The 144,179-nt window shown below is 35.6% G+C and overlaps 3 protein-coding genes and 1 long non-coding RNA gene across 4 annotated transcripts; 3 read left to right on the top strand and 1 right to left on the bottom strand.

Annotated features, from left to right (window-relative positions):
• Nucleotides 1-33,069: 33,069 nt before the first annotated feature.
• On the top strand, nt 33,070-37,038 carry LOC127241040 (uncharacterized). Its single transcript, XR_007836438.1, has 5 exons — nt 33,070-33,312; nt 33,555-36,312; nt 36,389-36,499; nt 36,577-36,721; nt 36,799-37,038. It is a non-coding gene; the product is annotated as an uncharacterized LOC127241040 (long non-coding RNA).
• A 32,577-nt stretch (nt 37,039-69,615) lies between these two features.
• Nucleotides 69,616-72,743, top strand: LOC127241057 (type IV inositol polyphosphate 5-phosphatase 9-like). The gene is made up of 7 exons (XM_051259947.1): nt 69,616-69,906; nt 70,151-70,258; nt 70,338-70,731; nt 70,830-71,023; nt 72,083-72,191; nt 72,271-72,422; nt 72,513-72,743. Exons 1-7 carry the CDS (start codon nt 69,785-69,787, stop codon nt 72,634-72,636), a joined length of 1,203 nt encoding a protein of 400 aa, XP_051115904.1. The 5' UTR covers nt 69,616-69,784; the 3' UTR covers nt 72,637-72,743.
• Nucleotides 72,744-96,659: 23,916 nt separating this feature from the next.
• Nucleotides 96,660-98,212, bottom strand: LOC127240951 (CASP-like protein 4D1). The gene is made up of 2 exons (XM_051259827.1): nt 97,931-98,212; nt 96,660-96,884 (listed from the first exon to the last, which is right to left on the bottom strand). The coding sequence occupies exons 1-2, from the start codon at nt 98,210-98,212 to the stop codon at nt 96,660-96,662; spliced, it is 507 nt and encodes a 168-aa protein (XP_051115784.1).
• Nucleotides 98,213-107,421: 9,209 nt separating this feature from the next.
• LOC127240838 (acyl carrier protein 4, chloroplastic-like) lies at nt 107,422-113,615 on the top strand. The gene is made up of 4 exons (XM_051259668.1): nt 107,422-107,656; nt 109,608-109,676; nt 113,047-113,169; nt 113,259-113,615. The coding sequence occupies exons 1-4, from the start codon at nt 107,561-107,563 to the stop codon at nt 113,409-113,411; spliced, it is 441 nt and encodes a 146-aa protein (XP_051115625.1). The 5' UTR covers nt 107,422-107,560; the 3' UTR covers nt 113,412-113,615.
• Nucleotides 113,616-144,179: the final 30,564 nt, after the last annotated feature.

The following is a 144,179-nucleotide window of genomic DNA, read 5'->3' as shown; positions in this document are numbered from 1 at the left end:
AAACCTATGAATTTATATGAATTGTGTTTGAAAGAAATCACGTATGCAAATTATTGATAAGTTCTTAATAAAACGCATGTGACACCACACGTGCGAGGCACGTGCATGGAGCATTATTATTATTTGAAAATTCAAATTATCGGCAATAAATGAGATAAAATGCTTTTAAAAAGAGTATAAAATATTAGAATAATAAAAGTGGTTTAAACGATCTCCTTTTATTGTCTTTTTTAAATGACACGTGGATTCGCATGCGTGTGTCGGTGGTGTAAATTTTTAGACTTTGAATATCTTACAATGTATTTGGTAAATAAAATAATGTATTTTTCTGGAGATATAATTCAAATGTATTCAAAATAAATAACTTTTCTTTTCATTTATTTTTAAACGGCATGTGCGAAGAACGTCAGGTTCGCACGTGACGGTCACATGCATTTTTTTATAACTTGAAAAGTAAATGTTAATAATAAATGAGATGATATACTATATAATCATAAGATTTAAAGTATTAAAATAGTGAAGTAATCTTCCAATATATTATCACATATGCCAATATATAATACAAATTTTCGCCATTATGATACATGAAATAAGACATATCTCTGAGAGATGGATTTTTTAATATATAAATAAAATGCTAATAATTTGAAATATATTTCTTTATATAATATGGGTGTGTTTACTATCAAGGATTATGTTAAATAATATTATTTTATCCGACCTAATATCATATTTACTTTAATGTATTCGGGCCCAAGATAATCCCGATAGACTAATCTAATACAACACCCAAATATTATTTAATACTATTTAATAAAATTACTAAATTACTCTTCCATTGTTTCTTAAATTAATTCTTCACACTTAAAAATTGACTTAATGTATTTTTCCTTTATTTATTGTATTTTTGTATGATATAGGGTTTGTTTTTGTACTTTTTAAAGATTTGAGTAAAATTAGTGTAAGATTATTGAAATCTAGTTCTCTATTTTTTGTTTTGTTGGTAATGCAAAATTTAATATTTTTTTTAATGATCTAAAATTATATAATCAAGTTGGATTCTAAAATTGTGATTATAACTTGGGTGTCAAATTATATAATTCATCTTTTCCGATTATATAATTCATCTTTTATTTCTTTGTGTTCAAACAAACATATAATAGTAATAATAATAATAATAATAAAGAATCTATGACTTGATCTATAAAAAACATGAATGAGATTTTAGCCGTCTTCACGATGATTTTAGAATTGAATGCAATTGCATGATGTTATGTTAAAGAATTTTTCTGAATTTTGTTTTGTGATCGAGTTTACTAAAGTGAAATCATCTAATTATATTATATATTAGATTCTTGACTTTCATTATATTATTTATTCATGAGTTCTATTTTATGATATATTTTAATAGGCTGGTAAGTTTTGAAATCCCATTAAAAGTTGTGAAAATTCTTGAAATAAATAACATATTCTATTATTGGCATATATTATTTTTCGAAGAATTTTTGCGACAAAGTATGAAATATTTCAATAAAGTAAAAAGGTGGAAATAAGTAACATACCCCTAAACTAGAAAATAGTTGTTTTGTTGTTATAGAGAAGAATTATTTTGTTATGTATTTCAAATGAAATTTCGATATTTGGTTCTTGGATTTTATGATTATTTTTTAAACGAAAAAATAAACTGTATGGAATTATTTGTGCACAATAGAATGTTCCAGTCACATTAAGTACGTGGAATTTTAAATTTGTGGATGATATTTAATGATTATTAGAAAGCTACATAATGCTTAAATTGATAGTAAGAAAAATTCTGGAACAATCCATAGTCTTCTCCAGCATAACAACAATACATACCCTCTCATTACATCTCACTTTAGTCCTAGTTAAATGATATTATTTTTTCTTTATGCAAGAATGTCAATTAAATTTAATTCTAGAATAATTCACCTCAATAATATAATGCTAACATATATTTTTTACTTTGATTAAAATAGTATCTGAACATGGATAATAATCAAGTAGAGATGAAATTTTGATTATCATAGACTAGCACCACAGACCAATACGAGTAATTCCAATACGTTTTGTCCTCACTTATGCAGAGCTTAGGAGACCTCCAAGGGGGTCACTCATTCTCAAATTACTCGACGACAAACACACTTAACTCTATACTATTTTTTAGTAGGGCTTCCGAAAAAAGCTGTACATATTGTAGACATGAGTAGTCTATTTAATCCATTTAATTTCTATTCAATCTTGGATGACATAGCACCGGCTCATCCATCCACGGGAGTTGGCCTAGCACCGGCCTAACTCTGGAGGTATTACATCCTCTCTCACTCTCCCACTTTAGAATGCAACGTTCACATTGCACCACAAGGATCCGTCAACTGCTAGGCTTCTTAACAGTCCGACCAACAAGTTTGGGTTGTTACAGGTCGGCTCTGATACTAACTGTGAGACTCCGGCCCGAAAGCCATGCAAAGCTAGATATATCAGGATCATAGACTAGCCCCACATGTCAATACAAGTCCTTCCAATGTACTTTATCCTCACTAACGCGCAGCTTGGGAGGCTTCCCAAGGGGTCATCTATCTTCAACTTACTCTAAGCAAGCAAACTTAACTGTAAAGGTTTTTCAGTAGGGCTTTAGAAAAGAAATGTACACATTGTTGATATGAGTACTTTATTTAATCCACTTACTCTCTTCAATCTTGGATGGCCTAGCACCGGCTCATCCATCCACAGGAGCTGGCGTAGCACTTGCCTAACTACAACAGTATTACACCTAACTTACAAACGCAGTAGGTAATTGTGTTCTACCCATTCCTAAAAAGGTTTCCGGTATGCCAGAGTGTGAGGCCTTTGGCCTTGGGTGCAGAGGTGTTTGTGCACAGCGTCTTGTACTATTTCGAGTACGTTCGGATATTCTTGAGCATGTACCGTGGGCTATGGATTGCATTGTGTTGGTTCTAGAGCGACATTGGGTCTCTGAGTCGTTGGTGCTTGTGGTTGTTGTACGTAGTGTGAGACTCCGGGGATATTGGCAAATGGCGGGGTGGCTCTAGGAATATTTCCGTGTGGAGGACTATTACGCTGTAGAGGAGGGGATTGCGGATACGCTTCACCATTGTATGCGATGGCAGGAGCATAGGTTGTAGTTCATGGAATGGCATAAGTTTGGCCATTATTGGCCTTTGTCAACAATGGTAGTGATTTCTGCGGCCACTGTTGGCCGTGATATCCAAACTCAACTGAAGTAAGCGGCCGTACTTGATATATTCCGTCACCACCTTCAGAAGTTGGTGGGGTTGTGTTTACACCTGCTATCCGTTGGTCTATGGATAAAAAATAATGAATGAGTTGTTGGCATATTTCTTCAAATAGTACAACCGTATTGTCGTGGGTGGCCAAGTTTGATGTCTCTTGGCCATTAGATAATGTTGGTCTCTCCACCCGATTCAAAGTTAATTCTTCTGAGATGGATATTGATTATGCAGAAAGTCCTGAAGATACCGTATGGATGGTATTAGTTCTTCAACCAATGTTACTGTCGCAAAATGAGCCATTGCGCGACGTACAAGTCTTGCTGATTGTAATCTAATGAATTCGTAATGATTTTCCGTGAGGAACAAATTACTGTCCCATTGGGCATCCCAAAATCTTACCGTGGGTGGAAAATTTTCAACCAAATAATAACCAATGTTTTTTTTTTTTAAGGATTTAGAATAATAAAATTCTTAATTCGTACCAAACGTAGTGTCCAAACATTTGATAGTAAAGAAATTAGGGAATAAAAAGAAAGTACAAAAAAAATTATGTAAATTGCATAAAATAAAATAAAAGAAATAATGAATTTTCTTGAGATATTAGAATCTAAATTCCTACAATAATTACAATGCACATTTATAGAATCTAAATGGTGTCCGCGAATCGACCCGTCACTTCGATCTAACTAATCAAATAAAGGAACGTAACCCTTCAATACAAAAATAATTGCAATCAAATCATTTTCTAGTTCTTTAATTGTCTGAATGTGGAATTCATCCAATTTGCCAAATTAAATCAGATTTATATAATAAATATAATGATATTTAACCAGGGGTGTGCTTTTAATAAAACACGCTTGGACTTTCAGATTCCTTCAAGAAATACGCCCAGGCCTTCTAAAATACATCTAATACTTTAGAAAGCATTCCCAACCTTCAGAAAATACGTCCAAGCTATCTAAAATCATGTCCAGCCTTCTAAAAACACGTCCAAGCCATCTGCAAAACATTTGATACGCGAAACGCATACTGAAATTAGTCTGGGTGACTTCTCAATCTGGGAGACTTTTTGCATTTGTCTGGATGATTATTGGATCAGTTAGAGTGAATTCTGATTAGCCTAGCCATTTTTTGCATCAATTCTGATGACTTCTACATCTGTCTAAACGACTTGTACATTAGTGAGCGAAAGCGAAGGCGGTGAGTAGTGAATGCAGCGAGAGCGGCAGGTGAGCAGAAATGAGCGGATGAGAGGAGAGCGGTATACATCTATATTAACAAGAGTGAGCGATGAGAGTGTACATAAATTTTATGTGTGATATGTGCATTCCTTAATGACTAGAAATACATGGATGAAGTGAGCGAGTGATGTTAGTGAATAAGCGAAACATATACATATAATCACGTAAACGACAAGAGAAAGACATGTAATTGTATGAACTGATTAACACAAAATCATGAATCACCGATACTTGACCTTAAGGGATTTACAACAAGACTTCAATGGCTCCCAAAATTAAAATATTATAAGCAAAAAATGCTATTGTCACTAGACATTTCTATGACCCGATAGACAAGCATCTATGCCTCTTTAATTATTCTAAATTCAGAACAGAAGCTAAACAGGTCAACAAGACTTCCGCGTACTTAACTACATTGAACTACCTAGAATCTGTTAATGAACATGATGTGAATCTAGGCTCAGATAATTGATTCTTCTCTGTTCTTTCTCAGCAAAATAGAATTCTAAACTCATCATACGAATACAAATATGAAATGGAAATCGAAGTGAAAATGGAGAAGTCTCTATATTTCATTATTTACTTGAAAACAACAAAGATCTATATTACGAAAGCAGTAATTCAAAATATAAAACAAAACAGTAAACTACTCTAGAAAGCTGGAAGTGAGCGGCCAGAGGAGGAGAAGATCTAGACTCCTCTGGCCATTCCGAACTAAAGAAATCCCTTACAGGGTTGGAGCTCTAAGAAAGCACTAAGAACACTTGTAAATTGCAATCCGTAAAATGTATTTGTATTTTTTCCAATAGGGATCTGGCCCTATTTATAGGTCTATGCAGAGTTGCAAGTAGTTGGACAATAACTGCTGAGCAGTTAGGCGGTTGGGACGGTTAATTTTTTAGGGCAATTGCATGGGCCATAACTCCCAAAGTTTCACTTCGCTTACTTTAGAATGGAGGGACATAGATCTTCCTCGCTTGCCTATATGGATGGAGGGCATCAGTGCAGCTCAAGCGATGCTACCGTTGTTGGCTAGTAATGGAATGGCTTGACCGCTGATAGATAAGCACTTAATGAATTTTAATGAATTTCTGGAGTGGTTCTCAAGTTTATACGGCCCTAGTTTACTAAAAAGAGAAAAAGGCATAAGATTTGATACTAGGTCCTAAATCGCATAATGCCTTAATCACTTTCAGATTTCCTATAGTACGAATAATGATAAAATTCCCAAGATCGCTGAGTTTCTTTGGTAGCTCCTCGGTAAACATGGCGTTACACACAACCTGCAGCTGCACCGCTGCATCCACTTCAGGCATTTGTCGCTTTTCATGTATCATATCTTTTATAAGCATAGCATAATGTGGCATCTGCAGCAAAGCATAAACAAAAGGAATAGTGACTTTAGGATTACGGAAAATATGCACAAACTTTTCAAACTCCTTGGAATTGTTCTTTTTCCGAAGCCTGGCTGCAAAAGTGGCCCTAACTATCGCTTGGGTTAGCTCATTCTCCCTCTGTTCATGTACTCGAATGGCTTGTCTCCCTCGTGGCACGGGTGGACTTACTTCCTCGTTTGGCGCTTGGTTAATTTATCTTGTACAGGTACTGTATTTAAAAGAATAAGGGAAGAAAAATGATTAATACCTCTATCAGGCAGCTGTGGCGATGACATTTGCTTCCCTCATTTGGTCTCTACAGCCTTAGCTTGACTCGGGACAGTCTCAACTATCCCAGGGAACATTCCCTTATGCTTCAGCTTCAGTGCCTCAGCTATCTGTCCGACCTTCATTTCAAGCATTTTGGTCGAAGCAGATGTATTTCTTTGGAACTCCTAGTTTGCCCACTCAGTGTTCCTCCATTGTTCTTCCAGACTTAATGGCTAATTAGTTGTTGTGGGACGCAGGGCAAAGACATGTGCCTGCTGCGGAAAGTGTGGGGTCTGATAGTATGGTTGTTGAGGAAATTACCCCCTTGATAGTATTGTTGCGCAACAAACTGTTGTGACTGATGAAATTGTTGTTTAGGACGTGGCTTGGTAGGCCTTTGGGGTTGCTCCTTCTGGAATTGCAAATACTTATGAGGATTCTTGTTCACCATCTAAGAGACCTCTGCTGGGTTCTGAGTCTGCTCAGTTGAGCTCTCATCAACCTGTGGGCTAGATTGGTCAACATAAGTGCAGTCCTCAGTGGCCACGACTTCATTTACTACCTGTTTATTTTTGTTACCAGATAGGTCCTGTTTCATGAACTTAACCAGCTCTTTGACCTGGACAGAAAAGTTTTCTATCCGCGCATTTTGTGAAACAATGGCAGGAACCTCATAAAGACCACTTGATGGCACCGGTCTACTGGTCTCTGGCCAACTAGTCTGATTGGCCACCATTTTTACTATCAGTGCGCTCGCTTCGGAAGCACACCGCCCCATCAGTGAGCTATCCTCCGCTGCATCTGGAGACATCCTTAACTCAAGAGTGATCCCTGAATAGAAGATCTGGTGCTCCATAAAGTCAAGAATCTCATGGTAAGGGCAGTTACGAAGCAACTGCTTATAGCAGCTCGAAGCTTTGGGTAGGGTCTCGTCAACAACCATGTTGAAACTAAGGATTTCATTCCTCTGGCTGATAGTTTTTGACACAAGATGATATTTGCTCACAAAGGCCTGAGGTTGCTTCCTTAAATGTTCCAGGAATTGGGTAGAGGTTATCAAACCACTTTCTGGCTTCACCTGCTAAGGAAAATAAAAACATAATTAGTTTGGCAGCGTTCTCCGTGATGCTATGAGATTTTGAGGTGATAGAAATCTTGTTAAAGTTGTGAAGGTGTTCATAAGGGCTTTCATTGAGCAGCCCATGAGATTGGCACTAGCTGGTCAGACCTACTAGCGCTAGCTTCACCTCATAGTTTCCAGAGCCTCTGGGTGTAGAACTTGTAATAAAAGCGTTATCCAGATGGATTAATAATGAACATCCATCAAGACTTCAGCAAGTTGGCGATTAGCAACCCTGTGTCCCTAAAATTGCCTCTGGAGGGGCTCAGCAATAGGTGGAGGGGGACTGATGGCAGCGGGAGTCGCAGCGGCGCAATCAACTTGTGTCTCTTGGGAAGCGATAAACGCAGCCTGTGCAGCTTGAGCTTGCTTGACCTAAGCAAGGTACGCTCGCATTCTAGCCATTCGCTACTGGATACTAATTAGCGTCCTAACGAGCTGCTCTTCAGTACCCGTCAGGACATGAAGAACAGTAGGGGGCTGGAATACAGTGGAGACATGGAGCAGTACCTTCTGCGAAGATGCAGATGCGTCAGAGTTGGAAGATGTCCCAGCGGTAGACTGGAAAGCCGAGGCAGCGATGGCGAGAGCAACATTGTTTCTTTGGTTTACCATAATCCATTCTCTCGTAATTTCTCAAAAAAGACATCTTTGAGTATGAGAAGAAGGAGTAGGATTGGTTTCACATGAACCTTAAGACCCCTGAATTAAAGATTGTCATATCAAAAAGAAAGTTAGTACAACAATAAAAATTTTAAAGAATTACAGAATAAATAAATTTAAGATAAACTATGGCGCATCACTATATTAATTCAAGACTCAATTTATTGATTTTAAAATCCCCGGCAACAACGCCAAATTAAGATAAAAGCGATTTTTTTATTTAAATACATGGAATTTATTACAAAAATTGAGTGAAGCGTGCATTATTGTGTACGGTAAGATATAGATCAAAGAAGTGAAATTGTAGACCCTAAATCGCTTATCACAATTATTTATACACTTTTTAATGGTGAGTTTTCAGGTCGAACACAAGGATCCTAAGTCACGAAATTAAATCAGAAATTGGTGAAACACATCGGAAAATAGTAAAGTGGCTCGCTTATGTGCGAGCCAAGAACATAAATATTCTAACACAAAATTTAAAGAAAGCTAGTAAAGATGAGCGGTTGGGTGAGCAAAAAGGGAGATGGTGAGAAGAAAATGCAGCAAAAGTGGCAAGTGACCGGAAACGAGCGGATGAAAGGAGAGCGTATATATCTATATTAACAGGAGCTAGCGATGATAGTGTACAGAAATGTATGAAGTGAGCGAGTGATGGTAGTGAATAAGCAAAACATATACATATAATCATGTAAGCATCAGGAGAAAGGCAAGTAATTGTTCGAATTGATTAACACAAAATCTTGAATTACCGATTACTTGACCTTAAGGGATTTACAACAAGATTTCAATGACGCCCAAAATTAAAACATTATAAGCAAGAAATGCTACTGTCACTAGAAATTTCTATGACTCGATAGGCAAGCGCCTATGCCCCATTAATTATTCTAAATTCTGTCTCATTAGTGGCTTTACCCTTCTGTTACCTCTGTTTAATCAGAATCAAATTCTAAACAACAGCTAAGTAGGTCGACAAGGCTCCTGCGGACTTAACTACATTGAACTACCTAGTATATGTTAATGAAAACAACGTGAATCTAGGCTCAGATAATTGATTCTTCTTTGTTCTTTCTCAGTGAAACATAATTCTGAACTTATCATACGAATACAAATATGAAATGGGAATCAAAGTGAAAATCGAGAAGTTTTGATATTTCATTACTTACGAAAGAAAACAGCAAAGATCTACATTAGGAAAGCAGTAATTCAAAGAAAAAAACAAACCAGAAAACTATTGTAGAAAATAGTAAGTGAGCGGCCAGGAGAGGAGAAAATCTCAACTCCTCTGGCCATTCCTAACTAAAGAACTCCCTTACAGGGTTGGAGCTCTTGGAAAGTACTAAGAACACTGCAATGCGTAAAATGTATCTGTATATTTTTCAGAAGGGATCTGGCCCTATTTATAGGTCTATGCAGAGCAGTTGCAAGCAGTTGGATGACAGTTAAAATTGCTGAGAAGTTAGGCGGTTGGGGACGGTTAATTTTTTAGGGCAGTTGCATGGGCCATAACTCACAAAGTGTCGTTTCCCTTGCTTTAGAATAAAGGGGGGCAGATCTTCCTTACTTGTCCAGATTGCTGATGGGCATCAGTGCAGCTCAAGCGATGCTATTGTTGTTGGCTGGTAATGGAATGGCTTGATCACTGAGAGATGAACACTAAGTGAATTTATGGACTGGTTCACTCTAGCTTCGCTGATGTGGATGTCTGGTCGCTGGTGCCAACACAAGTGGTAAGAGCGTCGTTTGCTTAGCTAGACCCGTCGCTTGACTTCCCATACTTTGTTTTGCTGGCCCAGAAACATCGCTTAAAAAGGCCAAAGACGTTAATAATCTCAATAAACAATCCCTGGATCTTGCCAAGCGAAACAAATCAATAAAGTATGCGATAAATCAGATATTGTGATGGTTTTCACATTAAAATTCTAGTAATAGATAGTTTTCTCAAGCAAAAAATATGTTGTTATATGGAGTCATCATGTGGCTAGATTATATTCCTAATACAAAAATAATACCGTTTAACTAGGACTAAAGTGAGATCAAACAATAAAGCATATTTAAAAAGAAAACACTCTCATGTACGATCTCTTAAAGAATAATTAGAATTTCATCTATACTTGGACTATTATCCATGTTGAGTTAATATTATAATCAAAGTAACTTGAGCAAAGAAAAAATAACAGCCATTAACTAGGACTAAAGTGAGATCTAATAAGAGGGTATGTATTGTTGTTATGTTGGAGCAGACTATGGATTGTTTCATAATTTTTCTTACTATCAATTAAGCATTATGTTTCTTTCTAATAATGCTTAAATATATATCATCCACAAATTATAAATTCTACATACTTAATGTAACTCGAACATTATGTTGTGCACTGCACACGATGATCCTTGGTTAACAAATGATTGCATACAACTTATTTTTGCAGTTGCAAAAATAATCATAAGATCCAAGAATAAAATATCGTAATTTTATTCGAAATACATAACAAAATATTTCTTCTCTACACCAAAAAAATAACTATTTTCTAATTCAAGAGTAGCTTACTTATTTCCAGCTTTTAACTTTCTTGAAAAAGTCCATATCACAAAATTCCTTCCAAGACCAATATATGCCAATAATAGAATATGTTATCATTTCAAGCATTTTCACAACTTTTAATGTGACTTCACAACTTATGAGCCTACTTAAATATACCAGAAAATAGAACTGAATAAATAATATATATATATATAATAGAATTAGATTATTTTACTTTAGTAAACTTGATCACAAAACAGAATACATAAAATAATCTTTAAAAGAATATCATGCAATTTCATTCAATTCTAAAATTATCATGAAGTCAGCTAAAAATTTCATTCTAAAATTTATCTAAAACTGTTCATTCTCCACATATCCCGTTTCATATCCATTTCATTATTTTTACATATGAAGTCATAGATTTTTTTTTTTTTTTTGAAATGTTTGTTTGAACACAAAGAAATAAAAGATGAATTATATAATCAGAAAAGGTGAATTATATAATTTGGCATCCAAATTATAACACAATTTTAGAAGCTAACTTGACTGTGTAATTTTAGATCACTGGTATCCTAGCAAAATCATAAAAAAAAAAAAAAGAAAATTGAATTTTGCATTACCAACAAAAAAAAAAAAAATAGGGAACTAGATTTCAACAAAACTTAACCAATTCTACTCAAACCTTTAAAAAGTACAAAAAAAAAAAAAAAAAAAAAAATCCCCTAGATTATACAAAAAAAAAACGGTAAATAAAAGAAAAATAAATAAGTAAAATCTTAAGTGTAAAGAATTTGAATAAGAAAGATTGGAAAAAACCACAAAATTTGAAGCTACTACGTGTGAGAAATTGCATGAAGAACAGAGAAATATATGCGAGAAGAGACCCCATGTCAAAGTGAAAGAAAATAGAATGGATAAGGCAAAAAAATCATTAAAAAGAAAGTAATTTAGTAATTTTGTTAACTAGTATTAAATAATATTTGGATGTTGGATTAGATTAGTCTATCGGGCTTGCGATTATCTCAAGCCCAAATACATTAAAGTAACTATGATATTAAGTTGGATAAAATAATATTATCGGACCTAATAGTTTGTAGTAAAAGCAACCATATTATATAAAGAAATATATATCAAATTATTAACATTTTATTTATTCATTTTTAATTCCATGTTTAAAAGATATGTCTTATTTCATCTATCGTAATGACAAAAAATTGTGTTATATATTGACATGTGTGAAAATATATCGAAAATTACTTTACTATTTTAATATTCTAATCTTACTATTAGATAGAATAGCATCTCATTTATTATTAACATTTAGTATTCAAGGTATAAAAAAATGTACGTGAGAAAATAAAAAGAAAATTTTATTTATTTTTTATATATTTCAATTATATCTTCAAAAAAATTTATTATTTTATCTACCAAATATATTGTAAGATATTCAAAGTCTAAATTTACATGATCTAAGATATTCAAAGTCTGAATTTACATGATCGACACACATGGAAATCCACATGTCATTTGAAAAAAAAAACAAATAAAAAAGGAGATTGTTTGAAATGTTTTTATAATTATAATATTTTATACTCTCTTTTCTAAAAGTATTTTATCTCATTTATTTTCGATAATTTGAATTTTCAAATAATAAAAAATGCTTCATGCACGTGCCAGGCACGCATGGGTTTTATTAAGAACTTATCAATAATTTGCATACTTGATTTAATTCAAACACATTTCATATAAATTCATTTGTTTTATTACTATTGTATGATTTTTGTCCCTCTATCCTTACATAAAGAATCGAACCGTCTCCCGATTCAGGGTAGACCGGGCAGTTCAGATTGAGATGTTGAGGTCCAGACACGGCTTCTTGGCAGCGCCAGTTGCTCACCACGACTAGCACAAACATCAGGCAGTTCAAAGACGCGGCAGCAATGGTCATCGGAATATTCTCCTCTGGCGGGAACAGATCGACAGAGGCATGTGTACGCTCGATAGGAAACGCTCGGTCTCGATGTCGTTGATGTCTGCGTCAAAATCGAAATCGTTCTCCCCCTGCCCAACGTCATCCACAGCTGCCACCTCCGTCGATCTGTTCCCGCCAAAGGAGAATATTTTGATGACCATTTCCGCCGCGTCTTTGAACTGCCTGATGTTTGTGCTAGTCGCCGTGAGCAACTGGCGCTGCCAAGAAACCGCGCCTGGACCTCAACATCTCAATCTGAACCGCCCGGTCTACCTTGAATCGGGAGACGGTTCGATTCTTTATGTAAGGATAGAGGGACAAAAATCATACAATAGTAATAAAACACATGAATTTATATGAAATGTGTTTGAATTAAATCAAGTATGCAAATTATTGATAAGTTCTTAATAAAACCCATGCGTGCCTGGCACGTGCATGAAGCATTTTTTATTATTTGAAAATTCAAATTATCGAAAATAAATGAGATAAAATACTTTTAGAAAAGAGAGTATAAAATATTATAATTATAAAAACATTTCAAACAATCTCCTTTTCTATTTATTTTTTTTTTTCAAATGATATGTGGATTTCCATGTGTGTCGATCATGTAAATTTAGACTTTGAATATCTTACAATATATTTGGTAAATAAAATAATGAATTTTTTTGAAGATATAATTGAAGTATATAAAAAAACAAATAACTTTTATTTTCACTTATTTATTTATTTATCAATCGGCACGGGGGAAGAACCTCAAGTTTGCACCTGTCGGTCACGTGCATTTTTGTATAACTTGAATAGTAAATGTTGATAATAAATGAGATGATATAGTTTTTAATAATAAGATTTAAAATATTAAAATAGTGAAGTAATCTTCCCATAAAATTTAAAAAATTAAAACAGTGAAGTTATCTTCCCATAAGATTTAAAATATTAAAATAGTGAAGTAATCTTCCCATATATTATCACATATATCAATATATAACACAAATTTCCGTCGATCTGTTCCTGCTTGATGTTTGTGGTAGTCGATGTGAGCAACTGGCGCTGCCAAGAACCCACGCCTGGACATCAACATGTCAATTTGAACCGCTCGATCTACCCCGAACTGGAAGACGGTTCGATTGTTTTTGTAAGGATAGAGAGATTTCATACAATAGTAATAAAACACGTGAATTTATATGAAATGTGTTTGAAGTAAATCACGTATTCAAATTATTGATATATTCTTAATAAAAAGCATGTGACACCACACGTGTCTGGCACGTACGTGCATTTAGCATTTTTATTATTTGAAACTTCAAATTATCGACAATAAATGAGATAAAATACTTTTAAAAAGAGAGTATAAAAAATTAGAACAATAAAAATATTTCAAACGATCTCCTTCTTTTTTCTTTAAAACGACATGTTGATTCGCATTTGTGTCAGCTACGTGTAAATTTAGACTATTTGAATATCTTACAGTATAGTTGGTAATAAAATAATATACCTTTTTGGAGATATACTTGAAAATATTAAAAAATAAATAAATTTTCTTTTTATTTTTATTTATTTTTTAATCGGCAAGTGTGAAGAACCTCACATTCGCATGTGCCAATTACGTGCATTTTTCATATTGAATAGTAAATGTTAATAATAAATGAGATGATATACTATCTAATAATAAGATTTAAAATATTAAAATAGTGAAGTAATCTTCCGATGTATTTTCAAACATGTCAATATATAACACAAACTTTCCTCATTATGATAGATGACATAAGACATATCTTTGAAAGATCGAATTAAAAATCAATAAATAAAGTAGTAATAATTTGAAATATATTTCTTTATATAATATGGGTGCATTTCCTACGAAAATAAAGTCGAATAATAATATTTTATCTGACTTAATATCATATTTACTTTAATGTATTCGAGCCCGAAATAATCGCAAGCCCCATACACTAATCTAATGCAACACCCAAATATTATTTAATACTATTTAATAAAATTACTAAATTATTCTTCTTTTAAATGATTTTTCTGCTTTATTCATTCTATTTTCTTCACTTTCACACAGTGTCTCTTCTCGCACGGATTTCTCGCTTCTTCATGTTGTTTCTCGCAATAGCTTCGGATGTTTGTGGTATTTTTCCATTCTTTCTTACTCAAATTCTTCACACTTCAAATTTTACTTATTTATTTTTCCTTTATTTATTATTTTTCTTGTATAATCTAGGCTTTATTTTTGTACTTCAAGTTCTTTATATTTTGTTTTGTTGATAATGCAAAAATTAATATTTTTTGTTTTGTGATTACATGACGCTCAAGTGGGTTTTTTCGGCGCTGGAGGGTAAAAATAATGCCCGGACTACACATAATATCCTAAATTGCGAAAGTGGAAAAAAAGTGTTTGAAAATGATAATTGGACCTACATACAAGGCATCACTGAGCGAGAGACATTAGTAGGGAGCGCTTGCACTTCAACCCAGTTACTCACGTAATCCACTATCACCAAGATATAAAGCTTTCCATTTGAATTCGGAAATGGTCCTATAAACTTTATTCCCCACACCACCAAAAATATCCACAAACAAGATTCCAGTCTGAGTCATCTCATCTCACTTCGAGATAGACCCTAACCTCTGACACTTGTTGCAAGCTTTTGCAAAGACATCAACATCTTTCTGTAGGGTTGGCCAATAAAAGCTAGACTGCAAACTTTTGGCCGGTGTGCACTGGCCAGTGAAATGCTTTCCTACATGGGACCCATGGCACTCATCCAAGATCAGCGGGACTTCTGATTTCACTACACAATGACGGATAATCTCATTATAGCCGATGTTAAACAAGTAAAGTTCATCCCAAAAACAATCCTTTGACAAACTGAGAAGACACTTCTTTTCCCTCTGCACAGTGTGAGTGGGAAATTGTCCTGTAGCAAAGAAATTAGCCAAGTCTGCAAAACATGGCTTCTTATCCTGCACAAGAAAAAATTTCTCATCAGGAAAAGAATCATTTATACCTAAGGATATGTACTCCGGTTGTCTCAATCTGCTTAAATGATCAGCTACAAAGTTCTCCTTCCCTTTTCTATCCTTGATATCAATGTCAAATTCTTGGAGCACAAGAACCGAACGGATTAATCAGGTCTTAGTCTTCTTATTCTCCATCTGTGTGAACTATGGTCTTGCTCTCGATTAGATATTGTCTGAACTTCTCAAAAATGAAGATAATGGCTAGCAGCTCCTTTTCAGTCGTAGTGTAATTCTTCTGAGTAGAATCCATTGTTTTACTGGAATAATAAATGACATTCAGGATGGAATCCACTTTCTGTCCCAACACAGCGCTGACGGCGTAGTCGCTTGCATCCGTCATTAGCTCGAATGGCTCGCTCCACACTGGTGCTTTAATGATGGGAGAGGTAGTGGGTTTTTCCTTCAGAATATGGAAAGCCTCCTCACACTTGCCCGACCACTGAAATTTAGCATCCTTGCATAGCAGCACAGTGAACGGTTGAGTGATTTTATTGAACTCGTTGATGAACCGTTTGTAGAAAACCAGCATAGCCAAGGAAACTTCGTACTCCTTTCTCATTCGAGGGTGCTGACATTCTTCCAATTACACTAAATTTAGATCTCTTCACCTCTATTATGGTGAACGAGATCTTATGGCCAAGAACTATTCTTTCATTTACCATCAAATGACACTTCTCTGAGTTCAATATGAGATCAGTCTCAATGCAGCAGAGTAGTACTTTATCCAAATTGCTCAGGCATCTAGAAAAGGTCTGGCCATATACTGAAAAGTCATATATATAATATTCAATACAAGAGTCCAAGAGATCATGAAAATATGGTACATGAATCGCTGGAAGGTGGTTGGGGCATTGCAGAGCCCGAAAGGCATCATCCTATAAACGAAAGTACAATATGGAGAAGTAAATGTTGTTTTCTCATAATCCTCCCGCTTGATGGGAATTTGATAGTAGCCTGAGTAGCCATCCGGGAAATAGTAATATTCATGTTCTACTAGCTTCTCAAGGCATTGATCAAGGAATGGTAGCCGGAAATGATCCTTCTTCGTCGCTGCTTTAAGCCACCTATAGTCGATACAGACTCTCCATCCAGTGAAAGGTCTCGTTGTGAAGACCTCCCCGTCATTGCTCATTTGTTCAACGAAGCCTCTTTTCTTGGGGACCATCTGGGTTGGACTGACCCATTGGTTGTCGCTTATCGGATAGATGATACATGTATCAAAAAACTTCATCACCTCATTCTTAACTACCATTTGCATATTCTTTTAAGGCGTCGTTGAGGCTACCTGCATGGCTTCGCCTAAGCATCCAATCTGATATGGTGCATGCACACTGCTAGGCTGATTCTTTTGATGTATGATATCTTCCAGGCAAAAGCCGTCTTTTTTTTTTCTCTTTATAAGGGATAGGAGTTGAGCCTCTTGATCTGGCACAAGCGACCCAGAGATTATCAACCGGTAAGTCTCATCTGAGCCAAGGAATATATACTATAGATGATTTGGCAGCTTTTTCAACTCCTCTCTAACTTTAGATTCGCTCTCTGGCTCTCGCTTTGCTTGGTCAATTGACTCAGTGTGAATGGGTGCAAAGCTATTCTGCTCGTGTGAGTCCTCTAGCTATTCTAGCTTGAGTGATTCTTTATTTGAAATTTCTTGGAGAAATTCTAAGGTTAAATTGTTCTCAATATGATTGGAATGTCACGATCTTTACACATTTCCATAATTATGAAATCTGAAGGGAAGATAATTCATTTACTTGTACTAGTACATCATGAATAATCTCATTTAGGAGTCTAATTGATTTATCGGCAAGCTGAATTACAATTCTAGAAGGCTCAAGTTCCTAATGCCCACTGAAAGGCGAAAAAGACATAAGATTGATACTAGCTCCTAAGTCGCATAATGCACTAATTGGTTTTTGATTACCTATAGTACAATAATAATAAACTCCCAGGATCAATGAGTTTCTTTGTTAGCTTCTTCGTGAACATGGCACTGCACACACCCTCCAGCTGAACGTTGCATGCACTTCAGGAAATGATTGTTTTCTATTCATTATATCATTTATAAACTTAGCGTAATTTGGCATATGCAACAAAGCATCAACAAAAGGAATAATGATAAACGTGTGCACAAAAATTTCAAACTCCTTGGTGTTATACTTCTTCCTGAACCTTGCTGGAAAGGGGGCCCTAGTTATCGCTTAGGTTGGCTCATTCTTAATCTGTGATGGCACTTGAGCGGCTTGCGTCGCTCGTGGCTAAACTGGATGAACTTCCTCGAGCAGATTTTGATTATATTCATCCTGTACAAGTAAAGTATTTAAAAAATAGGGGTAGTAGAGAGAGTAATACCTATCTGGTAGCGGTGGTGATGCATTTCGCTACCCACCCCTAGTCTCAACAGCCTTAGCTTTGTTTGGGATAATCTCAACTGTCCCAGGCAGCGCTCCTTTTTGCCTTAGCTTCAGTGCTTCAGCTATCTGCCCGATCTGCATTTCAAGAATTTTGATCGAGGCAGATGTATGTCTTTGGAACTCATGTTTTGTCCGCTCAGTATTTCTTCAAAACTTCTCCAGACTCAGTGGTTGATTTGTTGCTATGGGAGTTTGGGTAAGACAGATGTTTGTTGCGAAAAATGGGGGGGTCTAAAAGTATTATTGTTGTGGATAGTATCCCCCCTTGGTAATATTGCGGCGCAGTGAACTGTTGTGGCTGGTGGAATTGTCGTTGCCGGCGAGGACCGGTAGACCTTTGGGTTTGCCCTTTCTGGAACTACTGATACTGAGGTTGATTTCTATTGGCCATATAGAAGACCTCAGCTAGGTCCTGAGTATGGTCAACTGAGCACTCAGCGACCTGCGAGCTAGATTGGTTGATAAAGGCGCACTTCTCAGTGGTCATGACATCGTTAATTACCTGTTTATTCTTATTATTGGTAGAGCGATCCTACTTCACAAGCTTAGCCAGATCCTTGATATGGAAATACATATTGTCTATCCGCACATCTTGCGAAATTGTAATAGAAGCATAGTATAGACCCCTCGACGGCTCCGGCCAGCTCATCTGGTTGGCTGCCATCTTCTCGATTAACGCCCTCGCTTTTGAAGCGCATCTCCCCATGAGCGATCTACCCGCTGCCATGTCCAATGACATCTGTAATTCAAGAGTGATCACTGAATAGAAGATTTGGAGTTCCTTGAAGCGACTCCAGGCTTCGGGGAGGGTCTCATCAGCTACCATCTTGAAACTCAGTATCTCGTTTCGCTAACTGATGGTTTTGAATACATGATGGTATTTGCTGACAAACACTTGAGCTGCTTCTTTAAATGTTCCAAGAACTAGGTAGAGCGAGTCGCCGAATTCTGTGGCTATCCCAAATTCCGCAGACACAAAAATGATCACCTAAGGGAGTTTTGGAGTACCTTAGGGAATCATTAGCGATACTCCGACCGGCTTCATCAATCCGTCAACAGACTCGAATATACGTCTTTCCGTATTCAACAAATTGGTATGCCCAGTGGGACCACGATCATGTCATGTCTCACTTTTCGTGAAGGCAACTGTGGAACCGACGATTGCCACCGATCATGCCGCCAAGAGTCAGCGCCGTTGGTACTGTAGGTTACAAAAATGCAATTGGCAACATTGATCCTATTAACAGGAACACATCAGCGCCTGGCTAAAGTGAAGGGCAAGTAGCTACCTTACCTATTTTCACTAAAAGTATCGGATAACATATCAGAGATGGAGTGAAATTATCTTTACATGATCTGCCTTATTGCTATCTAAATAGTTACCGGATGTGACATGGCCAACCATCTAAAATGAAATGGCTTGGCTGAGAGTGAAGGAAGCTAGAAAACGGAAAGCACCGTTAGAAGAACCCATCGATGCTGCCTTGTCATATCAGCTATCACAGGTAACAAATCTGTATTCTCCTCAATTGCAGTATGCACATGTTTCCATCCTCCAGCAAGATGGAGCATCATTAGGCACAACGGAAAGTGTGGTACTAGCCTGGGGAAGCGGATTTCCTGCAATCTCCAACCATTATCCAAGCCAACCTGCTTGGGGGGAGGATGGTCTAATAAACTAATGACAGATATTTACGGGTCTGGAGAAAACACAACCTCATCGTTTCTGCCAAGACCATAGGGCAGTTGGAATCTTCGGAGTCAACTGCCTTACGTTCTCCAGTCATACTACGGTTGTGGGGCAAACGACTGTGGAAAGTGTCGCTGCCATGGCAGTTCCATACACATCCCTACCACATGTCTCTCGAGCATCAATCCAAATCCGTCCCAGCAGATTCCTATGAAGAGCCCGATCCCTTTCAATCGGCCTATCAGAGCACCACTAGCGGCGGCTCAAGAAATACCATGAAAAAGGTTGCTCATAAGGGGGCCAGTCCAGCAAAATCCGCCACCTTCAATGGCAAATCCGGTAGTTTAAGTGAAAAAACTGCACATCCAACAACAGGCGGATATCATTTTCCTGATGTTTTTCCTGTGCCAAAAGATCACTCAGTTGTGGAAGTAGTTCAATAAGTTCCACTGGTGGCTATTCCTGATGAGCTACAACAGTTAGGGGTGGGCAAAAAAACCAAACCGAACCGTCGAACCGCTGAACCAAACTGAACCGAACTGAATTTTTGGTTAACTAAGTAAATCCGGTTCAAATACAAATATTGCATATTTGATATTTGTTTGGTTGGGTTCAGTTTTGGTTTTTGATATTTTTTCGGTTCGATTAACCGAACCAAATATATTTATATTATTATATTTTAAAATTTATATTAATAATTATATTCGGTTCGAGTTCGGTTCGGTTTCGGTTTGAATATTTGAAATATTTGAAAATATATTATTTTTAATATGTTATTTTTTAATTTCGGTTCGGTTCGAATTATTTGCAAACATTGCAAATATTTTCTGTTAACCGAAATTTTTGGTTCGGATACGGTTCAAGGTTTCGGGTATTTGTTCGATTCGGTTTGGATATCAAATGCCTGCATATTTTGCAAATATCCGAACCATGTCCACCTCTAACAACAGTGGCTGCCTATTAAGGGGCCTTTGCATCAAGTTTGACCAGTTCCAATGCAAATTCTACCAGCTCAGTGGAAAATGCACCACTTCAAGTGGAAAATTCACTATATCCTGGGCAACAGGAGAACATACAAGGAATTCCAATAGTAGATCTTGATGCTTTTGAGGAAGCGTTTAGAAGGATATATGGCGATGATTCTTCAAGGATGCCCGCAAGGCTGTAGTACCAACAACATTTTTCTAGATCTGATTGTAGATGAACATTCTATTCCACATAATGCAAATATATCGGAATTCACTCTATTTTTTGGAGAAGATTCCAAAATGACCATCGAGCATATAAGTTGATTTACGGCTCAATGCGGTGGAGAGCTCGGGAGCAATGAGTGGTACAAAATGCAATTATTTTTCACTAACTGGACCATCTTTTAGTTCATACACCTCGTTGCGTCCTAATTTATTGCAGAGTTAGACCGAGTTGGGAGAAGATTTCATGAGCGTTTCCACAGTCTACTACCTAAAAAAACTATCACAGGCCTTTTTAGCTTGCGAAAAAGACCGTAGAAAAGTTCTTGGGGCAATTTCGAAGGATAAAACGGTGGTGCAACTTGAAAACTCCGGAGGATCAAGTTGTGGACATCTCTATTAATGGGATGCATGATCAATTGCGAGAGAAACTTGTCTTCCAAGGGTATGCAAATCTCCAAACTTTGGCTTCTATGGCTATTAGAGCTTAAGAAAACTTTTCGACAGCCCAAAAAATCGGGGGGAAATGACATCCTATAGTCCCCCAAGTAATTCAAGATGGAGAGGATGGCTCATATATAGAATATAGCCAAGAGAGCCACCTTCAGCCGATATGTATTAATTCTGTCAGAATACGGCAAAACAAAACCAAGGCACCAGCCTTATCCATACTTCAAGAGGTTTAAAAGCCATCTTGGAAAGGCCACACTAACGAGGATCGGGCTATCCACTAGGCCGCCAAAGTGGATTTCTTTCACCACATAATACAGTGGCGGAAGTTAGTTTCTACAAAGATGACATAGTTTGGAAAGTTACTTTAGTGGACCAGGTAGTGATCAATCCTCGGCCTACCCGATACCCAGAACAACCTTCACCAGATGGCAGATTGGTGGTGAATCAATAGAAAAGTTAGCATAAACCCTCAACCACAACACATAAGTGGCAGATGCAGCATCAATATCGAGAAGAATGTGAAGCCATTCAACAGACGAACATTGGCATCAAGGCAGGACTTGTGGATGCTAGCAAAAATACAACAATTTGCTACAAAGAGGATTTGGAACCAATTACAGATAAGATAGGAATGGCGACCTAAGCGCATTCCAGCGGGAGACATCATTCCCGGTGGACATGAAGGAAAAGCATCAGAAATATCCTCTTGCAGTAACATACTTGAGGATCACTAAGATGATCCACTAGGGGACGCACTTATGGAAGAAGATGATGAGTCCAAGGCCAATTTCACAATAATCATGATGGATAAGAATATAGAGAGCGATGAAGTATCATAGAGACTTTGCAGCCAATATGATTGGAGTTCTTCCAAAGGAATTCAATGCACCACCTTCTCATCTAGAATTTCTACAAGGTGATGTGATGATAGATGACTCAAGCCCAATTTTTTGGGCTGATGAGGACCCAATGGAAATCAAACAGGAAGACATCATATTTAAAAAATCAGCGGAAGAAGCAACCCGAAACTCAAGCTATCGTTCCTCACCATCGTCTTTGATGGGCAGATAGTAAGCCGGCTGTTAGTGGATGGTGGAGCTTCCGTCAATATCCTGAAATTTGCTATACGGAGAAAGATCGAACATACCACCAATAAGTTGATTCCAACGGCAATAAAAATTATAGATTTTATAAGCAATTTCCATAAGGCCCCTGGAGTAGTGTGACGGATATCACTGTTGGAAGCAAAAAGGACTAAATGTCTTTTTTCGTGATTGATGGAAAGCCAACGTATTCCGCCATATTGTGTTATGACTAGATCCACACACACTCCACCGATAAATCATATTTTGGAATTGAGATAAGGTGGAAATGGTAAAGTTAAAAGCATATCCACTTTTGGAGGTCCCTTCTTTGGAGGCAATATACTATACTCTAAGATACCATTTTTCAATGATGGTGCAAGATTCCAAGGATTTGAGGTCTTTATGAAAGCCGATCCATGTCTAGATTTTATAGAAGAATATGATGATTGACAGCTACAAGTTCGTCAGCAGGTTGGAGGACCTACTGCGGAGGCTATGCTACTAAGAGCAAGTAGTGGAAGCTGCTGAGGGGCAAGCAATACTTGAAGAAATTCCATATTTGAGGATGTTAGTTTAGGAAATGGAATGGAGCCCCGTATTAAGCTCGGACTTTCGAGCGGTCACGTGGCAGCGGTTTTTCTATACTTAGCACTTTTTTCATTATGCAAAACACTTCATTCAAACTCACTAGAATCTTCTAGAATGTTCCAAAAGGTGGTAGAACTTGGTGTGACCTTTGGGCTCACCTTGGTAGTTGGTAGAACATTCTAAATTGGTGTGCTTTTGGCTTTAAGGGTTGTACACTCTAGAATCTTCTAGGGGTGTCTTTTGGAGTCCTTGGCCTATAAAAGGACCTCCACACCTATCATTTGTATCATCAAAGTTTTGGCAATCAAAACCATTCATCTCCACACTTTCTCTCTCTAGAAAGCCTTTGGCTTTTGTGGTGCTTGGCCGAGTCGGGAAGCCTGCCTCAGTAGCCAATGGGAATGAGTTGCTAAGGGGCGCATGAAACAATGATCTAAGGGCTTTCTGGAGTACCTTAGGGAACCCCTAGCAGCACTTCGACGGGCTTCATCAAGCCATCGAAAGACTCAAATATATTCTTCCTTTGATTGAGTCATTTTTAGAGTTTTTTGTCAACTTTAAATGCGTACATCACTTAGTTTCCACCTTTACTTACGAGTCCATCAAGGCACCTTAAAGATCTTGGGAACTCTACCCATTTGTCGAGAGGTATACACGAGTGTGCGAGAGGGCGGGTTGTGAGCACTAACTTTCAATATATATATATATATATTAGTTTGCTTTAGTGTAGGTATGGCTTTGTTGGATGATATCTTGGCTCTGATAAATAAGCAAAGCAAAGATATGCGAGATATTAAAGATGAGTTAGGTGGAAAGATGGATAGCATGATATTTCGAGTGGATCGGCAAGGATGAGAGATACATGACCTACGGAGTCAAGTAAATCATGTTTGAGATGCCATAGATGATGTTGTCGTTGCTCAAATGAAGGCTTATGCAGAGGCCTTGTTAAGGAAGGTTGATCACAATATCGAGAAAAGACTTGATGAGGTCTTCGATAAGGATGATACTATTGAAGAAAAGGAGAAGTTATAGTGATGCAAGACGTGAAGAAATACATCTTAGCAAGCAGCCCATAAACTCAGCTGGTGTTCTACTAAATATGAGATCTATTCAAGTTGATGTTGCCGAAAGGTGTCATACTAGTCCGAGGGCTACATCTACCCAAAGACGACAAAGAACAAGAGATGCTATGAAGGAGTTGCTTGATAAATTTGGCTTGGAAGAGGATATCTATGATCAAATAAGCCAAAGCCGAGTTAATGAGGTTGATGACAACATACAGTCCATCAAGTTCTCCATACCCCTTTCGTAGGATCGTCTGATCTTAATGAGTTTTTTGAGTGGAAAAGCAAATTGGAGATGATGTTTGCATGTCATAATTACTCAGAGTGCAAGAAAATTCAGCTTGTTGTTGTCCAGTTTAAGGAGTAAGCTCTTGTTTGGTGGGAGAAGGTAGAAGCTGATATTGCAATATTAGGATCCGATTGAGACATGGGCAGCCCTTACTCGAGCTATGCATGCACGTTTTGTACCCCCACATTATCGGATTGATCTCCTACAGAAAATTCAGTTTTTAGTCCAAGGTAGCAAGATAGTTGAGCAGTACTACAAGGAAATGGAAATGCTTGTGATGCAGGCTCAACTTGTGGAAGTTGATGGAGTCACAACGTATCGGTTTCTCAAATGGTTGAGGTGTGATATTATGGTTCAAGTGGATATGTATCCTTACAACTTGCTACCAAGATTGAATCCCATGGAAAGATAGAAACGAGTGTGAGCATTGGAAATGCGTCACCAAATTTCAACAAGTTCGGGGGCAATATGAGACTGTCAAAATAATGGTCCAAAGGAAATGATAAACATACAACCAAGAATGAGCCGCTTAAGGTGGTTAAGCATTATGAACAAAGAAAAGTCATCAAAGATGGTTCACCAAACAAAGCAAATGATGCCACATGCTCTAAGTGCCAAAGGAAAGGTCATTGTGCTAATGCATGCTCTAATGTGCGAACTGTTGTACTTTGTGATAATAGGGACTATATAATTTTGTCGGATAATGAGGGTGAAGATTTGGAATATGAGGTTGAGGCAAGTGAGGATGAGGCAATCCAAGAGACTGAAAAGCAAATTGAAGAAGATTTATCGTGGAAGTCTCTAGTGGTTTTGCAAATGCTTGGCGTTGTTCCAAAAGAGTTAGAAAAATTTGTTGATCAGGTTAAGGAGCAACTGGAGAATGTGTTCCATTGTTGGTGCAAGATTGGTGGAAAGAAAGCGTTGATCATCATTGATAATGGAAGTTTCACCAATGTTCTAAGTTCTTACGGGATAGGCAAGCTTGGACTCCAAACAATCAACCATCTGACTCCATACCATCTGCAATAGATGAACGCTAGTGGTGATAAGAAGATTACCAGGCAAGCCAAAGTTCCAATTTCAATCAGGTCCCTACAAAGAGGATGTCTTTTGTGATGTCACTCTGATGACCGCATGTCATGTGATTCTTGACCGACCATGGAAATCTGATAAAGGAATCATCTATGATAAATGATTCATTCTTTTCCATTGAAGGAAGTTCAAAAAGATCAAGAAAGTTTCTGAAGAAAAATGCATGGAGATGAAAGCCTTAAAAGAGATAAAGAATAAAAAAAGTATCCAAAGAGGATAAAAAAGAGTCTTCTGCTAAGGGTTCCAACATCCTTTTTTCAGTTATCGATTTTTAGCGAAAAGTAAGTGAGCTAGATCATCAAAAGGGGGGTTGTTTTATATTTTTATGCAAAGATTTATTCATTCTGATAAAGATAATCTATTCACTAATTTTCTCATTCTCTTTGCTAGGATGCTTAAAGATATGCATGATGTATACCCGGAAGAGAACTACCGGAAGCACTACCGTCCATTCGTGGGATAGAGCATCAAATTGACTTCGTATCAGTTGCTTCGATTCCAAATCGTCCTGCATATCGGTGAAATCCAGATGAGAATAAGAAGATTAAAAAACAAGTCCAAAAACTTCTTGAGAAGGGATGTGTTCAGGAGAGCTTATCACCTTGTGTTGTTTCTGTAATCATTGTCCCTAAGAATGATGAAACTTGGATGATGTGTGTGGATTGTAGAGCGGTAAATGTGATTACCATTAAGTATCGACACCCAATCCCACACCTTGATGACTTTCTTGATGAGATCAATAGAGCGAGAATTTTCTCCAAGTTTGACCTTCAGAGTGGATACCACCATATTCGTATGCAACCAATCTAGGTTTGTACGAATAGTTGGTAATGTCATTCGGTCTAACTAATACTCCTAGTACTTTCATGCGTTTAATGAATCATGTTCTATGTGCTTTCATTGATAAATTTGTTGTAGTCTACTTTGATGATATTCTAGTCTACAGTAAAAGTGAAGAAGAACATGTAGAGCATTGATAACTTTTGATTTTGTCATATTTTATTTATGTGAAGCTTATATTTATTTCATTAATTATTTATGTAAATCAAATTTTGGTATTATTTATGTTAATTTATTCCAATAATTGTATTTATTGTATATTGTGTGTAAAATATTATTTTATTAGATTTTAGGTGTAATTTATAATTTATTTGGTGTATAAATTAAATTAAGTCATGTGTTCCGTAAATTATATTTTTAGGCATTATTTATGTGATATTTACTTATTTAAATTTGGTTAAATTAATATTATTTAATAAGTATTATTTATTTAAATAAATATTTATAAGATGTTTATTATTTATGCACGTGAAATAATGCTTGAAAACTTGTCTGAAGCCCAAAATTCATTTAAAAAAGCGAAAAATTGGCTTCGGGAGCGAAAAAAGCCGTTGGTGCGAAACTTAACAAAAGTCAATGCAAAAAGTCAACACACATAAGTGAACAGTCAACGGTCATCACTGGCACGGAAAGCGAGCGGCGGCTGTGTGGAATTCCATGCATGAAGGTGAGGGAAGCGGTGGCTCCACGGAATTGGTGAGAGAGTGTGGAAGTCCTTACATGAAATTTAGCAAAGCGACGGCTGCGCAGAATTCCAACGTTGGCTATTGATTTTGCCTAAGTATTAGCGAAGCGGCACTTTAATTCCCGCAGGTTAGCGAGCATTTACTGTAGTCAACGGCCGCTACATTAAATCCGCCAGACTCTCCCAGCTCTTGCAATTAATGCGCCGGCCAATATTAACTTTGCACAGAATTTCGCTACATTTACTACTCTGCACCCCCAGCTGCTGCATTTAGTGCCCTACACCCCCAACTGCTGCATTTAATGCACAATGCTCCCTCAGCTGCTCTCCTTAATTTATGCACTATTACTTAGTCAACTTTTGGTTGTTTTATGTATGTTATTCTAGAACCTTCTAAAAAATAGGTAGGTATTAGTAAGTTATAAGTGCATATTTTAGTACCTATTTCTAGAGGTAGTTATTTATGCGCGGTTGTAAGCGCCAAACTTCTAGAAGTTTCTTTCCCCCATATATATCTCATCTCATTGTATGTTCTATACAAAACCATACACATAATCCATCATTTCATACACTTTATTATCTTCATTTCTTCTTGTCCATATTTTTATCTAATTTAATAATACAAAATTTTCGGTTTTGTGTCACAAGAAAACTGATTTTCTCACTCTTTTCTTTTAATTTTCGCATATTATTTTTGCAAATAAAATTCCTATCAGATTTCTTCTCCCCACATTCACCCAAAAATTCCATGTTCGATTTGAATTGTGTAAGCTATATTTTGACGCGGTTGTGGAAGGGCGACAAAAGGGTTAACATCCATGCGTATGATCGCGCTTATTCATTAACAAAGATTAGACGGTTCATAGCAACTAAGTATGCGGGAGCCTTGTTGACCTACTTAGTTGTTTTTCTCAATTTAACCCCAATTAAAAAGAGGTATCACAGGGTTAGAGCCACTAGCGGAACGTTTGGAAGAATAATTCATGGGGCATAGGCGTGTATTTATTGGAGCACAGAAATGTCCGGAGACAGCGGCTTTTCTTTAAAATAGTGTTCTTCGTCGGGTGTGCTAAAGCCTCGTTGTAAATCCCCTAAGGTCAAGTACCAACCGAGCCAAGAATCAAGCTTAAGCGAGCAAATGCGATCACGCTCATTCCTTCGAGTCGCCCCGCAATTATACATATATTCTACGCTAGTTCACCATCATCATTCCGCTCATTTCATGCATGGAAGCCTAGTATCTAATAACATACAGGGCAGACACAAACGCCTAGTTCCATCCTCTTCGAGATACGTATATTTTATTCTTTTTTAGTTAGATTTAATTTTCACATGTTTACTTGTCAGCTCTTTCGATTATATTAACTCATTGCACTTTTTCTAATTAAATATAGGATATTCGCATGTTCTCTGAGTTCGATCCGGACACTTACCAGTTAAAGAGATTTTTTTTACTTTTGATGAAGTGTTTGGAGTTATTATACGAACACGCACAACACTATTTTCATTTCATACATAGATCATTTCTTGTATATTAAAAATAGTTTTAAATCTCCCATAACTCCTCTATCAAATTTTGGCGCCGTTGCCGGGGAATAAGCTTAGTATCTTTGTTTTAATTGAAAAATATTGAGTTTAATGCTAATTTATTTTTAATTCTGAAATTTATTTTATATTGAATATCTAATCAATCGGCGGTATACTTTGCAAGTTTTGAGAGTGCAATATCCTGCAAGGATCAAACCTGCATATTATCTATCTAATTCCAAAAAATCAGAAAATTTAACTGCTTGCAACATCTTTGTTCTACCTAGCTCTCCTTTTTTCTAATTCCCTTCTTCTTTTATATAAGTGCATATAATAATAATTATTATTATTATGAAAAGGGGCACTTTGATTTAAATCCATGTCAGACAAAATATATTTAAGTTCAGTCCCTACAGATTATTTCAAGACACTGCACTCCCTACTTTTCATGTTAAAATATGCTGAATTACTTGCTCTAAATTCAGGACGCGGGGGTACTTGTGATATTTCGGCAAAAGTAAATGCTTGAGCCTGAGAAGCTTCTGGTCCAGCCGATTGGATCCATTGAGCAAATATGGGTTCGATCAAAATTAATATATATCAAATTTCTATATTTAGGGTAGATCCCGCTATCTTGTATCTCTTTAAAATTTTAGCACTTGATATTTTCATTTGTATTGAACTTCAGTTTATTATTTTATTATAAAGCTGGATTGGGCTTCATCTTTTCATCAAATTCAATATTAACAGAAACCAACTATGATAATGGACTCAGTTATTTCTACATTAGATAAACTTAGCTAGTATAAGAAGACATAGTCTATTACATACTTTTACACTGTCTCATTGGTTCAATTTTCTTTCATCGTACGACAAATGCCACATTCCATGAAAGAACATTTTAATTACAACCATGGATGTCCAATTCAACATTCCAATCCTTCATCATATTCATAGTGTATGTTTTGTCTGTGAGCGGGATGTTTGTGCATATTGTTCGCGAGCAAATTAATTTTCCATCTACACCATTCAAAACCTACAATTGACTATGCTGAATATGTCATTTAGACCTTTTCCTTCACTTACCAAGAGAGCTATCACTGTGCATAGCTTCGATATCAGTTGTTACAAATATCAAGACACAAACAATAATTTTGGTTGTTCTAACGGTTCAATTACTCTATGTCTAAGGTACTAACCAAGGCAAAAATTCACTGTGAATTAGAAAGAAAAATGACTATATTACACATAGGAAAAATGACACTAAATATAGCTAAAACCCTTAGTACACATACTCAACCTATATGGTTAAGCATGCCTCACATCACACTTCACACCCCCGTCAACTACCAACTTAATTACACATATAGGCTTAAGATGCTCAAGTTTAAAATCCTATATATTTTGTTACATCAAATTTTATGAATTAATTAATTGAAAGTTTTTAATATAATGGTGATTTTAGGAAAACAAAATAGAACAAGAAAAAGAAAGAGTGTTATCATATAATTCACAATTTTATTGTTAACCGATACATGAAACCAGTAGTCAAACGACGTATATATTTTTAAACCATATTATTATTATTAAGTAAAATTTTTAAAACTTACTTGTGGTTTGGAAAATTCACATTATATTTTCTCATGTTTTAGAAATTATACGAGATTTCCTCGTATTTGAAAAATATTGTATAGAATCCTCTAAAAATTACATGAAACTCTTTTATATCTTCGTAAAAATTGCATATAATTTCCTAAAAATGTATTTTGTGCAATATTTTTTAAAATAAGAGGGATTATCAGACAACTTTTAAACTATGAGGGAGAATGATATAGACCTTTCAAATCATAGGTGGATTATGAGTAATTTTGTCTTATTATCTATTACTATATTATTGAACTACAATTCAACGGTACCAAAATCTTCTTTTAAGCACTTGAATCCACAAAATTAATTTATATACAGACAGACAGTTAATTAGATTTTATTTACTGATGTTAATTAGATTTTATTTATTGATGTGTATATGTAGATATAAATTGTGTTATTTTCAATAAACACAAGATTTGTACAAATTATATTTAATTTGGATTTAAAGTGGGTCTTATTCTATATTTGGGTCCTTTGAGTCTTTTTCCGGATTGATTTCGTTTCCAACTTGATTTTTATGGCTTCTTTGACCCGAAGATTTTTGCTCTTCAGTTTGACTTTGCCGGACTTTGGAGAGCTTTGATCTCCGTGCGGGCAATTTGATCGTCGACTTTGGACTTGATGTCCTTTTGGCCAATCCGAAAGAATTTGGTCTTTGTTTTGACTTTTCCGGACTTTGGAGGGCTTTGGTCTCCGTGTGGGCGATTTGATCATTGACTTCGGATTTGATGTCTTTTTTTGGATGATCTAAGACTTTGATCTCTGTTTTGGCTTTGCCGGCTTTTGGAGGGCTTTGGTCTCCGTGCAGGAAAATTTGACCCTTAGCTTTGGATTTGATGTCTTTTTTAGACGATCCGAGGCTTTGATCTTTGGTTTGGATTTTCCGGCTTCTGGAGGGCTTTGGTCTCCGTATAGGAAATTTGATCGTCAGCTTTAGATTTGATGTCTTACTTGAACGATCTGAGGCTTCGATCTTTGGTTTGACTTTGCCGGCTTTTGGAGAGCTTTGGTCTCCATAAGAGCGATTTGATCGTCTGCTTTGTATTTGATGTCTTCTTTGGACAATCTGAGGCTTTGAGCTTTGGTTTGGCTTTGCCGACTTTTGTAGGGCTTTGGTTTCCGTGTATGCAATTTTGATCCTTAGCTTTGGATTTGATGTCTTTTTTGGACGATCCGAGGCTTTGATCTTTGGTTTGGCTTTGCTTGCTTTTGGAGGGCTTTGGTCTCCTTACGGGCAATTTGATCGTCAGCTTTGGATTTGATGTCTTCTTTCGACGATCCGAGGCTTTGATCTTTTGTTTGACTTTGTTAGCTTTTGGAGGACTTTGGTCTCCGTGTAGGCGATTTGATCGTCTGCTTTGGATTTGATGTCTTCTTTGGACAATTCGAGGCTTTGATCTTTAGTTTGGCATTGCTAGTTTTTGGAGGGCTTTGGTCTCTGTGTATGCGATTTGATCGTCGGATTTGGATTTTGATTTCTTCTTTGGACGATCCGAGGCTTTGATCTTCGGTTTGGATTTTCCACCTTTTGGAGAGCTATAGTCTCCATGTGGGCGATTTGATCGTCGACTTTGGATTTGATGTCTTCTTTGGACGATCCGAGGCTTTGATCTTTGGTTTGACTTTTCCGCCTTTGGAGAGCTTTTGTCTCCATGTGGGCGATTTGATCGTCGGTTTTGGATTTGATGTCTTCTTTGGACAATCCGAGGCTTTGATTTTTGGTTTGGCTTTTCCGCTTTTTGAAGAGTTTTGGTCGCCGTGTGGGCGATTTGATCGTTGGCTTTGGATTTGATGTCTTCTTTAGGCGATCCGAGACTTTGATCTTTGAGGAGGTGGATTTTGTGTTCCATAACACTTTTGGCGGCGTGTCCCTTTGCATTTTGGATCGAAGAGGATCTAGTTGATGTTTTTGACAAAGAACGCGACGAACACCTTGAAGCTTTGGGATGAACTTGGGAGGCTCCTCCTTGCCCTTGACAGATCCTTCAACGGCTTTTGAAGTTTTGATCTTTCCTCCGGCTTGGGCATACGAAAAAGAACATTAAGATTCGTCAAAAATTTTGGATCACATGTTTAAATTAGTGACTTTCGACAAAGAACGCCTCGAAAGACACAAAGAGCATGAAGACTAATACATAGAAAGTCTAAAGACTTACCCATTTGCTTGAATCCTCGATGTAACTTCGGTGTCTCAAATGAAGTTGCCATGAACCCTATTTATAGGGGAGGGGTGGCCTTGGCTTCCTATTTTAATGATTCCACGTATCACATCATGATTGGCCAACCGAAAGATTTTATAATCTTTCATTTTCCATCAAGTGTTGTTTTCCACTTTTGAAGAATTTGATTGCGCGCCTTTCTATCTTGTCAAGATCTTTATATCATTTCGTATCTCGGAAGATATTAATTATAATACTTTCTTTATTGACAAGATTTATTTATTTTGCTGTCAAATTTAATATCGCTCTATTTATGCACGTAATATTTCTACTATATCTTACATTTTAAGCAGAGTTTTGCATTAATGGTTGATATTTATTGTACAAATATTAACATATGTGCATAATTAAATATCACACATTTATTATATAAGAATTTTATTTTCTTCCAATATATATGATATTTAATTTAATTTAAGCATTTAATTTTGGGAAAATTACAAAAACTGCCCCGTGTGTAAGTCCAATTATCATTTTCGGACATTTTTTTCAACTTTCGCATTTTAGGACAATGTGTACTCCGGGCATGATTTTTACCCTTTGGCGCCAGAAAAAACGCAGGTGACCATCATTTGTGCCTATGTGGCATTCCCGGTGCAAACGTGGACATCATTGATGGTGTGCTGTCGCCTGCATGGACGTCGGAGGAGTGATGTGGGATTTTGATTTATTTAAAAAATAAAAAAAAATAAAAAAATTTTAATTTGGCCCTTTTGGACCAAATTGCAAATAATATAATTTCAATTTGGCCTAATTGGACCAAATGGAAATTTAAACCCTAGATCAATGAGAGACAATCCCACTCCCTTTGATTTGAATCCGTAAGCAGAGCCCTAGTTTAATCTCCTCCCCAACATCAATCTCCCCCACCTCCGTTTTGATTCCACCATTGGCCCACCTTTCTTTCCACCACCGACGTTGAACCACACAGTACGACACACAAATACTCCACCTCGTGGGGTGGAATCGCTGCGAAAAACTCCATTATTTCAGGACTAGGGTAGGGCGATGACTAGGGTTTTTTTCACCTCGTACGACACACAAATACTCCACAAAATTAGGTATGGTTTTTTCACTGCGCTTAGGGTTTGATATATATATATATATTTTGTCGAATAGAAAAGAAAGTATGTGGGTTTGTGTTCTGTTCTACTAGCAATTAATCGCATAAGATGTGATTTTTTTTGTCGTGTTCGTTTATGGAAAGCATGCCCAGTTGTGTTCTCATTTTTCTGAATTAATTACTTAGCTATTGTGGCCTCAATTTGATGCTTGACAGTTATTTTTTCACTCTGATTCTTAGGTGTTGGACCACCACCCCCAGTAAAGCGACAATAACTCTATTCTTAACAGCCCAAAATACGCTGGGGGCAAGAAAACATCTTCTGACCCGATCGAGGTAAATTTTCTTAACATAACGTGCCTACTTAGATATGCTTTTAACTGTGGGGTATCGAGCACCAATAAGTTGGATTTCTACGTATATAGAGATGAGGGGTTTAGATTTGTAGTAGATGATGAATCCCTTAGTCAAATAGCATCGGAAAACATAGGTGGGAAACTTGGTGAATTAGATGTGTTTGTGGATATAGGAGAAGTGATAGAAGCAGATGGTGAGTCCGAGTATGATGTAGAGTATTATACTGAATCAGAACTGGATGAGTGCGATGATGATTTGTTCGATGAATATGTGGATGGGATTTATGAGGAGCTATCTGGTGGGGTGACGAAAGGAATTGAAGTTGATAGGAGTGTGAGGGCATACAAGTAGGTGAGGCTTCTGAATCTGACAGAGAATTTGTCATTGGTTCAGATACTGATGAGGAGGATGATTGTTTGATGATAATGTGGATGATATATCCGAGGAGATTATCGGTGATTTAGAAGGAGACAGAGAAAAACATATGGATGAAAGGGGAAGAGTGCATTTGAGGGGATGCTGAGCATGAGATAAAAAAATATATTGGAGATTGATAATGAACTTACAGAATTGGTGGAATCAGACGACGGTGGCTTGAAGGAGAAGCCTTTTCCCACATTCCAGGAAAATGATTTGTTTTCACCAGAGTTTGAAATTGGTATGGCCTTTTCAAGCGGGAATGAGTTGAAATATGTTGTGAACTCCTACGCTGTTGTCAATAGGGGGCAAATAAAGTTCACAAAAGTTGACCCAAAAAGAGTGTACGTTGATTGTGGTGACAGTAGTTGTAGATGAAAAATTTATGTACGTGTTACGGATGCTGGAATTGGATTTGAGATCTCAGTATACCATGGAGAACATAATTGTGAGTAGAAGTTCAACCTGTCCAATATGAAAATGAAGTGGTTGAGCGATAAGTATGCAAATAAGTTGAAATCCGACCCAAAAAGAACAATGAAAGGATTCAAAATGGATGCTATCAACGAATTACAAGTAAGGGTGTGTTTGTTTGGGGGTTTGGATTTTGAGTTGGGATTTGAATAGTAAAAATTTTGAATTTGAATAGTTGTATGATGTGATATAAATAGGTGTTGATGTGATGTTTTGAATGTAAAATTGATTTTTAATATAATATAAAAAATGAAAAATAGGTGTTTGATTTGATGTTTTTGGGGGGAAATTTTTGGATGAATAGTAGGATTTTGTGTAAGTCCTACAAACGAACACACCCTAAATGTGTCAAAGGATATGGCCTACAGGGCCAAAAAAAGAGCTTTGAAAGAGTTGGAAGGGGATGCCACACATTAGTATGGTAGACTTTGGGATTATGCCCATGCACTACGACAATCTAATCCTGTGACAATTGTTGTGTTAGGGACCAAGGTGGATGGGGATAACTCCACATTTGACATAATGTATAAATGCCTTGATGCACTGAAAAGGGGACTCAAGGAAAGTTGTAGGCCTTTTATTGGCATCGATGGATGTCATCTTAAGACTGTTTATGGGGGAGTCTTGTTGTCTGTTGTTGGTTTCGATCCAGACAATTTTATTTTTCCGATAGCGTTTGCATCAGTGGCAAATGAGACTTGGAAAATGTGGACTTGGTTTCTGACATTATTGAAGAGGGATTTGGAAATAACATCTGAATGGGAAAGTTGTTTTATGTCTGATAAACATAAAGTATTTGTGCAAGCATTGTTGGATGTTTTCCCTGGGAAGAAGCACCGATGTTGCGTGCGGCACTTACACAATAAATTTTTGACCACTGGCTTTAAAGGGACAGCATGGAAGAATGCCTTATAGAAGGCAGCGCGGGCACCCACTGTTGGTGAATCTAGACAGAAGATGGATGGGGTAAAGGAGTTTGACGAAAAGGCGTGGGAGTAGCTTCGAGCAAAGCCTGCTGAGGAATGGAGCAAGTCACACTTTAAGCTATTTTCTAAGTGTGAGCTGCTTATTAATAACGTGTGAGAGTTTTAACAGTGTCATATCCGAGGCCCAAGACAAGCATATTTTATCTATGTTTGAAGAGATTCAAGTGTATCTTATGAAGCGATTGCAAGCTAACAGTGATCATGCACACAAAAAATAGGGGGACTTGGTGATTTGCCTGAAGGCAAATCAGGTTGTTCGAAGGAATAGAGCAAAGGTGGCAGATCGTATTCTGATCAAGTCAAATGACAAGTATTATCAGATATCTCGCGCTGATGGAAGACAACACAGTGTGGACTTGGCCGACAGGACGTGTTCGTGTAGGACGTGGCAATTGAGTGGGATCCTATGTAATCATGTTATCTCGGCAATCGGAAATCAAGAGGGGGATGCGATAGACTATCTGAGCAGCGTGTATGATGTGGAAACATATAACCAAGTCTATGACTATTCAATCAGAGCCGTAAGTAGTGAGGTGTTTTGGGAACACACAACTTACCCTCCTCCAGAGCCACCCACTGTTAGGAGACGCATTGAGAGGCCAAAGAAACTACAAAAACGTGATCCAGGGGAGCCTCGAAAAAATGTTGAAATAAAATAGGGAAAATCGAGGTTGAAAATAAGACAAACCGCCATTGAATGTGGCCATTGTGATGTTGTTGGCCATAATGCAACCCACTGCCCATCCTTGAACTCACAACATAAGGTTTGTATGTAGATTTTTATGAGTTTATATAATATAATATGTGTTACTTATTTTTGACTTGTGTGTTAATATATAGGATACAACTATGGATAAGGGAGAAACTATGGATGAGGGAGCAACTAGTGAAGAACATTTGCCCGCAGCTAAAGAACAATGCGGACGAACTTCGGTCCACGAAAGTGCTCCGGTAAGGATAATACTACGGTTTGGATCTAACACTGCATTGTGTGGTTTTTTATTAACACTGTGTGGATGTTTATCCAGTACAATTAAACTATCCTAGGGTGAGACTGAGGAACAAATTGAACCAACACAAAAAGAATCCACTACCAATGTTGCGTGCGGAAGGGTTGATCAAATTGCACAACCGAAATGAAAAAGACAACCAATGCTACCTTTACGGCGCAGTGTATGCGGCTTTATATCTTTAAAATTCTTTTAAAATTGCTTTCAGGGGCACTCATATTTTCTGTTTTGGTTACTTAGACAATAAATGTTAGGGCACGTAATGCATCGGGAGGTATTGAACAAGTTTCCGTTGAACCAGATCCCCCAGCAACCGTGATTGAACAATGTCCAGTTGAAGCAGATCCCCAAACAACCCTGATTGAACAAAGTCTTATTGAAAGTTGTCTCTCAACAACCATGATAGAAAGACCTATTGTACATCTAAACTATATTTTCGACAGCTTATTCAATCTTAATACATCATTTGACGTTTTAGTTTTGCGCCTCTACAGCCTTTCCCAAAATGCAATGCAGAACCTCATCGAGTAAAGCTCAATACACTACCATAACGGCGAAGCATGAGTTTCATCTATTTATTATACTTTAACGCTCTTTTATTTCTATCTCCTTCATATCAAACTTTCTTTTTTCTTCCAAAGACAAGAAACAAAGGTAAAAAGATCCAATTACCTTCGGATGTAAACCAACAAGCAGATGTGCGAGAGGTGATATATCTCTCATAAGCATGCCTTATTTTATTATTTAACCTCAATGGGTTCATAAACTTGGTACGCGCGTAGGAGAAGAAACAAAAAAGAGAAGTTGAAAATGGAGCTCGTAAACCGCCATCAATGTTCGAGCAATCGAAAATGTCACGAACACCCATTGCTTCGAACCTGGACCAATACTTGTTCGTCAGTCAACAAGAACTATCAAAACTCGTCGAACAGAGCAGGGATTTTGAGAAGCGACATGGTTTACGGAGGGGCTCAACCACAACTCGTGAAAAAAGTTAAGTTGATACATTTTAAAATTTGTGTGTGGTAGTGGCATTATAGGTTTTTTTCTTATGTCGTTGATGGTGGATTGATATAAATTTTTGAGATGCTTTTTTGTCTTTTGTGCATCATGTGTTATAATGTGATTACGTTGTCTAAATTTAAGCTATATTGAAACTGGTAACCATGTTTTCTGTGTCATGCTATGTAATGTTGCTCGGGATAATATTCGCAATGTTATTTGCCATGTAATGCTAACAAAACTACTACTACAACTTTCAAATGCAAATATCCTACAGTAACACAGTACAATCTTCATTTATTTTTTTTTACTTCATCCACATGTATAAAACAACAGCAAGAAGACAACATACAACAATCATCAATTTCAATTTAACTTTTCTAATTTCTTGTTTTAGTGACATGATTCCAGCATCCCGATCGTTCATCTTTGAAACTTGTAGCTTCAGTAGCTTATTTTTAGCATCCTTATTATTCAATTTCTTCAATAAGCCCGGGATTACAGCTTTCGCTCGACTGCACATTCGTGGATCTTCCCACCAAAAAAATGCACACCCCGATCGTGTTCCTCTCTATATGTATGACAAATGAACAATGATGAATGTGTATAATATCGAAATTACAATAGTTCACAAAATTTGATACTTTCAATTTCGAACAACAATTGAATCTTCTTCCAGGATTATCCACTGTCCATGAAGTGTACAGTATAACTTTCATTGCGCAGTGGCACTCTAAGTCCGAAGGTGCCGACGACGAGATCCCACCTTCGCTTGTTCATATGTTTAAATACACAAAATCTTAGAAATAAAAACTCATTTTAAACTACTAGAAAAATGTACAAAATTTGAGAAAAAAAAGAAAAAGTTGTTCTAAACTCCATGACTGGAGCGGAATATCACCACAAAAAATCATTGTAAATTTAAAAAAAAAAAATTTAAATTTTTACACACTTGAACTTTGCTGGGAATTTTCCATCAATGCATTAACAGACGATGGCGGGAACGGCGTGTGACGGAGGTCGACGGTGGACGCGGGTGGGTGTGTTTGATGGGTGAAATTATTGGTTCGATTCAAAATTGCGATAAGCGGGTTTGATTTTGGAGACAAAGAAAATCGATTCAATGGGTGGAAGAATGAGGGAGCGGGATTGTCTCTCGTGGATCTAGGGTTTAAATTTCAATTTGGTCCAATCGGGCAAAATTGAAATTTTTTAATTTTTTTTTATATTTTTTAAATAAATTGAAATTCCACATCACTCCTCCGATGTCCACGCAGGCGACAACACACCACTGACGAAGTCCACGTTTGCACCGGCAATACCACGTATGGTCACGTGCATTTTTCCAGCGGCGGAGGAAAAAATCATGTTTGAAGTACACATATTGTCCTAAAATACGAAAGTAGAAAAAAAAATATCCTAAAATGATAACTAAACCTACGAGCATTTTTTACAATTTTCCCTTTATGTTCTATTGCTATATATACTATTGTAGTGACCAATGCAATAATATATGTATGTATAGAAGGTATCTAGTGAATTCTCATGTATGATGTAAAGGGGTTTAATCAGCTTGAATAGTTTAGTGGACAAAAAGTTTGATTGGATTTGGATGCACTCATGCAAACTGTACCACACTATTGCTACATGCTAATTAATTTGTCTTATTAATACCTAAACATATAATTACAAACATTACATACCTACATAAGCACAAGAATTAATGAAGGGACCACCCCACAATAATCTGACTTTTAAGCCATTAATATATATATATATATATATATGAGTTGAAACACAGCATGAAATAGATGCATTATATTAATTTATATATATTATCCGTCCACTTGAATTGTTATATTAAACTTCTAAGTCATGTCTTTTTATAGTGCATATCTTTATTATTTATTTAATTAATTAAACAATTAATTGAAATCCAACTAACCCTAGAATGGACTTGAAGCGTGAGCACCATGCATACATGCATCGCCCAATCATCAACGCTAGCTCTACCTCTACTTACCAAATATTGATTAATTATTCTCACTTTTTTATTTTATTTTATTTTTTAAAAAAAATTTGAAGTCTGCAGATAAATTATATTTATTATAAATGGAGGGTCATAGTATTGACTCGCACGAACACTAAAAAAATAATAGTATTGTGATGTAAAAATGGTGTAGATAAAGTATAGTGTTAGATGGTGCATTGTCTTTGATTAGCACACAATAAAAACAATATTATTATATAACAGGGGATTGCATTACAGTCCAAACTTTTTTGCCTTTGAACTACCATTGGACAGATTTCACCAATTAGTAGCCAATGGCATGGCAGCTGCTCATCTTTAAATATCAGATACGTAAAAGTATTATTTTATTAATTAATTAAAAATTCATTAGATCTGAAATGATTGGCAGTTTGGGTGATATTATTGTTACTTGTTCTGGACAATATTTCTATTTCCGGCCAACCAATGAAAATGCGAGGACTGAGCACACCATCATTAATCTATGTAAAATGTGCATAATCGGTGACGTGGCATCACTCGCTTGAGTTGCCTCGCTGTTGATTTCTCATTGGCTGATACATTTATTCTCATAAACTATACCTTCATTCAAGTTTGAGGGACTCCCCCTACGTGTTTGTTGTTCATTGGTCCGTTATTAATTAACTAATGGACGCCTAATTAACTTGCTATCCATTTTGTAGTGCCAACAAATTGAGTATTAGCTATCTCGGGGTGTTTTAGTTTTGGGGAATTTATTCATAGTTGGATTATCATAATTGATCGAATATTATCAAGAGTCGAAGAACATTCAACCAATCGAAAGGAGTCTCAAATTAAATACAATATATCCCCAAAACAACAAATAATCAATCAAAAGAATACAAAAGAAATCCTAATTTCTTTGTATTCGAACCAAACAAAATTAACTAGACACCAAAATAACTTCAATATTTGTGTTGATTTAATTACATCATCGATTCGAGTAGCAGCAACACCAATTCCTATATACAATATAGGATTTAAGTTTGGGTTTATTTCGAGTTTAAAATAACGAGCTTAATTTCACGCCACAATATCGCAAATTTCTATATTGACTTAAATTAGCATACTTAAACAAATAAACTCCATAAGTCGCCTATTTTAATATTTCTGGTGGCACTTATATGCTGCATAAACCGAAAAAGTGAGTGCTTGAACTTGGATGCTACAAACGAAACATAATCTACAAGTCTCAAAGGTGGATTTTGTTGTGTAAATTCTCATGTCCCACATTGGAAGTGTGATGAAAAGGTGGGGACATTGACTCTTCTAAATTGACTTATTTGGGTCCTATTTTAAGATATGACAACAAGTCTTTTTTCTTTAATAACTTAATAGAGTAAAATTGAGATTTGGTGAGTTGTTGTGAGGAAGACTTTTACAATTTTATCTATGCAAAAATTGTAATAAATATTTTAGTGGATTATCCCATTTTGGGATCATGGATGTAAGTTTGTTGTGAGACCAAACCACGTTAAATTTTCGTGTTTTGTTATTCAACTTTCTCTCTCTTCTCTTGTATATTCCCAACAGATTTATCTGCGTACTCATATGACAAAGATACTATACCACAAACGAGCATTATCTAGGTCAGGATTTGATGAAAAATATGTGGAAACTAATGCAGAACCTATAACAATATTGTCCTGAAGTAAATAATGACCATTTAACAATTTTCCACGAATTACAATTAGAGAGTCACTAGAAATCCATATAACTTCAGTTGCACATGTGTCCTTATAGTCAAGTGAGTCAAAATTACAAAAAGAAATAAGCTTCTTCTCTTTTTTTCAACTCTAGTACATGTCGAACATTAATTAGCATCCTCACAATCTCATTATGCATCTTAATTCGAACTGTTTATATGCTAACCACCTTATAAAATGTGTCATTCCCCATCAATACAACTCCACCTTTAACTAAATGATACAAGGAGAAACAATCTCTGTAGGACACATATGATAGGAACAATCCGAATTAAGTACCCTAATTGTCATCAAGTGACCTTTGTGATACTACAAAAGCATTGTCAAGATTTTTCTCGGCAAAGTTAACAAAATTATTAGCAGTTGAGGAGTAAGTATTACTTTTATTTCTCTTGAGTTTCAAACATTTATCTTTCTAATGGTCTTCTCCTTTGGAGTAATTGCTTTTACCGACCTTAATTTAGATATAGATTTGTCTTTGTTATTCTCAGAACTTTTTTGCCTTAAGCGACCAAATCATCAACTTGATCATCAATAAAGTTTTCAGGCACATTTTGCTTCAACTACTTAAAATTCAATGATGTTTTTACATCATCTTGGAAAGAATGTTACGGCCACATAACATTATATCAACAAAATACTTAAATAAACAAGGTAAAGAATATAGAAAAAATAATGTCTGATCTTCATTATCAATCTTAACATCAACATCTTTAAAAATATAATAATCTTGTCAAAACCATAAAGATGATTCATAATCGGCTTACTTTCTGCCATACGAAAAGTGAAGAACTATTGCTTCAAATAAAGTCGTTAGTCAACAATTTCATCATATATAATGCTCCAAGTTTAGTCCACCAACCTATAGGCGGTGTCTCTTCTGCCACAACACACAAAGCATCATCACTCAAAGACAATTGAATATCACTGAGAACATGCACAAGGAAGTCCTCCTTATCTTTATAGAACATGTCTTACAACAATATGTTTTTACTCTTTAATTCTTCATCAAGCCTTGTTGAACCAATGAAACATACCCAACTTAATTTGCCCTAATCCAAAGTATTCTTGCCATGAAAATTTTCAATTTCTTTTTTTTTTTTTATAGCAGTCCTGAGCATCCAAAACCAAATGACTGTATAATCGGAAAACCAGAATGAAAACAATAGTTATATCACCATTTTTTGGTGAAATTGATGGGGAAAATACAATAAATATTTAAACAAAGAAATATACAAACACTAGTCATGGAAAAAATCTATGAGTAAATTGATAACTCAGGGAATTACGAATGAAAATGTATTATGTCTATAAAAACCACGTCGTTAACACCAGACGGCCAAAGTCCATGGGCAATTCACGATAGATTTTACTTATATAAATGTTTTTTGTAAGTAAGTTACTCACAGAACTCTTCAAAAAATACACTACTCACATAATCGTTTCCATGAGTAAAAGTCAACAAGACAGAAACATTTGTGAGTGATTTCAAGTATAGTTTACTAACGAAATTACGCATGAAAGTTTTTGTCGCAACATGTCAATGTAATGTTTGCGAAGGAATAAATTTTGTAAGTAATTCTATAAGTCGTTTTAACCTACCCCCAAAAAAATTATATTTCATTTATCTCCTACACGTACCAAACCATACATTACGACAAAACAAATCCAAGTCATAAAGTGAATTGAATCAAACCAAACATCGAATAAGAAAAATGCGATCCACTAAGATAATATTTATAAAAATAGTTCCTGATTCAATCAATATGATTAGCAAAAGTTTGTTATTTAAAACAGGGAATTTATTACGAGTTTATTGAGTGAAAGGTGCATTATTTTGTACGGTTAGTTATAGCTAAAAGAAATGAAATTATAGACCCTAAATCACATCATCAAATTTATTTATACTTCTTTTAGTGGTGATTTTCCAAGTCGAATATAGAGATTTTAACTAGTGAAATTTAAATCAAGAATTTTCTACAAGTTAAGCGCAAAGTGGTAAGGGCTGGCTCTCTTGAGAGCAAGCCAAAGAGTTAACTAAAACAGAACTCAATCAAAGTGAGTAAAAGTGAGCGATTGATGAGAGATGCAATGAGGATGGTGCGCGAGCGGTGGATGCATCGAGAGCAGTGGTGAGCGAGAGCGAGCGGATGTATAGTAAGTGGATTATAAATATATGAGTGATACTACGTGAGTGGGAAAGGGGATCAGATAATGCTGTGTGTCATCTGTGCATTCCTAGATGGCTAGAAATTCATTGATATAATGAGCGAGTGATGATAGTGAATAAGATAAACATATATTTATAACACGTACTGACATAAGAAGTGAATGTAATTGTACAAAATGATTAGCACAGAAACTAAAATCGTTAGTACTTGACCTAGGAAATTTACAACAAGACTTCAATGATGCCCAAAATCATAACCTTATAGGCAAGAAATGCTAGTGTCACTTGACATTTTTGTGACGTAATAGACAAGCGCCTGTGCCCGTTAATTATCGTAATCTATTTCTCATTAGTGGCATAACCCTTATATGACCTGTCTTTAATCAGAATCGAATTCATAAAACATAAGCTAAGCAGGTCGACAAGGCTCCCACGTACTTAACTACGTTGAACTACCTAAATTATCTTACGGAATACGATGCAAATCTAGACTTATATAATTGATTCTTCTCTATTCTTTCTCAGTGAAACAAAATTCTAATCCTAACATTTTGACACAAATATGAAACGAGGTTGAAGGTGAATATTTAGAAATCATGATATTTAACTAACTACTAAGAAAATAGTAAAGATCTACATTACAAAAGCACTAACAAAGTTGTAAATCAAAGTAGTACTCTATTATAGAAAGGAATAAGGTGAGTGGCCAGAGGAGAAGAAGATCTCAACACCTTTGGCCCTCCCTATTTAGAGAATTCTCTTATAGGGTTGGAGCTCTTGGAAAGCATTAAAATCTGCAGAAAGAACTAAATGTAGTGTATTTGGTGGTTTACAAATGGAATATGTCCCAATTTATAGATCTTTGCGATCGGCAGTTGCAGAGCAGTTAAGCGGCGGTTGAAACTGCTGGGAAATTATGCGGTTTGCGGCAGTTAATTTGTTGAAGTAGTTGCACTGGCCATAACTTCTGGTTGCCGCTTTGGTCATTTCAAAATGTAAGGACACAAATATTCCTCACTTGTTTGGATGATTGGAGGGCATCAGCGCAGCTCAAGCGGTGCTATCGTCATTGGTTGGTAGTGGAATGACTTGACTGCTGAGAGATGAACACTTGGTCAATTTTTGGAGTGGTCCAGTCTCGCTTCTGCAGCGGCGGATGTCTAGTCGTTGGCGCTGGCGCAAACGGTAAGAGCGTCGCTTGCCTAGCCCGAGCGCCGTCACTTGACTTTCAACACTTAGCTTTTCTGGGAAACATCGCTTAAAAAAGGCAAAAAACTTTAATAATCTCAACAGACAAGCTTTGGATCATACCAAGATGCGAATCAATAAAGTATGCCATAAATTAGATATTGTGATGGTTTTCATATAAAAATTCGAGTAATACACAGTTTTGTCAAGCGAAAAATATGCTATTATTTGGATTTATTAAACCTTCTCACACTAAATTTTTGTTCGTCTCGAATAAACTCAATCTCATCATTACATAGTTAACCCGTTCAAGGCAGTCAAGTATTGCATAAAATCAATGTCATTGTTGTGGATAGAGTGAATATCAAATATAAGCAATTGATCCTTAAGCATTCAAAACTTGTCAATCTGATTTAACATGAGCGGAGTCATCAAAGAACTTTGCTCGCTTGATGAGGACTCATTTTTAATAAGGGAACCTTCAGCCGAAAGGTGCATAATTCTTTTTTTTATTCATTGTTTATTATATTTTGCTATGAATCACAGAGTTTCAAACAAACATTGTGTTTGCTCGTGACCTTATTTGATTTTTATCGCACCTAGGCCTTTTCAATCCCTTTAATGATAGGTCATCCTCACTTCACTTACATCGCTTCTCAACCATTTTTAACGACTTCTCTTTTCAATATAGTCTCATTTGAAGGAAGTCAATAGTCATAAGTTCGCTTGCCCTATTGAGTATGGAAAAATTGAAACAGAGAGGACCTTTTCAAGTCATATTAATGGGTACTTGGTTTAACTCAACATTCACATTATTGAATAAGGTAAAGGAAAATATACTAAGTTCAACACTCACTAGTTGTCTAACTTTACTTTAAAACATATTATAAGTCTAACGCAACTATATATTAAAACAATTTCAAGTAATAAAACACGCTTGCACTTATGATAGGCACAAAATATTGAAAATTTCAACTTGGTACCAAAAATCTGTCGTGTCATTTATCATAAAAAAATTCCGTGCATGCCTTGCCATTTTTTTCCAAATTTCGTACAAGACATGGGAAAGATCCTAGTTCATTTATCGCTAGGCTCAGAGGATCCACGTCCTATCCGAGGAAGGTTGTTCCATTAAAATCGCATTATGTTGAGTGACAGCTTCGAGAGTCTTCAGAATATCGCTCTACCTGTTTTCGAGGCTCTCCAGCTTCTTCTCCAAGATTTTAGCTTGGGACTCCAACTTTCCAACAGTCATGGAGCTTTCAGCAACCAAGTGGTTAGCCAAATTTTTGACATAATTGTCAATCAGTGATTTCAATAGGACATCTTGGCTAAGAAACGCTGCATCGAGGTCATCCAGTCATCTTTCGGGTGATTGAAATGTCGTGTGAAGGGCAGAAGTGCTTGCCTCAACGGGTGCTGGTGACTGTCGCTCATATGTAAAGTTGATGTCCACTGGCTCCGGCTCTTTCTTTACGGGATCAGGTACTGGCTCACGGGTGACTTCTCTCAAATATACAAACTACCTCGCTGCCTTATACTCCCGTTACATTACTCTCTTAGCTTCGAAGTATTTTCTGAATTTCAACGGGAGTTGGGTCAGCGGCTTCCACCACCTGAGCAGCTTTGCCAGCACCTTCATTTTCTTCTTCTTACTCCGCTTGCGCTGCAGCTCTTATTCTAGCTTCTGCATTTCTGCGAGTAGCCGAGCTTGTCGCTCCTAGTATTGTCTTTCCTCCTCATCCTTCTTCTCATCGATGCTGGTCTTGTCTAATTTAGGTGAGGACGGAGTCGAAGTTTTTACTGGTGCTATTGTCTCCGTCGGTGTCTGGGGTCTGTATGGCATGGGTTTTTCTTCAGCTGCCCCTAGTGTTGTTGGCTCTGTCGCTTTGGGAGACACCTTCAAAATAGGCAGCAACATTATTACTGCCTCGACCTTGTCGGTTTCATTGACAGATTCAATGGTTGTCGTAGCAGGGACCTCAGTGGCTTGATCTTTGAAAGATTCTATGTACATGTCTATGCCGCCGATGGTTTCTTCTATGATAACGGCCTCTCGCTCCTCCTCTGTTTCAGCAGTAGTTGGCTCATCCACCCCTTGTTCGTTAAAGGCAATGGGTTCATCGCCAGTTGGACTGATCTGTCGGAGTGGCGTCACTTCATGCAGTTATTTCATTGGCGAGGTTCTCTCAGGCTGGTCGATGGGCTCTCTAAAAGTGGGACATCATCGGACTTGTCCTTCTTTTCCACCACTTTGCCTTCCCCTTCTCTTTCCTTGTCAGCTTCCAGCCGAGGCTCTTAGATTTCTTTGTTGCCATCTACACCATCAGTTTCTTTATAGCTGGCTCAAGAGCGGGGTCTTCTTTTCTCTTGGACATCTTCTCACCACCAGCCTTCGCCTGGACTTCCCTACCATTATCAATCCAAGCCTCCTTTTTGCCGAATAATCTTCTTTGCTCCTGAGCCTCATGAGCGAAGAGAGAAGCGATCTCATCTTCCTCATCTGCAGCGGCTTCCTCGGAGACTATTTTCTCTTAGTCATGTTCAGCAGTGGCCCCTTCCTCTTTGTCCTCAGATGCCTTCTTCTTTGCCTCCACACCCTCCACCGGTAAGTGGACAATCTCCTCCACAACAACTTTTGTCTTCTTCTTTGCTGGGGGGAGGAGCTGTCACTTTCTTTTTCCTCTTTTTCTCTGAGGATCAGGCTAAACCTCTTCGACTCTATCTAGTTTTTGTGAAATGGTACAGATAGCGGCGGTTTCATTTGTAATTTGGGGGCTAGAGTGCGCAAGTCAACTCCCGCTCGTCTGCATAGTTCTGTGATCTAGGTTCCAGAACCTAGCGTTCGGTCAATCTTCTTGCGCGACCAGATATCTATGCAGATGATGGAGCCCATGTCTATATCATCCATTTCCTCAAAGATGGCACGCAGCGCAACCAAATATTCGGGTCTGATGACTGTCGTGTGAGAAGTTATCATAACCCTGCTCAGCAACCATTTCACCCATTCTTTCTTATCTTCGTCCACCGACCGAAACTTCAAAGTTGCTTTTCGTACTCGGGGTGGCGACGAAGGTCTGGTAGAGTGATTACAGCTCTAGCAAGCTGCAGCTCTCTCATGCATTCAGTTTGGCTTCCATCTAAAGAATAAGTAGCGAAACGGCCATCCCAGGACTTAGTGTATTCGCCTCGCCGAGGAATCCACCCATTTTTCTCGAACATAGATGCTCTTGGGATTCTCGGCTTGGCTCATGATAGCATAGAATTCCCCCACCAGCGATACATCTACTGGATTATTGGGATTTTGGATCAACCAAGTCAGGCCTCGCTCCTTTATCTAATCAACGAGTGGGCCTGGGACATTCTCAATGGCAAATCCTCTCTCGTAGAGGATTCGCATCGCTTTCATCATTTCATAGGCCACCATCACATCCAAGTTCACAAAGTGAAAAAAAATCATAATGCTTAGCAGCCAATACTGATTTCACTTTCATGGTGGCATCCTTTCTTGAGATGTTCTCAGAGTGGGAGGCCTTTGTCTTCTCTGGAGCGGCTTGACGAGCAAACTCTTGCTCGATCTCCCTCCTGCTGAAATCCTTTAACTTTTTGTAGCTCACTCAAGAGTCGCTCACCGGATACCTATACTCAGTCTCGTCAGTGTATTAAAATCTGAGGTAGTCCACCAAAAATACTGGGATATATTTTCAGGACTCGACGGATTTTAGCTTCCTTAGCTCACTGCAATTCTCAGTCAACTCCAAGACTCTTTTTCGCTTGTAATAAGCCTTTGGTGGTGTTGGTTCAACCAATTCACCCGAGTTTCTTTCAACTACTCTCCTTTCATCAGTGGAAAATATACTCTGAATTCTCTTAATTATCTTCATTGCAAAATTATTGAATTCCTTGTTCACACTTCTCTTCCTCTCACTTGGACCTACTGGGATTGCTTAGACAGCCTAGGGCTTTCAGAACTTACATAAGAACAGAGCACAAACATAATAATTTCAAACTTGCAATATTAGTTCCAAAATTGATAAAAAAAAAAAAAAAAAAAAAAAACAAAACAAAACAAATAAAGAGGCATAAATATCCTAAATCTTGCTGATTGAACCCAATTTCCTTCCCCCGTAACAAAATAGAACACTTTAGAGAGGATTTCGTTGTGAAAAAGGTGAAAATCACTAACTTATAGTAATCCATGTAAAAAAGGAAAATCGATCCATAGAAAGTAAGAATATCAATATTATATCTAAATCCAATAGATAATGGATTTGGATTGACATAAAATCAAGTTTTAGAGATTTTACAAAACATCGAAGAACATTAACTTTTCACAAACTCATTAAAGTGATAACCAATGAAGTGCCTTTTTAAAAAGATGACTTAGCATTATAAAGGTATTAAATCAAGTTTAAAACAGACTTGGGTTTTATTTTATGAGAAAGGATTGTGTGCCGAGATTAATTTTTAATTTAGCATTGTTCAATTACATCTTAGTCATTAATTAAACAAGATTAATTAAGCCATTTTATATATTTTTTGGGAATTAAGGGTGAAGGTTAATTAGCAGCATGCTGAATTTTATACATTCAGCATGTAATCTATTCTGTCATTTTATTCAATTATTCATTTTTTGCTTAGTTTGTTGCTTAAATTAATTAATTGGTTCTTCCTTATTTATTCTTAAGTTATTGTGTAGATTTGTGTGATTGAACAATTAAATCCATTACATTTCAATTAAGAAAGCCAGTATTGATCTATTGCTGATTTTAAAATTGCAGTACATAAGTTGATAGTTAAAATTTTATTATATATAATTATTAATTAATTATATAAATCAATAATGTAAATTAACAAAATTAAATTTTTACCCATTCAACGTAAGTTTTGAAATTATAATTTCAGCATTGATCCCCTCCCATAAGCAAGTAAAATCTGAGCGCATAAATCCTTATTCGGACAAAAGCAATAGGTCCATAGATCCTTATTATTGTATGTATATAATTTTATTCAGAAGTCGGAAGTGGACTTTGGCCACTAAATCCTCGCCTTTATGCTAGGCAACTAAGATCTCTGCTCACTTAATAAATCATCTAAAAGTTTTCTACTTTTATTTTATTTACTTTGTCTATAGAATACTTAAGTATTTATTTTCATGTATATATATATATATATTCGAATTTTAAGATTTTTGACATAAAATATTTGTTGGATATATATATGTTTATTATGGCGTAAAAGATAAATTATGAATGCAATAAATTCAAAGAAAAACTGTAACTAAATCAAAACCAGATATGATATATAAGTATTTGATGAATCTCAATTAAAACTTAAACATATTGCCTCACAAATCTTGATTGTATCTTTGCAGTTTAATATTCAGAAAAATACTTTTCTTAGATAAAAAAATGTGTTTCTTTTTTTTTTTTTTTTTTGCGCTTGACTTTTGATTTATATAATATTTTGTTGTAATATTCTATAATAAAAATACCCCTACATCCATAAATTAATGTCTTATTTGGAATGTCCAAAATCTTACTTTTTCAAGCTTCATTTATATTCATGTTTATCTCTGATTTACAATAAATGATAAATTTGTCAATTTATATAAAAAAAAAATAATTATCTAAAACTCCTTACAAATATGTTGTAGGACAAAAATTAGGCAGAGGGAATTGATGAGATATTTTAGATTTAGTAGATTTATATCTAGATTTGATCTTATTCATAGATTGGATTACTTAGATTTGAGTCTATCGAGTCTGTTTTGTATTGCCTATATATAAGTTCCTTATTTTGATGATCAAGAAAACAATCTTATTATTTTCCCCCAAAATTTCTAACATGGTATCAGGGCCTACTTTTCTCATGCTGTAGATATAGCCTGCGAACTCGTGTTTCTCCGGGTACATTCAACCTACATTGTACCCGAAGGTTTTGTGATTTTCAGATCTTTCTGTCATCCGCTGCTTGTCATTCGTTGCTTGTCTGTCATACAATCAGAAACCTGTCTGGTGCTTGTCTGTCGTACAATCAGAAACCTATTTGCGATCTGCCATATATCCATCTGCCATATGTCCGCTGTTTGTCTGATGTCTACGTCCGATCTGAAACCTTTTGCGATCTGCTATCTGTTTGTTGTTTGCGTGCGATCTGAAACCTGTCTGCGATCTTCTTTCTGTCTGTGCTTGTCTATTGCATGCGTGTGATCTGAAACCTGTCTGCGATCTTCTTTCTGTCTGTGCTTATCTATTGCATGCATGCAATCTGTTTGGTGTTTTCGATCTATGTCGTTTTCGGCTCCGGTGGAGTCTTGTTTACGGCTCATTTTCAGCTCCGGTGGAGTCCTGTTGTTTTTTGCTCCGGTGGAGTCATATCGTTTTCGGCTCCGGTGGAGTCCTGTCGTTTTCAACTCCGGCGGAGTCATCTTGTTTTCGGCTCAAGTGGAATCGTGTCGTTTTCGGCTCCGGTGGAGTCATTTTGTTTTCGGCTCCGGTGAAGTAATCTCGTTTTTTGCTTCAGTGGAGTCATGTCGTTTTCGGCTCCGATGGAGTCATCTCGTTTTTTTTCTCTGGTGGAGTCATCTTATTTTCGGCAACGGTGGAGTCATCTCGTTTTCGGCTCCAGTGGAGTCATCTCGTTTTTTGCTCATGTGGAGAGTCATCTCGTTTTCAACTCCGGTGAAGAGTCATCTCATTTTCGGCTCCAGTTGAGTCATCTCGTTTTCGGCTCCGTGGAGTCATCTCGTTTTTTGTTTCGGGGTGGAAAGTCATCTCGTTTCCGGTTCCAATGGAAAGTGAACTATAATTTTTATTTATGTTTTCTTTTTTGCGTTTATATTCAAACTTCTTATCAAACTCAAGTTAGTTTCTGCTATACCACTTGAGTTTGAGGGAGGATGTTGAGATATTTTAGATTTAGTAGATTTATATATAGATTTGATCTTATTCATAGATTAGATTACTTAGATTTGAATCAATCGAGTCTGTTTTGTATTGTCTATATATAGGCTCCTTATTTTGATGATCAAGAAGACAATCTTATTATTTTCCCCCAAATTTCTAACAGAAATAATATTTTTTTTTTATTAATAACCATTTTAATTGCTTAAAAAATGAATTTAGATACAAAAGTAACTATTCTTATTTTTATTTAGAATATTATAATCTATATTAAATAATTTTAAAAAATAAATTAAAAAACAAATAAAATCAATATTCAATATAAGGAAATGGAAATCCTCGTAGGATTGCTACGAGTGATAATGAAAATATTAAATTTGAATTTAGGATCAATTGTACATAGAGAACCCCTCGGGCTTTCTATACATATAGTAGCCAATTATTTCAGAGGGTGATAAAAAAGTCAGACCTGTAGCCAAATATAATTAATTAGAAAGCCAATGGGTAAAATAGTACTTTTCGGAATAAATAAAATGTGTGAATGTAAAAAAAAAAAAAATTGGGGGGCGTTGGTTTACGAATTTGGGAGTTAGGTTTGAAGTTTAAAATGATAAAATTCAGATAATTATTTGATATTATAAAAAAATTAATTTTTAATATAATATAATAATAAAAAAGAAATTATTAAATGTAATATTTTGAAGAAACATTAGTTAATAGAAAAATATGAGTTAAAAACATAACTTACAAACAAAGAAATCTTGAAGGGGCGAGTGTCCTTAGAGTGTGTTTATTACAAGAGATTTTATGGTGGATAATATTACTTTATCCGAATTAGTCTCATATTTATTATAATATAATAAGACTTTATATAATTAAAGATTTTAATACAATAAAACGCTTAGTTTAATAATTGTACTTAATAAAATATGTAGAATAACCCTCATATGAGATACTTAGCCGTTGAGAGAATTGTAAAAAAGTATTTTCAAGTATACTCAATTTATCACTTTGTTTTTTAGTTATCTCGTTTGGTAGAACTTAGGGGAAAATTATGAAATTGTATATATTCAAAATAAGAAAATATAATAGTATATATACTAATGGATTCAAGTCTAAACTAAGATAGATAATATTAAGTAATATAAAAAAGGATGTCTATATCTAATAAGAAATATCTAAATCTAACACCCCTTCAAACTGAAGATGGACAGTAGATACCAATTTGAGTTGTCCAAGGCCAGGGAGGAAACTTGGTGAAGGTATCTACTGTCTGATCTGCACAGAATTATATGAACTCCCCCAATGACAACAAGTTATCGAATGAAGTGACAATCAAACTCAATATGCTTAATACACTCGTGGAATGTATCATTAAGGTCAACAAGGTCAGTGAGTTTTCGACGAAGCCATAGAAGTTCTGATTTAGAGTCAATAAGAGCACAATATTCTGACTCAGCACTGATCGAGAAACCAAAGTTTGCTTCTTGTTGTGCCAAAAGATGAGAGAATCACCCAAGAAGAAATAGACCCAGTGGTCGAACGGGGATCTGTAGGCTCGCCAGCCCAATCAGAATCAAAGTAACCGTTGAGTGTCAAAGAGGAGTGAGATGAAAATTGTAAACTATGCATGAGAGTATCTTCACATAGTGAAGAATATGTAAGACGCCAGACTAGTGAGAGGTCCTTGGAGCAGCCATGAACTGACTCACAATATGCATTGCATGAGCAATATCAGGTCTAGTAACGGTCAAATAAATCAAACTCCCAAGAAGCTGACGACATAGGGTAGGATCATCAAGAAAAGAGTCATCATGAGGTATAAGTCGAACATCATAGACATGTGGCGTAGAGGCTAACATGTGGTGTAGAGGCTACCTGGCAGTCTATGAGACTAGTTTGAGAAATAAAATCGGAGGCATACTTAGCCTGAGAGATAAAGAAACCATCGGAAGAATTAGAGACCTCAAGTCCCAAAAAGTAATGAAGGGGACCCAAGTTCTTCATCTCAAACTGCAGACTAAGATATGCTTGTAGATCAAAAATACCAGACGCATCACCTCCCGTGATGATCATATCATCAACATAAAGCAAGAGGTTAACTATCCCTGAGAAAGAACGACGAAGGAATAATCCGGAATCATAGGTGCATGTGGTAAAACAAAACTCCAAGAGTGCAGAGCTAAACTTTAACCTATATAAAGCGCGGCGTAAGCGACAAACCTTTCCTGAAGAGATAAAACCTGGAGAAGGAGTCATATAAATTTCTTTAGAAAGAGTGTCATGTAATAATGTATTCTTGACATCTAACTGAAGAAGGGACTATCGAGGGACAACAACAATGGCAATAAGACAACAAACAATAGTTAGACGAGCAACAAGGGAAAAAGTCTCCTCATAGTCAACTCCATATTCCTGAAATAACACTTAGCCACCAGACGTGCCTTGTAGCACTCAACAGAACCATCAGAATTAATCTTGATTTTGAAAACTCACTTGTAGCCAATAGGTGTTTTTCTAGAAGACAAATCCACTAAATCCCAAGTGTGAGTCTTTGCCAGATCCTGCAATTCTTCAGTCATAGCTTTTTTCCACAATGGATCAACACTCGCATCATGAAATCATTTAGGCTCATGATGAGATAATATGACAGAGTAACAATTATAATCACGTAAATAAGATGGGTGGTGACTTACTCGGGTGATCGACGAAGTATAAAAGGTCCAGGCACCGCAGACGGATCAACATCTGCAGTTAAAGTCTAACTGAAGAAAGAGTGTCATTTAATAATGCATTCTTGACATTTAACTAAAGAAGGGACTATCGACGAACAACAACATTGGCAATAAGACAACGAACAATAGTTAGAAGAGCAACATGGGAAAAAGTCTCCACATAGTCAACTCCATATTCCTGAAATAACCCTTAGCCACCAGACGCGCCTTGTAGCACTCAACAGAACCATCAGAATTAATCTTGATTTTGAAAACCCACATGTAGCCAATAGGTGTTTTTCCAGAAGACAAATCCACTAAATCCCAAGTGTGAGTCTTTGCCAGAGCCTGCAATTCTTCAGTCATAGCTTCTTGCCACAATGGATCAACACTCGCTTCATGAAATCATCTAGGCTCATGATGAGATAATATGGCAGAGTAACAAGTATAATCACGTAAATAAGATGGGTGGTGACTTACTCGTGTGATCGACGAGGTATAACAGGTCTAGGCACCGCAGATGGATCAACATCTGCAGTTAAAGTCAGAGGTGTGGATCAGACATCTCAACCAGAACATGATCCAGACGCGGGGATGGAGTCGTAGGATCAAGATCAAGAAACAAGAGAGGACATGCCGAGAGGAAGGAAAGTGAACCAGAATAGATGAGGCATGAAATTTAGACAAGGTGAAAAATATGACAGTCTCCCAAAAGATAACATGACGAGATATACGCAACCGTTTAGAGATCGGACCCCAAAGCTTATAACCTTTATACTCTACCCCATAACCAAGAAGACAACCTAAACACGCATGAGGTTCGAATTTAGAACGTTCATGCGGAGGGATAAGGACAAAATTGACACAACGAAGGGACGAAGGTACTATAATCGGGTGGCTGACCATATAGAGGCTCGAAAAGGGTGCTATTATGGAGGAAAAAGGAAGGAATATGATTTATGTTATAGATAGAAGTGAGGGTAGCTTTGCCCCAGAACCTATCAGGACAAGAGGCAAACAAAAAAGATGCACGAACAGTATCTAGAATGTGACGATGTTTGCGCTTAATGCGACCATTTTGTTAAGAAATGAAATGGATTAGGATCATCTCCATGAATCAAACTCGAAAGGCAAGTATCTAATATATTCGGGGACTTACAAATGTTGAATCGAAATAGAAATAGGATAAGTCGAATTCCAGAAGCAATCACTCCTCTCGAGCAAGCACTTTCGAGAATCCACAGACTGTCCGAGGATGCCGATGCGTCTGCCGTCTCTTATGAAATTGTATCTGAAGCTCACAATCTATTTGCCCTCTCGGCGGATGAAATCACTCCAACTCTAGAAAATCTCTCCAAAGCTAGGTAAACCCTCTCAAAAAATATTCTCATCTAAGTTGTGTGTCCATCAAAAAAATAAACAATGCTATATATACTAAATGACAAATTAATCTAAGCCACACATCTTAAGTGGAAAGCTAATGTAAACCACACATTTTGATTAAAATCAAAGGATCACAACCTCCTTCGACTAGGTTTGGATTGCAATCGGTCTGTCTAAGGTCAGGTTCCGGTGATCCGGAGCTGTGTCATCCCCTTCCCCTTCGGCTGCCTTGTCCTCAAGGCTAGAAGCATCTTGAGCGTGATCAAATAGGCTCAAATCGGCAGCGTTGAAAGTCGCATTCACACCAAAGTCTTCCGGAAGTGCAATGCGGTATGCGTTATCGTTTATGCACTCCAACACATGAAATGGACCAGCTCCATGAGGAGAAAGTTTCCCACGTTGCAACTCTGGAAAGCGTTCTCTACGAAAATGTATCCATACCCAGTCGCCGGGTCGAAATATCACGCATTTTCATCCGTGATTGGCATAGCGTGCATATTTCGCGGCCGCCTTATCAATGTTCTCCCGTACCTTGGCATGTAATTCCTTGACTGATGTAGCTCGATCCCTACCACTAAAATTCAAATGCTCGCTACTAGGTAGTGACAAAATATCGGTAGGGGTTAGAGGATTAAAATCATAGACAGCCTCCAATGGGGGCAATTAGTAGTAGCACTAACATGCCTATTATAAGCAAACTCAACATGTGGCAGGCATTCATCCCATGTCCATTTAGCCATCTGTTTGAGGGTGACACATGGTAGAGAAAAGTAAGCGCATCTCAATTTCATGCCAAAGACTTTTTCAGAAATGCAATACGAACTTTACATTCTTTTATGATACAATAGTTTTTGGAACCCCATGCAATTTCACAACCTCTCGAAAGAAAAGCTTTGCCACGTGACTAGCATCTGTCATTTTTGCACAAGGTATAAAGTGAGCCATCTTGGAAAATCTATCAACCACAATAAAAATTGAGTCTTTAGCACACGGTGTCCGAGGTAAATCAAGAAAAAAATCCATAGAAATATCTAACCAAGGGCCTTCCGGAGTGGGAAGAGGAGTATACATACCATGGGGCTTCAAAGTACTCTTCGCCACTCTACATGCAACACACTTATCAATAAAAGAATCAACATGTTTACGCATATGAGGCCAGTAAAAGTGAACGCTAAGAACATCAAATGTAGCATGTCTACCAAAATGTCCAAGCATATAACTACCATGACTCTCCTCAATCAAAACATCTCTAATGCTACATCTAGGAATGCACAATTTATCACCATGAAACAAATAGTCATCATGCTTATAGTAATTATCAAAATTATGCTTATCACAGTTCCTAAATATATCACCAAAATCTACATCCTGCTCATACAACTCACGAATATTGGAAAATCCAACCAAATGTGTATGTATGATTAAGTAAAACATACCTCCAAGAGAGTTCATCAACAACTACATTCTTCTTCCCTTATTTATACTTAATCACATATGGAAATTGTTCAATAAAGCTTACCCACTGAGCATGACGTTGATTGAGTTGTTGCTGCCCACGTAAATGCTTGAGGGTCTCATGATCCGTGTGAATTACGAACTCCTTTGGCAACAAGTAATGTTGCCAAACTCTCAGGGCTTGCACAACTGCATATAATTCCTTGTCGTATGTCGAGTAGTTCAGGGCTGCTCCATTGTACTTCTCACTATAATAAGCAATCTATTACCCTTCTTGTAACAATACTGCACCTATACCAACTCCACTAACATCACATTGGACTTCAAAAGCTTGTTCAAAATCGGGTAATGCCAAAACCGGAGCATGTGTCAAACTATCCCAAAGCTTCTTAAAAGGATATTTCATGACTTGCCTCCCACTTAATTGGAACATTCTTCTTTAAAAGAGAGGTCAATGGGGGCTTCTATCACACTAAAGTGTGGTACGAATCGCCTAAAGAATCCATACATTCCGAGGAACCTCTGGACATCAACCACACTTATACATTTTTTCCATTCCCGAATTATAGCAACCTTAGATCCATCAACCTTAAGACCATCTGCACCTACAACAAAGCCAAGGAAAATAATTTCATTAGTGCAGAATATGTATTTCTTTAACGTACCATACAATTTAGCATTTCTTAAAGTATGAAAAACTTGCCTAACATGTCCTAGATGGTCCTCCAAACAAGTACTATAGACAAGTATGTCATCTAAGTGTACCACCACAAACTTTCCAATAAATTCTCTCAACACATGGTTCATCAACCGCATACGCTATAAGTTATCCTTTTTAGGAACAAGTAAAATAGGTACAGTACAAGAAGATAAATATTCTCGAACCAATCCCTTACCAAGAAGCTCTTGGACTTGTCTCCGAATTTCCTCACTTTCTTTTGGATTACATCTATAAGCTGGTCTATTGGGAATTGATTAATCCAGTGCAAATTCAACACGATGTTCGATGCCTCGCAATGGTGGTAATCCAGGTGGTATATCATCCGAAAAAACATCTTCAAACTCCTTAAGAAAGTCTACAAAAGGAGGAGACGAGTGAGAAAAAGAATTATCATCAATAACAAGTACTTCTTTGAGTAAGAGAATATAAAATTAACTTCCCTAATCTTGGTTATTGTTTTGGAGAACTTCTTTGTTGAACTTTTTGAGACTAAGCAACAACTTGCCATCATCTCCCTCGGAAGGTTTCACCGAAATGGTAACAACAGCCCCTTTCAATTTTACCACATCTCGCATACTCCTATGTAAATGTTCAGCATGATGACGGACGATCTCAAGTGGAAGGGCAGAAATGCTCAGCTTCTTGCGACCTTTAATGAATGATATTTGATTCTTATATCCGTTGTATAAAACACGTCTATCAAATTGCCATAGTCGTCCCAAAAGGAGGTGGCAAGCAGTCATGGGACACACATCACAAAGGACATCATCGCTGAAACCACAAATCGAAAAGGTAACAATTGCTTGTCTATCGATACGGACAACTCCTTCATCGTTCATCCAATGTAGGTTATATAGTTTCGGGTGTGGGTTGGTATTCAAACTCAGCTTCTCGACCACATAGGAACTAATAACATTGCTGCAACTACCTGAATCCACTATCATGGATTTAGTATGTCCCGCTACCTTGCAATGACAGTGGAATAGATTTTCTCGTTGTTCCGTATCCTTAGATTCGTGCGGTAAAGAGGTCAAGGCACGCATAACTACTAAACTTAACGGATCCTCATCACACACTTCTTCAATGTCATCATCACTTCCAGCCTCTGCTTCAGCCTCTACTACCTCATCGCCCTTATCATCATCGACATATCCCCATTCGTCAATCGCCAAAATCATAACGGTTCGTTTATTGGGACATTGACCTACATAGGGCCCTTGTTCATGAAACTTATAGTACGTTACAATCTTTTTATTTGTTGTCCAAACTCCTTTCCTTTGAACTTCGCAGCCTCATCATTCTCATCAATTACTTTAGATTTGTCTTTATCCATATTTTTATCAAAAGACTTAGTGAAAACAATTCCCCTAGATCCGGTAGAAGATACGACCGGAGCTACAAAACTTGTTGGGAACCTCATTTGAGATGAAAATCCGGTTGAGGTTGGTCTCTTTAGCTGCTGCTTGCATTTGATAGCGAAATCCACAGCTTCCCGAAGAGAACGAAAGCGGTGCAGCTCAACCGTATTAGCTATCTCACGCTTCAAACTCTTAATGAACCGAACTTCTATCAATGACTCGCTTTTATCAAAATCTAGTCGCATCATCAAAATCTCCAATTCCTTAAAATATTCCTCCACCGATTTCGAACCTTGCACCAAGGACTGCAACTTCATATTCATATCTCGTTCATAACTTTGTGGCACAAAATGCCTCCTCATGATTTCCTTCAACCGAGGCCAAGTATCAATCAGATTTCATTGATACCATTCTCTATAATGTCTCTCATTCTCCCGCCAAGTTAATGAATAATCCCTGAATTCACAAATTGCGATTCGGAATTTCTTGCCATCCAAGTAATCATGGCAATCAAATGCCATATCGCACTTCGTTGTCCAATCCAAAAATTCCTCTGCTCCTCTTAATCCTCCAAACGTGGGAAGGATAATCCTAATGGTAGAAAGATCATCATCCACTTCACCACATCGATGATAAGTTTGGTCTCGTTCATAGAATGAGTGCTCTAAGTTACGAATATTGTGTGCACCTGACCTAATTGAAGGACTCACATCATGATGACGAGAAGCCTTAGCTGCATCACATCTACCCCAAATATCTACTACTCTAGAAGGAACTTCAGTTCGTGCCGTCTCCAAAGATGTCAACCTATGATTGAGGTCCTCCATTTTCTTAGTCACGGTGTACTCTACATGATTCCAAGTTGCCCTTTGTTGCATCGATAAGTTTTTTCCATTTTGGCCTTCAATTGTTGCATACTCGATTCCAATAGCTCCTTCAATTGTTCAAAAGTGGCCATCCTGCAAACAAAGATAAACTATATATATGTATATCGAAAGGTAAGTGCTCTCACTCTCTCTCACAACTCTCAGAAAGGAAAATAAGAAGCAACCACAATCAAAACAGAAGAAGTGTTTTGCAAATACCTTAAACAGTACGTAGGAATTCCTTCAAATGCACTACTCAAGGAGAAGTAATGTCGAACAAAAACAAGACGCATCAACTAGGAAACAAACTACAGGATTCGACGTCAAACTATAATCGTAGAATGTAAAGAAAGTTTGACACAAGTTCTTATTCCATGATTATTTGATGTGTTTAGGCTCAAAACCAACTATATTACTCAATTAAGGTCTAAGAACACTTAGAAAACTACGAACAAAGCTTGTTAGTGCCGGCCAAAATCACTACTACCTGTGTTTTTCTTCAGAGACAAGTTCAACAACACAACTCATGTTTGGAAACTAACAATGGATTGAAACTAGCTATCATTTCCACTAGAGAGGAAATTTTTGCAACAACAAATGGCTATTTCTAGAAACTATGAACTATCTCCAAATAACATGAACTAAACTATATTCTAACACAAATTTAATCAAACAGGACAAGAGGCATATTATCGAACATGTTGTGAACAAGATAGTTTTGAAATCTTATGATCAAATCAACAACCTCTCTAATACCAATTTATGACATGGATTAGGATCATCTCCGTGAATAAAACTCGAAAGGCAAGTATTTAATATATTCAGGAACTTACAAATGTCGAATTGAAATAGAAATAGGATAAGTCAAATTCCAAAAGCAATCACTCTTCTCGAGCATGCACTTTCGAGAATCCACGGACTGTCTGAGGCTGTCGATGCATCTTCCGTCTCCCACGCAATTGCATCCAAAGCTCAAACAATCAATTTGCCCTCTCGGCGGATGGAATCACTTCAACTCTAAGGAATCTCTCCAAAGCTAAGTAAACCCTCTAAAAAAATGTTCTCATCTAAGTTGTGTGTCCATCAAGAAAATAAACAAGGCTATATATACTAAATGACAAATTAATCTAAGCCACACTTTTTGATTAAAATCAAAGGATCACAACCTCCAAGCAAAAAAGTAGCTTCGACCGGGTTTGGGTTGCAATCGGTCCGTCTAAGGTCGGATTCGGGTGATCCGGAGCCGTGTCAAGAGGTGTATGGAAAATAATCCTGAATCAGCGTACCTTGAGCAGAGAGAAAATTAATAATATAGAATCTCTATACTAAAGGTAATTATCAGTACATAGGACATATATGGGACAGTAAAACGAAGTGGTAATCATTTGAGAAAATTGGATGTATACTTAAGGTAATTTTGAGTGGTGTTTGAAAAAATATATTTATATAAAACAAGAATAATCATCTATGAAAATGGTATATTAACGACATCTACTCATAAAGGGAACAAGGAAGGACCCCAAATATCATAATGAACCATGAAAAACAGTTTACTTGCGACCGACATATTTTCTGAAAGAGATAAGGCTGGTTGTTTTCCCAAATGACAGTGTAAGAAATCCAATGACCCAAAATGAGTAGAACCCAAATGATCCTTACTAACGAGAGACTGAATTTTAGAAGAAGACGTATGACCAATACGAAGGTGCTAGTGGAGACTAAGGAAAGGAAGGGTATGAGTTGTAGCTGTAGAGAAATTAAAAGGAGGAATTTTCAAAGATTATACCTCAAATAGTTGACCTACTTTTGATAAGTCCTAAGAATTTGACCCGTATGTGGATCTTGAACCTGCACACTAGAAAAAAAAAAAAGTAACAGTAAGTCTCTGCTCAACTAGTTGGCCAACTGATACAAGATTTAAAGTCAATTGAGAAATGTAGTAAGTATCAGAAAGAGATATAAATGGTAGAGATACAGATCCTAAATGAGTGATATTCATGCGACTCCCATTGGCAGTATGTATAGGAAATGAAAATGACACAGGACCATCGGTCAAGAGGACAAGTCTATGTGTCATATGATGACAGCAACATAAATCAAAATACCATGGACTGTCTATGATAGAAAAGGAAGCAAAATCTTGATGCGAGAGAGCCACGATATTCTGGACTGAGGGAGCCACCTAGTAACAAAACAAAGTTAAAATTAACTCCAATGACAAAACCAGGTTGGCGGCGAATTTTAGGGGGCAGGTCAGCGGTGAATTTTGGGGGGCAGGTTGGCAGCGGCGAGGCGGTCCTAACGGTGGTTGGAGTGTCGAACGGCACGTGGTGGATGGCGGTAAACAACGGCAGCGGCGGCTAAAGTTTTTATTTTGAAAAACCGGGCTCTGATTCCATGTTAGAATTTTGGGAGAAATTATAAAATTGTATATATTAAAAATAAGAAAATATAAGAGTATATATACTAGTGGACCTTTTGGAGATCCGTGAGGTGCTGGTCAAAAGCTCTGGATTTGACAATAACGTCTTTGATGTACACCTCTATACATTCACCGATCAGATCATGGAAGATTGTGTTCATGGCCCTTTAATACGTTTCTCCGACGTTCTTTAATCCGAAGGGCAATACGATCCATTTGAATATGTCGATCGGCCCCGGGCAACGAAATGTTGTTTCGTGGGCATCCTTCTCGGCTAACTATATCTGATTATACCCTGAGTACCCATCCATAAAAGACAATATTTCATACCCCGCCGTTAAGTCGACAAACATGTCGGCGATCGGCATAACGTACTCATCTTTAGGCGTTACCAAGTTAAGGTTGAGAAAATCGATACACACCCGGATCTTTCCATTTTTTCACCACAGGTATGATGTTAGATATCCATTCTGGGTATCAGCAGGTACAAATGAAATACACCTTAAGCAATTTTTCCACCTCTTCTTTGACCTTCGGCATCAACGCCGGGTTTAACTTCCATGGGGGCTGTTTATGAGGTTTAAATGATGGCTTGGTGGGCAACTAATGTTCAACCAAATTTCTGGATAGACCTGGTATTTTGTGGTAATCCTGCGCGAAACAGTCTCGGTACTCTCAGATCAGCTCCGTAAGTTGCTCTTTCTAGTCCGAGGGCAGCAAAGAACTGATCCTGGTCATCTGGGGTGTTGTGTTGTCGCCGAGATGGATTTCCTCGAGAGTATCCTACGCTTCGAAGGATGGGGTGGCCCTCTGGATAGGCGAGGTAAGTTCATCTTTGTTCTGATCCTCCAAAGGAAGAAGCGGATCTGGACGATCTGTCTGCCTTTCAAGGATTTGAACATGGACAGATCCGTACTCCATGTAGCATCATATGTCTCACAAATTTGTACTTCCAGGTCCCTTAATATGTCCTGGTTGTCATTCATTACGAACAACTTGGTGGATGGGCCGTGAGTCGGCCTCTATATGAAGTTCAAACCCTTTCATTGTGAGGTTACATTCTGTCCATGTATCCACTCCTTCAACATCATCAAAAGTGGATATACGTTGGGCAAATAATAGACCGCCTCAGCTGCATGGACCTCCATCGCGGGTTTGTTTTCAGCTTCGACCGTTTCTACGTGATTACTATTCCAAAATACCACTTTTTGGTGTTAGGTAGATGGAACACACTGGGTAGTGTGAATCCAGTCCCTTCCTAGGATGGCTGAGTACATCGGTTTTCCTTTGTTCACAAAAAAAAGCCATCCGATCGGTTCGACTTCCTACGGTTACATCAGCCACTAACACACCGGTGGCTGAATGTGTATTTCTTGTAAAGTCCGTGGTTCACATGGTAGTAGCAATCAGATCCCAATGGTTCTTTCCAATTTTTCAGAGTGTAGACAAGGTCATCACATTGATGGGTGCCCCTCCGTCGACCAAAACCTTGTTGATCATGCGACCATCGAGATAGATGGTTAGGAACAGTGGTTTAAGGTGTTGTGTTTGTTCTTCGGCTAGTTTCTGAGAAATGACCAGCTTTGATTTCTCCATCGGCACCTCCTGTTCCGGGTCAGCCCATGACAAAAGGCTAGTTTCCTCCACTAACACGTCCCGTTGGAAATAAGAAGGCTGAAGTTCCGGAGCCACAAATTCTCCTGAAAAAAAACAAATAGTGTTCACCCGAAAGTCCTTTTCATAACGCAGCGCCTGTTCCAAATCTTGGACATTCGTAATGATGTACAAACTCACAATTGACGTCTTGTCGTCCTCCATGGCCCCGATAACTAGTTCGTCCTCAGGGACAGATACTGCCGGCTTCTCCGGATGAGCCTGCTGTCCTGATAGGGCATTGTCCTCCAGGACAGTTTGTGGGGGGGGGGTAATTTCTCTACCTGAGGTGTTACCTCAGCCCTTATAATTTTCTCTTGCTCTCCAGATGGCTGCTCATGTTGTTGTTCCTGTTCAGGGAGGCATGCGGCCAAGATTTGATGTTGCCATCTCTACTGTTGTGTCCTAGTCAATGGTGAGATCTTCTTTCGATTATCCATGGTGAAAGAAGATCCTAGACCGAACTCCTTCGTAGGGGTTTTATGGATCTCCCTAACCGTTCAAATACATTTCTCTTTGGTGCGGCCTACTCTAATTTGGTCTGCTACCCAAGTTTGGTCGGTTTCTCCTACCACGGAGGACACCGACGACATTAATTTGAGCCGGGAATGGCTCTGTATCAATTTTCATCTGCGGCTTATCGGCCAACTATAGGCGGCCTTCCTTAATAGCCTTTTGTACTACATTTTTGAAAGTGATATAGCTCCCAACCTGATATCCGAACAAGACATGCCATTTGCAATAAGATTTTCCACCTAATTCTTCGTCGGATGGCATTTTATGGCTTTCTTTGAACTGGAGCTGATTATCCTTCGCTGTACCTTGGGATTGGCCTTCTTACTCCGAGGTACTTTGAGCACCGGGCAAGTATACGCCTTTCCTTGCGATATTTCTGCCAGGAACGTTTCCTCTGGCTCCTCCGGGCAGTCTGTTTTGTCCTCTTGGACTTGGACAAGATGTGCTGTATTTCTGAATTTTAGCATAGCTGCTTGAGAATCCCGGAGGAGCTATTTAGCCTTAACTGCTTTTCTAATAAGCTGCAGGAGGTCATTGCATTCCTGCAGGGCTATTTTCTCTCGGAGCTGGTGTGTCATATTATCGATAGCCATATTCACCACTTGATTTTCAGATATCCGAACCTAGCACAGCTCTTCGGCCCTGCGGAACCTCTCTAAAAACTGTTCCAGCGGTTCGTCGTACTTTTGCCGTAGGTTGGTCAGATTTGAGACCGTCACCTCCGGCAGCGGATTATAAAAGCATTCATAGAACGCTCTTTCGAGGTCCGCCCACGTGTTATAGGAATTTGGCGGCAAAGACGCATACCACGTAATGTCGGCCCTCTAAGGGACAACGACAATAGCTGGAGTTTGAACCATTGGTCCTAAACTCTCATCCGCACTGTGTTGTGAACTGACCGATGTGTTCAACGGTGGACCATAAATCCTCACCTAAGAACAACGTAAATTTAGGGACCCGTTCATTCCGGGGTAGCGGGTGATCAATGGTAATCTGATCCACAAATGGCCGTTGATAATGCGGCCGAGCGGGAAGCCGGATAGAATCGCCATACAGCCTCCGAATCACTTCCTCGATAAACTGCGGGTTAATAATCGGCCGCGGCGGCGGAGCAACTTTGGTGTATCCTCCAAGCTGCCCCGAGCTATGCTGGACGCGAGGAAAATATTGTTGATGGCCCTATGGGGGGTAAGCCAGGGGTGGACGTCCTCGATTCCTCTCGGCTGGTACTCGTGGAGGTGCTGCCGGTGGAGGGACAAAATTTCTGAAATTGATCAACGAACCCTACTGTGCAAGTCCGTACCCCTGCTTTGCGGCTGGTCCGGCAGGGTGAGCTTTCTGGTATACTGCATGCCTCTAGGAGGAGGCGGAATGGTTAGAGCTTGTGCACCCGAGCCCCAAGGAACTGCTACAGTCGACGGAGCTGAGCCCCATTAACCCGGAGGAGCTGAAGCTGCCCCCAAGGCAGATTCAGAGGTCGGGCGGATGCTTCCCAAGTCATCCCCGGAGCTAGAGGAGCAGCCGGAGATGTTAAGGCCGTGGTCGGCTGTGGCCCCCAATGGTCAGCCATGTCTCATCCGGCAGGGACATTTCATTGACCATTTGCCCTCGCGAGCGATGTGGGCGTGCTCACGCCACCGAACAAAGGATTATTTTTCCATTGGGCGGCTGGTGGCGTGTATCCGCTATTCCCCGGATGTCTTTGATGTGGCGGCGGCCTTAAGATGGCCTGCCCTGAGGACCGCCAAGGTCTTTCAACCACTGTTTCATCCCGGTGGTTGTTTTCTTCATTTTCTTTACTTAGTATGGTGACGTTGCTATATTGGAGTGTCGTTGGAGGGTATCCAGACGTGCCCCCCTATGGCACCTTCTTCGGAGGTGCGTTTTTATCATCACCAAGATCGGCCGCCTGCACTTTACCCTTGCGCAACTCTTCCTCTCTCGCCCATGCGATCCCATTTCGAATAGTTGGTTTCAGGATGTCTACGAGATATAGGGAAAATGTCAATGTTGACTCGTGGAAGGCCGTTTGGATCTTCCCACGGATCTGATTTTGGAGGATGCTTGCAGAAATGGACAACATCCGTTCTTCACTCCCCGGAGCAGCAGAGGACTCATCCTGCGCAAGTTCTCCGGGCGCGCGTGACGCCGAAGTTTTACCGGAAGTTTCTTTATCTTTCGACATTGCAGATTTTTTCAGCAAGGGTAACTTGCGACTCCTTTGTTGCATAAAAAGTGCGAGACTCCTCGGAGTCCCATTGGGAGTGCCAATCTATTGTCGCTAAATTTGTCGATGATGGTCCGATAAATCTAGGCCAGTCGAAATTGACAATAATCGGGTTCCCCAACCTACTCAAAAAAGTTTTCAGGCTAAGTCTTGCGATAGGGTAAAAATAAATTGATCGAAAAATGCAGGAAACACTATGCTACACTGAAGAAAAAAAAAAACGTAGGAATGCTTAGTGAAAGGAATTAAATTTACTTGGGTAATCTAATGCAACAAGAATTTTAGGAAAAGGAAAAACAATAATAAAGCAATAAATTGCAGGATGAAAAAAATGGAAAGAAAAGAAATGAATCTTATTGTTCTGGATGGGGTGGATTGGATGTGTGTTGTTTCCTCCTCTATTTGCTCCTTTTAAATCACCTTTCCCCACGAATTTAGGAACTATCTTAATTACTCCTCAATTATTCTTTATCCACATAACCCATTCCCCCGGAACGGTTCCACGTCAAGATGTTGGGTCAATGGACTGCCAATCTAAGTGGGTTGCTTCTCCTCCGGGTTGGTTTTGTCAAGCTTTGGCCTGTTTCTGGTTCATCCAGGCTGGACTGTTGGGCTGACTTTGTGGATCTTTGAGTTTGTCTTGTTCTGAGTTGGACCAAATCCAATGGGGATAACAATCATATAATCAAACAAATTGAATTTAATATAATTTTATCTAATATTCAATCACATAGAAAAGTAAATATTATATTAATTAATCTATTAATTATATAATTTCTCAAAATAAAATAATTAAGAATTTATAATCTCATCTTTGTAAACGCAAACTTATATTTCAGGCGGTTCATTAACCTAATAACATTGAAGCAGTAATAAAGCAAGTCAAATGGTAAAAACAATATACAAGTTGGCTGTTTGATTTGGCGTAATAGATAGTTGGCTCCCACCACTAACTAACTGTATGTATATATATACATGTATATGCCAAATTGTAGAGAGAGGGAGAGCAGCAGCAGCACTCTGTGGGCAGTGAATGTTTGTATTGTATTGTATATGAAAGTGACATGTATCTTATTGAATAATCTAATCTAATCTAATCTAATCCAATTCACCTTAAGAGGGAAGACATAGATTAGCACATGGAAACACTAGCAAATTAAAAGCAATTCTTAGCCTTTGAGGAAATTAGATTAGATTAGCAAAGTTAAAGTTTATTGGCAGGCAGCCAAATACTAATAAGCACTACATATATATATATATATATATCACCATTTTATTGCTTGTGATGTTACTTAACCCATGCCCAATCTCACATGCCTAATTCTAATTCTAATTCTAAATCCATTTTTCTGTCTTATCCTGTTTTTACACAGATATTCCCAAGTTTTAGGTATCATCGTCATCATCACAACTTTCCTGTGGTTGGAGCAGATCATACAAGACATAAAATTATTTCACTTCAAGATCAATTAAAGGTGCCATAAATGAAACAAGAAAATAGAAGTACATTAAAAAAAAAAAAAATTCACTAGAAAATAAGAATTTTTTTTTCTTTTCTGTAAAATAGATAATTAAGTTGAGAAATATAAAAAAAAGATATAGTGATTTGAATGAATCAATAAATAAGAAATGTTAAATCATATAAGAGATTGTTTTAGTAGGTGAGAATTTATAAAAAAAATATTACTAGTAATATTTTGTTCAAATAATATAAATTAAAAGTAGTATTTTTGTAACATCGTATTAGTATAAATTAAAAACGATAAAAACTAAATATTTAAATAATAAATTAGATTTCATAGTTTTAAAAATCAGAATATTTTAATTTTAAAAAAAATAATAAAAATTAAATAATAAATGAACACACCACGTAATTTATCTTTCGTATATGAGAAAAATAAAAAATAAAAATAAGGAATGTGAGATGATATACTTCCTCCGTCCCAATAAATAGTTTTGGTTACCATTTTTGTCTGTCTCAAAACAATAGTCTCATTTCTATAAATAACTATATCACCGTAAAACTATTCCTACATTTTAATTATTATTACACAATTACGATTACTTTTTACAGTAATATACTCACAAGGACAAAAAAAAGTCATTTATCATTACTTTTTACCGACTACCAATATAATATTAATATTATTTAAATCTCGTATCCAACACAATAACACTAAACTTTTTGAGACGGAGGGAATATTTCTTAAGTTTAATTTATCTGATAAAAAATAAAATAAAAGAAATGAATATATTTTTATTTTCTTACTCTCAATACCTTTAAATTTCTTTAAGCATTCCGTTTCACAATGACTAATCTCACCTAGGAAACATTTAACAGAATTGAGGAAGAAAAAAACATCACCTTACAAGTTAGAACCAAACTAACTATTAGCATTCAATATTTTTTTAAAAAGAAAAGAGGCGGTTGTTTCTCATGCTTCTACGCCTTTCCTAAGTATATTTTATGGATTCTTTTTGGTGGTCGTTTATATTATATTTCTTAGGAAGCGAAAACAGAGCCTGCGGACAGCAACTTGTTCCAATCAGACAAATCAAATTGGCCAAATGATTTTATTACAATTGATATACATCGCCTTCACCAGTGGTCCTATTCCTTCCTTCCTACCTATCTATGAACACAGTCTCAGCCTCATCCCGATTATATATATATATATATATATACACACATACTTAGTTTCCCTCCTTGCATGAATAGCAGTATCGAGAATTTTCTTTACTACTTCCATAGATGAATCTATCCTACTCTACTCTTACATTAAAAGCTGTCATAGAAGAGAGGTGATTGAGGTTGTCGTCGCCGTCGTGGTTGTCCTCAGAAAAGTCATTTTTGTTGAGGTGTTGCCGCAGATCAATCGATCTCCTCAGAATGGCTGCAAGAAAAATCCTTCGGCGAAGAGTGATCGGCAATATTTTCATTCCAAACAAAAACTTGGATTCGCAAACGGAGATATCTCTCCAAGAGTATTCGGTCGCGCAACAAACTTTCACGTGCGGTTCTTTTTCATGCCCGTAATCCATACTACATGTATATATATATACATACATATACACACCTATAACTTGTCGCCGATATTACTTCAACCTTTACCTTTATTCTGTCAGTAATATTTTTGTTATATTTTCCTTAATCACAAACGTTTTTTCTTATTGAGGAAAATCTCTTCTTTTTCTTGTTAAAACCTGACTTCCATCTCTGTGGTTGCTTCGTTGTCCCGGAACAAAAAAAAAAAAGTGTGTTTGTAAGCTCATGGAATGTAGGAGGTGTTGTGCCGCCGGACAACTTGAATCTCGAGGAGCTGCTCGACACTGAAAACACCATCACAGATATATATGTTTTGGGGTACGATGATTGTGATCGATCCTCAGTTTTCTCTAATGAAACAAACAAGAAAACAAACGGACAAGTTGACTTTTGGCAGGTTTCAAGAAATTGTCCCTCTTAATGCTGGGAATATTCTTGCACCAGAGAATAGCCATATTTCAAGCAAGTGGAATTCTCTAATCAAAGCAGCTCTCAACAAGAGGTCAAAACTAGTCGTCAACGAGGAGGAGGAGGAGACGCAGAAGGCGCCGCAAAAGGCAGATGGCGGAGGAGAGGCGACGACGCAAAGAATTCATCCTGTGAAGATGAACAGCAACGCGATGGATTGGAGGTCGACGAGAATTCCTGAATTAGAATTCGAATGCATAATTAGCAAACAAATGGTGGGATTATTCATTACAGTGTGGGCGCGACGCGACTTGTGCGCTTATATCACCCATCCAACTGCCTCGTGCGTAGGATGTGGAATTCTCGGACGCCTCGGAAACAAGGTAATATGTATGTATGTATGTATATTACAACATAAGGACAATAATAGTAATAACTCTCGTATTACTCTTACACTCACACTTGCACTTGATAACAACAGGGTTCAGTCTCCATCAGTTTTCGGCTGCATGAGACGAGCTTTTGTTTTGTGTGTTGTCATTTGGCTTCAGGCGGCAAAGAAGGCGACGAGCGGCAAAGAAATACAAATGTAGCCGATATACTGACGCGCACCGTATTCCCTGCGCCACAGCGCAACCATCATCATCCTCTGCCTACGAAAATTCTACACCATGAGTATGCCATGCCAGACATTTATATCTATCTATCTATCTCTATATATCTCCAATTGGATTTTGAATCTCCATTTCTCTCTTGTTTTTGGTCACTTCGTTTTTGTTTCGATATTTCCATTTGAATTGGTTAGGAAGAAACACACATGAGACAAAATCAGTATCTTCCCTTGTCCTTCTTTTAGTAGAAAGAATTTCTCATGTTTCAACTAGCCAAAATGGATAGTGTCATGCTGATCATGTCTGATTTGCCTAATAAACACATAAAAAATATACAAGACATGTCATGATATGCTTTTATTTACGTAACACAACATATATTTGTGGCAGGATCATCCTTCCTACTTGTAGGTGTTAGGCCCAGCCCACACCCAAGCCCAAAATCTTTGGGCCTTTTGGGGATTTTTTCTTTTATTATTATATATAAAAAAATGTTATAAATATATGATAATTTTAAAATTTGAGTTTTTTTTTTTAATTTTTATTTATATATTGTTGTAATATTTCATAAAAAATATAATTCTACATCCGAAATCTATTTTCATTTTCTTTATATTACATGTCAATCAAGCCTAATTTGTTTTTTATGAACCCATTTTTATATTAAAAACTCAATTAAATAAAGGTTTTTTTTTTTTTTTTTTTTTTTTTTTTTTTTTTTTTTGTAGTTCGGAGCCCATCAAAATCTGTATGAATATATTTCTTATATTGAAATCAATAGTAGCATGTGGCGTGTAGAAACTATACGACGTGATGTTAGTTCAAGTACAATATTTTTATTACATTAACATAAATCATATAGAATTTGTTGTTATATGGTGTATTGTCACTGCAAGAAATTATCAATTTTGTAACGAAATTTTTTTGTTACTAAATTCATTTTTTCCGTTACTAATGATATTAGATATGGAATTAGAGATGGAATTACGTTAGCTACGTGAACTTTAGTAACGGAATTCCGTTACAAATATACTATTTTCTTGTAGTGTGTGTAGCATTATATTTGGTATAATGGTGGCCTTCATCTAACTCTACAAGTATTTTCCAACCATTGTTCGTACAGTCGGATCATTTGGCTCGGCGACTTGAACTACAGAATTTATCTTCCTGAGGCTACAACCCAATCCTTGGTGAAGAATAAGGAGTGGAGGATGTTGTTAAGACATGACCAGGTAACACAATACAAGAACAAACCTGCTGTCCTAATGTTTGAAAGAAAATCTTTCCAACTGTGCCTATGTGTTAAAACAGCTGAAAGCAGAACTGGCCAAAGGCCGCGTGTTTGAAGGTTGGCACGAAGAAGAAATCGAGTTTGCGCCCACATATAAATACGACCAAAACTCAGATGACTATTATGGAAGCAGCCATAACATGAAAGCCACAAGGAAAAGGTCTCCGGCATGGTAAGCTGGAAGGAATTTTTATTACATGTTGTCGAATTCCACAACACATTAATTGTAGCAGCATCTGATGAGGGGTTCAAAATCTCTTAGGTGTGACAGGATAATTTGGTTTGGAAAGGGATTGAAGCAAATACAGTACAGCAGAGTTGAGTCTAGATTATCAGATCATCGACCCGTTCGAGCAATTTTCATTGCACGTGCTAAGGAATCATGACTAGATAAAGAGACAAACTCCAGATTCTTGATTAATCCATCAAGTTGTCCCCCATCAAATATGTAAGATTAAATATAACTCTACTTTAAAATTTATAAGCAACCATGCATATATAAATGCCTTCAAACTCCACGTCGATTACGAAACATGAAGAGATGAAGAAGGGAAAGGATAGTGCACGAATATGAGTACATGAATCGCTGAAAACAAGAAATTAAACTACACAAGTCAAAAGAGAATAAACACATATCACAAAAATTAAAATGATTGAATGCTTAGGAACCAGCTATTCTTACAACATTAAAACGTCAGAAGAAGGGGATATATAGCTGAACAAGAACATTTGCAGATCAAAGACGAAGGTTGATTTTTTTATTAAAATTAATTTAAATAGAAGGTTAATTTATTAATAAAACGAAAATTGAAACAACTAAATATTTATAAGTCGAAAAGCAAAACAAGAAAACCCAGAAAAGTAGAAAAATGCAAAGCTCTAAACGATCTCGGAAGGCCAAATAAAATAGAAAGCACGCCACTATTGGGTTGTTTGGGATGAGGCGTGTGAATTTTGTCCAAAAGGCATGAAGAAAACCAACAGTTATCATAAGTTAATCACTGGTTTTCCATACTGGAATCAATCCTTAATTGAATTTATTGTAGCAGGTATTTCCAGGGATGGACCTAACCACATTCAAATCAAAGATGCACTCATAATCACAGATTTATCATGTAGGTCGAATAAAATTTTACCTGTTGGAATTCTTACTTTGAGAAAAATTTGATTAGTTAAAGATTCAGCTTTCTTGCCCTTAAATAACAAATATTTAACCTAGTATTCATGTGGATAACTATTTGATTAAAATCGAATTTCGATCAGAGAGAAATAGGCTGAAAAATGAGTATTTGATATTGTATTCATGCAGCAGGAAAGTTGAGTAATAGAAATTATTTTCCATATTTATTGGCATTAGAACTTTATGCTCCACAGTGAATACTATGAAAAGAGATCTTGGTTATGACTTATTAGTTAAGAGATCTTGGTTATGACTTATTAGTTATTAGGATACGTGTCATTATTTTGTATAAACACATTATATATATAATGATAGGTGTCATTTAATTGCATTGATGAATCACCCAATTTGATGACTAATGGTTTTTGTAAATGGTCTATAAATATACCTAAATCTTGTGTACTAATAGGTATGATTTATAAAAATTTTATTTCCACTTTGTCTCTCTCTCGGCTCTTTCCATTCTCTCTCTCTAAATTATATACAAACACTCGTACATATATATACATATATATTATACATTATTACTATAGTTATATTTGATATATTTCATAACACGTTATCAGCACGAGGCTTTGCTGAGGAAGTGCATATAAAGATAGCGTATTTTTTTTGTTGTTGTTTTTTGTTGTATTACTCGAAAGGTTGCGGAATTTCTGGTAAATATTTATTTTCTTTTAACAATGTCTAATATAGCAAAATTTGAATTTCCCCCACTGGCAATTACTGGAAATAATTATATGCCGTGGGTAATGGATGTCGAAATGCACCTCGAATCCATGGGGCTTTCGAAAACAATAATTAGTGAAAATGAATGCACAAATCAAGAATGTGCAAAGGCAATGATTTTCTTGCGTCATCATATTGACAAAGCCCTGAAAATGAAATATTTAATGGTGAAAGATCCATTTGAATTATGGACAAATTTGAAAGATCTGTTTGGACACTTGAAATCTGTTCTATTACCAAAAGCGAAACATGCATGGCAACACTTGCGTTTGCAAGATTTTAAAACAGTTGCTGATTATAATTCCATGATGTTCAAAATCACATCCCAGTTAAAATTTTGTGGAGAAAATATTTCTGATAGGGATATGTTGAAAAAAATATTTACCACGTTTCATGCCTCTAATATAGTTTTACAGCAACAATATCGAGAAAGGGGTTTTAATAAATATTGTGATCTTATTACTTGTCTACTTGTTGCTGAACAAAATAACGAATTATTGTTAAAAAATCACGAATCGAGGCCAACTAGTGCGAGTCCATTCCCTGAAGTGAATGCGACTCAGTGTTTAAATAATATGCCTAGATTCTACCGCGGACGAGGTCGCGGACAAGGCAGTGGACGTGGATTTAGTCGTGGACGTGGATTTGGTCGTGAACGTGGAATGAGTCTTGGACGTGGAGCCGACCGTAGACGAGGTCGTGGCAGGTTTGGTTCATATTATCACTGTCAGGGATATTTTGATGAGCAGGAATCGAATAGGCCTATGAAGCGGCTTCAGAATGATGTTGGTCAGAGTTTAAAGAAAAACGAGGATAAATGTTATCGTTGCAGAATGATAGGACATTGGTTCAGAAATTTTCGTCCCAATTCTTATTTCGTTGAGCTGTACCAAAATTCCCTGAAACAGAAAGATAAAGTACCCGAAGAAGTTAAAGCACCGGAAAATGTCAATCCCCAAGAAATTAATTTTTCAGAGAATGTTGCCAGTGGAAGTGGGGGTGATAAATGTAATGATAATACGCAGCTAGATGTATCTGATTTTCTAGTACACCCTGAAGGTGGGTACTATGAAAATCCCGGAAATGCGATATGAAATGCATATAGATATGTGTATATATTTTTGTAACACATGTAGTTTTTGCTCCCTACATTTTGTAATGATATGAAAGCTATGTATTTTCTCCAAACTTTTGATATATTTATTCTTATATTTCTCCCAGAAGAAGAAGTATGAATGTTGAGCACGTTATAATGAATAATATGGAAGACAGTTCATGTCTCATTTATAGTGCATCAACGCACACTATTTTATTTTAAAATATAAGAAATATTTCACCAACCTGAAGTTGGAAAAAATTGAGGTGAATACCATAAGTGGTTGTGCGAAGTTAATTGAGGGCTCTGGAAGAGCGATAATATTTATCCCCGAAGGAATAAAACTTGATATCCAAAATGCACTATATTCTAGTAGATCTCAAAGAAATTTGTTGAGTTTTAATGATATTCGGAGAAATGGATATCATATTGAGACATCAAGTGAGACAAATAATGAATTTTTGTTAATTACAAAATTCATTGATGGACATAAATATATATTAGAAAAATTGCCTTCATTGTCTTCCGGATTATATTGCACAAAGACTAATGTGGTTGAGACATATCTGGTAGACAAGAAGTCTACAGATTTTATGATTTAGTATAACCGGTTTGGGCATCCTCGTAATACTATGATGAGACGAATTATTGAAAATACCAATGGCCATAAGTTGAAAGATCAAAGGGTATTAAATACAAATGAGTTTATATGTGTTGCTTGCTCAAAAGGGAAGTTAATAACTAGACCATCACCGGCAAAAGTGGAAACTGAATCCCTTTCATTTTTAGAACGAATTCAGGGTGATATATGTGGACCTGTAGATCCACCATGCGGACCATTTCGATATTTTACGGTACTTATCGATGCATCTACTAGATGATCGCATGCGTGGTTATTATCTACCCGCAATTTGGCATTTGCGAGGTTGCTTGCTCAAATAGTTAGATTACGAGCTCAGTTTCCAGATCACCCAATAAAGAAAATTCGTCTTGATAATGCTAGTGAATTTTCATCTAAGACTTTTGATGATTATTGCATGTCTATTGGAATTGACATTGAACATCCTGTACCTCATGTACATACTCAAAATGGTCTAGCTGAATCACTTATAAAAATGCTGCAATTAATTGCAAGACCTATGCTAATGAAATCCAAACTTCCCGTATCTGCTTGGGGATATGCAATTATGCATGCAACAACACTGATAAAATTAAGACCGACAAGCTATCATAGTTAGTCCCCAGTACAATTAGTGTACAATGAAAAGCTCAATATTTCACATTTGAGAACTTTTGGTTGCGCGGTTTATGTGCCAATTGCACCGCCCCAATGTACAAAAATGGGCCCCCAACGGAGATTGGTGATATATGTCGGGTACGAATCACCATCTATCACTAAATATCTTGAACCATTAACTGGTGATTCGTTTACAGCTCGTTTTGCTGATTTTCATTTTGACGAGTCGCATTTCCCGATATTAGGGGGAGAAACTGATCAACTGAAAAAGGAAATTACTTGAAAAATACCATTCAGTTTTCTTGATCCTCATACAAGTCAAAGTGAATTAGAGGTACAAAGAATTTTACATTTGCAGCAAATAGCAAATCAATTGCCTGATGCTTTTTGTGACGCCAGCAGAGTCACTAGATCTTATATAGCTTCTGAAAATGTACCTGCTAAAATTGTTATTCCTGGAGACAAAATACAAAGTGCTAATGAATCAAATGTACGCCTAAAGCGTGGCAGACCTGTAGGTTCCAAAGATAAAAATCCTTGAAAGAAAAGAGGAACAAATGAAAGGGTTGATGATTTGAATGTTAATCAAAACTCTAAAAAGACAGGTAGTAACATGGATCAGATTTCTAGAGAAATTGATCCTGATAAACTTGATGAGGATGTTAATCCTAATAGAATTTCTTCTGAAGATAATGAAATTATTGAAAATTCAATAAATTATTTTACTACTGGAAAGCATTGGAACCGAAGTGATACAATTATGGATAATGCTTTTGTATATAATGTAGCACTTGATCTAATGAAAAATGACTATGATCCAGAACCTAGATCAGTTGATGAATGTCGGAAAAGAATAGATTGGCCAAAATGGAAAGATGCGATCCAGTCTGAATTAAATTCACTGGCAAAACGAGATATTTTTGGACCCTTTGTTCAAACACTTGAAGGTGTTAAGCCTGTTGGCTATAAATGGGTATTTATTCGAAAGTGAAATGAGAATAATGAAATTGCCAGATATAAAGCAAGACTTGTTGCCCAAGGTTTTTCACAAAGACCTGGAGTTGATTTTAATGAAACATATTATCCAGTAATGGATGGAATAACATTTCGATATCTTGTCAGTTTGGCAGTACATGAAAATTTGGATATGCGTCTGATAGATGTTGTAACTGCATATTTATATGGCTAATTGGATAGTGATATTTACATGAAAATCCTGAAGGATTTAGTATGTCTGATGCATATAAATCAAAGCCAAAAGAATGTTATTCTATTAAATTACAAAAGTCTTTGTATGGGCTCAAACAATCTGGTCGCATGTGGTATAATCGTCTCAGTGAATCATTATTGAAAGAGGCATACGCCAATGATTCTATTTGTCCATGTATTTTTATAAAAAAAAAATGGGAGAAATTTTTTAATAATAGTTGTCTATGTGAATGACTTGAATTTAATTGGAACCCCTGAAGAGATCCAAGAAGCTATTGAATATTTGAAAAGGCAGTTTGAAATTAAAGATTTCGGGAAAACGAAATTTTATCTTGGTCTACAAATTGAACATTTGGAAAATGGGATTTTAATACATCAATCTGCATATACCCAGAAGGTATTGAAACAATTTGCAATGGATAAAGCACATTCATTAAGTACTCCAATAGTCGTTAGAACTCTCGATCCTATTAAAGATCCTTTTAGACCAAAAGAGGAGAATGAGGAAGCACTTGGTCCTGAAGTACCATATTTAAGTGCTATTGGTGCACTAATGTATCTGGCTAATAGTACTAGACCAGATATAGCATTTGCTATAAATTTATTAGCCAGATTTAGTGCAATGCCAACACAAGGACATTGGAAAGGAATCGAACATATTTTTCGTTATCTCCAAGGATCTATCGATCTTGGTCTATTATATCCAAAAGGATCTCGACATGAATTGATTGGATATGCAGATGCTGGGTATCTTTCTGATCCGCATAAAGCCAAGTCTCAGACTGGCTATATGTTTACTTGTGGCGGTACAGTGGTATCTTGGAGATCCACTAAACAAACATTAACTGCCACATCTTCAAATAATGTAGAAATAAGAGCAATTCATGAAGCCAGTAGAGAGTGTGTTTGGCTAAGATCAATGATTCACCACATTTTACAGAATTGTGGTTTGAAATCTGAAAATGATAACCCTCATACTATTGTGTACGAAGATAATGCAACTTGTATAGCGCAACTGAAAGAACGATATATCAAGGGAGATAGAACGAAACATATTTCACCAAAATTTTTCTTTACTCATGATCTCCAGAAAAATGGTGAGATAAATGTGCAGCAGATTCGATCAGACCAAAATTTAGCGGACTTGTTGACCAAGGCTTTACCGACCGCAACGTTCGAGAAATTAATAAAGATCATCGGGATGCGTCGGTTGCAATATTTCAAATGATGTCCACATCAGGGGGAGCAATATTTCAAGTGATGTCCACATCAAGGGTAGTATTTTTAATGCATGAATGACGTACTCTTTTTCCTTGACTAGGATTTTTGTCCCGTTGGATTTTTTCTTAGTAAGGTTTTAACGAGGCGTATTCATTGCAGTTAATGACACCTAAGGGGAGTGTTATGACTTATTAGTTATTAGGATAGGTTTTGTTATTTTGTATAAATACATCATATATATATATAATGATAGGTGTCATTTAATTGCATTGATGAATCACCCAATTTGATGACTAATGGTTTTTGTAAATGGTCTGTAAATAGACCTAAATCTTGTGTACTAATAGGTATGATTTATAAAAATTTTATTTCCACTTTGTCTCTATCGTCTCTTTCCATTCTCTCTCTCTAATTTATATACAAACACTCATACATACATATATATACATATGTATTATATATTATTACTATAGTTATATTTGATATATTTCATAACAATCTTGTATATATGTTTGTCCTAATTAATATAAATGACAAGAATGCAAGACAACAGTGTCTTGGCAAATGGGCTTTAGTATAGGCTTTGTCTATTGTACTTGGATCTTTGAAATGGGCATCAAATTGGGCTTGGAGGATTTGTTTTAATTGGGGTTGGGCGTGGGGTGAATGGGTTTTCGATTTGATCTTTTAATCAAGGATTTTAATATGGACAGCTAAAAGAATAGTCAGTAGCGTTGGAAAGGTTAATAGCTATTAATTTTGGAAAGTATCCTTCTGATTCAATTATTCACCAGTCGTCCGATGAGATGAATGATCAAGTAGGGTTAGATGTGTAAATTCAGTTCACAAAAAAAAAAAGGAAAAAAAAGAGAACTTTATATTTTTCGGCCGACGTGTAACAAGATGAAACATAAGGATGTGCATTCCGGTGGATCAACAAAAAATATGTTTTTAAGAAACGTCCGTGGATAATTTTTTGGGTAAACTGATTTTTTTTATTTCGTAACTAAACTTCTTTATCATTTTAGTCTAATAATTGGATTCCTCTATATTTTAGTCTTGTAATTGGAGCATGTCGCAAGGAAATTGAAAATAGAGCATTTATTATTATGTATCAAGAAGAAAATGTGGTACATGATAGCATTAATGCAAAGTATCTGAAAATGTATTATCCTGTCTTTTCAAGTCACAATAAATAGTTATCCAGTAAAATTATTTTGAACCCATCAATGATTTAAACCCTTTGAAGGGTTTATTCTTCGTCTGAGAAGGTGTTCCTCTTTTTCCGATACATAATCCTCGTCCAGCTACTAGATACTAATTATGGTTCCTCATCGATAAGGTCTTCAAGGCCAAGTCAATATTGGTCTCATTTTTTCTGCATTTCTTCCAGGTCTTGTTCAGTACAAGTTTTCATGTCTTGTAAAGATTGGCGTTCCCGATCCACCAGAACCCGTTATCGTGCGAATTATGATCTTTGTTGGGCAAATACATTGTTCCAACTGAGATCAGGCAGGAAATACCATGAAATTATGTTCCATCGAATCCGTGTGATGGTCAAGGTCAGGAATGCAACTGAGGATATCACTTAGTGTTTCATACCCAATGGAGACACATTCCATTAGGTGAATCACAAGATGCATTGGTCTTTTGCCTCGTTTGGAAAATTTGAATTTGAAATCTAGTTGCTTAAGTACTTGTATTAGGCCTTCAGCATGGCCACCAACAGGGTGTGGACCTACGAAGAATGGTTGCAAAGAAATTTTCCAGTTACTAGATGGAACATGGATGCGGGCAGAAGTCATTCTAACCAGGAAAGAAAAAGGCTCGGTAAACAATTATAAGACAGGTATGATTTATTTATTGAGGAAGGGTTGGGAGTGAAGATTTGGTTATATGGTGATTAATTGCCATGGTGTTCTGATCCACAAATAGAGGCATGTTTTTTGGGTCAAACTAGAAATTTTATTAGTGAAAAAAAAATTTACATGTTGGTTAATAACAAAGCATCTAAGACAAGATCGAGGTCATTCCATTTTTGTTAGGATCGAGCTGCCTTGCTATTGTCGGTAGGCTATATAATGCTCATAGATTAGCCTTGATTAAATGGACGCTTGCAACATTTCATACAAGGTCGTTCGGCTCTGTCGATAATCGACAATCAGATTTGTCTCGTGTCGGCTTGGTTGAGGTTGACAATGAGGCTTCGATAGCAGCAAAATAAGTTTAGGATGGAGGCTGAGACAGACCAACTATTGGAGTTTGGGCTACCGGAAGATCATATTGGAGTTCGGTGATTTGTTCCAACAGTCGGTGTAATTGGCGGTCGATTCGGAAGGATAATGAATCAACAAAACGATTGCGACTTGAGCCAGAGCTCGAAGATCTTCAGGCTGCAAGTCAGCAAAGGACAAAGTTGCACATCGGGTCACGACTAGTTGGTCGGTCGGTTTAGGGAAAATCTGAGGCTGGACGGTTCGTCATTGGCTAACCGGCTTCGGAGGGGTTAGCCGCAGGGAGACCAAAAAACAGGGGCCTAACCGCCGGAACTTTTTTGGGCAAAGGGTCGGCCGTTGGTTGGTCAATTGGTGGTTGCTTAGGAAAAGTCAGCAATATTGGTCAGACCATAATGTCTTGAACAGCACAGTTGGTATCTCAGAGGCGTCGACTATGAGGAAGTTCGCATAGTCGGTTCCTCGGTCTGACCAATCATCGGAGGTTCCTCATGGGGTTGATACTTGTCTCTTGTGCGGGGCCCGTGTTGGGACAGCTAGAAGAAGTTGGAATCATTTGGTTGGATGCAAGAGCCAGAGACCATGGGACCGACCACCACTCACGAAAGAGCTCAACAGTCCGAGGTTCGATTTTGAAAGGAAGACGATGAAAGTTTAGTAAAGGAGAATTAACTTTTGGCGATAGAAAAGGGTTTTGAAATCCCTTGTGATTTGACTGAAACAACGTAATAATTATACTGTTGTTGTTGCATACTCCCAACCGTCATTTCTAGCACTGATCGATGGTGACTTTTGGGAGTCAGGGAGGAGGAGGCAAGTTGTTGAGTACAAAAAATAAGATTAAGGTTTGAGCACAGGAATGATGAACGGATAGGCTCAGTTGTGGTCCAGTGGTGGGCCAGATCCATTTGGTTGGAATGGTTGTTAGGGCTTAACTGGTCGGACGGACGGCCTTGCAGACAATATATTCGTTTGAGTGAGTGCCTTAGGACGGTTGGTTACAAAAGTGACCGACGTGGAAGCAGTGTTTTGGACGGTTCAAAGGTAACTGACGTGGAAGCAGTTTTTTGGATGGTTCAAAGGCAACCAACGTGGAAGCAATTTTTTGACGATTAAAAGGTAACCGGCGTGGGAGTAGTTTTTTGGGCGGTTCAAAGGTAAACGACGTGGAAGCGGTTTTTGGACTGTTCAAATCGGTAACCGATATGAAAGTGGTTCTAGACGATTTGGTTTGATACGTATATTAGTAACCTCAGCGATAGAGAACATACATCTTCAATCAGGCAAAATTCCAAGAATCTTACTGGGGATCCTCTTTATTTATTGTTGTTTTACATTTTCTTCAACTCTTAGTTTATCACTTGAGGATTTATAGTCCCAAATTTTATTGTTCAAATTTTAAATATAGCTTCAAATTTTACTTTCAATTGTTGAAATGATCGTCAACAAATATACAAAAGAAAAATAAAATATATCCTAGAAAAACGTGTCTAGAATATTAAGTAATATAAGTGATAAATCAAATCTCAGGAAATTTATATTTCAATGTAAATTCAAAATTAAGTTAAATTAATAGGAAATACTTAGAGTTCATATTATATTGAAAATCAGAATTACTTGAGAATGAATTCATACCAATTAATAAGAAAAAAATTAATTAAAAGATTAATTCTAAATCTTGTTATTTCGATTTCTCTTATTTTGTTATATTGCAATTTAGAAAAAATTTAAACAATATAAAAATAATATACACAGTAATAACAAAAAAAGCAAAAATAAATCAAGTATTTTAGTTATTTAGTTTTAGATTGAATTTAGTTATTTTATATTTTGGTTTTATCTATTAGATTTAACTCTATCGAGTGCCTATTTATAGACATCTATTTTCGTTATTAATAATAATAGAGTTTTTTTAGTCTTCTTAATTTATATCTCACATGGTATCTATATCTTCGTTATAGGCCTCTACTTTTCTTGTACAGTAGATATAAACTACTAAACCCATGTTGCTTTGGTACATTCAACCTGCAATATACTTGGAGGTCTCCCAAATTTGAGATTATTTTATTTTTAATTTTGTTTTAGGGTGTCAACGAAGGTCTTCCAATTTTGAAATTTTGACTATAGTTTCTAGTCTTTTAGTTTAATTCTGTTTTGAGTTCTGATTTTGTTTACAATCGAAGTCATGTATATGTATCTGTCTGCGATTTGTCTGTCACGTTTCTCCCGAGCCATCTTTCTGACTGCATTGAGAGTCCTATTATTTCCGACTCCATCAGAATACTGTTATTTCCGACTTCATCAGAATCCTGTTATTTTCGACTCCATCGAGAGTGCCGTTATTTTTCTGACTCCATCAAGAGTGTTGTTGTTTCTGACTCTATCGAGAGTCCCATTGTTTCCGACACTAATTCAGTTGACAACACTGCTTTGGATTGCACAGTGGATGATTGTGGATGCATTATCTTTGATCTCTCTTTGCAAACTCAAGTCGTTTTGCCAAATTACTTGAGTTTATGGGGACTGTTGAGATACTTTAGTTCTTTAGTTTTAGATTGGATTCAATTGTTTTATATTTTCATTTTATCTATTATGTTTAACTCTATTGAGTCTGTATATTATAACTACTTATAAACCTCTATTGTCTATTTTCATGTAATTTTTTAGTCTTCTCAATTTATTTCTCACATAAGTAATCTCATATATAAATAAAGTTTCATAAAATTTATATATCAATTAAAATTAAAACTAAAACCTAATCTTGGTTAAAGAAAAAAAATACTCACAATCTATTATATGGAAAATTAAAGTAAGTTTAGAACAAATTTATATCGATAATGAGAAATTTAGGTAAATTGTTTTCTTCAGTCCCGCAATTGACCCTAGTTATCATTTTAAAACTCTAAATGAATCATTGCGTGAAAATAGTTCCACAAGTAAACTTTTTTTCCTGAAATAGTCATCCATTGGATTTGCTATCATGTCTCGTCGGTGCTGATGTGGCTGAAATGTTAGCGCTACGTCGATACCACATCAGCAATAACTGAGATTTTTCTTCAAAATTTTGAAACCAAAAGTTCGACTTTAGTCATAATTGGATCAAATTCTAAAAAAGAAATGAATGCTACTTATGGTGCGTATTCCTTCGATTCTGATAAAATTAATGAATCTCTTTATTACATTGAATTTTTTCGAATATTTGAATGCATTAGATGTTGTAAATCTTAATATATGCTAATGGGTTGCTTTATAATTATGAAGTTCGCATTACAGAGTCTTTATCGAGAACCACATTATCATACTCCAACATAAATGATTAGCTGCATTATATAGTTTTATATTTTTTCATTTTATATTCTTAATCAAATGCTTTTCCCTTTCATGCAGACAATGTATTGTTTCCTTCGATTGCATGTTGTGGATGATGCAAGCAATGCTGTCGGCATGCAATATGACGCCGCTAGCTGGTGTCGACGTAGAGTAGGAACGAACATTTTTAGTATGTCTAGGATGTCGGTCGAATAAACTCTTGTTTTAACACGTATAGCTACTACATGCCTTTACCATTCTTCTTAAATAAGAACATCCAAAAATATGTAATGCTTTCATACAAAGTAGTATAATAGTGGGAATAAGTTGATGCAGTAGTACTTGTGCTAAGATCCTTATGCAATATGTTTGTGTTGACTCTGGTAGCTTGCATTGAACTTTTTATCATATATTATTGATCCCGTCCGTATAACAATATTTTATCACATGGCTGATGTTTAGAACAAGGAGTCGAAATCTTCTACTTACCTGTGTCAATTCTTCGTGGCTTTATTGTTTCAAATAGCCTATTATTTTATATTCATCGATTATGATAACAATGGATTTAATCTTCCATGAAGGATTCTCTCATCATGACCGCGAATCGTCAAGTTTATGATATCTATATATCTATATGTCTCTCTATATATAATTTTTGTTATGCTAAAAATAATAATTTAAAATATATTTGTACGAAGGTATTAATGATAAATAAAATATAAAATTTCTAAGAAATTAAATCAATATATGTAAGATTAAAATTAGTAATTATAATATAAAAAATAGTAATTATAATATAAAAATTGTGACATTGTAAAGGTAAGATGAGTTCTAAGGTCTTATTATTTTATGGATGATTACTTTGTTTTCTTAGGGCAGCATTTTAAAACATCACCTAGTCGATGAGACTTCCACAAAGGAATAAGGGTTTAATAATTCAAAAGGATACCCTATATATTGTGCGTCTCCTCTAAGTGAAAGAGCTGGAGGCAAGGGAAAGGTGACCCTACACTTGCTTCAATCTTTAGCAAGAAAGCATTGCAAAAAATGTATATTTCTAGTGGAATTGAATCCGCTACAAATGCTCATTCGTCGTGGCAAAAAGCTCGTATCGGTCCCTTCTACTTATTGGACATGAAAGTAGCCTCATTGTCATCCCAAATCCTAAAATATTTTTTCAAAAATGTCAACAATCATCTCCAGGTTTCACCAGTCACTCTACTAACTACCGAAAAGGCAATTGGGAAAATGTTATTATTCGGATCAATCCCAATGGTAGTAAGTAACACAGTAGCATATGTAGCCTTCAGGTGGCGTCCATCAATAAAAGTTATAGCTTTACATCCATCACTAAAACCATCTCTTAAAGCACCAAAGCACACATAAATACAGTCAAACACATATTCACCATCGTCAGTCTCAATATCCAACAAAACAATAGTTTCTAGATTAGTCTTGCTTAATTCATATGCATAATCCCAAAGAGAGCAATATTAATACATAAGATCTCCATTGATCCATTCCAGAGCACACCACTTTAATTGTCTTATTATCTCCTTCTTAAAACCTTATACCTCTCGTTTTGGATCATATTTAATCTTACGACCAAACCTTCCACTCAACCAAGAATCTTAACATTTAGAACATTAAAAGATCAAAGACAAAATTGAGAATGCTCATGATGCAATACACTTACTTGGAAACCAGTTTCGCCATTCGCCTTCAGTACATTCATCTTCCACTTCTAATTTTGTTCTTGGCATCTCAAGTACAACCTTATATGACTGGATTTCTCTCTTCAACTAATCCTTCGTTGACAAGACTATCCCTATTTTAAACTTTGGAGCATATACATCTATTGAGATCAATCCCAACAGCGATAAGTAACACACCAGCATATGTACCTTTCAAGTGGCACTTATCCAAGCCAATTATGGCTCTGCACCCAGCACTAGAACCTTCACTTAATGCACCAAAGCACAAATAAATACCGTCAAACACAGATTCACCATCGTCAGTCTCAACACCCAACAAAACAGTAGTCCCTGGATTAGTCTTGCTTAAATCATGTGCATAATCCCAAAGACGGTTGCTACAAAAATTCCAAGAAATCAGAGGACAAACAAGGACACAAGAATACAAGAATTTGGTTACCCAATTCGATCAGAATGATCTACATCTGACAGTACTGCCAAGCCATAAATTTTACTATAGAATACGCATACACATGTTAAAGTACATGTCTATTTATAGGCTACGCCTATGCCAATAATATTCAAATCATATATCTAAAATCTATAATATAATATCTAAACCATATCTCTATATTTTAAGATATAATCAAGCTCTATTTCTCAACAATCTCCCACTTAAAGACTGCTTGCATCTTCTACTTCAATATTTTACTTCATCGGCAATGACAGTGCCAAGCTTCTTTCTTCACTCATCGAGGCTAATTAAGGTTGAACACAACCTCAATTCATTTAAGTTGAACACCTTAGGTTGCCTGTCATGATTGCTTATAAATCGGCTCACTACTCCCACTAAACGTGATTTCCACCTCCTAAAGGTATCAAAAGTATCATATTTCTGCATGTGTTTTCCACATCCTAAAGGTATCGAAAGTATCATATTTATGCTTAAGAAAATATACTCATAGCTCCCTTGTAGCATTGTCAATGAACACGATGTTCTACCGCGAGCCTCCAAGAGTCGATACATGAGTTTGTCCCTATAAGTCCGTATGGACCAACTCCAACTTTTCCTTTTTCAGGTCTCTCCCATCCTCTAAGAATGTCACCTTTCATTGTTCCCCAAAGATACAGTCATCACATACTCAAATATCAACATACTTGACACTTGGCAATCTTTATTTTGAAAGGAACTTTTTTATCCCCTTCTCGCTCATATGCCTAAAACAAGAATGTCATAAATTTGTGTCATTATTTATGGCCATGGAACCGATTATGCCTTGCATGCTTTTCGTCATGTACAGAGTATCATCTTATCTCCCTTGAGCCACAAAGGATCCCTTGGTTACCTTCCACGACTTAGTTTAAAAAACTGTCAGGTAACCTGTCTCATCCAATTATTCCACAGAAATCAAATTCCATTTAGACCTGGGACAAGCCTCACGTCATTCGGTCTCCACTCCTCACCATTCGGTATTCTGATTCGAACTATCCTTTTACCTCAGATTTTCAATGGCTCGTCATTTGCAACATAGACAACACTAAAGTTACCTGCGGTATAAGATTCCATGATTCCCGAATCACTGCATCAGTGGAATGACACTTCTGAGTCTAAGATCCATGACTCTATTGGACTGCTAACGCTTAAAATCAGCATATCGGATATCTCCTCTGATGCATTTTCAGAAACCCTTATCATTCTCTGCCCACCTTGCACCATCTATTACAAAAGGACCCGCTGCCTAACCTACCACAACTGTCGGGACCGACCTAACACCGCCAGGAGACTTTCAACACAAGACACCTCCGTAGGTCACAAAGGATTCCCACAACCACAAACAATGCCCCATGCCTCTCAATCCACCCCACCAATGAACTAGGCTCTACTACCACTTGTTATGAGAAAAGAATGAGAAATAAAACAAATAAAAAACACAATGATTTTATGTGGTTCGGTGATGATGAGTCAACCTACATCCATGGGCAGAAACCAGAGAGATTTTATTATACTGATTCTGAAGGTTACAATCATTCCATACAACTAGTAACATTAAATATATATTTATAAGCACCCCAAGACACCTTAAACCCTAATCCCGTTTTTTATTAATTAAGATGGGCCAAAAAGACACCATGCATATTAAAACTGCCTTTTTGCTTTGGTTCCGGGTCGAATAGACAGCTAAGTCCAAGTCACGTTTCAACAATGTTCTCTGTTGGAAGTGCAATTGTCAACATATCAGCTGGATTGTGTTATGTAGCTATTTTTTGAATACAAAACCTGTCTTCCTCCAAAACATCACGGATAAAATTTAATCTTATATCAATATGGTCGGTTCTCTCGTGATACATTAGATTTTTAGCCAAACTCAAAGCATTCTGACTATCATAGAATAACACTAGTTTCTCCACCTTCATACCCAAAATTTGCACCAAACCATGTAACCAGATACCCTTCCTCCTTAATACCTTCAGTCATTGACATGTATTATGCCTCAGTCGTTGACAGTGCAACCGTTGGTTGTAAAGTAGACTTCCAACTCACTAAACATCCAAACAGAGTGAAGATAAAGCAAGTCGGTGATATTTGTTTCACTTAGTCACCCCCGTAATCGGAGTTTACATAGCCAACCAGACCCTCACCACAACCTTTATCATCATATACCAGACAAATATCAGACGCTTCTTTCGGATATCTCATAATCCACTTTATAGCTTCACAGTGAACTTTACCCGAATTAGCCATAAACTTGCTCACCACAATAACCGCATAAGCGAGATCCAGTCTGGTATATACTATCGTATACATAAGACTTCCAACTGCACTTGAATATGAAACCGTTTTCATGTAGCTAACCTCTTCATCTGTAGTCGGTATAGTGCTCTGATCAACTTCAAAGTGTGCCGCAAAAGAAGTACTTACTGGTTTGGACTGATCAACATAGAATGTCTGCAAAACTTTCTCGATATACTTTCTTTGAGAAACCCATTGCCGTCATGCTCCTCTATTATGTCAAATCTTAAACTAACTCTTTAGGATAGCCTTCAAGTCATTAACTACAGCCATGTTTTTAGCTGCAATTAACATATCTCCATATACAACAAAACATACACAAAGGAATCACTACAAACTTTCTTTGAGTAAACGAAGTTATCAAACTGATTAAGAGTATAACCATTAGACGTCATGAAAGAATCAAATCTCTTGTACTACTGTCTCAGAGACTTCTTCAAGCCATATTAGAATTCCTTAACAAACATACATGGAGGAATACTGTTTTTATATCAAGCTGCTCCAACTCGAGATCGAAAACAGCCACCATTGCCGAAAGAACCCGGAAGGTTTTGTGTTTCACCACAGAAGAAAAAACTCATGGTAATCAATTTCTTCCTTTTGTAAGAACCCCTTTGCCACCAGTCTCACCTTGAACCTAACAGGTTAAACACCAAGAATTCTCTTCTTTCTTTTAAAGATCCACTTGCATCGCACTGGCTTCAACCCTTTTGGTAGTGTAACAGGATCCCATATTGTTCTTTCCAAGAGATTGCATCTCTACATCATTGCTATAATCCAGTTTTTTGCATCTTTACTCGCCACACCTTCTTTATATATCTTTGTATCATCAGTGAAAAGATCATCATCAATTGTCAATGCATAAGCCATAGAATACATGTCACATGTATTGAGACATCTTGCGAACCTAGTTGGTTTCTAAATATTTCTCTTTCCCTTACTAACGAGAGACCAAATTCTAGATAAAGACGCATGACCAAGATGAATGTGCCATTAGAAACCAGGGGAAAGAATGGTAGTAAAAGGGGTAGAGAAATTACGGGGAGGAATTTTCAAAAACTGTACCTCAAACAGTTGACCCACTTTCCGACCTATCACAGGAATTCGACCCGTACGTGGATCCTGAATCTGCACACTAGAAGAAGAAAAAATAACGGTATGTCCCTGCTCAACTAGTTGACTAACTAATACAAGATTTAAAGTCAACTGAGGAATGCATTAAGAATTAGGAAGGGAGATAAATGGTATAGATACAAATCCTGAATGAGTAATATTCATGCGACTCCCATTAGCCGTCTGTATAGTTAGTGAAGAAGACATAGGATGCGCATCTATCAAGACACCAAGTGTAGGTGTTAAATGATGACATGGGAGGAATTGGAAACAAGAACTCGATATAAGAGAATCACGATATTCTGGACTGATGAAGCCATATCAGTAACAAATGCAAAATAAAAATTAACTCCGATGACAAAACCAACCATACTACGACGTAAGAAACCAAAATAGGAGGCGGCGGCTGAAAAAAAACAACGGAAGGACGGTGGACGTGCCCTCATGTGCGGCTAGAAGGTGGCAGCGGCGGAGTGGTCGCGACGCTGTAATTTGCATCAGCGGCACGTGGGGGCTGGACGCACCACCTTTGGTGACGAAATTCGGTAGATGAGGTCGCCGAAGAGTGGCGGTTCCAACAATGGCGGGGCGGTTGACGGCGAAAGACGGCGGCGGTGGCGGCAGCTAGGGTTTCGATTTTGCATATTCGGTCGGGCTTATATACCATGCCATGGGAGTTCCCACATGTTTACCAATATAGGACAACATTCAATAATTTTCAAGTGTCTATATATATACAAACAAAATGTATTTAGAGTTCCCATTTTTAAGAATGAAAATTTTCGATTATTGTATTTCAAAATGAGTAAATGGATGAATTTTATTTGCTACCATACATCATAGTGGATTTTGAAGTTTTACAATATTTTAAGATATTTCACTTCAAAAAATTTGGGAAAATTAATCTTAATAGGATTATAATTTTAATGAATCATTCATTACCTACATTTCCTATTTTCAAATTTAGTTTTAATTGATCATATCCTTAATATTAAAAAATTATTAGATTAAATCATGTTGAAAATAGATGTCGAATATATTAAAATATATTTGAACATAAATAACCAAAACAACTGTATATTATTTTTCCCAATACACAAAACAATATATTCAACACCTTAGAATATCTAAACAAGAATAGACTCTATAGTTCACTAAAACAATTCACTAAGGCAATATTATGATAGTTCTTACAAACCCGACATTGATACATTCTCTTAAGGATGCCATTTGGAATTATCAAACAGTGGGACATTTATTTGAATATATTAGTGTATGGAATTGCAAGAATGAGATTCTTTTAAAGGTATCTAATTCATGCAAGAACCGCAAAAATATTAGGTTACCACCTAATTTGAATTAAGTTTATTAGTTAATATCATTAATAGATTATTAAATAGTCATACTGTTGGCTTTAATTACAAACATACAGTCGGTCATGATTACCATTCCTGATTTCAAACTTTCTGTTTTAGATTATGAACATATAGACCTTTGACGAAACTAGATACTTATTAACTATTTTGCTTTCTCTTGGACTCTGAATAGGCTCGTATGAGGAAAAACCTATGAATGAAAAAATGTCCTTTTATTTATTTTTGCGTATGGACAAATTTCATCATTCCATGCAGCTGTTTCTTCATTTTATTTCGTGTAAAAATGTTGCAGACAGACCATAACTACAACTGCATAGTAGGACCGGTTTGTTTGTCTCTATTATATTTGGCTCTTCGTTCAAGATAATACAAGAGACAAATTGAGATTTTAGAGAATATCAAAGCGTGTCACAATCATTGAGACACATAACACTCCATTTTAGTGCAAAGGAAAATTAATTAAGGATTTTTTCAAACCATTTTTTAGTAGTTGTATATACAATCCGGATAGGCTGAAATAATGGTAGTAAGTGTGTTTGAGAGTGTATTATAGAGAGAAAGTATTGTTTGAAGCTCTTACCTCTGTCCCTCTCTATCTCTATATTTTAAATGTGTGTTTTACACTGAAACTTGACGGAGAAGTCATCGGAGAGTGGACTTATCGGAGTTTTAACCAGAGAAGATGACCAAACCCTGCACTACCTTACTCTGTGACTGTTGTCAATACGCGTGTGTCACAACCAGAGCCTCTAATGGTATTCCAAGGTTAGCCATTGTAGAGGAATTGGTTGAAAGAGTTTTTGTTTTTTTTTGTTTTATAATCAAGATTGATCATAGTAGAACTCGTACTGGATTGGGATCCCCCAAATATAGGTTGATTTATAACCTATCTCATTTATTACTTTGGAGTTCAGTGTTGATTTAGTTGGCAAGGAGTTGTTATAACTGTGAGTTAACCACTCTTTCGGAAGTTGGCCCCTATTTTCGTGTTCGTAGGATATATGATCGAGCCCACTTTCTGACAGCTAGTAGAAGAGCGGTGTCTGATAAATTATTGAGTAGATCATCTCACAGTTCTGAAAATACATAAAGAAGGTGGTTCAAAAACTTGATCTTTATTGTTCGATGGCACAAATTATAGGAGTTGGAATAACATAATGGAAGTATTTCTTATGTCTTAAGGAGAGGATTTTTCTGAAGCTTTTGAGTTTGCATGATCTCATCCTATAAAGACCATCCAAGGAAAAGGTTATATTCCCATCTTTGCGAAAAAGCCAAAGTGAGAATGGACCTTGAATGAAAAGGTTGATGGAATTGAAAATTTGAAGGCAATTTATTCCATTTTAAATGTTGTCAATGAGAATTAATCCAAACCTAAATCTAACTGTAAGATTTCTAAGGGAGCACGAGATATTTTGGCGAATGCATTTAACAGTTTTATTCAAGTTAGAGAATCAAAACTGGAGCATGTCGAAATAATGTTCGAAGGGATGAAAATGAATGAAGACAAGATAGTTTCATAATGTTAAAATCATTTTAAGGATTTCTTTATTCAACATGAAGCTTTTGGGATGCATTTTTAAGAAAGAGATTTGGTGAGGAAAATGCCCAGAATATTTACAAAGAATTTTAAGCCAAAAGTGATTATGTTCAATAAACCAAAAAATTGAGAAGAATGACTTTTGGTAATTTGCATGGTGCTTTGGTCAGGTATAAAATGAATCATCTTGAGAATAAGATTCCCAAAATTATGGAATTAAGTTTGGGAGACATGCAACTGGTTGAATCAGTTGAAGAAATGTCATTTCTGAGTTGAAAACTTTCAAGAATGATTAGTAAGAAAAGGGCTGCCAAACTGAAGTATGAGAAGTTCCGAAATAGAAGTAGTTATTATGATGTAAATACATCAAGCTCACAACAAAAGTACACTAAGCGGAAACCATCAAGTTAGAACATGCCAAAAGAAAAGTTCGATAATGGATTCAAGAAAAAATTAATTGTGTCTTTTAAGCCTGAGACAACTTAAACACCTACTTGTTATAGATGTGTAGAGTTGGACCCATCAAATCTGAGTGTGTAGCTGTAAAAAAGAGAAAACAGAGTCTATCAAGCCACATTGAGTGATAATGATGATGCAAGTTTTGTTAGAGGCGAAGAAAACTCAAAGAATGATGAACCGGTTGCTTTTATGGTGAATGAAGATGAATCCAATAAGGATGATGATGCTTTTACTTCTGAAGCTACTGAAGAATCAAGAGAACTTGATGTTGATAAATTCATCGAAGTTATGAGGAGATGGTGGCTGAACAAAAGAAATCATTGGTTAAAAATTAAGAACTTTTGGATACCATTTATCAATTGGAAACTCAAAAAAAGAAGTTGGATGCTGAAATAAAAAAAACTTCAAGGAAGATGTACTAGTGAAATCTAATGAAGTTAATGGATTGTAGGTTGAAGATTTGCAGCTGAAGCAAGGGAATGATAGACTTAAAAAGAGTAAGGAAAAACTTGGTGAAGTCCTTTTCATTGGAAAATCCTTTAGATATCACAAAGAATTGGATTTTTGGGAATCATATCACAGTAAAATAAATACATTTGTTTGTCGTAATTTTCTTATTTAGGTCAACTTTCCAAAAAAGAAAACAAGTCCTAATTGTGAAGCAGAACTCGAAAAGGAACATAACTAGAAATTGGGAGAAAATTCAGAGAAGGACACAGGATATTAGACAGATGTCATCACAATTTTATGACTGCATATACTACCGATATTCGAGGTATGTTCATTGGCCTAACAAAGAAGTCAGACAAAATAACAATGTCAGATTGGTGTGGATGCCAAAGAAAATTCAGAAGAAAAATATTATTACGAATTTGGATACAGATCGTTTTGAAAAGCTTCGAGGTCATTTAGGTATGCATTTGTACCCTACTTGATTTTGCATTCATGACCTTGAATAAATTCTCCAATACATTTATGTTGATTTAGATATTCTTGATAATATTGGAGATAAAAGTAATTTGGAAAAACAATTTTTGAAAAATTCAAAAAGAAGAAATCTTTAGAAGAGATTTGATTTGGCAGTGGTTGATTTGAGGAAATAGGCGTCGTAAGCCTTAGGCAGTGAACTGCTTCAATTTCTGCAAGGCTGCAAAATATTTGTTGGAAGGAAATATAAAATTCAAAATTTGAATTTATGGCCATTAAAACTTTTCCTATCTTCATGCTTATATATTTTTTTGTGTTGAGGAATACGGTCGCACGTTTTTGTTATCCTCTCTGAAAGTCATTCACACACCTATTGGATGAAAAATGGCGAGAACTAGTTTTGGTTGAAGATTCAGTGGTAGATTCAGTGATTGTGGTGGTTGTCATGGCCGTGACCGTGAATCAACTCAATGTTCAAAGCATTTTAGTCCTGCAACAAATCTTGGAAATATCCAAGTCATGTGATCATTACACAATATTATGTTTGTTGCTTCCACCAAAAGAGGAACTCACTCAGAAACAACAAGAAGATGTTGGTGTTGTTGATGATGTAAAAAACAATCGCCCGATGATGTTCTTGCTCAAGCAAATGCCAAATCAACTAAAGTTGCCATTGTTGTTCATGTTGGTATTGTTGCCAATATTGATGTGAATGTTGCTACTACAACTATTTTCCAACGAACGAAAGGAGAAGAAATTCCTACGAAGAGGACAACTAAAATTTTTTGTGACGAAACTAAAATTTATACTGATAATCGTTCTACTAGAGAGAAACAGAGAACTAGTAGTGATGCTGTAAGGTTGCTGCCGCAACAATTTCTCAACAAATTGAATGAAGCATAATATGTTTTTGAGAAGGAGATCGTGGAAACTAGTGTTGAACTTGTATGAATTGATGATGGAGTTCAAGGTGATTTTAATGAACAATCCATCCCTATTGTTCATGTTGATGGATAGACCAATCAAACAAAATAAACTTGAATGGAAGAAAATTGATTTGAATTTAATTGCTTCTAATGAGAGCTTAAGTGTTGTAATCGATGAGCACGTGGCTGAACTTTCTTCTGAAAGACCTTGTTGGTATGGCCGGTGAGGTTGAAAAATCCTCCTAAAGATTGTTTTTTCTTTTTTCATCTGCTCCCACAAAGGGAGAGTAATACAAAAAAAGATAGATCATTTTTCTAGGGAGAGTTGCTCAAGTTTAGTTCGATGTTGTTTTGCTGATTGATTATTTTATCTGTTGATGCTAAGTGTATAGTAATTACAACCAACGTATCATTTTGTGAAGTCTGCCTATAGTCTTTTATTGCTTTTGGCATGTAATAATTAGACTCACTCTTGAATTGCTATTTTGGATGATTGGGTGCGTGAGTGGATTAATTCCTGTACTTTATTATATTTTTTTTAAAAGTTTCATATGGCAAAAAGGCAAAGAATGTGAATGAAAAAAATATACCCCTTTATTTATTTTAGTATATGGACAATTTCATCATTTCATGCAGTTGTTTGTTCATTTCATTACGAATAAAAATGTTGTAGACAAACTTTAATTGCAATTGCACAGTAGAACTGGTTTGTTTGTCTCTATTTTATTCGTCTCTTCCTTCAAGCTCACACAAGAGACAAATTAGAGGTTTTATGGAAAGTCAAAATGTGACACACATCACTCTATTTCAGTGAGAAGAAAAATTAATAAGAGGTTTTTCAAATCATTCTTTAGAAGTTCTATATACAACCCGGACAGACTAAAAGAATGGTTGTGAGTGTGTTTGAGAGTGTAGTCTAGAGAGAGAAACTATTATTCAAAGCTCTCACCCTGCCACATTTCTTGCTACCTTAACAAACGGTAATAAAATTTATATATATCATTAATGATGTGTTTAACAAATGTGCGATTGATGTCACCAGACTCAAGTTAATTACAATTAATTAACTTAATTTTGTCCGTATTATAACTTAACAGATGATTTTAATAAATTTCAGGTCCAAATAATTTAGAAAATTTCAATCTAACATATACAATCCAATAAATTTCTACTAACTGTAAAATCAATTTCGAAAATTTTTGAATAATTTTTTTCTTCTTATTTAAATCAATTTATTCAACACAAACAACAGATGATGACGAAAAGCAAATAACATCTTATTCCATTACTATTATTATATATCTTGGGCCTTTGAATGAGGAACTAAATAATAGAGAATAAATAATTAGTTATTATTCTTAGTATGAATTAGTTTTGGAAGAATGCCCTGGTCTTAGCGGAAGTGTGGCGGTTGGATGAGAAGATGGTGAGGAGAGCCATGGCGAGAAACCCCCCAAGAAGAAGGCCGCTTGAGATAAGCCCTCTGTCCAAGAATGTCTTCCCTTTATCATTTAAGTCGTCAGATCCTCTCTTCAGCTCACAGCTCATCGCGAACCCGGCACCAACCCCACTCGCAACTAGGAAACATATCACCTGCATGCATGCATGCAATTAATTAACTAATTTACTGTAATGAGCACCACACATATAGAGTCCTAGATAACATACAAGAATACATTTACACATGTTTATTTCATTTCAAACTATTATTTTTACTATATTTTTTTATGTTTAACTCAGAAACAAAAGTACGTGCTTACTATTTTAGTAAAACTAATTCTAACTTAATACCAAAATATCATTCACTTTTTACTTACAAATTACAAAAATATCGAAATCTCTTACACACTTCTATTAATCAATAAAATAATATTATTTCTAATCTACTATAAAACTTCAAAGAGATACATTCGACTAGAACAATGGTAGTATATTAATACAATACACCTACAAATATTAAGATTCCGTTTAGACAAAGAGTTTTCGTATTTTGAAAAAAAGTGAATATTATAAAAAGTAAATATTCGATACGATATTTTGTGAAAAAAATCTTTTTAATTTGATATGTGTGAAAAAAAAAAATTATGTAAATAAATAGGATAAAATTTTTCAAATATATATAGGTAAATAAGAACCAACTATATTACATAAGTATTGATTGGCCAGTAAACATAGTAACATCCGTATGTATGTTTTTATGTATTGACACTTTAAATATTGACAGACAAGTATAACATATAAATCAATAATATAAGATTTGTAAATATAGTATAGCTATATTACATGAATTGACGGTACATGAAAATAGTTTACATCGCACGTGCTATTATTAAAATTAATATATAAGATATATATAATAACAAGACACTATATAGTGTGAAATTTGAAACCATATATATATGTTGCATATCTATTTGATATGTGTTGATTAGCGCTTATAAGTACTATACTGATAAGCCTTAACCAACAGCATGCAAAAAACGATGATGAAGTACATAATATCTGCTGATTATAACTTATCAATATACTATCCATTGGCCATTTAATTACCGGTTTCCTAACCCGTTCATATTTATTTAATTACATGAATAACGAATTGAATCGAGTTAGAATGCATATTCCTTTGTACATATATATACCTTGTCGCCATAGAAGTCGAATTCTTGAAGGCAACCGTTTCGAATCATTCTCTTATCTTTAGCGGCATTGTAGAGAGCAAACGGTAGCTGAATTAAATTGTATGCGGCCCCGGCGAGGCCGCAAGCAAAAACATACCTGAAGGCTATAATATCAGTGAATTTAACCTTGATCCCGAGTTGGGTGAAGTTGTTGAGGCCCATTACCAGAACAGAAGCAGTGAGGGTCAGCACACTTATAATTCTTAGAACAACCACACTCCCTAGGACACAAGAACTTGCCATTCTAATTAACTCTGTATTAATTTCTGAGTGGCCTGGATTAATTTAATTTGTGATATATATACACACAAAGAGGTAATTAACATTGTAAATAATGCCTTGGAAAGTATGTCTGTGTATTTTATAGAATGGGTTTGTTTTTTGTGTTGCAGGCCTATGTGATAATACTAAGGGGGCATGAAAGACACTGTACGTATTGCCAAATCTCTCACTATCGCCTGCGTAATTAGCAATGGACATGTACCTTGGAATACCAATGGTTCAAATATTAAACATTTTCTATTTGTACTTTAATTTATAATTGCGTTATATATATTAAATTTGAAAAAAAAACAATTAATATGAATTTAAGTATTGAATCAAAATTATCTATTTCATCTACAGTTGAAGCATTGACAATAATTTGAAATTCCTATTGCTTTTGGGTTTATTATTTAAGCATATTATTTTTTATTTTAAAACTAATTATTTTATTATATTATTGATGTAAGCATTTTAGAGTACAATGATAAAAATAAATTTAATTTAAAATTTTTATTAAAATATATAGCATAATATTATTTATGTAGATAATTGAGTATATGGGTATTACATATTCCATATTATAATCAAATCATCGAATAGTAACGTTCTATATCTATATTTGATTATTAATTGATTCAAATAAGACCATCAAATTTATTCAAATGGAAATATTCATTTTTTTCTTATTTGAATTTGCTTAATTAGTAGTATCTTTTTTGGATGTTAATATATATTGTATTTCAATATTTATACCATGCATGAAATTTCTTAAAATAGAAAATGTTAAAATATTTTAATTTTCTTTTTAATTTATGATTTAAAAAAAAAATGGTTAAAAAAAATAAATATTCACTTTTTATTTTCGTTTATTCAGTTTTTAAATGTTAATATATATATATATATACGTACATATGTATGTCGTTTATCACTATTTTAGGGGAAATGTCAGGGGCTCCTTAGGTGGGTCAATACAATGTTGATTATCCTAATTAACTCAATAAAAAATGCAAAAATATATTTATTGCAAGAGAAAATACGATACAAATGTCTTTTGTCTACAAAATAAACTTTTCGTTAAGATAAAAAAGAATATGATAATTTCTACTATATTTGTTACCGAACCTAATTCGTGATTAAAAAAATTAAAAGTCCTTTTTTCTTTAAAAATATAAAAATTCTTAATCAATCATACAAAGTGGAGTCGAACATACAATATTCTATGACATAGCATCCAATACTATCTCAAAAATAATTAAAGTATCTTATAACTACTATAAGTAGTCTTATAACAAATTGCGCCAAACACGCACCAAACAACTAAATCAATCAATCAATCCCCGATTTAATTAATAATACACTAGATCATCAAATACAGTACAATTAACACTAAATCAAAATGAGCAATCAGGAACATTACCATGGACGAGCATGCTCGTCCATTTCCAACTACGGGGACGCAATCAAGGGCAATAAACCAACTACAATGAGAGTTATACTAGAATTTAAATCAATGGTTAATAAACAAACAACACAATATGCTTTAACCATCAACAAGATTGATTTATAAGAAACAAAATTGGTTTAACCTGTGCCCCAAATGTCACAAAGGATAAGAGCATCCCATTGCATAATGTGTGAAAGAAATCAATAATATAGTAATAGACATAATTAACTACTTATAACCGGAAAATTTTAAGTATATTGTTATCCGAATTATCTACTAAATAACTATATAACTACATCTAAAAATAAAAGAAAAATAGCACATTGTTTGTCCCAACAACTCAAACACCCCTATCCAACAAATATTGCAGCTCGAAGAACTAATATGCATTTCTCCTAATATCCCTCGGCCGTCCGCAAGTTTCATACTTTTTCTTCGTTATTTTATTTTATTTTATTTTTTATTTTTGTTTTACAATTTTCTTTGTGCAAAATTTCAATTTTATCATTTAAAGTCTTGATTTATCCAAACTTTTTATAGGCATGAGCATGCCTATATAGAAGCAATAATCTTAATTATTTGGCAATAATCTACGATTTCTCTTAGTCCTGACAAAAACAAAAGTAAAAATCAAATCAAATTTGATAAAAAGTCAGTCGAAACCATGCAAAAATATAGTCGCAGTAAGGATGAACTTATTGTTGATCACCAAACAATATTAATATATAATTAAGATTCCCAACAGCCATTGTTTTGTCCTTATTAATCATTACCAAAGTATTTCTGAACCATCCACCAACAACAATTATACATAAACATATGAGAACCATAGAAATCGAGCATTAAAAAGCAGTGTGTAAGTAACCCAACACAAGCAAGTAGGCATGCATTTCCAATTTATTATGTTCGAACTCAAATTAATTACCAATCACTTATCAACGTATGATTGCTTATTGGACGCAAGATTTGCTTGGATTATTGCTCAAAATAATATTTCGATCACTTATCGAACCAAGTCGGTCGAAATTCAGTAGGTTCTCCGGTTTCCTCAAGAAAGAATCTCGAACTGTTTCGAACAAACAGAAAGAAAACTAAACTGAATTGATCGGAGAGAGAACCAAATACATTTGAGTGAATATTGGAAATAGGAACTAGGAATAGAAATCAAGAACATAAAGTATGCTGGAATGAAAAGGAGAAAGATCACATTGCTGGAAAAATAAAAATTTGATAAAAAGTATTGAAAGGAAATTTCCAAAAGAGAAAAGCAACAAAGAAGCAATAAAAATTTAATTAAAATAATACAACAACAACATAACAAAAAAAAAAAAAAAGAACTGAAGTTCTGGAAGGTGATCCGCTTCTTTTCACCTGACCGTTCCCTTTTATTGCTAGTCAAATACCATCCAACGACTCTCCCTTCGTACTCATGTCAAGGTCACCAATACACTCATGCTTCGAGCCAGACTGCTTCCTTTTACTTCTTATTGGGCTCATATTGCAACCCTAATTTGTGCCGAATCGATTTCTATCACAAAATATTTTGGGATAGCAAAATACCCTTAAAAATATAGGAAGGATGGAATTCCTAAACAAAATCAAATATTTTTCATAAGAATTAGCGTGACTTGCACAATTCTGAGGCTGCTGGCCGTTCGGACTTTAGGCTATAAGCAGGCTTTATAGTGCGGTTGAACAATCTTTCTAGCTCGATAGTATTCACTCAAACTGTACTGACCTTCTTTGCACCAATGTTGCATCATAAAATTTGGGACTACGCCTGGAGGGCATAGAAGCCCTATGGCAAGAGATGCACCATATTTTTATAAATGACCTTGATATCAGAGTGCTCATCCGAAATCTTGGTCACACACTTTTGTTAGAAATTGGGGAAAATTATGAAATCATTTTTTTGTCAAATATAAAAGTTTACAAGATATATATAGTAGTGGACTCAGATCTAAACTCACAAAATAATATCAAACAAATATCCCCTTAAACTCAAATAATAATATCAAATAAATATCTAAATCTAACATCCCCTTAAACTCAAGATGGAGCAATAGAGACCAACTTGAGTTTGTCCAAGAGTAATCGAAAACGGCCTTAAAGAAGAGACCTGCTGAAGAAATCTGATGTCTGATCTGTAGAGAATACTGGAACGAGATGAACTCTCTCATCGAAAGCATGTTGTCGAATGAAGTGACAATCAAGTCAATATGCTTGGTGCGCTCGTGGAAGGTATCATTATGGGTCATCTTCATAGCACTCTAACTATCGCAGTGAAGAGCCATAGAAGATGGTTGAGGGACACCAAGATCAGTGAGTAGTCGACGAAGCCATAAAAGTTTTGAAGTAGAGTAAGCAAGAGCACGATACTCTGATTCGGCACTCGAGCGAGAAACCAAAGTCTACCTTTTGTTGCGCCAAGAGATGAGAGAATCACCAAGAGAAGCATAAACTAGGGGTCGGACGACGATCGGTGGGATCACCAGCCTAATCAGCATCTGAGTAACCGCTGAGAGTTAAAGATGAATGAGAGGAGAAATGTAAGCCATGCAGAAGAGTACCTTTCACATAAGGAAAAATATGTAAGACGGCAGACTGGTGAGAGGTCTTCGGAGGACTGCATGAGCGATATCTCATCGAGTGATAGTCAAATAGATCAAGCTCTCAATAAGTTGACGATAGAGGGTAGCGTCATCAAGAAGAGAGCCATCATCAGGAGTAACTCAAATGTCGTAGGCAATTGGTGTATAGGCTACCTGACAGCCTGTGATACCAGCTCGAGCAAAAAGATCGGAGACATACTTAGCCTGATATAGAAAGAAACCATCGGAAGAATCAAAGACTTTAAGCCCCAAAAAGTAACGAAAGGGACCCAAGCTCTTAATATCAAACCGTTGGCTAAGATATGCTTGTAGATCATAAATTCCAAATGTATCATCTCTCGTAATAATCATATCATTAACATAAAGCAAGAGTATAACTATTCCAAATGAAGTACAACAAAGAAATCGGCCAGAGTCTTAACCGCATGTGGTAAAACCAAACTCCAATAGTGCAGCACTAAATGTGGCATACCAAGCCCGAGGGCCTACTTTGACCTATATAAATTATGACTTAAGCGACAAACCTTTCTTGAAGATGAGAAACTTGGAGGGGGAGTCATATAAATTTCTTCAGAAAGTATGTCATGTAAGAATGCATTCTTGACATCTAACTAAAGAAGAGATCACTAACAAACAACAACAATGGAAAGAAGACAACAAAAAGTAGGGAGACAAGTAAGGGGAGCAAAAGTCTCCTCATAGTCAACTCCATACTCATGGGAATAAACTTTGGCAACCAGATGAGCTTTGTAACACTCAATGGAACCATTAGAATTAGTCTTGATTTTGAAAACCCGCTAGCACCCAATAGGTGTCTTTCCAGAAGGCAAGTCTACTAAATCCCAAGTGGGAGTCTTTGCTAGAGCCTTCAATTCCTCAGTTATAGCTTGCTGCCACAATGGATCAGTACTCGCCTCACGAAATGACTTAGGCATATGATGAGATAATATGGTAGAGTAACAATGATAATCACACAATTGAGTAGGATGGTGACTTACTCGATGTGATCGACGAGGTATGATAGGTCCAGGGACCGTAGACCGATCAACATCTGGAGACAACGTCGGAGGTGGATCAGAAGTCTCAACTGAAGGTGGATCAGAAGCCTCAATTGGAACAGGATCCAGAGGCAGTGATGGAGCCGTACGATCAAGATCAAGAAACAAGAGAGGTTATGCCGATAAGAAGAAAGGTGAACCAGGAATATATGGCATATGAAACTTAGATAGGGTGGAAAACATGACACTCTCCCGAAAGGTAACATGACGAAATATACACAACCGTTTAGAAATCGGATCCCAAAGCCTATAAATTTTATGCTCTACTTCATAACCAAGAACATAATATACACATGCACGAAACGTTCATTTGGAAAGATAATGACAAAACCGACACAACTGAAGGAACAAAGGGTACTATAATCGGGTGGCTGACCATAGAGACACTCGAAAGGGGTACTATTATGAATGATAGATGATGGAATAAAATTTATGGTATAGACAGCGGTGAGGGCAACTTCCCCTAGAACCTATCAGGACAAGAGTCAAACAAAAGGAACACACAAAAAGTATCTAAAAATGTGACGATATTTGCGCTCAGCGAGACCATTTTATTGAGAGGTGTATGGACAAGAACGTTGAATCAATGTAATACTCTTACTTTATGTTGATGATATGATTATCACGGGAGATGATGCGTTTACTATTTATGATCTACAGGTATATCTTAGCCAGCAGTTTAAGATGAAGAGCTTGCGCCCCCTTCGTTAGTTCTTAGGGCTTGAAGTTTCAGATTCTCCTGATGGTTTCTTTCTGTCTCAGGTTAAATATGTCTCCGATCTTCTTGCTCGAGTTGGTCTCACAGACTGTCAAGTAGCCTCTACAGCACTTGCCTACGACGTTCGAATTACCCCACCCTTTATCGTCAACTTGTTGGGAGCTTGATCTATTTGACTGTCACTCGACTAGATATCGCTCATGCACTCCATATTGTGAGTCAGTTCATGGCCGCTCCGAGGATCTCTCACCACTCTGTTGTCTTACATATTCTTCGTTATGTGAAGGTTACTCTTTTGCATGGCTTACACGTCTCCTCTCACTCATCTTTGACTCTCAGCGGTTACTCTGATGTTGATTGGGCTGGTGATCCCACCGATCATCGTTCGACCACTGGTTTTTGCTTCTTCCTAGGTGATTCTATCATCTCTTGGCGCAGCAAGAAGCAGACTTTGGTTTCTTGCTCGAGTGCCGAGTCAGAGTATCGTGCTCTTGTTGACTATACTTCAGAACTTTTATGACTTCGTCGACTACTCACTGATCTTGGTGCCCCTTAGCCATCTTCTACGGTTTTTCACTGCGATAGTCAGAGTGCTATGAAGATGACCCATAATGATACCTTACATGAGCGCACCAAGCATATTGAGTTTGACTGTCACATCATTCGACAACATGTTGTCAATGGGTGAGTTCATCTCGTTCTAATATCTTTTGCAGATCAGATAGCAGATATCTTCACCATGTCTCTTATTTCAGGTCGTTTCCGATTACTCTTGGACAAACTCAAGTTGGTCTTTAACTGCCCCATCTTGAGTTTGAAGGGATGTTAGATTTAGATATTTCTTTGATATTATTATGTTAGATTTAGATAATTTTTTTGATATTATTTTTTGAGTTTAGATCCGATTCCACTACTATATATATCTTGTAAACTTTTATTTTTTATATAATACAATTTCGTAATTTTATCCTAAATTCTAATAAGAATGATTCGTGCAACAAAATAGGAGATTAATTATTTTATATCTAGGAGATAGGATATTAATTTTTGATAGACCATTTTGTTATGTTACCTTAAGATATATATACATTTATATATATATATATTTGTGAAAATTGAAAACGAGGTCATTACGCGATTATTTCAAAATATAGTACATCACTACAAGAAAAAATTATTTTTGTAACAAAACTTTTTTGTCTCTAAATCTACTTTTTCCGTTACTAATGACATTAGAGACGGAATTAGTAATGGAATTACGTTAACTACGTGAACTTTAGGGACGGAATTCCGTTACAAATATATTATTTTTTTGTAGTGCATCAAAGACATATATTGTCTACTCTTAATATTTTGGATTTATAATATCAAACTTTTGCATAAGGTTTTTTATTATTATTATTATTTATTTTGTTTAAATGTATTATTTATTCAATTTTTCATTGAATATTAAAAATTTTGGCGGACATTTTGCCTTCGAAGTTCCAGAAAAGTTAGATCATTTGCCTTCGAAGTTCCAAAAAAGTTAGATCATTTTTCGTAAGATTATGATATAACATATATTTGATTAAAATAAATTAAATAAATATAAATATCACTACAAGAAAAAATCATTTTTGTAACAAAATTTTTTTGTCTCTAAATCTATTTTTTCCGTTACTAATGACATTAGAGACGGAAATAGGAATGGAATTACGTTAGCTACGTGAACTTTAGGGACGGAATTCCGTTACAAATATATTATTTTTTTGTAGTGATATTGAAGTGTTTAAAAATTATACGTCAATAATATATTAAATATAAATATATTTTTTTAAGAAATTACAATTATATATAAATCAATTACATAAATATTTCCTTTCCTCCGGAATCACTACAAAAAAATAGTATATTAGTAACGGAATTTCGTTCCTAAAGTGTGTGTAGTTAACGCAATTTCCTCTTTAATTTCGTCTCTAATGTCTTTAGTAACTGAAAAGGGGGATTTACAGACAAAAAAAAAAAAAATTGTTACAAAATTGATATATTTTTTTGTAGTGAATACTTGATGTATTTGGTTAGTGACAATATTTGTGATAGTGAATTTTAATAAATTATTATATTAATTTTTTATATAAGTAATATTGTTGGTATTTTAAAAACAAGAATTGATATAAATAATTAAAGAAATTTAGAATATGTGTTTAAATAATTTTAGTATATCTCAATAAAAGATAGTATCACTTTGTAAAGAACAAAATTTTATATAAATTAAAAATATATATTTAGTTATTTATATTTAATATAAACTAATTTGATAAAAATTAAGAGTTTAAATATAGATAGAAATATTTATTTAATTTACAAGATATATAAAAACAGAGAGATTTTGAATGAGTAGTGTAAAATGTTGAGAATTATCAATTATTTATATTTGTTAATTATATTTAAAATTAATAAATCTATTAACATTATAACAAAAAATCATTTTTGTAACAAAACTTTTTTTTTTTCTCTAAATCTACTTTTTCCGTTACTAATGACATTAAAGGCGGAATTAAGAATGAAATTAACGTTAGCTACATGAACTTTAGGAACGAAATTCCGTTACAAATATATTATTTTTTTTTAAGTATAAAAATAAAAACATATCAACTGTTATTGAATTGAAAAAGGTATATATACATGCTATCTCCGTCTGACTCTAACCACCATATTTATTTTATCTTTTGTTTATATTTAAATATTAATTATTATATTAAAACATAGTACAAATTATAGAAAAATAACCATACGTGTAAAGAATTTATACAAATATAACGATATTTTTAATGTTAATTATAATGATATAAAAGGTAAATATAACTTTAAAACACGGAGGAAACGACTATATAATCAGTATAAATTTGTTTTATAAAAAATATAAAATTCTAAATATAGATGAATATATTTATTTATTTAACAAAAATAAAAATAGAAAATTGTAAGTAAATTGCTACTTCTTTAAAAATATTGGAGATAAATATATATATATATATATATATGAAAATAGAATACAAATTGAAATTCTGACCCAATAAAAAAAACAAACATATCCTAATTTAGTTCCAACTTACTGGCGATATATAGTTGAGGGATCACTTAGAGAGATATCCGAAGGGATGAAAAAGGGAACACGATACCTCAGACGGAATAAATGAGAAGCCCCATAGATATATATATATATATATATATATAATAGAATAGAAAATAAGAATGGATAGGATAGGGTTGGGCAGATAGATGGATAGATCGTGGATTGGAGACCACTCAAAACAAATTCACACATATATATATATATATACATATATATAAATGTACGGCTGCTATTGCTGCTAAGTAATCTTTATAAACAAACCACTTCTTCCATTGTGCCTGACTGCTGTTCCTAAATTTAATTTGCCTTTGCCTTTGCCTGTCTTTGTCTTTGTCTCTGTATCTGTGTCTGTCTGTGTATACAGATACACATATAATTCAATGGCTACTGCTGCTGCTTCACTTCACCATCCTCATTGCGCTGTTCCATTTGCAACTGCTACTGCTTCTGCTACTCGTCTCAACAACCACCTCCCGGTATGTATGTATGTTCACTATTTTAGCGTAATAAGGCTAAATAATACTCTCTCCGTTCCGCATGGGTCACTGTAGATACGAAAATTTAGCATAAATATAATTAATAGATAATTAAAAATATATTAGTAATATAAATAATTATAGATTAAGGTCAAGATAACCGATTAGTTTAATTAAAATAAAAAAAAAAAGTAAATTAAAAAAGTTTAAAATGAGATTAAAGTGTTAAAAGAAAAAAAGTGACATGAAATGTGAGACGGACAGAAACGGCAATGTGGACATAATATGTGAGACGGAGGGAGTAACACACAAATGAGAGGTTAAAAAAAAAAATTACCAAACTATTTTAGTGTAAGCGTCCGCGTAATTAATGTAATGGGTGCATCTGTTACCACAAGGTTATGGATTCAAATTCATCGACATCCTATTGGTCTTGCCTCTTGGTGTAGTTTCTTAGCTAATATGTTTAATCGAGGATTTTTACTCACTGCATATTCGAAAAGAAAATTAAAAAAATATATATATTGAATAAGATGATTTACTAGCTGCTTTGTTTTTTATATTTTTGAATAATAAATTTAAGTGTACCGTTTTAAAATCCACACTATAACAATATGTACATTATAGTATCCATTAGTTAAGTATTCCTCTATAGTAAAACTTAGCGAGGTGATTTGTGTGACGAATTAATTATTGCAAATTGCTTCGATTACCATGTTGATTTTTTCAATGAGTACAAACAAAATATAAAGTAACATATTGCTTCTTTTTTTGACACTGCACATGTTCTATCAAGTCATACTTATAATGTGTGATTTATATGTAAGTATGTTATGTGTTTTCAATTTATTAATTGTATTTATATTAATATAAAAACAATACTAAATTTTAAAATTCAGTATCATACAATACCTTTCACCATTGTAAATTATATTTGATATCTCTAGGATAATGAATATATATGTATGACATATATTTTTATATAAATGAATGAACATAACTATTTTATATAAATTTTAGTTAATAACCTATTGTAAATGTAAAAAAGCTTTATTATTCTACGAGAGATCTGTATATAAATGTAAATTTCATATGTATTAAATTTATTTAATATAAAATAATTATGTTACACTATAAATGTGACATGAAAGTTGCATATATATTTAAACTAAAATAGATATAATATATGGTTTCCTTAATGTATTTATTGGATCAAATCAGTACTAATCAACACATATTTATAAAAAAAATAGCAAATATTAATATAATATATAACACATTATATAATTACATTTGACATAATATATTTTGATTTGAGTACCATAAAACAATAAATATATTATACAATACAATACAATATATAATTCATACAATAAATATTAATATAATATATAACATAACATATTATATAATTTTATATAGCATAATATATGTTAATTTCAACTCAATATATAACTCAGACAATACATATTTTTATACTCCCTCCGTCCCAGATACCATGTCCACGTTGCCGTTTCTGTCCGTCCCACATACCATGTCATTTTCCTTTTTAGGAAAATAATTACACACTTTAATCTCATTTTAAATTTTTTAATTTTTTTTTTTAATTTTAATTAAACTACTTAGTTATCTTAATCTTAATTTATAATTATTTATATTATAGGATAATTATTTTCAGTAATACATTCTTAATTATCTACTAATTACACCCCTCCTAAAATACCATGTTTACAGTGTAGCAAACACGGTATCTGGACGGAGGGAGTATAATACAAAATATATTAACTTTCTTACGATGAAATGTTAATTGCTTTAAAACAGTATAATAACTTCATGTTACTGTGTTAACTTGATCGTATTAACACGATGCTGATTTGACTCTGATAGCACATTAACCGCCGTCATCATTTATTCTCTGTTACTTTTATTAATCACTTATGCATATGTGCAGATGATGCGACAAGGAAGGAGTGGTTTCCCTTGTATCAGATTCAGAAGATTGCACTTCCAAATCTGTGATGTAAGTCCGCCATGCATGCTCTCGTGACTCATCATTGAATTATTATGAAACTTATATTTTCAAATATAAATATATTATTTTATTTTATTATTATACCCAAATTATCGCCTGATACATTTATGATCCGTTATATCTCATATGTATTTTGTTGATGTATTTGATTTTATTCAATGTCATGTTGTTATTTTCATGTCATCTCCGTCTCTACTACTCCACTGACATAGTCTACTTTCGATTCTAACGCCATCGAGAGTCTTGTTTTCGATTCTTAATCTATCGAGAGCGAGGGAATCCTGTTTCCAACTTTGGCTCTGTTGTGAGCGAGCGAGTCCGGTTTTCGACTCTAGCTCTAAGAGTGAGCGAATCCTATTTTCAACTCTAACGGTATTGAGACTTCTGTTGATCCAGTGGATGACTACCACTTTCAATTTTGGCGAATTCAAATTCGTACGTGGAAGATCTCGGCTATATCTTTTTCGGTGCAAACTCAAGTTTGTTCGATCATATCTTGAGTTTGAAGAAGAGTGTTAAAATATACTTAGAAGCAATATATTATATATATTTATGATAATTGTCTTGATAGGATTCTTGCTTTATTTAAATAATTTGTTTATCACTATAAATATGAACGTATTCTTATGATTAATAAATGATTTCAGTTTTATATTCTAAAAAATGCCTTGGTAAAATTTATATTCTCTTTGTTATTTAACAAATTATTAATTTTGTTTGTTTTTTTTTTTTGTTTATGTTTTGCTCTGTTTCATAACAAAATATCAATTTTAGTTTTTATTAATTTGTTATATACTTAACATTAAAAATATTATTATAATTATACAAATGTCATTACCTTTATATCATACAATACTAATAATTTTTTTTTTCTTTTTTGTTGTACTCTCTCCGTTCCACTTCTCATGTCCACATTTCTATTTCGGTATATCTCACTTTTTTTGTCACTTTTTTTTAAAAGAATTATACACTTTATTCTTATTTTTAAAAATTTAATTGATAATTTTTTAATTTTAATTATACTAATTAGTTATCTTAATATTAATCTATAATTATTTTTATTATACGATAATTATTTTTATTAATACATTTTTTATTATTTACTAATTATATTCCTCCTAAATTATCGTGTCTACAGTAAAACGGACACAATATCCGAGACGGAGGGAGTACTTTAATATTATTTTAATATTAAAAAAATTACGTGTAAAAAATAAATAAATACTTATTTAAGGAAAGGGGGAAGTATAATTGAAATGCCATAGTTTTTTTGTTATTATTTATATGAAATAGAATGTGTTTGGTTTTGGTGCCCTTGTGGTTGGTGGACGGATGGAATATGTTTTATCTAAATAAATTTGTTCCTATATTAAACACTTTAGTTATTGATTGAGTCAAAATCAATATGATGTTAATTTAACCTAATTAGCGCACATGTTTATAAAAAAAAACAATTAATATATATTAATATATATACTCCCTCCGTCCCTTAAGTAAATATATGTTTGTTTTTTCCACGGAGTTTAAGGTATACTAATATTATATTGATATGTAATAAAAATAAAGTAAAAATGACTAAAATAATATTATTAATATTGTGTAATATAAAAGTAATGATATTTATGTAATATTAATTGTAAGAATATTTGTAATGTTAGTAGATAGTAAGTTACTAAAAAAAATATATACTTTGTTATGGGACATAACAAAATAAAAAAAAAATAGATAGTTTCTTAAAGGACTAAGAGAGTATATCAAATATTTTGATTCCACATTATTTAATTATATATAGCACAATACATAAATTATACATCATAACATAATATATAGTTCATCAATTTTAATACAATACATATCATAGCACATTATAAAATTTTATTTAGTATAATATATGCACTTGACTACAATATATAACCCACAGAACACATATTTCTATATAATGGAGAATATGCCATTTGTCTTTTGATGAAATACTAATTGTTTAAAAATTAGTGTATAACTTGGTTATATGTCATCTGTCTTATAATGAAAGATTAATTGTTTCAAATTAATATACTAACTTTGTCATATGCTATACTTGTGATTAAATGTTAATAGTTTCGAGTTAATGTGATAATATGCTCAAACCAGAGCCGTATTGATTTAATCAAATTAGCACCTTAACCACCGTATATATTAAAATAGATATTTTGAATTCATTTTAACGGAACATATATATTCAACTAAACTTTTAATCATAATCCCAACAATTATAGCTGAAAAAAATCAATATGGCACGAAAATTCAATAGGAAGGCCAAATTTCAAGTACTTCTGCTTTGGCCTTCACTCTTTAGGAGTTGGAAATTGATGCTTGTCGATCTTCCCCTCTTAGATCTGACTTCTTCTTAAAAAACAAACAATAGAAATCATTATTTGGACCTTCTTGAGAGTTGGCTTCTTGCTTCATCCTTGCTGCTCAATGTTTCCGTTGTTTCTGACACTTTTGGGATCATGAAACTGGCTTCATGTACCCTTGCACCTTGTTAAACCTACTGTTCCCATCCCAAACTGTTTTCTCAAAACTGTCGGGTATGCCATGGAATAATAACAACTTGGTCCAATGATCTCACGGCCCAAAAGTCTCCATTCTTCTGAAAACTTATGTCCACTACCGTGCATTGTAGGGTGACAATCAGTCCCAAGTTGAGTTTTGTCTTCGAGGCTTGAAAGGTTGTCTTGATTCTCTAAAACCATAGGTGGCTTTCATCTCTTTTCTGTGACGGATGGGGACTAGTGCTTGTCTTTTGTTCGATTGTATCCAAACAATATTGATAGGCATTGGCAATAGATTGACCTTCATATCAATCATATAAGCCAGCTCCAAATAGCCTTCGCGCCCATCCGCCAAATTTGAACCTTTATTTTTCTCCCAAATAACCATAGGGTATCTTTGCCCTCCAGCTTCTTGGGCTTTCTATAGGTTCTTTTAAGCACTAACAATCTAAGAAATCAACATTTGAAAACGACAACAAGGTAGATGACTCTTAAACTACTCCCTTGGTTGATCCTCTTGATAGTTTGTAACTGGTTGGTATTGGTTAGGGACTTTTAATGCTGTCAACTTACTGGAAGCTAGTAGAACTTTCCCTTTGAAATATCAAATTAAAATAGTATATAAATTAAAACTCAAACTTAAAATTTGAAATAAAGTACGAGAAGAATGCACCCTGAATTTACAAGTTTTCCGTAGGCATATCCTAATTTACTTGTCCTACGAGCTAATATATATATCGATATATATATTTTGAGAGAGAGAGAGAGAGCACTTGCTACTTTTATATGCAATATATAAAACAGTGCGAAAAACGAATGTACAGGCAAATGCAGAGACAGTGAAGCAAGTGAGTGATATCGTAAGGAAGCAATTGGCCTTAGCTCCTGAAGTTCAAGTCACGCCCGACTCAACCTTTGCCGAGCTTGGCGCCGATTCCCTCGATACTGTACGTACTCATTAATTAATTCATATATGTATGTATGTATGTATGTATCCAATTAATATATATATGTATTTGCTTAAATTACAATACAGGTGGAAATAGTGATGGGGCTGGAAGAAGCCTTCGAGATCACAGTGGAGGAAGAGAATTCAGACAACATAACCACCATCAAAGATGCTGCCGATCTCATTGATAAAATTCTTGAGAACAAACCCGCCTCACCTAGCGCATCCCCATCTACATGAGCTGCAGTTTTTGGGTGACAACTCAATGGATGTGAATTGAGATGTTGGTATTTGATGGATTGATCCATTATTTTTCTGATTCTTGTCCATCTTTGTGATCTATTAAGTGTAGGAAAATGTTTAAGTCAAGACACATTTCTAATGGTGTTGATTGGATTTTTGAAGGAAATATTTTGATCATAATCGATTTTTATTTTATTATTATTTTTTTTTTTATGGATTTCAGCTCTCATGGTTAAAAAAAAAAAAAAGTTGTGATTAAACTTCAGATTCAGTTTAAATTTGTTTTGTATGATCCCTTTTTGTTTTCTAAAATTAATATTGAATACAGTTGGTCATCAAGTATAGATTTTTTGAATGATTTTTATTCCATTAATTATTTTTTGATATAATTAAGGTAAGAATATTAATAGCCTGGTAAAAGTTTCATCAGGTATAGATTTTTTTTTAATGGTTTTATTCTATTAAAATATGTGAGTAATTGATGTTAACTATATTTATCTAAGTATTGCATTTTTTGATATAATTTCATTCAATTGGATTTAGTCATAGACTTCCTTTATAAAGATACTAGGTTGAAATAATTTTCCCTTGGTTGTAGAATTCTTTCCATAATTTTCATATGATTAGAATTCCTTTCTACTTGAAAATGTTCTATCTTGGAGATTCTCAAGTAGATTATTTGAATGGATTGAATTGTCTAATCCAAACTTTGGAATCTCCATCTCTGTGGGATAGGGGACATATAAGAAAGGTGTGAAATTATCGCAATGCGGAAAATGATACAAAATATATATGCGCTCGCCCTTGGTATATATTTTAGTCCAATAGATGAACCATAAAACTGCATGGTGGAATATCTTTAGTGAGTTGGTTGGTTCTATTTTTGTTCCATCTTAAATGGCACACCTTTCGACCGGCCAACACTTTGGAAAAAAGGAGAATGATTTACTCTACATCAGTCAATCATGACCAAAAATTTAGATTTGTTTCTATGAATTTGTTAACCAAAACAGCGATCGAGATGATTATAAATCTTAATAAAGCTTCATACAAGTTGAGCATGCTAGGTGGAAGATAAGCCATGCAAATTACGAGGATTTTCGGATTTGAAAGGAACACTAATGTATCATTTAGAAACTTGACATTTTGTTTTTGCTGCATTGATTCATGTGCATGTTATGTTAATTAGCTTCCCTTTTTTAGAGATTGAAGTTTAATTAATTTTCATTTTAGAAATGGACCGAGTCTTATCTTTCGTTATCTTTATTTTTCAGTGCTCGATAGAAATCATGTGTTTCTTTTGCCAATTTTTTCAAATTTTATTATTTGGATTTTCCGTTTTCCAAAGAAATACTTTTTTTTTTTTCTCTCACAAAACCTCCCATTAAATATTATTTTAATATCAAATTCAAATCAATTTTTTCCAAACTCAACCAAAAGAAGCACGTGGAATCTCTATAGGAATAAATGATGTTCAACGTGGAGTTGTATTAAACAAGGAAAAAAAGAAGGCTACAATTGTATTTGTTTTATAAATGTATGACATTGGTATCTATCTGAATAAATATTTTTATATGTTCACATGAATATCACTTTGTTAATACAGAAATACATATTGACATTACCGGTTGTTCCTTAAGTAGTTTTTGATTTATTTGAGGCAAAATTATTTATAATTACTTGTAGTTTGAAAATTTTGCACTCCTATATTTTATAAATTAAAATCTTCATGAGACAATTTATATTTAAAAAACTATTGCACAAAATTTCCTAAAAATTACATAAAATTATTTTGCGTTTTCAAAAGTTGTGCACAATCTCTCAAAAAAGGGATTTTGTTCAATGTTTTTATAAACATGTATAAGGAAGAAAAATAATACAAAATTTTCAAATGACAAGTGGATTATAAGTATTTTTTCTTTTATTTTATTTATGATTTGTAGATCAAACTCATATTTATCTGTTGTTCACTTTCTGGAAATTCTTAGACTTATCAGGATATTTGCTGTTTCATAAGCCAAAGATTTAGGATTTAGAATGCGAGAAGAAAAATGAATGACGGCTTCACCTGTAAATCTAAGCTATTAAGAGGTTCATTGTTGTGATATACATCCTATATTTTTCCAAAACGGCCAATATTAATTTTATGTTGGAAATTTTTTGTCTTTGTTCAATTTGTACATTTGAATTTCAGCTTGCTGTTATGTCCTAGTGCGATTCCAAAGGGTCTCCAGTTAACATTTCTCAGATCATTGTATTTTCCATTATATTGTTTTATATGATTATTTACAAAGCAGTTCTCTCGGTAGTTGGGTTTTATTTTGTGTTGGTCAGATTTAGGGGTTCAATAACTTAGAGGGTGTTTGGGAAACAATTTTGAAGAGCTTTCAACTTATTCAATAGTAAAAAAAAAAAAAAAAAAACTAATTTAGGTGTTTGGTAAATTAGAAAAGCTTATTTATCCAGCTTTTTGAAAGAGCTTTTTCCTTTTAATTTTCACTACAAGAAAAAATCATTTTTGTAACAAAACTTTTTTGTCTCTAAATCTACTTTTTCCGTTACTAATGACATTAGAGACGGAATTAGGAACGGAATTACGTTAGCTACGTGAACTTTAGGGACGGAATTCCGTTACAAATATATTATTTTTTTGTAGTGTTTGGTAGTCCCTTATTTACTCTTAACACTTAATTATTTATTATATATATATAAAAATATTTTTATATCATTATTTATTAATTATTTTTTAATATATTTAATTTATTAAATTATATTTTTTATTTTTTTAAATTTAAAATTATTATTATTATTAATTATTACATATAAATTATGTTATTTGTAAAATATATAAATTTTTAAAACTATCAAATAGAAAAAACAAAGGTTATTAATTTATTTATATATATTAAAACAATAATTAACATAATAAAAATATATATACAAAAGATTTATTATTTTATATTTTACATAATTTCAATAAAAAATAAAAATAAATATTTTATAATATTTTTATAATTTTCAATAATTAATAAAAAAAATTCTCATAAATTTCAAACCAAAGAACAAAATTAAATATTATAAAAAATAACATATCAATGTCGTCATTTTATGTATAAATAGCTAATGTCAAAAAGTTGTTTTACCAAACACTTTAATTTTTATGTATAAATAGCTAATGTCAAAAAGTTGTTTTACCAAACACTTTAATACAACGCTAATTGAATCAGCTAGTAATCAGCTAATAACAACAGCTAATTGAATCAGCTAACAGCTAAAACTATCAGCTAATTGTCAAACGACACCCTTAATTTATAAAGTGTATACTTAACCAAGGCATATCCCTCATCTAGACTTCAGATATCAGCATCCACAACAAACAGAAGTATCTGAGTTCAAAAAGAAAGCATGAACACGTAGAGAGAAATGAAGAATCCAATATGAGTCATCTTCATTTCTTGATTATTAGCGTTTATGATAGTTGTATCATTGTTATTTGCAATAAGCTTTAACAATTTTCAGTGTTATGATTAGCTATCCCAAAACTTTCTTTATACCCTTAATTTTAAATTTATAGTTCAGCAAAATTGATTTTCTTATTGTTACTATATATATATATATATATTTTGATAACATTATTAATATATATTTTTTTTATTTATGATGTGAGAACCCAACATTATTATTGGAATATATGTACTTTGGATTTGGGAAAAAGGCTTTGTTTCAAAATCCCTTTTGTAATGTAACCGGTATTTCTTTCACTACAAGAAAGTATCAATTTTGTAACAAGATTTTTTCGTTCCTAAATTCACTTTTTCCGTTACTAATGATATTAGAGACGGAATTAAAGATGAAATTACGTTAGCTACGTGAACTTTAGGAACGGAATTCCGTTACAAATATACTATTTTTTTTGTAATGCTTATGGAGCATTTGGGATGTATGGATGCAACTTTGCGAAACACTTGTTATATTTTACAAAGTCATAGCTCGAATCTGTGAAAAACCATGGAGCTTAGCTGCTCATTTATACCCCAAAATTCGAGTGAGTCAAATAGGAAATTTGTAAAATCCAATGCAAGAATTTACTTCAATGTCCATAAAAAGGAATACGTGTATAAAAATTGAGGAATCGGATTGTATAAGAAATGAGTAGTGTAGTGTAGTTCAAAATTATGAATTTCTTTCAATTTTTGAAAATATGATTGATTGGTGTACGTAGTTGTGTAGTTCATTTTTAATGTTTATTTCTATAAGTTTGATTAAAATGGGTATAATATGGATAATTTACAAGCTATTTTAGTACGAAATATATGACAATGCTACAACAAACGCCACTTCAATCACATTTGGACTACATAGAGATTCTCGACTCAAACGAAAAGTCTCATCGATTCACAATTTATGGGACTCAATCATGAAAGAGAAAAAAAAAAAGAAAAATTTTCGGAAGAATGCAAAACAAATTCCTAAGGTAAGAGTCGTTCATCCTAAAATTATGGCTAATCAGCACAAATCCCACTTTTGGTTTCACGAAATTGCACCAAATCCCTTGTACTTTTAAAACTAGGTGAAATTCCCTTAGAGTTTCATAAACTCTGCATCTAACCCCTCAGACGCACTTATTTAACGGTGTTTGACATATATGTGCCCAAAATGGAAATGAATTTCGGAATCTTCATTTCTAAACCCTAAAATTACAAATATATTCATTCCTCTGATATTAAGCTTCAAAGAATAGTAAAAAAAGACTTTAAAATTGTACAAAAAATAACTATTTATGAGTATATTTACTATTTTTTTAAATTAAATCTAAGAATAATGAGTATATTTGTAATTTCAAGGGTCGGGAAATGAGATTCTAAACTGATTCGCAATTTGGACGCATGAAGCTCAAATATTGTTAAATAAGGTCAGCAGAGGGGATTAGATACAGATTTTATGAAATCATAAGGGAATTTGATGGAGTTTTAGAAATATTGGAGATTTGACACAATCTCGTGAAACTACAAGTAGGTTTTATGCAAATTTGCCTAAAATTATTGACCATCAAAGACGTTGTCTATTGAATGCTTGAAGAATAAAAAGTTAACAAAAAACTGAAAACTTAACAAATATTGGACTAATCTCAAGAATATCAATTCCGAACCTTTACCATAAGAAGAATAAGAAAAAGTCAAAGTAGAATCCAGATAAACTTCCATTCCAGAAGCAAATTTTTCAAGAAGGATGGATATATATCATCGTAAAAGTCTACAAAGTGATGACTAATGATGAAATTTAAGTTGATCAAAGAAAATTTCTCTAAATCAAATCAGACATGAGGATAAACTTTGAATGTATAAACTTTCTACGATCTCAACCTTCTATATTCTTTTAAATACAAGGATAAACTTTCTCCAATCTCCTATATATATATTATATTTTTTTAATATTAATAGAAAATCTCATTAAAATTTTTTATTAGAACACACCCAATTTGGTAAAAAAAATAAATAAAGTTAACAGAAAAGATGGATATAAAGATTAATTTATCACAATAAATAAAAGTGGTGGAAAAATAATTATGTCATTTAAAATATAAAAAATCTAAATCCTCTAGGAAGTGAATGTTCAAAGGGTGAGTTGCTACTGCAGAGCTCTAATGGTAAAAATGATTTTTTCTCTTAAACAGAATATGATGAACATAGCAATATAAAACTCAAAACAGAATATTCTAGAATAACATAAATAGCAGGTATAAGAAACTTCAACGGACAGTCCTAGAAGAGCTGAATCATCACAGCATATTAATGTAATTAAAATGCATTAACTCCAACACTCCCCCTTTATGCCGTTTATGAGCAATTACTCCCATGAGCTCTCGAAGGAAGCAAAACATGTCGCGGGGTAGCGCCTTCGTAAAAATATCAGCAAGTTGATTTTCAGTCTTGCAATACTGCAGTTGAATTATTTTACTTTCAACAGCTTCCCTCACAGGGTGATATTTGAGTTCGATGTGTTTGGTCCGCTCGTGCTGTACCGGATTTCTCGCAATTGAGATTGCTGACTTATTGTCGCAATACAGCACTGTCCCATTGTCTTGCTTTAAACTAATGTCTTCTAAAATTCTTCGTAACCACATCACTTGTGAAGTAGCTTTTCCAGCTGCAACATATTCAGCTTCTGCTGGAGATTGAGCCACAATCTTTTGCTTCTTGGACAGCCAAGACATGTGTTTGTGCCAAGTTGAAAAATGTAGCCGGATGTGCTCTTCAAGTCATCTAAGCTTCCTGCCCAGTCACTGTCGCAGTACCCAATCAGTTCGGCTTGCATTGATGATTTGTACATGAGTCCGTAGTCAAGAGTGCCTTGTAGGTATCTCGAAATTCTTTTGCCAGCACCAAAGTGATTTGACTCGGCTCCTGCATAAATCTGGACAGCAGATTAGTTGCAAATAAAATATCAGGTCTTGTCATAGTGAGGTAGAGAAGGCTACCGATTAAACTCCTCAAGGTTGCGCTTGCAATCTTCTTTGCGCCGCCATCTTTCTTCAGCTTTTCACCGGTAGCCATTGGAGTATCAACACTTTTACATCCTGCCATACCGAATTTTTCAAAGATCCCTTTAGCATATTTCTTTTGAGTGAGAAAAATTCCATCTTCCACCTGCCTGATTTCAATGCCCAAAAAATAATTCAAGAGCCCAAGATCACTCATCTCATAACATTTCATCATCTCATGTTTGAACTGTTGCAGCAGAGAAGAATTACTCCTGTGAAAATTAGATCATCAACGTACAAACAAACAATTAAGATGTCAGAACCTTCTTTCTTTACATATAAAGTAGGTTCATTTTTACTTCTCTCAAAACCATTCTTGATGAAGTAAGTATTGATCTCCTTGTACCAAGCTCTTGGAGCTTGTTTAAGCCCATAAATAGCTTTCTTAAGCTTGTAAACTTTTTCTTCTCCCTCATCCATAAAGAACCCTTGAGGTTGCTCCACATAGATATCTTCATCGAGCTTTCCATTTAAGAAGGCTGATTTTACATCAAGCTGTAAAATCTGCCATTTCGTTTGAGCTGCAAGTGCAATCACAATTTGAATTGTCTCCATTCTTGCCACAGGTGAGAAAGTTTCGTAGAAGTCAATACCAGGCTTTTGTGTAAAGCCTCTGGCCACAAGTTGAGCTTTGAATTTCTGAACTTCTCCTTCTTGATTCAACTTGATCTTGTAAATCCATTTCAAGCTGATGATTTCTCTATCTTTCGGTATATCCACCAGCTGCCAAGTGTGGTTCTTCTCAATCATGCGCATTTCTTCTTTCATTGCTTCTCTCCAGACTTCAGAGTTATTTGCTTCTTCAAAACTTTCAGGTTCTGCTGTAACAAAATTACAGCTCTCATAAATCTCATTTACACTTCTTGTTCTCAAAGGTGGAGATTCTGGAGAAGAAAAACCCAAACTTTCACTTGGACTACCAACTCTAGGAGTAGATGGTGACAAATGATTTTGCTCTTCAATTTCTTCAGAGGAGTCTCATGGTGCAAGACTGAAAGAATAAGACTTCACATTCTTCTCTTTCCAATCCCATGATGAACTTTCATCAAAAACATCATCACGACTAACAATCAGCTTGTTAGTCTTTATGTTCAGGAGACGATAGCATTTAGTATATGAAGAGTAGCCAACAAAAATGCATCTCTCGCTTTTCTTATCAAATTTCGTTCTTTTTTCTGAAGGAACATGTGCATAACAAATGCAGCCAAAGATTTTAAAATGGCTTACCGAAGGCTTCACACCTGTCCATGCTTCATACGGAGTTTTGTTCTTCGCTGATTTCGTCGGGCATCTATTAAGGATGTAGACTGCCATGTCAACAGCTACTGCCCAGAAACACTTCGGAAGTCCCTTTTCATTTATCATGGTTCTTGCCATTTCACAAATGGTTCTATTCTTTCTCTCAGCCACTCCATTTTGTTGTGGAGAGTAGCCTGCTGTGAGCTGTTTCCAGATTCCTTCTTCTTTACAGTAAGATTCAAATTCTTGAGAAGTATATTCACCTCCCCTGTCACTTCGTATAGTTTTGATGGGACAGCCCTTATGTTTTTCTACTAAAGCTTTAAATCTCTTGACAGTTGTAAATGTCTCTGATTTTTCTTTTAAGAAATAGATCCATGTCATTCTAGAGAAATCGTCAATAAATGTCAAGAAATACCTGTGTTGTCCCAGGGATGTAGTTTTCATCGGTCCACAGATATCTGAATGAATAAGCTCCAAGGGCGCTTTGGCTCTCCATACCTTTCCTTTCTGAAAAGGTGCTCGATGTTGTTTTCCCATGATGCAGCTTTCACAAGATTTTTCATTTGTGCGAATGTCAGGCAATCCTTCCACCATTCTTTTATCCTTAAGTAGTTTCAGCCCATTGAAATTCAAATGGCAGTATCTTTTATGCCAAAGCCAAGTGCCATCAGAAACTTCTGCCTTTAAAGCATTATGTTGCAGCACAATTGGAAAGTTTTGGGTGTGTTCCAGAGCTTAATTAAAATGACAAATATATTTTGTCAAATCTAAAACCCAAGAAGTTATTTATATACTAATAAATAGCCCCAAATTAAATGCATGCATGCACAAATATATATACATTTCAAATACAATTGCATGCATAATGAAAAATACAATGTATGTTGAGTTTATACCGTGCATGCATGGATGTTTTTGGAATACATGCATGAAAATCACTATTATATGCAAGGATTAATAACACATGGTGGTTATACAATTCAAATTTTAAATTGCATAATGGTGATTAATGCACGATATATTATGCAAATTAAATAGCATAAAAAATGTTTGGTACGTGTGTAGGTTTTTGAAATTGCAATTTATTGGCATGCAATTAATATTCGATCGTTACATCCGTGAGAGTGCCTATAAAAGGGTGTTGTGCATCTCATTTGAACATACACCACCAAGAGAAGATCTCTTCTCTCCAATCCTCTCCTCCCCTGAAATATTTTCCGGCTGGAGTTTCCGATGAGTTTTCTGGTACAAATCCGGCAACTCTTTCTTAAATATTAAACCTCCCGACATAGCTCAACTTCCCCTCATTTTAGTTCTTTGAAGCTCCAAAATATTGGGGTGCCACCCGGTTCGGAGACGAATGTTGTTTTATCTTTGGGAACATTGCGCCATGAACCGAAGGCACTACCGGGGCATATTCATTTCTACGGAAAGAGGTTCTATCTCGACTCGACATGATTATCAAATTTATTTCGATAAAATTAGTGTGATTATCGAATTTATTTTGATAAAATTGTCGTGATTATCAAATTTATTTCGATAAATTATTATTGATTATCGAATTTTATTTTGATAAATTATTGTGATTATAAAATTTATTTCGATAAATTATTTTGATATCGAATTTTATTTTTTGATAATTATTTGACATTCTCGCAACATAAAATTATTGTAACAATTGTAAAATCGAATATTTTGATATATTGCGAGAATATCATTGCTTGATCAAATTTCTAACATCATATATGTTGCCGTCAATTCGAGTGTAGGCACCTCGATGTTTCCACTGTGTCGACAGATGCCGGTCGGACATAACAAAATGTTGTTTCGAGTATTCCGATTTATGGCATTGAAAAAAATATATGAAGCCATTGGATTGGATTTAATTCACACTGACGTGTGTAATTTAAAAAAAAAATTTAAGGTGAAAAAAAATTTATTTATAATCGATTGCATAAGATATTGCTATATTTACTGTTAAAGGAAAAAAGAAAAAGCAATAATGCCTTAATAATAATAAGGCTGAAAAATCAGCTGAGCTCTAAATTATGACAGTTCAAAGTGTGGCATAAACAAAATATAATTGATTGTCATTCCTATAGGTTTCCAATGATTTTCAAATGCAGAAATATATAGAATAGGTTGTGATTTGTATAGACTAATGACGAATTTTGTAACTTTTTAATTTTTTTTTTGAACGATTGTTAATTTAAAATTGCTCTAAGTTTGCACTAAATATGTTTGATTGGATAGACTAAGTTATAAGGTTTTAAGAATGTTCTCTTAATATTTTGATAGTGATTTTTTGTAAATATACTTTATTGTCCTTCTATTAGATAACAGTGTTATATATAATAAAATTTTGAAATAATTATTTTTAGTTGTCTCTTCTTAAATTTTTTTGTACAAAGGATACTTTTTTGTTATTAGTGATTTGGAAAAGGCAATGTATGGCGAATGGAAAAAGGAGATGATGTATCAGTTTTCATAATGCTTGACTGTAATATTTCTTTACGTCCAATTGCTTGAGTCAAATATTTATCAATTTCAGTTCCCCTTACCAACATAATAATGCACACAAAAAAAATATTTTCAAAACAAAAAGGAAAAGAAAAGCTCTCTAATTCCAAAGTTCCAACTGAAAATATAATATCGTTTGAAATTTAAATTTAAGATTACTTTGAAATCCAAAAAACAAAAGTGCATCCTTTCTAATTTCAATGTTCCAAATCAATCCAATCAAAGTAGTTGTTTTTTTTGTTGTAAACATTCTTTAACTTATCTAACTCACAGAAAACTAATCAAAACCTGATTTTCAGTTAGCTGTCAGAGTTCCCAGAGAACTTATGCATCAAATATTTCATGTGAAAAGAAAAAATTTAATTTTCACCCCACTAAAATAACCTAACTGAAACAACTTCAGAGAACCAATCCAATCAAAGCAGTTCATCCTTTTGAATAGTCTTTACTTATCCTACAAAAACAATTAAATCATACATTGATTATGTTCGACATCAAAGTTAGAACTAACTTATACATTAAATTTTCACATATACCGAAAAATCCGTGTAAGATGCCAAGGAAATAATGATCAACAATGAGCTTTTTTATTTGTTACTATTGTTTAAACAAAAATAATAAAAAGTAACCATAATACAAATAAAAAGTCCAAAAAAGAGAAAAATCGTAAGTATTTAAAAACTATACATTTTTTTCTTAAGACTATATAATAAAAATAAAAATAAAAACTATATATTTATTAACAAAGACCTAAAGATAAAAATCATTTTCAAAATTTCAGTTGTTATACATAATACAACTTTTATAATAAAAGGATAATAAAGTACACCGACAAACAATTACTTTTAAAATATTAAGAGAATATTCTGAAAGTTTTTTAACTTAATCTATCCAATCACACATTTGGTGAAAACTTAGAGCAATTTCAAATTAACAATCGGATAAAAAAAATTAAAAAAGTTCCTAAATTCATCATAAATCTATACAAATCACAACCCATCCACATGTTTCTACATTTCAAAATCATCGGAAACCTATATGAACTGCAATCGATTATATTTTGTTTGTCATAGAACAAACTAAAACTACATAATGATAACAGGGAAAAAAAATTCCAAACTTCTTAAAAACCTATAAATCCTATCACATTCTGTTTCTTGCAACAATTTAACCAAACAATTCCCAAACAAAATGATCAATCAACTCATCAATCTGTTAATATATAAACTCAAACGCGTACCTTTATACTCCCGGGAATGTTCTCAACCTCTGACGCCCAAGGACTAGATCAAGTCAGCGTTCTTTGGTGGATGAAGTTTTCAAATATATCTTTTCTATTTGTATGTTGGATCTGAAGGCAAATAATATAAAATAAAAGGAGAATAATAAAATATAAGGGGATAATCAACAAATATTCACTCAAAAACTATATATATTGATTTATTTACACATCATATATTTATAAAAACAAATTCAAACTACTATCATAAATATATTAATTACACTCATTAACCTCTAATTCAAATAATTCACAAATGACAATTAACTCACAAATTCAAAATTCAAATTCAAATTCAAATTATTCATTAATAATATTTAATTAACCAATTCAATTATCATTTAATTAAAATTCAATTTAATTTTCCATCAAATGCCTCCCGTAAATTGAATTTGCTCTTGACTCCCAAAGCAGCAACATTTCTTGAGAAATCGGGTCCACCAAGCGGTTTTGTGAAGATATCAACCAACTGCTCTTCACTTGGGCAATATGTAATATCAATGTAACCTTCATTAACAAGATCCCTTAAGAAGTGAAAGCGAAGACGGATGTGTTTTGATCTTCCATGAAAGACCGGATCTTTGGAAACAGAGATAGTCAATTTATTGTCACAGAACAATGTCGTAGGACCTTGCTCCTTGAAGCTCAAACTCTTAAGGATTCCTCTAAGCCACACAATTTGACTCCCAGCCAAAGATGCCACTATGTACTTTGATTCGGTGGTGGAAAGTGCCACAATTGGTTGTTTTTTCGAACTCCATGAAACAACTCCATCTCCAAGATTAAACACATAGCCAGATGTACTTCGAGAATCATCACACCTTCCTGCTAAGTCACTATCCGTATAGCCAACAAGTTTGATGGGAACGTTAGCTTCATAATATATGGCATAATCCAATGTCCCTTTCACGTACCTTAAAATTCTTTTGGCAGCCTCCCAATGATTCGAGAATGGCTTCTCCATGAATCTGCTAACCAAGCTCACAGCGGATATGATGTCAGACCGACTGGCTGTAAGGTACATCAAGTTTCCGATTAGGCTGCGAAACATTATTGTGTTAACCATCTTCCCTTTTCCGTTTTTGCTCAACTTCAAACCTGTTACGCAAGGGGTTGTTACTGAATTGGCATGCTCCATATTGAATTTTCTTAAAACCTCAACTGCATATTTTTCTTGAGAAATGAAAATTCCAGATTTTGATTGTTCAACCTTGATCCCAAGAAAATGATGCAATTCTCCCAAATCACTCATCTCAAATTCCTTCATTATAGCCGCTTTAAAATTCTCAAGCGTCTTCAAATCATTTACAGTGAAGATAAGACCGTCAACATAAAGGCTCACAATCATAACACCGCCATTGCAACATTTTTTGGCATAGAGAGTATGCTCGAGTGGGCATCTCTCAAAGCCAAACTTCAAGAAAAAATCATTAATCCTTCCGTACCATGCTTGAGGCGACTGCTTCAACCCATAAAGAGCTTTTATGAGTTTATAAACTTTGTGTTCCTCACCTTTTCGAACAAATCTAGGAGGTTGCTCCAAGTAAATTTCTTCTTGAATAAATCCATTCAAGAATGCGGATTTCACATCCATTTGGAATAATTTCCAATCATTTTGAGCTGCAAGTGAAAGAATCAATCGAATCGTATCAAGCCTGGAAACATGAGCAAATACCTCATTAAAGTCTTCTCCTTCTTTTTGCTTGTAGCCCTTCGCAACCAATCTTGCCTTATATTTGTTGACTGATCCATCAAGATTTGTTTTTGTCTTGAACACCCATTTTACACCAATTGGAGATTTATGTGGAGGCATGTAAGCTTCCAAGTGTCATTCTTCTCGATGGAATTAATCTCCTCTTTCATGGCTTGCACCAATTTCTTCTCCTTGGCTGCTTCTTCATACGAGATTGGATCTACCCCTGCAAAAAAAAGCAAAGTACACTTGGTTTGGCCCATCAATCGCTTCAGTTTTATCATAATGTTCTCTCAAAGTCCTTGTCCTTCTTGCCGTTGGAGCTGCAGAATTTTCAGCAGGTTCTTCTTCACCAATGTTTTGTTGCATTTGTTGAGTATCAACATCTTCAAAATTAAGAACCTGCCAATGTGAGAATTCTGATGATAAATCTGAAAAATCATTGGAAGCATTCTCATCAAATCGTACATCCCTGCTGATCACAATTTTCTTTGATTTTGGGTATTACAACTTGTAAGCTTTTGTTCTCACACTATACCCAATGAATATTCATTTTTCAGATTTATCATCAAGCTTACTCCTCAAAGAATTTGGGATGTGTGCATAGGCAACACTACCAAATGTTTTCAAGTGGCTAACATTCGGCTTCTTCCCATACCACACCTCATTCGGAGTATAATTCTCCAAACTCTTTGTCAGCGATCGAATGATCAAATAGACAGCACATGAGACTGCCTCTCCCCAAAATTCAGCTGGCATATTTTTCCTTTTCAGCATGCATCGAACCATATCCATGATGGTTCTATTTTTTCGTTCGGCAATGCCATTTTGTTGTGGTGAATATTGGGCTGTCAATTCATGTCGAATCCCATGGTTCCAACAGACATGTATTCCCCTCCACGATGACTTCGCAGGATTTTTATGTGAGAATTAGTAAATTTCTCAACCTGGGCTTTAAATTTTTTGAAACAAGGAAGTGCATCAGATTTTTCTTTCACCAAATAAACCCAAACTTTCCTTGTAAAGTCATCAATAAACAACAAGAAATATCGGTTACCTCAAAGCGATGGAACTTTAATTGGCCCGCATAAATCTATGTTAACTAGTTCCAAAGGCATTTTTTATTTCCAATCAGATTTTGATGGGAAAGACTCTCGATGTTGCTTTCCCAATTGGCACTCTTCACAAACTTCTTGTACTCCTCCGATTTTGGGTAGTCCATATACAATCGATTTATTCGACAACTCCTACAAGCTCCCAAAATTAAGGTGCCCAAACCTGTCATGCCACAGCTTGGAGATTTGCTCATTAACAGCAAGATTTCCAGCATTATTTAAGATATCAAGCTTCAAAACAAACAAATTGTTTGCTCCCAAACCAATTTTTACTATGATTTGATTTTTCTTCTTCATAGTGCAAAAGTTGTCAACAAAATGAATATCAATCCCCTTTTTCATTAAGTGGCCAACACTTAACAAATTGCTTTGTAATCCAAGAACATAAAATACCTCAGACATTTTCTCAACTCTCCCATTTTTCGCCTTGAATGAGAATTCTTCAACGCCTTCGATCTTATATGCCTTGGCATCTCCAATTGTAACCTGCCCATGATTAGCTTCGACAAGAGTGGAAAACAAATTTTTATTTCCAGTTATGTGTTTGAAGCAAATACCAAATATCCCCAATATTTCCATTTGAAGCAATCAACAATGTTTCTGTATTTTCGACTCATTTCTCATGCATAAAACCATTTTCACGCCTTTTTCTGGATATTTTTCCCAACAATCAGAAATTTTATGTCCAGGTTTGTGACAATAATATCACTCTACATAAAGTTTTGTACCATTATAGTTACCGCGCCCTCTTCCTCATTGGGTGAAAGATCGTAATTTCTCATCTTCACGCCGCTCTTTATTTGCTGGCCACCCCTTCCTCGTCCCCAGCTTTGATTTCGTGCTCGCCCGTGTCCACAAAAGAAACCACGCCCTCCCGTAAATTGGGACTTCAAAGCGTGATCTTGAGAAATGGAACGTTGAGAATTCCTTTGAAGTATTCTTACTTCATAGGCCTCACAGTCTTTCGCTTTTCTGTCTTTCGGCAGCAGTGAGTCAGGATTCGTCCTCTGGAGCACCTATACCATACCAATTTGAAAGCAAGGAGAATAATAAAATATATGGGGATAATCAAGAAATATTCACTCAAAAAATATATATATAAATTTACTTACACATCATATATTTATAAAAAAAAAATTCAAACTACTACCATAAATATATTAATTACACTAGTTAACCTCTAATTCAAATAATTTACAAATGACAATTAACTCACAAATTCAAAATTCAAATTTAAATTATTCATTAATAATATTTAATTAACTAATTCAATTATCGTTTAATTAAAATTCAATTTAATTTTCTATCACGATCATCTCTTCCAGAATTCTGTCCTCAATCTCCTGCATTCGCTGCTTTGATATATCCTTCTCGTTCGAAGAAGAGCAGAAGACGAATTCTGATAGCCGCTTGCCGGCAATACTTGTCTACCTCAAACATTCCAGCAGTCATTAGATGGTAGGTACGAACAATCTTCTTTTCTCAATCCTATAAGCCCGGAAAATCGCCTGCTGTTCGACTGAAGGATTCCAGAGGATGTCCAGCAGAATGACCCTGGAAGCCCCAACCAGACTTATGCCCTCAAAGCAGCACCTCGTTGAAACCAGCAAGATTTTTGAATCATTTTCTGTATCGTTGAATGCCTTGAACACATTTTCGCGTTGCTTCTTCCGTAGCTTTCCTTCCAGCATCAGAATTTCCTTCCCGGTCGTTCCACTGAAAGGTCGCGGTCAGATGCTCTTTGATCAAATCCAAGGGCGGAATATGTTGGCTGAAGATGAGCACTTCTTCATTCAGGGTCGTACTGAGGCAGACAAACTCGAGGATGAATTTTATTTTGACAACTCTAATTATGTTTTGACGCCTGGACTGCTTGCATATAAATTCCATCGGTTGGCACTTGCCACTTGCATTTTTGGGTGAGGTAAGGGTGAACAGATACCAAAGAAAATCCAAATTCACTCTTAAGTGTTTGCAGGACAGTTCCCTTGTGCATGTGCACAAACGGCGACATGGAGACTTTAAGCCTCTCCAGTGCATGATTGATGCTTCTGGAAGCAACGTAGGCCGTGAGCTTTGGGCTTCTTATCTGAATGCAGAATTTCAGCAAATGTCTGATCCTGCTTAATCTTTCCTGCCACTATCGGCCTTACGATCTTCAGGGTGTTGAACAGCTATTCGAAGTTGTTTGGAATGGGGTCCCGGAAAGTATGAGACACTTTTCTCTCTTGAGCTGAAGTAGTGAAATCCAAATCTTACTCGTGTGGTTACGAGGAGTATGGCCTTCATCAAGAATTACTGTCCAGACATCTCAAGAAGTGTCGACCTTAGAACTTCCAAGTTCTGTTCAGCAACTTCTCGAAAAGATTGTAGCTAATATCAGTACTGCCCGCCATGTTCTTCCAGAGGGTAACTCAAGTCCTTCTCGCTGGTGTTCGTACATAGTTTCTTGTACACCAGCCTTGATGCTCCAAACTGGGCCGCAGTTTACCTCAGCTGCATCCGCTACTGGGAGATTAATGGTGCCGAGATCCAGACCCTCCCCATTCTCCTGCTTCTTCTTCTTTCCCAGAGCACGATGAGCTTTGATCGCCTGCAAAACGAGAAAGAAGAAGTCATATAAACAGGGGTAGCTTCCCAAATTATAAATCAACGTAAAATTGCACTGACCTACTTTTGGAAATCACAATAGTGCAGAATTAGGGAGAATAGATAAATTAAAAGGAACAATTTTGATGTTACCCAAAGTTGGATGATTTTCTGATTTTTGTTTTTTAAAGGAAGCAATGGATATATACTTACCCACGGAGGAAGTACATCCTTCGGATGAATCGCCACATGTTGACAGTAGATACCATACAGTCCTTAATCCTCTTCTAATGTCAATTCATGCAGCCCTCGAGCACACCTGCGCTCCTGATTGTCTTCCTCCTCTTCATCCACTTGAACAGCCTGCAGGCCGTGAATGCAACGCTAGTTATCATATTGCTGTCTGAACTAAAATAGTGCTGAATCAGTTCTCAATCCGTGTCGAATCTGTTATTCTCTATTGAATCTAAATGACTTACCTCACGGCTGGTAATCGTCCCCATTTCTTCCACACCGCACTTAAAGTTGAACTCATCAATCAAATCGTCCATCTCCTTCATCAACTCAGCTTCTCTCTGCTCCTCTTCTGCAGTGGCACAACATCGTCTTCATACCTGAACTTCTTCGGAAGAGCAGAGCAGCCTACAGCTTCGCCTGTATGCATTGTCCCAGATGGTGGTCCTAGAATGGATACTTCTAGGAACTTGAAGATGTCAAGTCGTTTTGGTCCCTGTCATGAACTTCGTCATCTCCATCACCGCTGTTTCTCCCAGTCCGTGGAGCTTTCAAATGCTGTGCTTTTGAGACTGTACCCGCCTGCTCCAATCTGTGTTCTTCGACTTAACAAATCTCCGACAGCCTCCTCCGCTTTTCCGTCTTCCTCTGAGGAGAGTTCATTGGAGCGTTCCGTTTTGGAGTACCAATTCTGCACTGACCTGAAGCCTCCACAGACGCACTGTCGTCTGCTGTGCCAACTCTTTTGTCGTTGCTCAATTTTCGCCTTTTCCTCAGAGTGAAGTCTTCGTCGCCCGACAGCTCATCCATAACATAAACTGAGGACAGGTGCATATTGATCCTCTGCAGACAGCATTCCGCAATTCTCCGACTCCTTTGCACTCTTCTGATACATCAGGGGTTACCAGCAATGCCTCCGCTGGCAGCATCCACTGAATCTCCATCTATACCAGCTACTTCTTCAGCTGAAGCCATTGAATTATATGGCCTATCGGCACTGCTGCTGCTGACACTATCCCCCGAATCTCATTCCAAATCGTCAATTTCATGGCATTCTTCGAGGGGAGACAACGTATTGGAGAGGCCTATATATAGGTTGAAAGATGCTCGACAAACTGTAATCAGAACAACTAAACCTATGGGAAAAATCAAATTGTAATCTAAACTTACCAAATCTAAAATAGACAAATCAAAACTAATCTAAACAAATATTAAATTAAATCTAAATCTAAAATATCTCAACAATCCTGGTTGGAGTGGCAGTCGAGTTCACGGACTGTACACTCATCGCCAAAAATTGGAGCATAAATATGAGCTCAATTCCTCAAATACTCCAAAATTTCATTTAATACTTCTTCCGAATGAAGGCAAAATCCAATAAATAAACGAGAAAGCAAACAAGAAGGCATGGCTAGAGAAGAACTCAAAAGACTTTGTATTGCTATACTTCTTCAAGTGATGATACAAACAATGAATTAACTAAACTAATGCTAGTCAAAGTCAAAGTCATGAAATGTGCTCAAGAATTATGCCTAGCATAGTTTTTGGCCTTAATTGAATGAAGTATGCTTTGATGTTTATTTATTTTTTACAATAGATTAAACTATCACCGAAGGCTGCATTTCAACGTACTGCGTTTCTTCTGCAACATTTTTCTCTTATTTTCAGTTTGTGTCCCTGAATAAAGAGACGCAAATATGAGACTGTCAATCAGTGATATTATCAAATGTTAGAATTTTCTTTAGTCAGCCATTGCCTTCTTGATCATCTACCTCTTCTAACCTATCCAAACAAGCGTTGTCCACCTACAAATGTGAAAGCAATTGCCCATTATTGTAGTTTTTGAAATAGAAGCAGTATAGCTTCAAGAACAATATACTTACCCACGAACTCAAAAAACCTGGTATGCATCAAACTCCAAATGACCACAGGACGTGCAAATCATTCCTTGGTTACCTATATAGGACAGGTCATGGTTTTTGTCAGTACGTCCTTCATTTTGAGCTGCCTGGAGCTCTTCATCGACCTGCAGCTCATGGAAGTTCAATTTGGGTATCAAAAAAAAAATCCAGTTGTAGTGGGAAGATCATCTCCTGTTTCAGGTTTGCCGTCGCATCCTGTCGTATCAAGAACATGAAGGCTCTCCGTTTCAAAATCTACAACCATGTTGGAGAAATCATAACGTTAAATTTTTCTCCCTTGAAGTTTTCACTGATAAGCGAACAACAAATAGAGAAAACATACTGCTTCCATATATATGCTTAATCATTGCAGATATCTTATTTCATGCTTTTTCAGTCACTACAGGTGCCGGCTCCAGCAACGGCACATCTCTCACAGGCTCAACCCACTCGAGCATTGGTGGTGTTGGGTAGTCATGTGCCACTTCATCCCTATCGAGCAGCCCCAGCTCATCACTTGAATAGAGATTTTTCTCTCGATCCTCATCTTTGTTGCACGAACCCTTCCAATGCACCACGGAGGAATCTCTAGCATCTCCGATGTTATCTTAGAATGGAGGAACTCTAGAAAATCTTCAGTGCAGGAGACCCCAATTCTCTTCTCTCATCTCTTAGTACGATGGCTCTATCATTCCCCTTGACGGAGAATTCATTCTCTCGTCTCTAACCACAATAGCTCCATCGTACATTCCCATTGTTGGTTCAAATGTATCATTTCCTTTAGCTAATTTGAACTCAAATTGAAACGATCTCAATGCACACTTTGATTATAATCGGTGCAGAATTTAGAAATTAGTGAGATAAAAAATAACCATTTTTATAAGAATGGTTGTGCTGAACATTCTATTTAATAATAAATATTATAACCTAGAAATTTTGTAAAAGTACTTAGGCTGACATTTTATTTTGTTTTTGTATAAATATTGGTTCTGACATTCGGGTTTCATAACGGATGACTGCAAAAAAACCTACATGCAATATAGACAAAATGTGCACTAATTAAGTTCATAAATAGCAAAAAAATGAAATCAAAATATATTTGTATTGGAACTTGGAACAAAAGAGAATTCAAGATTTAATTTTATGGTTAAAAAACATATAAATTGATGGACAACTCAAATTCTTTACAAAAGACAAATATAATATTGTCATAAGAATATTTTAATTTTAGTTTATATGAAGCATATATCTGATAGGCGGAACAAGTTATAACATCAGATTTTATATTAAAGCTATGACATATTATTACAAAACAATATTTAATCTTTGTCCACGTCAAATTAAGCTACCTAAATAATAAATACCTAAAATAATTTTAGGTATTTTCACAATATATTACTAAAAGAAACATTTTTGTACTTTCTCTTGAAATAATTCCTACATAAAAATGCAATGCATTCTTTTTCACAATACTATATTGATTGGTAGTATATAAATCAAGTATGAATAAATAAAGAAACTGAATACTAATATTTAAATCCAAAATTTTCATTATGTTTGATGATAATTTGATCAAGCCCTACATAGATCCAAGAAAACTCTTAGGGCTGTTTGGTTCATGGACTTTTTTTTTGGTGGGATTGGGATTTTACAGTAGAATTTATATGTGATGGGATTTATTATATTTAGGATTTGGAATCCCATATTATGTTTGGTTGGTAAAATGTGGTAGGATTTATATTTCGTGGATTTGGATTTTTTATATTCTAAATGACATAATTGTCCTCTTATGAATTTTATTTATTTTGACAAATTAAACTTCTAATTCATTATTAATATAAATTGAAAAGATATCAATAGGATGACAATAGATTCTCGTAAACTCGAGACCTGACCGAGCCCGACCTATTTATTTGAAGTTGAGTCCAATTATTTGAGTATTATATCTGGATCTAGATCATGATTAGGTAATATAATAATAATATATCAACCATACATATCAAAAAATAATTTCGAATAATATAATTATATTAAAAATATCTTTTGAGTTTAACGTATTCATTATTTTATTATAATATTTTTCTAATAAAATACATAAATTTTAATATAATCGGATTCAATTTGAATCTCGGATTTAACAATATATATTTGGGATGAATATAAGTTCTGATTAAACCCGACTTATGGTCGTCCCTATAATTTTATAATTCAAATAAAATTTATAATAAATAATAATTTAAACAATGAATTTATTAATTTATATAAAAAATATTGTACAATAAAAAATAATATAAATTTAATTAAGTATATAATTCAAATAATAATTAATGTTAAAATTATTTAATTTTTTATATAAATATAATATTATTATTTTTTTTATAAGAGAATATAAATGTAAAAATTAAAATTTCAAGAATGGGATTTGAAAGTAACAGGGGTATCCCCGTTACAAAAAAATCCCTTGTTTGTAAGATTTTAGACCTTTTTTCAAATTCCATTATTTTAAATTCCACATTTTTTTTCTTAACTAAACATGGATTTCATAGAATTTAAAAATCCAAATCCCATGGAATCCCATCAAATCTTTGAATCAAACTGCCCCTAATTAGAATATTCAGCATATCTGTATGCACATAAAAAAAAATTATAAATTCTAAACTTGGATAAAGATTCCGACTCCAATGTAGACCTGACCAACTTAATATTTCAATTTTTTCAAAAAAATCATCAAAATTAAATATAAATTCAAAATTTACATTTTGATAACCAAAAATAGTAGCTTCCGTTTAGATTTCAAATATTTTAACACCCGGTCTCAATCAAAATATTTAAGTACAAATTAGATGTACCATATATTAGAAATCTATTGTCATTCCTCCAAAGATTTACAATTTCTAGTGTAAGCAATCAAAATGTATAATAAAATATTTTCATACGCATGTTTAATGAAAATTTTACAAGAATTTTAAAAAGGGGATGGGGAGGGACATCATGCAACTGAAATGATGATTATTAGATAATTCCAATTAATATAAAATATAGTTAGAAATTTTGGGGGAAATAATTAAAGAGATTGTATTATTGATCATCACAATAAGGGTATATAGACAATACAAAATGGATTCGATATATGGATAAAGCCAAATCTAAATATAAATTTACTAAATCTAAAACCGAATATCTAAAGTATTTCGACATCCCCTAAAACTCAAGTGGTATAACAGAAACCAACTTGAGTTTGATAAGAAAGTTAATATAGACGCAAAAGACGCAAATAAAAATAACAGTTGCTTGTTTGTTGTTGCCTCCTCCACTCTACCTTGTCAAAGCCAGAAAAAATTCTCTCAACTGAATTAGAGTCGAAAATAAAAGAACTCACAACAGAGTCGAAAATGACATGAATCTCTCACTGGAGCCGAAAACGACATGACTCTCTACCAGAGCTGAACTCTCTATCGGAGCCGAAAATGACATGACTCTCTACTGAGCTGAAAAGGACGGGGGTACTCTCCAAAAATTCAAAAATAATGAGACTCTCATTGCAATTTGAAACATGGCTCTGGAGAAACGCAACATACGTATCGCAGAATCGCAGATAGATGCGCAGACATGACTTCAATCGTAGACAAAATGAAGACTACAAACAGAATTAAAATCAGAAACAAAAGTATTAGAACCATGTTCAATATCTCAAAATTGTAAGACCTCCGGGTACATCAAGGTTGAATGTACCCGAAAACGATAGGACTCTCCACCGGAGCCGAAAACGACATGACTTCACTGGAGGCAAAAATGACATGACTCCACCGGAGCCAAAAGCAGTTGAATCTCCACCAAAGCCGTAAGTGACATGACTCTCCAATGGAGCCGAAAATGACATAACTCTACCGGAGCCGAAAATGACATAACTCTTAATGGAATCCGAGTCAAACGCAGAAAAATAGCACACAAAATAGATCGCAGACATAGGACAGATTGCAGAACAGATCGCGGATATTGGACAGATTGCAAAACAAATCACAGATATTGGACAGATCGTGGAACAAATCACATACATTGGACAGATTGCAGAACAAATAGCAGATATCAAACAGATCATAGAACAAATCGCAGACATCTGACAAATCACATTGCACGCAGGCAACAGACAAGCAGTGGACAGACGATAGATCGCAAATAGATTTAAGATCGCACGCAGGCAACAAACAGACATTGGACAAATGACAGATACAGATAGATTTCAGAGACAAATTTGCAAAAAGACAAACTTTCTCAAAATCACAAGACCTCCAGGTACAATCCAGGTTAAATGTACCTAGAGAAATACGGGTTGATAGGCTATATTTACGGCATAAGAAAAATAGACTTTCATACCATATTAAAAATTTTGGGGGAAAATAAGGGGCTTGTATTATTGATCATCAAAATAAAGGGGCCTATATATAGGCAATACAAAATGGACTCGATAGACTCAAATCTAAGTAATCTAATCTATGGATAAGACCAAATATAAATATAAATCTATTAAATCTAAAATCGAATATATAAATATCTCAACATTCACCCTCAAACTGAAGTGGTATAACAAAAACCAAGTTGAGTTTGACAAGAAAGTTGCATATAGAGGCAAACAAAAATAACAGTTGCTTGTGTGCCATTGCCGCTTTCGTTGCCGCTGTCACTGCCGCTCTACTGTGTCAAAGCCAGAAACAATGCTCTCAACTGAATTAGAGTAAAAAATAACAGAACTCACAAAGGAGTAAAAAATGACATGACTCTCTACTAGAGCCGAAAACAACATGATGACTCCCTACTTGAGCCGAAAATGACAGGAGTACTCTCCATAAAGTCGGAAATAATTGGACTCTCATTTCAATCAGAAACATGGCTCTAAAGAAACGCAACAGATGGATCGCACAATTGCAGACAGATACGCAAACATGACTTCAATCGTAGACAAAATCAGTACTCAAAACAAAATTAAAATAAAATATAAAAAGACTAGAAACCGTGGACAATATCTCAGAATTGGAAGACCTTTGGGTACATCTCAGGTTGAATGTACCCGGAGAAACGCGGGTTGGTAGGCTATATCTACGATATGAGAAAAGTAGGCTCTGATACCATATTAGAATTTTTGGGGGGAAAATAAAGAGATTGTATTATTTATCATCAAAATAAGGGGCCTATAAATAGACAATACAAAACGGACTTCATAGACTTAAATCTAAGTAATCTAATATATGGATAAGACTATTTCTAAATATATATCTACTAAATCTAAAATCGAATATATATAATATTTCATCACATATAATGCATATGGAAGAATAATAGCAAATTCCTAAAACGAAAATAAAATAGATCTTGGGAGATGCTTTCAAGAATATACTTAGTAATAAGGAAATAATAAAACTTTTGCTAATGCTTTTAAAATGTTACCACCTACCTCTACTCAAACAATGTGATTGAGTCTTCTTCTCCCCCTTGGCTGCTTATCTGCACCCATTATAAGAAGTAGATCGTCCATCCTGGAGGTATATACAACCAACTTTGTTCACTTTGAGCACCAATGATGCTTTTTCTCTTCTTTGTAATTCACTAATCGGTGATTATCATATATAATAAGGTAAAAATGGTTAAAAATAATTGAATTCTTCAAAACAAAATACCAATATTCTTACTGCAAGCCATGTATGTTATCACGATGAATGATTAATATAAACTAGAAAATATTTCATACTCTTCGAGAAATATGAAAATAAATGAACATCTAAATATTCCCTTTAGATTCCATTCGATATGCTTGAGTGTTGAAAGTTAACAACATGAAGATGCATATAAAATATTTACTGAACAAAATAGACCCTCCAACCCCCCAAAAATTATGCTCTTTATAACACATAAGCAAACATCAATCTAACTAAATAATAATGTTTTAAATGTAGAGTAAATCTCATGTGTTGAAATTACAATATTTTCAAAATCACTACGACTCTAAAATGCAGATTTCAGCTTTCCTAAAACCCTTCTTCCCTCTTTATTTTTGAAGTTTCAGAACTATGGTTTTTTTTTACCGTATGAATCCAATGGTAAAACTCCTAAAGAACAACATATATGATGATGAAGTGATAAAATTTTTTAATTTTCTCATCACCAAATTGATCTAAACAAGTGCCCTTATATCAATCAAGCAAACCTATCCAATCAAAGTATCATTTCTAATTTCAATGTTCCAAACAGATCCAATCAAAGTAGTTGTTTTGTTGTTGTAAACATTTTTAACTTATGCAACTCACAAAGAAACTAATCAAAACTTGACTTTCAGTTAGCGGTCAGAGTTTTTGGAAACTGAAAAGTAACTTATGCATCAAATATTTCATGTGGAAACAATAAATTTAATTTTCACACCACTAAATTAATGTAACTGAGAATTTCAGACAATCAATTCATCCTTTTGAATACTCTTTGACTTAGCCAAAAAAAGAATTAAATCATACCTCGATTTCTTTTACACGTTAGAACTTGGAACTAATTTAACCATTGAAAATTTTACATACACCGAAAAATCCGTGCAAGATGCCAGGGAAAAAATGGTCAACAACGAGCTTTTTTATTTGTTACTATTGTTTAAACAAAAATAATAAAAAGTAACCATAATAAAAATAAAAAGTCCAAAAAAAAGAAAAACTTAAGTATTTAATAACTATATATATTTTTTTTCTTAAAACTATATATATTTACGTGCAGACTATAATTAAAAAATAGAATAAACACACCATTGATATTTTCTTGGTAAATGGTAAATTCAATCATTATATATAATAAATAAAATTCATTTTTCTCCAGTCTTTCACTGACATCTTGCAAGGATTTTTTGGTCTATACGAAAAATTCAATGTATAAGTTAGTACCAACTTATGACGTCTAACATAAATAAGGTATGATTTAATTTAAAAATTGTTGCCGACATTAAGAATAAAAAAGATAAATCATATGATTGGGAAAGTGGAAAGAAATTAATTAAGACTATAAATTCTTATTTACGCGTGGCATCAAATTTAATTTTTTAATTATTTTACTGTTGAAATCATCTAGATCTGAAACATTAAAATAAAACCAAATCATAAGTAACACCCTAGAGTTCATCTATCAAATAAATAAATAAAATTTCATAAATATAAATAAATAAGTACATAAATTACTAGTTTGCCATTTTAACAAAATCGTCAAGCCTATCTTCTTTCATTATAGCGATTAGCAACACCCTCCCATATAAAACATATATAGAAGCAAAGTGAGACAATGAAGTTTTAGTAAATTTCATACTTACCAATGGTTACTGTTGATGTAATTTTTCAACAAAAATAAAGTAAAATTCAAAGATATAGAAAATATCCTTAAACTTGATTAATTAGTGCCTGAGATTAGGAATCTCTAAACACTGTATGGTACAGAAAATAAACTGGAAAATAAAAGACTGAAATTTAAAGTGGTGATCCCCAAATCTGACTTTGCTTTGTTGAAGTTGATTGAAGATCCCTTGCCAAATGATGATCCAAACCCTTAAATATTCTCTGGGAAACTGTACTGAAAACCGTCACCCGAACGGTTACAACGTCTCCTTCCCAACCGTCTTCCAACCCTTCTCCTGCTGACACGTGTCCTCAGCAAACCGAAATTATCCCTATATTTCACCCTTTGAGCCAACCACAGACCTTCCGCCCTTTAGGCCCGACTGCCAATCTACAATAGTATGGGTCCGACTGCCAATCCTCCCGACTTGCAAACCATCTGACTTGTTTGGATTAGCTACAGACACCCCGATTAACAAACCAACCGATTTGTTGGTTCTGCCGCAGAATTCCGACCTGAGAACTTCCCGACCTGAGGACCTCCCGACTTGCGGACTTCCCGTCCTGAAGGCCACCCGACCTGCGGACTTCCCGTCCTGAAGGCCTCCCGACCTGCGGACTTCCCGTCCTGATGACTTTCCGTCTTGAGGACCTCCCGACCTGAAAACCTTCCGACTTGAGGTCTTTCCGTCTTGAGGACCTACCGACCTGAGGTCCTTCCGTCCTGATGACTTTCCGTCTTGAGGACCTCCCGACCTGAAGACCTTCCGACTTGAGGTCTTTCCGTCTTGAGGACCTACCGACCTGAGGTCCTTCCGTCCTGATGACTTTCCGTCTTGAGGACCTCCCGACCTGAAGACCTTCCGACCTGAGGTCTTTCCGTCTTGAGGACCTACCGACCTGAAGACCTTCCGACCTGAAGTCTTTCCGTCTTGAGGACCTACCGACCTGAGGTCCTTCCGTCCTGAGGACTTTCCTTAGAAATAAACCTATTTTCCTTGATTTCCTCACGGTGTCCTTCAGCCAGTTCAATCAACTCTATTGCCAGGCCCATTCTTCTTTTTACCTTGGGCTTTTAACCTAATTCTAAATTTCGTACGTAACAACTTGCCCGCCGCCAAGGGACTTTCAAACGCCATCTAACAATCAATGTTTGGAAGTTCATAAATCACTACCCTCTTGAAAAATTCCCTTAGCAACTGCACCAGTTACTGCAACACTCCTGATTAACTTCCTTCTCCGCAATACGAGCTTTTGTGAATCACAATCCCAAAACACTCTAACCATGGCGAATCAATACATTCCTGCCCTTCCTTTCGACGGAACCCTCCCAGAGGGCCCATTTTCAGCCTCGAAAGTACTAACTCCGACGATCCGCCCATATTGCACTACTCCTGAAGACTCAAATCGGATGAGGGAAGTTTTGGAATCCCGAAATTCCTTGGCTATCAACAACCCTAACTACCAAGCAGTTCGCATTCGAGACAGCATCAAAACCCATCTCACGGACCCAAAAGATCCTTACCGCGCTTGGTATCGACGGGTAGCAGAACACTTCCAGACCCAATGGCGATCTCAAAAAATCGACCAAGCAATACTATTGTCCACCATGCCTATCAACCTGCATGAGAAGGTGCTCTTGGCCATGTCTGCCTTCTGGAATGCGGAAAATGGGACTTTTCTCTTACCATCCGGCCCCTTTGGTCCAACTCTTATGGATGTGGCAATGATCGCGCATCTCCCAGTCGTGGGTGAAGACCCTGTAATGGGAGCCCTAGATGGGCAGGAGCCATCAGAAGACCATCCAGGGTGGTCTTTACAAGGTGTGAAGGAATGGGGCTGGACAAAGTTCGTAACCGATCAGCAAGGGGCTCCAGGGACCCCCGTGACCGACCGGGAACATACTGCCTTTATCCTTTTTTGGCTCTGTAGGTACGTCATTGTTTCCCCTTCTAAATGCGTTCTTCCTTCTCATCTCGACCTGGCCATTCATATCGCGTCGGGTCGGTTCTTTTCCCTTGGCACCCTGTTTTTAGCCAATCTGTTTGAAGGACTCACCAGGTTTAGCCTTCTTTTAACAGATAACGATAATAGAAAATTAGACACTGCCGCGTCGGGTCCTTTTTGGTTTTTAGAACTTTGGTTCCGCCTTTACTTCCCCAACGCGTTTAACTTAGGATCTCCGCCCACTATGCCAATATCCGAAAAACATTTGGGATTAGCCCTCAACCGACTCTGCTCAGGACGTAGTAAACTCCAATCTTCCGATCCAATAATAACCGCAATTGTAACGGATACCCGCAGTAACTCTCGATTTTCTATGTATAAAAAATATGCGGGTTATGCTCCCGACCATTTTTGGCCCTTTCCGGCACCAAATCCTCTTCCGACTCCTGAGCCTTGTCCTCATCCCACCTATCCTTTTGCCTGGGACGTTGCCCTCAAACCCAGGTCTCTTTTTAGCAGCAAAAAACTTGATAAAAAAGGGCAGAAAACCTTTTACACTTTTAATTATGAACCTCAATTCATGGCGCGCCAGTTCGGCTGTTGCCAAGGTATCCCTGGACCCGTCGCTTGTCCGCATATAATTTTTCAAAGTCCTGACCGACGAGTCCTACCTAATTCAATCCCTTCTTATATCTCCCAGCTTACCACGTATATAATTTCCAATTCTTATATTCCTTTCCGCTCCAACCCTGAGACTGTAGATACATTCAATGAATGGTGGTCGGTTGTATGGCCCTTGATTTCCCCTGATGAGGATCGGTTGCTGAACATACTCCTTCCCCCCCAAGGATTGGTTCTAGGGGCGGCTAGACATACTAGCACTCAGCAACAAACGGCCGCCCCGGGAATCGGATCTAGTGTTCCAATGCGAAAAAGGAAAGCGTCCCAGCGGCAAACACCCCCGACCTCTGGGGCCGACCAGCAAGCTCCAGCGGACCTTGGAACTACTAAGACATCAGCAAGGACCCGACCCCGAATAGGTAATTTTTCTTAAAACCGTGAACCAATTCACTATATCTTAACTTTGATTTCACCTATTTCATTCACCAGAACCGACCTTGGTGACACCGACCACACAAACGACGCCAGCCCCAGCCGACCATTCAATCGGACCTTTGGTCCAGACCAATTTGCCAATGAGCAGTCGGGCGGAGGACCCGACGAGGAGGCAAACTCTTCCTCCCGTACCGAGAAGTGGTCGGGCCAGGCACCCGACTAGGAGGCAATCTTTACCAACAGCGCCTATAGAACCAGTAAGTTCTCTCATCAGCAATACTTAGGAGTCTAGTGATCAACCTTGATATATTTAACAACAACATTTCCATGATTTTTCACAGACACCTTCACCCATCGCATCAACAGCAGGGGTCTCTTCAGACAGCGAGGGGACTACTTCCCAGATGGGTCGACCGCCATACATGGCATCAGACTCATCCATTTCGAAGGAAGAACCAGCTGCCCTTGCCGAAGCTGACCCTCAAGACGACATCCCTGATGCTGCTGACCCCAAAATCGTCCAATCGGATGCCGTTGCGCTGGAAACCGAAAATGCCACAGCTGCGGCTATCCCCATTGCTCCTGAGATACCAGCTGCAGTGGCTTTAGACGCAGCCGCCCAACCTGCAGCCGCCCAGCCAGCAGCGGCGCTCCCTCCAGCAATCGAGTGGCAGGCAGAAGAACCACCTGTGGCAGCCCAACCTCCAGAAATAGAAGAGGTTTCTTCATCCGATTCGGAAACTTCTGTGAATTTGGTAAGATTAAACCAATCCATGCCATAATGTTTCTTTCGGAAAACACTAATTGTTTTATATACTACTTTCCATAGGGACCCAGGTCGGCACCTCAGCGACCATTCGCAGCAGCCGACGAGTCGGCTGCTGTTATACCAGCTGTCCGCCCTACTCGACCGACCTCATTGCTGCCCCCCTCACTGACAGCAGTTCGCCCAGAGGTGACACATATCTTATCTGAATAAATTTGCACCTCCCTTGGAATACCTATTGACACTGTAAGACTTGCAAGGGCCTTCGGACTTAGCTATCCTATCGACTGTTCCGGTTCCAGCGGAGGCCCAAACTATATTCACTGAGGCCATTAACCATCCCCTGTCAGAATTAAGATCCGACCTATTGGACAAACTCATTCAGACGGTTGGTGGCCTTCTTTTTTACACTCCGACGGAATCGCCAGCCGTCCCCATTCTGCATCGGCTGATGGAAAGACTTACGGAGCTCAAGACTGAAGTGTTAGTTATTGGACTCCTGTCAGCCGAAACCCCCCAGCCTGTCT

Source organism: Andrographis paniculata, unplaced genomic scaffold, assembly GCF_009805555.1.
Source record: "Andrographis paniculata isolate CXL003 unplaced genomic scaffold, ASM980555v1 Contig80END, whole genome shotgun sequence".
Classification (NCBI taxonomy): domain Eukaryota; kingdom Viridiplantae; phylum Streptophyta; class Magnoliopsida; order Lamiales; family Acanthaceae; genus Andrographis; species Andrographis paniculata.
Note: the sequence above shows the minus strand (reverse complement) of the source record. Positions and strands in the feature narration are given on the sequence as shown.

What these genes read in the sequence shown, in the direction of transcription:
- LOC127241057 (XM_051259947.1), top strand. Translation starts at nt 69,785, where the DNA reads ATGGCTGCAAGAAAAATCCTTCGGCGAAGAGTGATCGGCAATATTTTC. An exon ending in GTCGCGCAACAAACTTTCAC is followed by an intron (nt 69,907 to 70,150) that starts GTGCGGTTCTTT and finishes AAAAAAAAAAAG; the next exon opens with TGTGTTTGTAAGCTCATGGA. An exon ending in TCGGACGCCTCGGAAACAAG is followed by an intron (nt 70,732 to 70,829) that starts GTAATATGTATG and finishes TGATAACAACAG; the next exon opens with GGTTCAGTCTCCATCAGTTT.
- LOC127240951 (XM_051259827.1), bottom strand. Translation starts at nt 98,212, where the DNA reads ATGGCAAGTTCTTGTGTCCTAGGGAGTGTGGTTGTTCTAAGAATTATA. An exon ending in TCGACTTCTATGGCGACAAG is followed by an intron (nt 96,885 to 97,930) that starts GTATATATATGT and finishes GCATGCATGCAG; the next exon opens with GTGATATGTTTCCTAGTTGC.
- LOC127240838 (XM_051259668.1), top strand. Translation starts at nt 107,561, where the DNA reads ATGGCTACTGCTGCTGCTTCACTTCACCATCCTCATTGCGCTGTTCCA. An exon ending in TGCACTTCCAAATCTGTGAT is followed by an intron (nt 109,677 to 113,046) that starts GTAAGTCCGCCA and finishes ACGAATGTACAG; the next exon opens with GCAAATGCAGAGACAGTGAA. An exon ending in GCGCCGATTCCCTCGATACT is followed by an intron (nt 113,170 to 113,258) that starts GTACGTACTCAT and finishes ATTACAATACAG; the next exon opens with GTGGAAATAGTGATGGGGCT.